Source organism: Citrus sinensis, chromosome 5, assembly GCF_022201045.2.
Source record: "Citrus sinensis cultivar Valencia sweet orange chromosome 5, DVS_A1.0, whole genome shotgun sequence".
NCBI lineage: Eukaryota > Viridiplantae > Streptophyta > Magnoliopsida > Sapindales > Rutaceae > Citrus > Citrus sinensis.
In genome coordinates, this window is record NC_068560.1 from 1,675,107 (window position 1) to 1,819,285 (window position 144,179).

Sequence of the window (144,179 nt, forward strand, 5' to 3'; positions counted from 1 at the left end):
ACATCTCCCAAAAGACCAAAAATTAGATTACACAAACTTGCACGCAGGCATATCATATATTAATCTTAATTTTTTAATTTGTTGCTGAAAATTAATTAATTTATTCCACTATTTCGGTTTTTTAATTTTATGGTGTGTATCACATTAGCCACTTCTGAATTAAGTTGCATATATGTTAATTCAAAGAAATGGATCTTTTGTATCAATCAAACTTACTTTAGTAATATTCTTCATCATTATGGTTATTGTCATCGAAATCAAATGGTTGTTATTCCCATTGCAACCATATATTGTTATAAATTGCATTGTTTCCTGTGACAAATATAATAAAATCTTGATAAATTAATAGCTCTGGTACCAATGAAAAATTTGTTCAAATTTAATGAATATTAATTAATCAATAAGTTAATAAATTATTAATTTATGAAAATATTTATTATTTTGGAAAAATATGATTACGTTTATGGTATTGATTTACCTTGAGTTAGAATCTATTATGTTTTATTTGAATACTATTTTTCTTTTAAGAAGATTTTTAATAGTTAACTGCCTTAAAAGAATTAGACTATTGTATGGTTTTTATTTTTCCACGTTAAAGATGATAGTTATGCTATACAAACTGTTTTGAACAAAGTATTAGATGATATTGACATTAAATAATTTTTTGTCGCAAAATGACAATACCAACTAGAATTTCGTTTCACATGCATTACAAAAGTCAAAAATGAGATCCAAGTTGAAATTAATTTAAAAAGAAATAAACGATGTTGAGAATATATTTCACACAAATCATATAGACATATCACATGGATTTTTTTTATACTAGATAATTATTAATCTATGTAATAATATATTTCCTTCAAAATATACTATTTGATTTCAAAATTATTTTAAAAATTTTAATATGACTATAATAGTCATGATTCAATCGGTTTGATTTTTTTTTTTTCCTTTTTGTTTAAGAAAAAAGATGGGCAGAATAGTTAAATGATGAAGACACAAGTTAAGCAGATCCAATAAACAGGGGAAAGTGAATTACTGTCCTCAACCACATTCTCTAATAATCTCAATTTTCTACGTACATTTTTGTGAATTCATGTCCCATGCAACAGTCTTTTGGGTTTTGTTGCATCAATTCTTTGGTGATTTATCTTTTTTTATTATTTTATGAAACAAGAGTCCTGGTAGCAATACATTTGGAATAAAACGATTTAATTTATTTTTCGTTGTTATTAACAAAAATGATATATTATTAATTAATCAACTCATCGAGATATTGGTTTCATTTGTAACAACTAGCTAATTGCTTAGTACATTGTTGTACTTCTCATTATCAAATCAAGAAGAACTTGTAAATAAGAACATAGACGTGGTATGCAACTTGTAAGATGTACACTTTTTGGCATTGTTTAAAAGTATATTTAACAAATTTGCACAAAGAGACTCCATGATTCAAATTTCTTTGACTTAAATTTCAATTTTTGTTGAAGATATATCTATTCCATATAAAGATTTCAATTTTCTGTACAATCATGAGCTGCGTATATATATATACACACATAAAACTGTTCTGCGAATATATAGAAGCAATTTCAACCTTCCAACTTTTTTTTTTTTGAATTTTAATGAATATCAATTTTATATGTTGGACAACTATGAAAAATAAAATTAGCAAAATGATATTATTAACAAATAGGGAGAGCAAAAGGTAATTATATCTTGGTGTGCTAAATATTTTTATGGGTGTACGGAAAAAAATAAAGATAATAGAAGCAATGTTATCGAGGAGTATTTTGGTATTTATGAAAGTGTTCAAAGTGAAAAGTGATTTCCTAAAATCTATTAACTAATGCACATAATAAAAGGGCATTTTGAGAAAATTTTAGATTACAAATAGTCCTATGCTTTAATATTCTTCAATCAATGTGTTTATTTCAAAATAAAAAATCCATCTATTTATTACTTTCTAACTAGTAATATTAATGTGTTAATAATTGTGAAGAACCAATGTAATTTGTATGATGTAGAAAGCTCTTTAAACACAATAATAGGCGAGAGATGAAGCCTCTATTTCAACTGGGTATGTGTCATTTCCTTTCTGCAGTGGTTTTTTATTTTGTGAACAAATATTTTTTTGCTTAGAGATATAGATGTTTATGTTAGTTGTTTGCTATCTTAAAAAGGAAGAAAACCTGCTCAAAAGGTATTAAGGAAAGAAAAAAAGGAGTCAATTTGAAGGAGATATTTATAGTGGGAGTTCTATTCTTTGGGGTTTAATTGATGGGAAGAAGAAATAGCTTATACGTTTACAGAATTAGATAACACAAATGTGACTCATTTGTTAAAGGTATATATTTAACAAGCTGATAACATAATTAACATAATGCGATTATTACATTAAATGAAATAAAAGACAGTACCCACCACCGATAGTTTAGCAAGCTTCCGTCCTCGTGTTTTAGGAACTGGACATCGGACATCCGTGAATTAACCAAAAGATCATGAAAGAATCTCACAAAACAAAATGGAAACTATACTTTTTTTTTTGTAATTGTACAGGTAACGGGACTAATTTTCAGATAGTTTTCAAATTACACTTATTTACAAAAAGCAATACAAAATGATTTCCTTTCCTTTTGAAACATTTTGTGGAATCAAGTAACAGTGAAATAAATAGAAAAATGATAATTCTCTGATAGTATTTTTTCCTTTTCTAAAAGGGATGGTGGGGTTTGGTTGTTTGCAAAATTATTGCTGTGGTTGTCTATTTGTTTTTGTTTTCACTTTGTTAATTAATTAGCAAACTAATCATGCAATCATTTGTAAAAGGATCACTAGCATCAGCTTAAGAATGCAGTTTACTCTTTTTTTTTTTAGATTTTTATTCCTAGGATTTGGTTTCACTCTATTTCGATTATTGACATTGTTGAAGAGGGCAGTAAAAGGCTGCTGAATGCCATCAAATGCTTGCATCTTATCTCACAAATTGGGCAAATATCGGTTGGTTTCTCTATAGGCGGCCATCAAGAATTGAGAGTAACAACACCCACCATTTATCGAAAATTAATTTTATGAATATTTTTTACTTGAAATCTTTGAAAAGATAAACTATCCAAATTAGATTAGAGATATACATATATTCCGTACCAATTAAAAATGTGAATATGATTTCATAAGAAAGAACAAGAATTGAACATGTCCCAAAAGACCGAAAATTAGATTACACAAACTTGCACGCAGGCATATCATATATTAATCTTAATTTTTTAATTTGTTACTGAAAATTAATTAATTAATTCCACTATTTCGGTTTTTTAATTTTATGGTGTGTATCACATTAGCCACTTCTGAATTAAGTTGCATATATTCTAATTCAAAGAAATAGATCTTTTGTATCAATCAAACTTACTTTAGTAATATTCTTCATCATTATGGTTAATGGCTTAGCAAATGTAGGAGGAGGGGTCAGCCAAAATAAAGCACTTTCTTTTGCATTAACCTTTATTAAATGGTTGTTATTCCCATTGCAACCATATATTGTTATAAATTGCATTGTTTCCTACAACAAATATAATAAAATCTCGATAAATTAATAGCTCTAGGACCAATGAAAAATTTGTTCAAATTTAACGAATATTAATTAATCGATAAGTTAATAAATTATTAATTTATGAAAATATTTATTATTTTGGAAAAACATGATTACGTTTATGGTATTGATTTACCTTGAGTTAGAATCTATTATGTTTTATTTGAATACTATTTTTCTTTTAAGAAGATTTTTAATAGTTAACTGCTTTAAAATAAGAAGACTATTGTATGGTTTTTATTTTTCCACGTTAAAGATGATAGTTATGCTATACAAACTGTTTTGAACAAAGTATTAGATGATATTGATATTGAATAATTTTTTGTCATAAAATGACAATACCAACTAGAATTTCGTTTCACATGCATTACAAAAGTCAAAAATGAGATCCAAGTTGAAATTAATTTAAAAAGAAATAAACGATGTTGAGAATATATTTCACACAAGCCATATAGACATATCACATGGATTTTTTTATACTAGATAATTATTAATCTATGTAATAATATATTTCCTTCAAAATATACTATTTGATTTCAAAATTATATTTTAAAAATTTAATATCACTATAATAGTCATGATTCAATCGGTTTGATTTTTTTTCCCTTTTTGTTTAAGAAAAAAGATGGGAGAATAGTTAAATGATGAAGACACAAGTTAAGCAGATCCAATAAACAGGGGAAAGTGAATTACTGTCATCAACCACATTCTCTAATAATCTCAATTTTCTACGTCCATTTTTGTTAATTCATGTCACATGCAACAGTCTTTTGGGTTTTGTTGCATCAATTCTTTGGTGATTTATCTTTTTTTATTATTTTATGACGCAAGAGTCCTGGTAGCAATACATTTGGAATAAAACGATTTAATTTATTTTTCGTTGTTATTAACAAAAATGATATATTATTAATTAATCAACTCATCGAGATATTGTTTTCATTTGTAACAACTAGCTAATTACTTAGTAAATTGCTGTACTTCTCATTATCAATTGAAGAAGAACTTGTAAATAAGAACATAGACGTGGTATGTTGTGATGTGATAAATTTAATTCAAATCTAAATTAAGAGATGATTCATATATATAGGTACATACTGAACAAAGATATTTAAACATAAGCATTCAATTTTATGATATACCTAACAATAATTGGTTTATTGTCCATATCAAAGGGAGTGAATAGAAATAATGTAGAAAGTCAAAAAGATGAACCAGCGCACATGATGATTTATAAAATAATAAATTAAATTTATATCATTTTTTATAAGTGTGAGATTATTTACACTTAAAATTTATTTTGAACATTCTTATTTTTTACTGCAACAAAACCCTCATTAAGACCAATTCAATATAAATAAATAGAATAATAATACTTTTGACACCAACCTAGCGCTTACACGCCCATGTAAAATTATTAAACCTTAAATTTAGAACGTTCTTCCTCAGCATTAAAACTCGTGCATTGTTTAAAAGTTTGTTTAACAAATTTGCACAAAGAGACTCCATGATTCAAATTTCTTTGACTTAAATTTCAATTTTTGTTGAAGATATATCTATTCCATATAAAGATTTCAATTTTTTGCACAATCATGAGCTGCGTGTATATATATACACATATAACTGTTCTGCGAATATATAGAAGCAATTTCAACCATCCAATTTTTTTTTTTTTGAATTTTAATGAATATCAATTTTATATGTTGGACAACTATGAAAAATAAAATTAGCAAAATGATATTATTAACAAATAGGGAGAGCAAAAGGTAATTATATCTTGGTGTGCTAAATATTTTTATGGGTGTACGGAAAAAATAAAGATAATAGAAGCAATGTTATCGAGGAGTATTTTGGTATTTATGAAAGTGTTCAAAGTGAAAAGTGATTTCCTAAAATCTATTAACTAATGCACATAATAAAAGGGCATTTTGAGAAAATTTTAGATTACAAATAGTCCCATCCTTTAATATTCTTCAATCAATGTGTTTATTTCAAAATAAAAAATCCATCTATTTATTACTTTCTAACTAGTAATATTAATGTGTTAATAATTGTGAAGAACCAGTGTAATTTGTATGATGTAGAAAGCCCTTTAGACACAATAACCCGAATTGCTAACAGTAGCGGTTGGACTTGCTTGGGAACAGCCTCAATTCAGTTACTTTTTTTTTATCGTGATATTTAAACATAAGCATCCGGATCCGTGCGGATCCCCACCTTCCAAATCCGGATCTGCATTTTTTAATATCCGGATTTAGATTTTTTCTGGATCCGGAAGAGGATATTTACTTGCCATCCCTAGCACCCAGCAACATCCATCCATTAGGAGTGAAACCCCATTGATTTCATAAATAAAAAATAAATAACTCGCAAAGACAATTTTTGACAATCACAAGAACAACAACAATTCACTCCAATAAACAACATAACAAATACATGGTCTACATTGAAAGTCTTTTTATGATTTTAATTGAAAGAGAAAGTACAAAGGACGTATTATACATAATTGAATGTTATCGTTGATAATTAGGCAAAATAATACTAATCTAGCTAACTAATCCAATCATCATAATAATCTGATTTTCATTATTTATTTGATATGTCCAATCATATGCTAATTTAATAAAGAACACTAAATGCTTGAGTCTTTATATGTTTCAACAACTTTGGCTAAGTTTGAAAAGAACAAATTAATTATGAATATTAATACATAACCCTGCAAGCTACAGATTGCATACATATGCAGTTGCAACAAATACATATGTAATAAAAAGATCAATAGTTTTTCAGCAGCTGAGAAAGCAAGCCATTACTCGCATACTACACCCACCCAAACACAATTAATATGTTATCAAACAAATAGACACAATAGAAATAAATTTAATGTGAAAACTGAAAAGAAAAACAGCCCCATCACCATCAATAATTTTGACGAACTGGACATGGGTGGACCAAACATCATTGAATGAATGAAAAACAAAAAAAAATTAAAATCAGTATCCACCAGAAAGAATCAATATTTACGTGCTGCCTCCAATTTGGTACATGCATAGATATGTACATCTATCTAACTTTAAAAAAATTGTAGTAGAAATTAGAGCTCACTTGTTTAGATATGGCTCATATACAATACACGTGTCAAGATTTAATTGGAGTTTACATATATACACGTGTCTAATTCTAATTGATAGATAAACTAATCATAAATACTCAGATGTTTCTAAATGATTGAATAATGATATTGTAGTAACTTGATTGCTTTGTTCTCTGATTAGAAATAAATCACTGTCCAAGAACCTTTGTCAAGATCTGTTCAAGTTGCAATTAAATCAACACCAATATGAGGCTTCAATGCTGATTCACACCTTAGCTCTAGGTTAATGGAGATTGAAAGCAGAGGACTAAATTGAACTAGAAGCAAAACACACTCACACAAAGAACAAGATTTAACGTGGTTCGATTATGCATAAATGCACAATCTACATCCACGGGAGAAGCCACAGAAAAAAGCTTTTTTGATGATTCAAAATGAATTTTACAGAGCTAATACAGAGGAGATTACAAGGAACAAGAAGACTCTTTCTCTCTTTCTAAGATCTCTCCGGAAAGCTCTCAAAATCCTATGCAAATTTTTTTCAACAACCAGCCTCTTCATACCCCTGATATTAAAACCCAATTGCACAGCTTTTGGACACGTGTATAATGGCTTCATAACGAATTTGATTCCCTTCTCACATGCGGTCTCACGTGCTTCACTTAAACTTGCTCAAAACGACTGAAACTGAAAGCAGCGTCGTTTTTCCTTAAGTTTAGTGAAGAAGATAGCATGTGTGCTGCACGTGACTCGTAGGTGGATTCACTTACTCAAAGCACAGCCGTTTTAGGGCTTCAAGTTTTGGATTCATTGCACTCTAGTCCACAGATATTATTGGTACTTATAAATTTCAAAGAGGTGATAACAGATGGCCTATTTTAAACACTAAGAAGGGTCCCTAGCATAGCCTGAACAACTTTACTTATGGTTTCTCATCAAGTAATGTTATAAAAAAGAAATACATAAGTTTACATGAATGACAGTGAATGAAGTTATATTAATTTACATTAAGTAGAAACTTTCCTGAATAGGAATAGAAATACTCTATTAACATATCGAATACTACCTTAATAACAATTTAGTTGACAAAAAAAAAAAAAAGCCTTGAAGGCTTGAAATAATTAACCCTAATTATATAATTGTCTTACATAACCCATTTTTTCCTTTCTTTATTTAATAAGACATCGCCACACTCCTGATTTTATAATATAAAGCATAAAATATAATAGACAAGTTGGTAGAATGACCTGCATACTTTTTTTATCATTGAGCATGCAATTCTCTGAAAAAAAACTCATTGTGTTTGTGTCTATTGTAAATTTATGACATTTACTAATCTTTTGGGTTTTGTTGTATCTATTCTTTGGTACGTGTTCATCCTGTTTTCGTTCTTTTCTGATGCAAGATTCTTGGTTACATTAGGAATCAGAGTGAAATTCCAATTTTAAAATTTGGAGAAATAAAATGTAATATGATTTTTTTCATGAATAAAACGATTTAATTTACTTTTTTCTTCTAGCAAAAATTATTACTTTATTAAACCCATCAGCTATTGGCTTCATTTGTAAGCCGGTCGGTCAGTTTTTTAGTTTCAATTGTTATCTTTTAAAAGATATTAGAAAAATCTTATTTTGAGTGTATTTTATCACTTCACTAAAATTTTATTAACCCATCAAGTTATTGGCTTCAGCTTTTCGTTCTGTTTTCTTGTATATGTTGCAATTTTCAAGTATCACTCAAAATTTTAGACCGTCAACACCTGCAGGAAAATTGCATATATTCTATCATTCAACCTCAACAAATAAATTCTTTTCACTGGAATCCAACAATCGTTAAGTGTTAACCTTGTAGTTCTCAAAAGCAGAAATTGTTGTATTAATTTTTTCAAAGTGTCTCAGTTAAAAGAAAACTAAAGATAGAAGAGAGTGAAATTTCAACTGAGATCTTGCCACATAAGACGATCGATTTAATCCTTTCTGTATCTTTCTTCTATCAGCGGACAATCCTTGATATACAGTTGCAAGAGCGAGGTAGGCACGCTCTTGTCCAAAAAGTATTTTAGCTTCGGACGAATATAAAGCCAAAGATACACCAACGACGTGAGATTTTGACCAACTGAAGACAGGCATTCCAAGTTTTGGAAATCATAAATCCACAAACGGGTTCCTAACTCCTGTGGCGAAATGACACCAAGTAATGAAGTCCTCCGATTGACAGTCGTTGTAGAGATGAGAATTTGCTCAATCCCCCTTCCCCCCACCCCATCGATGGCTTCCAAATCTTCATATCATGAATATAAAGTGATTGAATGTTGCTGGGAAACATACCATCATCTGCCTCAACTGGGAAGCAATACCCTATACGCTTGCCAGGCCTGCTCTGTTTAATTCTTGAAGACTGTGCTTGTCCTTGCGTGAGGCCTCTAGTTTATCACACCACGTTATTCGGAGCTTAGTCAGTTCCGCAGAAGGCAACCCTCCGTCAGGAAAGGGTCATTTCAATAAAAGCACAGTACAATTGCTTAACTAATTTTTTGAAAACAGAGATATGAGAGATTGACAATTTACAATTGCTTAACTGCTCAAGAAGAGAGCAAGCTTGAAATATGAAATATGAAAAAGAGAACACAAATGACAAATCTTAAGGAATTGGCAGGATTCACGTCCGACCAACTCCACGTTGCTAAAGCAAAGGATTAATTTTTGAGAAATTGTAAAGAAACTAATGCAAGTGAAATGAGAGCCTGTTCATTTGATTATTGGCTAAGTGTCATGGCATGAGTATTTTGCGCAGCTAACCCGTGCGACACTCAGACAACTTTGCCGAATGTTGCTAAGTAAGCCTAGAGCTTTTCGAACTAGAGAAGAGAGCAATGGAGCCGAATAAGAAAACTTGTATTGCACAAAGGAGAGATTACAATGCTTGAGTGCTCAATGCTTGTTGTTGTGTTTGTTGAATGCAAATGCCTAATGCCATCCCATATTTATAGGGGAGGCTTGCCAAGCTCTAGAGATTCTAAAGAATTCTACCACTTCCTAGCTATTTACATGTGCTGGAATTGTAAGGAGAATTCTAGAGTATTTACAAGCTCAATGTGCTAGAGTTGCCTAGAACTTTCCAGAATTGGGTCAAGCTAGCAATCTTGGCCTTGTGTTGGGCTCTTGGTGAGCAAATTGGGCTAGCGAATTGGGCGGTTCGCAACATAAGGGTGATTTCAGTAACGTTTTCAAAGAAGATATAGGACAAAGATCAAAACGAAAAATAAGAAATTTCCACACATGCATGCATGTGTCTGACCAACAGAACATGGCTTGTGGCAAGGATCAATCAAAGAAATATAAACTTACAATTTTATAAAGTAAGCATCAAAATGTTTGGCAAGTTTTAGATTTGTAGAATATTGGGAAAACAGACAAATCATCAATGAAGACATTGCAAGTTAGCAGATCAATTAAACAGAGGAAATAACTGATCAATTCTTTGTTCAATGGCCACAACAATAGATTAAATATACCTACAAGACTACATTAATCCTAATGGCATGGTAGCATCTCCATGCAACATTACATTAAAATTTCGTCATCAATCAATTGCGATGATATGATATTAAAAACATTGACTTCATAATTTTATGCAATTTCATATAAAAGATATAATTGATTTTGAGTTAGTTTAACATATAAAGAAAGAGGAATAAAGGAATATTATCAATGTGGCATGTGATGAGTAATGATAGACAACAAATATTAATCATGCAATAATGAAATATGTATTTACAGAAAAATATTTGGCAATAAAATGATGCTATAAAAGTTTAATATTAGTTGCAAGAAAATAAATTGGCAAATAAGATTAACATATACATATGCAATGCTTCGAGTTTATTTTATCACTTCCCTAACCATTTTGTAACTACATATTGATTAGAAGTTCAATTAATTTTGACCAAAGACTCCAGAGCAAGTTGAAAAGAAAAAAAAAATTAGAAATGAAATAAGGCAAAATCAATTACAGAAACAACAATAAAAGTATATTTTATAAAAGGCACAGATACATAATATAAATTTAGTTTTGAATTACGTAATTATTAATTTATATAGTAAGCGAGTCTTATAGAAAAATAAGAATTTTTTAAAAGAGATTTGCTGAAGGAAAAAGTTTAGTTTGGTTTAGCTTGTGAAGGCTCAAGTAATTGAAAGCAATACAATTAAAGCAATACAAGTAATTGAAAGCAATACATACAAACTCTTTAGTTACTCACATAAACACTTTCAGAATCAATAAAAGCAAGCTCTGATGTTTTCACTCATGAGAGACTTCACCACGTTATCTCTGTTTTCTCTGTGATTTTGTCTTTGATTCATCTCTTTCTTTCTTCTTAATTCTGTTTCTTGGAAGTTTAAGTCTGGTTTGTCGAATATTGAGTTGATTCAGATTCGGTTCTGTGCTTGTGCATATTGTGTTGGAAGTCCATCTCAGAGAGAATTCTAAACTCAAGAGAAAAAGAGAAGATTGGAAGTCCACTCCTACACTCAAGAACTACTACGAATCACCATGGATTCAGGTACGCTTCCGCTTTCGTATTTCTCAGTAATTTAATCTGGATGTTATGAGGACTTAAGGTTTTACACTTCTGGCTTTCCAGCTTGCTGAGCGACGTGCACATAAAGAGGTTATCCTTCTCTTTTTTACTCTGTTTTCATATCACAGAATCCATTTTTGAATATATGTATTTAGGTACACACACGCATGAATATGCATGTTTTTATGAGTATATTTAAGTATATCCAATGTTGAATAACTCTTCCATTTGAACATGACAGTAATCAGAGAGTTGATATTTATGTTACAAAAATTGGAAGCAACATAAGCAATTCAGAATCATGCAAGGACTTGGATTTTTTCATTAATTCCCTGGGCATATGTTTATCCGACCTCTGATTTTTCTTAATATTTCTCACTTGTTCATTTCATGGCACTTCTAGCCGCTACATTGGCATTTTCTGCCATTTGCTTTTGTTCATTGAAGTAAGTTAGCTTATGAAATTGCTTTTTGATAAATGTTCTTCAGAGGGATTGTGAAAAGGCCAAATCAACTGAGATGATCGGGTTTTCTAGATCACCCATCTCTGTCCTCAACGGTGCTGAACCGTCAATTACTGAGACACCAAACTCTGACCTGATTCATATGGATGTAGACCAAAGCTTCTTGCCTGCACCATCTCTGGTCAAAGCTGCTATCTTTGAAATTTTTGCAGGACAAAACATGTCTGAGTCAGAAATTGACGTCACCCCTAGCGTAAGACATATATATCAAGAGCAATTTTGGTTTCTCAGTCGATACAGATACAGAATTCACATATGCAGGTTGCTCTCAATCTCTGTTTAATAGGCTAGTCCTCTGCTGTATCCTAGAAGGTGGACCATTATGCTTCCCAGCTGGCTCGAATGGGAACTATGTTTCTGCTGCAAAATTTTTGAAAGCGAACATTGTGAATATCCCTACTGAATATGAAGTGGGCTTTAAGGTGACAGAGAAGACACTTGTGACAATACTCGAGACTGTAAAGAAGCCGTGGGTAAACATTTCTGGTCCAACCGTCAATCCAACTGGCTTGCTTTACAGCAACAAAGAGATGTGTTTGTGCAAAATATGGGGCAAGAGTTGTGATTGATACTTCATTATCGGGATTGCAATTCAACTACGAGGGTTGGGGTGGCTGGAATCTGGAAGGCTGTTTATCGAAGCTGTATCGTCTGTCTCTCTGTCTCTCTGCTCGGAGGGCTGTCTCCGAAGATGCTTACTTACTGGAGCCCTCACATTTGGATTTCTGGTTCCAAACCAACGTCATTTAGTTGATGCATTTAGTAGCTTTCCGAGATTAAGAATATATTTTATGCTATTAAGAATACATTTTATGCTATTAAGAATACATTTTTGATAAATTAACCTCAACTCTAAATTTTAATTTAGAGAATGTCGAGAAGAGATTTGATTTTTCATATAAAAAAAATTAGAAATGAAATTAGTCAAAATAAATTACAAGAACAACAATAAGAATATATGTTGTAAAAGCCATAAATACATATAATATAAATTTAGTTTAAGATTAAGTAATTATTAATTTGTATAGTAAGAGGGTCTTGTAGGACAATAAGAAGTTTTTAAAAGAGATTTGCTAAGGAACAAGTTTAGTTTGTGAATGCCAAAGTAATTGAAAGCAATGCAATTGGAGGAAATATAAAGCAATCATCATAATATTTGACAATCTTGAGATTTTAAAAAAGTCGGGAAAATAGACAAATAATGAAAATAAAGTAAATAAACAAAGTAAAACAGGGCAAATATTTACCATTATACGTACATTTTTTATTTTTTATTTTTCCAAAAACGAATGTTGCCATTACTAATCTAGAATGTCAGCTATTGTATAGAAGCACACTCTAGGATATTTGCTGAATTTACTATAAATAGAGTTGAATTTAAATAGAGTTTACTATAAATAGAGTTTCCTCTCACTCTAGGATATTTGCTGTGGTCCTGCGATTTGTATTCTTTTATGTGAGATTGATTTTTTTTCTTTAAATAAAATTTTGGGAGATGGGAAATCTCATCTAATAAATACAAATTTTGAATTTTATTATTATTTAACCTAGATAATTAGGTAACTAAAGTGCATGCATAACTAGTGAGACCGTGCCTAGCTAAATATATGATTCTAATTTCGACTTTGATTTCAATTTTCGCTGAACATATATCTATTCCAAATAAAGAGTTAATGCACTTTTCACTTCTCTGCCAAGGAGGTCCTAGGGAAACTAACAACAGCAGAAAAACAAATAAAAAATCTGATACAGGCGTAGAATATACACAAATAAGTATATCTTGAGTTGCGTATATACACAAGTAATGTTCTGCGGATCTGTAGAAGCAATCTCAACCATCCAATGTTTTTTAAATTTTAATGAACATAGATTTTAAATGTTGGACAGTTTCGAAAAATAAACTTAGCAAAATGATATTATTAACAAATAAGGAGCACAAAGGTAATTAATCTTGGTGTGAAAATATTTTCATGGGACCAACAAAGTGTTGGCTCCACTGGCAATGGAGTCCCCTTAAGTGGCTTGATTGGGTTTGCTCCCCAGTTCGAGTCGCAGGGAAGTCGTCTTTGTTGGGAGAACCTGTGCCTCTCGGTTCGAGCAGGGACTTCTAGTCTGGGTTGTGGTACGGGCTTAAAGGTGTCTCCCACAGTTGGGGCCCTCCCCAGGATACCTCGTGGTCAAAACCAAAAAAAAAAAAATATTTTCATGGGTGTACTAAGAAAAAAAACAAAGATAATAGAAGGAAAGTTATTGAGAAGTATTTTGGTATTTACAAAAGTGTCATCGCCTTTTTTTTGGCTCATGAAGTTGACTGTTGTTTGTTGCTGCTGCATAATTGGCTTTGGGCTGCCATAGAGTGGTTGTGCTGGTGTTGGTAGGTTGGATTGGTTGCAACTTGTAAGATGTACACTTTTTGGCAGTGTGTCCTTGAATCCTGCAGAGTTGGCAAAAGCCAAGGTAGGGACGTTGCTGTCGATTCAAATTGTTGTTTTGAGATTGTCCTGGATTCTGATTGGTGTTGGTTGAACTTTGATTGGCATAGTTGTTACTATTGCGCCAGTTGTTATTGGTGCGAGTTGAAACATGAGCAGTGATGGGGAAGGCAGTTTGTGGTCTCGTGATGTTGAGCGTGGCTTCAAAGTTGAGGAGTTTCTCATGGAGTTCTTCAAAGTAGATTGGAGTATCTCTTGCTTGAACAACTCTGACTAACTTTTTGTAGTCATCACCAAGTGTCTCTAGGATCTCATCGATGAGGTCATCATTATCAAATGGTGACCCAAGTAGAGCTAACTCATCAGCTCGTGCCTTTACATTTTGCAGAAATTCAGTGATTGATTCAGGTCCTTCAGTCATTTGTTTGATTTGATTTTTGACTTGCTTGATTCGACCACGTGAGGGTTTGGCATATGTGTTGGCAAGTGTGGTCCAAGCTTCTTGTGATGTTTTGGTATTAGCAATAAACGGGATTATAGAGGGAGAGATTGATCCAATGATTGCATTTAAAATCAATTGGTCTTGTCGGATCCAGAGAGTATATGCAAGATTTGGGGATGTGCTGTTGTTGGCTATTACAGTTGTAGAAGGGCATGGTTTAGAGCCATCTATATATCCGAGGAGATCATAGCCAACGAAAAGTGTTTGGAACTGTAACTTCCAAGATAGGTAATTGGTGGTAGTTAATTTGAGAGGAGTTTGAGCTGCGACATTGATGGTGATGAGTGTGTTGTTGGAATCATTGGTGTTTCAGATAGTAGTGTTTGAATGATTGCTTGCCATTGCAAGAATTCAGTAGAAAGAGGGAGAAGAGAAAAGAAAAATGGAGAGCTTTAATGCCCTGATACCACAACAGAGTAAAGGATTTTGAGTGAATACTTTTGCATTGATTGTAAGACTTTATATACAGCAATATACATAACAACCTTGCCTATTTTAAGAGATTAGATAACAGAAAAATATATTTTACATTTGAATGAATTTGAGTGATAAACTAGATAGTTCCCATATATTAGGAGGAGAATCTGCAGACATATCTAATTTACTCATTCAAACTCAAAATCCTTTACTCTGTTATAATCTGGGTCTTTTAATTATCATCTAACTAATGCATGTGCACTAGTTTCATTTATGTCTATCACTGAAGAGTAATGTTGCTTGGTTAAATAGTGTCATATTACATCACAGAATTAAACTCACTCGATTTTCATTGCCACATGTAGCTCAAAAGTGCATGAACATTGACCATTCATCTAACTTATACTAATTAATCAATACGAATATCAGTTCTTAGTACCCGGCAACATCCGTCCATTAGAGTGAAACTCCCAATGATTTCATCTACACAAAATAAATATCGTATGTACTTTGAATATGAAGTTTCAGCACCTGAGAAAGCTAGCCATTACTTACATATTGCAGCCATCCACCCCAACAAGAAATCCATTAATCTACGGTTAATTTGACACAAGGTATGATTTTGCAATGGCCAATTGTATATAGTCGTATGGTATTTCCATATTATAAATGCTCCTAATGAAAATGAAGCAAGTACATAATACTACTACTATGACAAAATTTTCATGATTGCCAACTGTCAATACCAGCTACCTCTTATACGTGCCTTATTGAGCATGGAAACACCTTATATTATAATTTCCGTTCACCATAGAATAAGTTCAGGGCCATTAATTCAACAATTACCAAACCAATATCCCAACAATGGTTTGATTATTAATCTCAGCAATAAAAGTTCCGCAATATAAATTTCATTCTCTTATGCTGAGTTGCTTATTGAGATGATGAATACTCAAGGGTTCTTCCTCGAGAAATTTCAGCAGACACCTGATTCATTCTATCAAATATTAGCATCACTAATCACTAAATGATATAAGATAGTTCTGTTTTGAAAAATCAATATAAATCAATTAACTTAGATTTTCTTAGTCTTGGAGCACAATGCGTGATGATTTGATGAGAAATATTAATATGCATGCATCCCCCTGCGTTCGTTAGAGCTGCTTGACACTTTCTTCTTTCTTTCTTTTGGGTACTGTTTTATATTTTTAATCAATCAGATTGAGCTGCATGTTTGCTTTTAGTCCAAACTGAAATCAGACATTAAGTATTTTTGCTAGAATGAATGCAACCAAGATTCTATGGGATATGTATGAAGATGATGTAATAAAGTGCTTTTGATAAATTTCCCTGGTCGGTTTACTTCACTAACCTCAACAAGCAAATTCTCCCAATGACCCTCAAACTCTTGTGCACAATTAAAATAATTTCAATTTTATATATACAAAAATAAGAAACTCTCAAATATACTATTTGATAATCACAAAAATAACAATTCACTCCAGTAAATCATATTACATTCTATATTGCAATTCTTTTTAAATTTAATTTAATATTTTATATTAAATAAAATAAAATAAATAATATTATTATATTTAACTAAATAATAATTTGCATTAATCATAAGTTAAAATTACTTAAAAATAATATTATTATATTAATAGAGAATTAATAAAAATTACTATATGCTATCTTTATTTAATAATATAATATTATTATATTTATTTTAAAAATAATGGTACCATATTTATTTAATATTAATAATTAATAATAATAAATAGTTTATTCTAAGAAAATATTAATTTTGCACTAAATAATATTATATAAATAAATAATAAATTTAATATAATTATATTAAATAAAATAAAATAATGTTTCATTTTATATTTACCCTTCTTTTTATTAAATTTACTATAATTATATTTAACAAATATTTAAATAATATTATTATATTTAACTAAATAATAATTGGGTTTGACTCTAAGTTTAATTTACTTAAAAATAATATTATTATATTAATAGAGAATTAATAATATTACTATATACCATCTTTATTTGAAAATATAATATTATTATATTTATTTAAAAATAATAGTATTATATTTATTTAATATTAATAATTAATACTAATAAATAATTTATTCTAAGAAAATATTAATTTCATACTATGTTAATAGTAAAAATATTTCATTTATATTGCCCTTATCAACAATTTTTAATTTATATAATTAAAATTAAAATTAATAAAAAATTGTGATGTTCATAATTAAGAATATTAATAGTTATTATAAATTTACAAATATAATAAAATAAATGTTTATTCATTAAAATATATTTTTTATTAACTTTGTAATTAAAAACTATAATTCTTTAAAATAAAGATAAAATTGTAATTTGAAACTATTTACTCCCAATCCAAGACAAAATAAACACATAAATTGAATTCTGATCTTCATTTCATGCTTCCATTCCAGTGCAAATAAACAATCTACTCTCAATCCCACTCCACACTCCCACTCCTGAGGATTCCCACTCTAATCTAAAAAGTAAACGCAACCTAAGTGTAAACAGTTCCACTTTAGATATATATAATGATGATGAAATTTTGTTTTCTCTGAACAATCATTGTAGTGTTTTATAATGAGTAATTGGCTCAATATTAATACAAAACTATTTTAACATGTGACATATTCTATCGTAGTGCGCTTCAATACAGACTTTTAACTCAAATAGAAAAGTTTCCATTTTCTGCAGAGCATTCTGCAAAATGTTTCTTCAAATCTTTCTTCAAGAATTAATTTTACGAATCTTTTTTACTTGAAATCTTAGAAAAGAAAAATTAACCAGATTAGATTAGAGATATACATAAATTTGGTACCAGTTTAAAACGCGAGTATGATTAATTTAATAAGAGAGAACAAGAATTGAGAGTGTCCCAAAGAGAGAAAATTAGATTATAAAAATTTGCATGCATGCAGGCATATCATATGTTAATATTAATTTTTTGTTGCTGAAAATTAATTAATTAATTCCACTCCTTCCTTTTTTTTTAATTTTGTGTCGTGCACCACATGTCAAAGGCTGGTGGCCACAAAGCCAATTCAAGTTGGCTTTGACAAGCCGGCCAAAGAAAATGGTGATGCCGGCCAAAGAAAATGGTGCCATCCAAATGGAGAAAAAGAAGAAGTTGGCAACAACATTTGAAATATATACATATATATATTAATTTAATAGCCATTTTTTGGCTATAAAAGGAAGAGCTCCCTAATTCATTTTATTCCAATCTTGAGAGGCAATTTTTTGTAGAGAGAGTTGAGAGTTGAGAGAAGTAATTCTTGCAAGAGAAAATAATTTTGTGTGCTTAGTGATTTGAGAGTTTGGGTGTATTGGGGTTTTGGGTAGTGAGCTAAAATACTACAATACTTGTAACTCCTTTTCACTAGTATAATATTTCTTTCTGTCTTCGCCCGTGGACGTAGGCTAAAAGCCGAACCACGTAATTTCTGGTATTCTCTTTTGTGTTTGTTCTTTATTTTTCTATCAATTTTACTTTAGCTGCGTGTCTGCTTCACCCACCAATTTCCTAACAGTGGTATCAGAGCTATTGGTTGTATTTTTTGGAGTCAGGAACTGTTCACGTAAGGGGTACTATTCACGTATACGTCACTATACACGTATACGATACTATTCACGTATACGGTATTGTTCACGTATACGGTATTGTTCACGTATACGGTTTTGTTCACGTATACGGTACTATTCACGTGAAACGGTGGGAGCGATCCAAGAATTTTGCGGTGCAAAGCAGGGAATAGTGGTGTGAGTAAAACAATTGTGTGGTTTTGTACATGTCTAGGAAAGTTCTGTCACAAAGGCGATAAGAGCTTAAGGAGTCTGGGTTTTAAGTGGGACCATTGTGACCCCTCCAGTCTTTCCTGGGAACTTTCCTGGTGTGCATTCTCACACATACTCATAACTATTCAAGGTGGTATACCAGCTTGTGTGCAGTATTTATCAACAAAATGGCGGCAAAGTATGAAATTGAGAAATTTAACGGAAATAATTTTTCGTTGTGGAAAATGAAGATGAAAGCTGTATTGAGGAAAAATAATTGCTTGGCAGCAATTGGAGAAAGGCCCATGGAGATAACTGATGACAAGTGGAACGAGATAGATGGCAACGCCATTTCTGATCTACACTTGGCACTTGCAGACGGAGTATTATCCAGTGTGGCAGAGAAAAACACAGCGAAGGAAATATGGGATACTCTCACAAAATTGTACGAGGCCAAGTCACTACACAACAAAATTTTCTTGAAGAGAAAACTCTATACTCTTCGAATGGTGGAATCTACAATGGTGACCGACCACATCAACACATTGAAGACTCTATTTTCACAACTCACAACATTGGGTCATAATATAGAGGAAAATGAACGTGCAGAGCTTCTACTTCAAAGTCTACCAGATTCGTATGATCAACTCATCATCAACCTGACGAACAACAATCCAGTGGAGAGTCTAGTTTTCGACGATGTTGCAGCCTCCGTATTAAATGAGGAAAGCAGGCGGAAAAATAAGGAAAATAGACAAGCAAGTTCGCAGCAAGCGGAGGCGCTATCGGTGACGAGAGGGAGATCAACGGAACGTGGCCCCAGTGGGAGTCAAAATCATGGTAGATCAAAATCTAGAAGTAAGAAGAATGTTAAATGCTACAACTGTGGCAAGAAAGGACACGTCAAAAATGAGTGTTGGAGTAATCAGAAGAGAAGAGAGGGTAAAGAACCTGAGTCATCAAATGCTCAGGGGTGTGTAGCAAGTACCTCGGATGATGGCGAAATACTCTACAGTGAGGCAACAATTGTTTCAGAAGGCAGAAAACGACTTTCTGATGTTTGGCTTATAGACTCAGGAGCTACCTGGCACATGACCTCTAGGAGAGAATGGTTCCACACATATGAACCTATCTCAGGAGGATCTGTATATATGGGTAACGATCATGCCTTGGAGATCGCTGGTATTGGTACTATCAAAATAAAAATGTTTGATGGTACAATTCGCACAATTGGAGAGGTACGACATGTCAACGGCCTGAAGAAAAATCTATTGTCTTTAGGACAAATGGATAGTCATGGGTACAAAACTCATGTGGAAAATGGAATTATGAAGATCGTTAAAGGCGCGCTTGTATTGATGAAGGCAGAAAAGATCAGTGCTAATTTATTCATGCTTAAAGGAGAAACACTACTGGAGGCTGATGCGTGTGTCGCATCAAATGAAGAAGAGTCAACGATGATGTGGCATCTCAAGCTTGGTCACATGTCAGAACAAGGTTTGAAGATTCTCTCTGAGCGAAAATTGCTTCCGGGGCTCAAATCGGTAAGTTTACCATTTTGCGAGCATTGTGTTATAAGTAAACAGCATAGATTAAAATTCAGTAGATCTATTGCTAGAAGTAAATGCATTCTAGACTTGATTCATTCTGATGTCTGGGAATCACCGGATATATCCATGGGAGGTGCAAAGTACATGGTGACTTTCATTGATGATTATTCCAGAAGATGTTGGGTGTATCCAATTAAGAAAAAGTCAGATGTATTTCCAGTGTTTAAAGAATACAAAGCGCGGGTGGAACTTGAATCTGGTAAAAAGATCAAGTGCTTGAGGACAGATAATGGTGGAGAATATACAGACGGCGAGTTTCTTGCTTTCTGTAAGCAAGAAGGTATTCAGAGACAGTTCACGGTGGCATACACTCCTCAACAAAATGGAGTGGCAGAACGGATGAACAGAACTCTTACAGAAAGAATAAGAGCTATGTTGAGGACTGCTGGTCTACCCAATTCATTCTGGGCAGAAGCAGCCAAAACTGCTTGTTATATAGTAAATCGGTCGCCATCTACAGCTATTGGGTTGAAGACAGCGATGGAGATGTGGACTGGAAAGCCAGCTGATTATTCCTACCTACATGCATTTGGATGTCCTGTGTACGTGATGTACAATGCCCAAGAAAGAACAAAGCTGGATGCAAAATCTAGAAGATGTATCTTCTTGGGGTATGCTGATGGAGTAAAGGGGTATCGTCTGTGGGACCCCACTGCCCACAAGATCGTCATCAGCAGAGATGTTATTTTTGTAGAAGATCAACTGCAAAGAAAAGATGAAGATGATGGCACTGTAAAAGAAAAGTCAGAGACTGTGCCGGTATATGTCGAAAATAATCCAGAAGATTCAGATTCTTCTGAAGTAGCATCAGAGCACGAGGAACAAGAACCAGTTGAGTCCGAGGCTCCAGAAGTTCGTCGGTCAACTCGTGAGAGACGACCGCCAACGTGGCACTCGGAGTATGTCACAGAGATCAACGTTGCATACTGTCTTTTAACAGAGGATGGAGAGCCTTCAACTTTCCATGAAGCTTTAAACAGCTCAGATGTTGCTTTGTGGATGACAGCAATGCAAGAAGAAATTGAAGCTCTACACAAGAACAAGACATGGGAACTTGTACCACTACCACGTGGAAGAAAAGCCATTGGAAACAAATGGGTCTACAAGATCAAACGTGATGGCAATGACCAAGTGGAGCGGTATCGTGCGAGACTGGTAGTGAAAGGATATGCTCAGAAAGAAGGTATTGACTTCAACGAGATATTTTCTCCGGTGGTTCGACTCACAACAGTCAGAGTAGTCTTGGCAATGTGTGCTACATTTGACTTACATCTAGAGCAGTTAGATGTGAAAACTGCATTTCTTCATGGAGAACTTGAAGAAGAAATATATATGCTCCAACCAGAAGGTTTTACAGAAACAGGAAAGGAGAACTTGGTTTGCAGGTTGAACAAATCTCTATACGGTCTCAAACAGGCGCCGAGGTGTTGGTATAAGAGATTTGATTCCTTCATTATGAGCCTTGGATACAACAGACTCAGTTCAGACCATTGTGCATATTACAAGAGGTTTGAAGATAATGATTTCATCATTTTGCTGTTGTATGTGGATGACATGTTGGTAGCAGGTCCCAACAAAGATCGAATCCAAGAATTGAAGGCACAGTTGGCTAGGGAGTTTGAAATGAAGGACTTGGGACCAGCAAACAAGATTCTAGGGATGCAAATTCACCGAGACAGAAATAACAGGAAGATTTGGCTTTCTCAGAAAAATTACTTGAAGAAAATCTTGCGGCGCTTCAACATGCAAGATTGTAAGTCAATTTCTACCCCACTTCCTGTTAATTTCAAATTATCCTCAAGTATGTGTCCTAGCAATGAAGCGGAGAGGAAGGAGATGTCTCGAGTACCGTATGCATCAGCAGTGGGAAGTTTAATGTTCGCTATGATATGTACAAGACCGGACATTGCACAAGCAGTGGGAGCAGTCAGTCGATACATGGCGAATCCTGGCGGAGAGCATTGGATAGCTGTGAAGAGGATTCTGAGATACATCAGAGGAACCTCAGATGTTGCATTATGTTATGGAGGATCAGAGTTTACTGTCAGGGGCTATGTGGATTCAGATTTTGCAGGAGACCTTGATAAAAGAAAATCCACTACTGGTTATGTGTTTGCACTTGCAGGAGCAGCTGTAAGCTGGGTTTCGAAACTGCAGACCGTTGTGGCTTTATCTACAACAGAAGCAGAGTACATGGCAGCTACACAAGCTCGCAAGGAAGCTATTTGGATACAAAGGTTATTGGAGGAGCTCGGACACGGACAAGAGAAAATTTCTGTATTTTGTGACAGTCAGAGTGCCTTGCACATTGCAAGGAATCCAGCCTTTCATTCCAGGACAAAGCACATAGGAGTTCAGTATCACTTCGTTCGTGAAGTAGTGGAAGATGGAAGTGTGGATTTACAGAAAATCCATACTAAGGAGAACCTAGCAGATGTTTTGACCAAGCCGATAAATACTGATAAGTTTGTCTGGAGTAGATCCTTTTGTGGCCTAGCAAAAACGTAGGCAACATGTTTATGGCGAAGAAGAAAGGATGATGTGGAGATTGATTGATTTTCAATCAAATCTCCAAGTGGGAGAAATGTCAAAGGCTGGTGGCCACAAAGCCAATTCAAGTTGGCTTTGACAAGCCGGCCAAAGAAAATGGTGATGCCGGCCAAAGAAAATGGTGCCATCCAAATGGAGAAAAAGAAGAAGTTGGCAACAACATTTGAAATATATACATATATATATTAATTTAATAGCCATTTTTTGGCTATAAAAGGAAGAGCTCCCTAATTCATTTTATTCCAATCTTGAGAGGCAATTTTTTGTAGAGAGAGTTGAGAGTTGAGAGAAGTAATTCTTGCAAGAGAAAATAATTTTGTGTGCTTAGTGATTTGAGAGTTTGGGTGTATTGGGGTTTTGGGTAGTGAGCTAAAATACTACAATACTTGTAACTCCTTTTCACTAGTATAATATTTCTTTCTGTCTTCGCCCGTGGACGTAGGCTAAAAGCCGAACCACGTAATTTCTGGTATTCTCTTTTGTGTTTGTTCTTTATTTTTCTATCAATTTTACTTTAGCTGCGTGTCTGCTTCACCCACCAATTTCCTAACACCACATTGGGCACTTCGGAATTACGTTGCATCTGTTAATTCAAAGAAATAGAACTTTTGTGTCAATCAAACTTACTTCATTAATATTCTTCAGCATTATGGTTAATGGCTTAGCAAATACATGAGTAAGGGTCACCCAAAATAAAACACCTTCTCTTGTATTAACCTTTGCTAGCCGTCGAAGTTAAAAAAATTTTTGAACAAGTAAAAGCAGTTCCAACTCAAAATCAATAGTACGCAATTGGGTTGTTTTAAATATTTCTGAATTTCAGTCTAAGTTGAATTGTTTAATTGTGTATGCACAAACTAGCTTTATCACTTCTTTTATATTGATACCCATAAATTTCAACCTTATTTTATGTTGATGCACAATCTAACTTAACAAAAAGAATATTCAAATTGTCACAAAATGTTTTAAAAAAAAAAATCATATACAGTAGTTAATTTTTCTTCTTCTTCACTCCTGTATCCAGCTCCATTCCCCTTTTTTTTTGCCGTTATGCTGCCCAGCTGTTAGGTTTTAATTACGCTAATCTAACGGTTGGGATTTGTAAATGAATAATGAAGTGATGTTCGGCTACTATCTGAGCCCATTGCATCAAATTGGTCTTGTGATTTTTTTCTCTTTGTTCTCTGTAACGCATGAGTAGTTCTGAAAATAACGAGAGAGAGAAAGTATCATCTTATTCCTTGTTAGTTTCTCCGTGTGAGCTCTGTAAAATTACTTTGAATCATAAATAAAACTCATTTTGGTCGATTCTCCCTTGGATGTAAGTTGTGCCTCATTGCACAGTTGAACCACGTAAACAGTGCTGGTTTCTGTGTGTGATTGTTTGTTAATCTTGCTTATTTCTTTTTTCCTAATGGCTGAAATCTTGCTTTAAGTTCTCAAGTCATCTATTGAGTTCATCGAGGTCATTCAATTGTTCATATGTAGCTGGTTTGATCTTGAACAGGGTCTTGGGCAGTGTTTTGATGGCTTGATTAGCGGCTATCTTGACAGTACAATTGGTATCAGAACTAGTTCTTCAGATCAAGATCCAAGTATGGCTACATCAAAGATTGATCTCGAGAAGTTCAATGGAAAGAATGACTTTAATATACAAAACTTGTATCTAATGGCTTACATTTGGAGATGATGTAATAAAGTGCTTTTGATAAATTCGCCTCGTCGGTTTACTACTTCACTAACCATTAATCAGCAAATCCTCCTAGTGACCCTCAAACTCTTCTACGCAATTATAATAATTTCAGTTTTATATATACAAAAATAAACAGCTCTCAAATATGTTATTTGATAATGACAAACACAACAACTCACTCCAATAAATCTCGTAATAAATACATGGTCTCTATATTGCAAGTCTTTTTAGGACTCATTCAAAAAGAAAACTTAGGGAATGGCATTGCAAGAATATGGAATCAGAATAACAGTGATACAAAGAGAAAAAAAAGGGATGGTCTGATTGCTTTGTTTGCAAAATTATTGGTGCGGGGGTCTACTTCTTTTTGTTTCACTTTATCAATTAATTAGCGAAGCAAACATGTAATCATTTGAAAAAGGATCACTAGCACCAGCTTAGACATATTAATTTAGATGAAAATGTAGCGTTATTAAGTTATGAATTCATTAACTTGAGGTATTAATATTTACTAATGATGATGATTAATTTATTTAACTTGTCATAGTCTTCAATTAAGAATGAAGTGCAATCAATTTAGAATGAATGCAATCAATTTATGGAATATATATATATATATATTTTTTACTTTTTAAGATTTTAATTCTTAGGATTTCATTTTGCTCAGTTTCGATTATTGATGTTGTTGAAGAGGGCAATAAAAGCTAGTTAAATTTCATCAAAGGCTTGTATCTCATCTCACAAATTGGCAATGTAGACACTGCTGTCTTTGCATCTCAGGGAAGGATTAGGCTTGGCTGTGTCATTCACAAATCAGATGGTGGATTTTTGGCTGCAAGATGTGTTGGCAGGTTTGGAACATTTGGTCCGAGGGAGGCTGAAGCTCTTGGTATCCGGGAGGCTCTTAGCTGGCTAAAGGAGTACCAGCTTCCATGTGTTATTGTTGAGATGGACTGCCTTCAAGTTTTTCAAACTCTGACAGACGGTTTTTATGGACCCAATGGCTTTGACCTCATCATTGAGGATTGCAGAGAGTTATCTCGAGCTATAGGAGAAGTGAAATTCTCGTTTGTTCGTAGATCTGCGAATGTTGCTGCTCACTCTGTTCTGAGGGCAGGATATTCTATGATAGATTCTCGAGTGTGGAGTTTTGTTCCACCTCCATGGTTGCTAAATAATTTGTAATTCAATTTTTGCTTAATGAAATTCCTTTCAAAAAAAAAAATAATAAGGACGATTCAATATAAGTAAATAGGACAATAATACTTTTGACATTCATGTAGAGCGCACACATTCATGTAAAATTCTTAAACCTTAATGTATAGAACACTCTTCATCAAAATTCATTTAAAAGCCTATTTCTTTGACTTAGATTTCGAGGAGGTTCTATGAGAATAACCAACTGCTGAAAAACAAATAAAAAAACCAAATACAAGTGTAGAATATTCTCATTAAATTTTTATTTTTTGCACAAACATGGCCTGCATATATACACAAATAACTGCTCTACGAATATGTAGAAGCAATCTCAATTGTCCAATTTTTTTTTCAAATTTTAACGAATATAAATTTTTTATGTTGGATAACTATGGAAAATAAGATTAGGAAAATGATATTATCAACAAATAGGGAAAGCAAAGGCGGTTAATATTGGTGCGACGAATATTTTTATGGGTGTACTAAGAAAAATAAAGATAATAAAAGGAATGCTATTGGTAACATCAATAGCATTCTTTCATATGATGCACAAATTACCTTTATCACTTCTTTCATATAAATACTCATAAATTTTACCTAAATTATCAAAAAAAAAAGAAGAAAAAAAATCATATAGTTAATTTTTCTTCTTCTTTACTCCATTATTCAATAGGAGTATAATAAACTAGGAGAAAAGAGAAATTAAGGAGAAAATTAGGGTGATTACTGCAATGAAAAGAACTCAGGCAAGTGCTTATTTCAGATACATGCGTGGCATTCATTAATTTGACCAAAAATAAATGAATTTATTTGTATTTTAATCAAAATCGAGGGACATCAACAAAATTTTTCCACTCCAGGTATTTATCATTTTCTCGTTAAGAAAAAAAAATTGCATAAAATTAAGAAACCAGTAGTCACTGAACGGGAGAAACAGAGTGAAGAAGAAACCCTAGCAACAATCCTAGAAGAAGAAGAATATGATGATGAAGATACGGCCATGCCCAACGTTAAGCACAACCCTAAAACAAAAACAAAAGACAACTCTTTGGACCCGAGCGATGCCTCTGACTCCGACTCGGATTCTAACTCAGAAGACGAAGCAAAACAGAACATTGAGCTTCAAAACTAGAGTATCAGCTGTCCAATGAACCTTCCAATTACGACACCCATGTTCAAGTAACTTCAATTCGCATACTTGTTCAGTGATTTTGTGGATACTCATTTACTTGTTGTTTCTTAATTGGGTTGCGATAAAAATGGCTTTTTTTTCTTCAGTATATAAAGGTTTTGAGAAAAATGGGTGAGATAGAGAAGCTAAGACAAGCTAGGGAAGCGATGAAAGAGATTTTTTCCATTGACTCCTGCTAGGTGGCAAGAATGGGCGAGAGATGAAGCCTCTATTTCAACTGGGTATCTGTCATTTCCTTTTTGCAGTGGTTTTCGATTTTTTGAACAAATATTTTTTTCGCTTAGAGATATAGATGTTTATGTTCATTATTTGCTAATGTAAAAAGGAACAAAACCTGCTTAAAAGGTATTAAAGAAAGAAAAAGAGAACCAATTTGAAGAAGGGGATACTTATAGTGGGAGTTCTATTCTTTGGGGTTTAATTGATGGGAGAAGAAACACCTTATATGTTTACAGAATTAGACATTCGATCGTTGAGTTAGTTGAGGAAGATATTTAATCACAATGTATGATGTTGTTTGTGTTGGCCTCAGCTAATTGTTAAGATTTCATACTTTCATTCAACAATGCAATAGACTTTGGTTGGGTCCACCTTAGTTGGGTGTTCTGAGGAACCAATGAGTGTCTTGAGAAAACTTGGGTGGAGTGTGGATCATTTTCAGGATTCCGTTTCCAAGAAAGCAAAAACGAAGTCGGAGTCGTAGTTTAAATTAATTTATGTTTTTGTCTTTTTCTGTGAGCCCAGTGAGCTTTTGTTTTCACTTTGTTCTCTTTTGCTTCTTTCCCTCCTTTTCCTGTTGTTTCTTGACAATCAAGCAGATCAGGATTAAGTGTTTACTTTTGGTGTAATTATTCACCCTAACTCGAATAATACATAGTTTTAGTGCTATCAAAATAGGAAGTGAATTAATATCTGAAGCTAACTTGGGAGTGGAATGTGTGTTAGTAAAAATATGCTATTATGGTAGATAGAATTTGCATTTTAGGTAAGACAAATAATTACCGCTGTTAATTTATTTCAATAAGTTCGTACATCATTCGATAATAAGTCGAAGATTTTAATGGTTTTGTTTCCTGAAAATTTGTCATCAGTGCATGGACAAAGTTCAATGGATGAACTTCTCTTAGTTAATTCGAGTTCTGTAAGAAACACTAATCTTGCTCTGTACTTTGGAGTATTTTAATAATTGATGTTAAGATTTGCTAATGTGAAAAGGAAGAAAACCTGCTTAAAGGTATTAATGAAAGATAAAGAGAACCAATTTGGAGAAGGGAATCCTTATAGTGGGAGTTCTATTCTTTGGGGTTTAATTGATGGGAGAAGAAACAGCTTATATGTTTACAGACATAGACATTTGATTGCTGAGTTAGCTGAGGAAGACAATTAATCACAATGTTTGATGTTGTTTCTGTTGGCCTCAGCTAATTGTTAAGATTTCATACTTTTTTCTGGTTTTTCATAACTGTGACCTAAAACTTAATGTATACTTTGATAATTACATAATCGGCTTCTTGCTGATATTTGGCTTTAATTTGTAGACCTGAGGCTCTTTTGGGAGTTGGGAAGATTTACGAAAGAGGAGTTTCTGATTAGCTGGTTTGTTCTCTTTATGCCTACAGAATTTGAGTTCACTGGTAAGCTTGATTCACCTTGTTTTGATTTACTACCAAGAGGTGTTAACAGTTCATCATGCACAAAAAGAGGTGGGGAAAAAAAGAAATCTTCTTGCTAGATTCATAAATTTAATAGTTGAATCATTTTCAACCAAAGAAATGTGCTGAAGAGCAGCATTTTCGTTTATATCAGAGTTCAATTGCATCTTATATCATCTGTTTCCATCTCCTTTGTGGTAAATAAAGTCCTTGATGATGACAATAAGAATCACAGAAGAAGTTGTTAATTTCATATCTGGAGATTTTCATCATAGTAGTTCATTGAAAGTGAAGACAGCTGAGTATTGCTTTTTCTGATGCAGTCTGTCCCTCTTTGGTGTGTTTATTTGAAATTTGCGCAAGAATATGATCCATCTATACGAGAATGTGCCTAATAAAATATCACAAAGGTGCCTAATACAGTGAAATTAACATATTCAGCTCATGAGATTGCCATTATATATATTGAAAAAGAAATTAATATAAGAAACTGAAAATTAATTGACACTGGATCAAATTGGATTGTTAGTTGTTAATTATGATGGGAATATAATCTTGGTCTTTTAATTATCATCTAGGTAATGCATGTGCACTTTCATTTGTGAGAGAGAAAATATTTGACAATCACAAAAACAACAACAATTCACTCCCATAAACAACATAATAGATACATGGTCTATATTGCAAGTCTTTTTATGATTTTAATTAAAAGAGAAAATGCAAAGGACATATTATATATAATTGAATGTTCTCCTTGATAATTGGTCAAAATAACACCAATCTGGCTAACTAATACAATCATCATAATTATCCGATTTTCATTTTAATTATGTCCAATCATGCTAATTTAATAAAGAACACGGAATACATGAGTATTTATATGTTCAACAACTTTGGCTGAGTATTAAAAATATAAAAGCTGCATTTTTGCTTTGTGTTACTGTAGGACATGACCATATTATGTTGCATTTGTCAGAAAACTGAAAATTATCGAAAAGGATCCTAAAAGAGATGTGTTGAATTGTGAGCTTAAAAATGAGTTTTAGAAGTTTCTGACATGTCGGTTTGTATCCTTGATTGTGCATGCCCTGTTGGTTTCTGGATGAAACAGGAGAATATGACATCTGTGTATTGTCTTTTACTTGCAGTAAGTGAATCACATGTTCTTCACATGATTTGACATACTTTATACGGATTTAGCAGTTGTTTTGGTCACTTATTGACTGACCGTTGTAAGGCGGGAAAATTCTGGGTTTCTTACAACAAACCCAGAAGGCAGCTGGTGAGTGGGAGATGTTTCTAGCTTCTTCATGATCTGTATATATAGTCTTAGAGGCTATAGTTGAGCCATATGAAAAGCTTGTAACTCCTTAATGTTTGTAGCTTGTTCTTGGTAATTGCTTTGACGAGGGAAGTGAGCTAAAATGATATCAACTTTTATTTATGGACAGGTTAAGAAAATTTTTGAGTTCCTGAAAAATGGCTTCCATGAGATCAGCAGTTCTTTGGATTTATCTTTCGAATATGATTTGGTTGCTGATGAGAAAATTCCATTCCTAGCTTATCTTGCCAGTGTTCTAAAGGAGCATTCCTTTCTCCCATATGAGCCACCAGCTGGAAGCAAAAGATTCAGGAATCTGATTGCTGACTTCATGAAAATGTACCACCATATTCCACTAAATGCTGATGTGAGAAAACCTTCACCACTCATCTGTTTTTTTACTTCTCTAGACAAGTAATTTTGTTATTTTTTGTTCTCAATATGTAGAGCTCTATGGACCAATTGCTTGTCTTTTGTTATCCTCATTAGAATTTCTTTAGACTACTTCCACTTCATGCTATTTGTGATAAGTTGTATTGTTTTTGTGGTCTTTCTTATGTCTGTTGGACAAATACTGTAATATGAAATTTTATCTAATGGTGTCCTTTATTCCTTTTGCATCCTGTCCCCTCTAGTAGTTAAATGTATTTTTGGATTTGTCAATTTATTTGATTTGATGAAATCTTGATTCTCATGTTATCTATCTGTTTATCCAACTTGACCAGGGAATGTGTTGTTGATGTGAGTTACGCTGCACGTGCTTGTTATTCATCTAGTCCTTTTATGTAAACATACGTGTTTGGATGTACTCGTATATATACTGGACCCGAGATATTTGCACCTGACCTACTTATTGATGTACATGTAAAATGAAGGTCTTTTGGAATTATAACAGTTTTGATGAATCTGAATTATATACTGGAATTATATACTGGACCCGAGATAATAATAATCACACTCCAATTCATAAGGATAATCCTCGTGTCATATTAATGTGTTAATACGAAGGTCTTTTGGAATTATAACAGTTTTAATGAATCTGAATATTCAATAACTGATAAATTGTATTTATTAAAATTAATGGTAATGGCACAGAAACAATTAATTCAAGAACTCGCCTATAGTGTATTAATTTAAAATAATTTTTTAATGCAGTCCAGTCATTATGTGTTTAATTAGCAATTGAAAACTACATAACATAATAACGTTGTTGCTGATGAGGCAGCTGGTAATTCTTTTGGTGCAGATATTAAGGCCACTAAAGCTGAAACGTAATGAGAGAAATATAATGTGTTTGCTTAGTTTGCTTTTCCCTTTTTCATATTTGTTTTTCATATTTAATTGGCTTTGTCGTGGGGTACTATTTTCTCTTTTCATTTTTTATAATTTCAATTTCATCGTATGTATATGTCAATATGTGTGTGTATATAGACACACGCTCGCATACACAAAATGTAAATAATTTTCAAATATTAAACATTTAAAATAGTCAAGCATATTAACAATTTACAATTTAGATTATACGTAGACGAAATAATGGTAACAACAATAAAGTGCGTTTTATAAATCTTGGTCCTACAATAGTAAAAGAATTAATGAGCTTGGTTTTTATTAATAAAAATTAAAAACAAATCTTTTTCTCCAGAACTTATTATGAATTTTAAGGAGGGGAAAAAAAAAGTCTTACTCCGATTCATAAAGATATTCCTTCTTCTTTTAAATTTGATGTGTTAATACGAAGATTCATTCCAATTATAACAGTTTTTCAATAACTGATAAATTGTATTTATAAATATTAATGGCAATGGCACAGAAACTATTAAGTTAAACTAAACAATTTTGTAATACAGTCCAGTCCTTGTGTGTTAATATTGTTACTAATGAGGCAGCTAGTAATCCCTTTGGTGTAAATAATTAACTTTCATATGCACAATATTTAAAATAATCACCAAACAACAATTCACAAGTTACATTACACATAGACGAAATAATACTAATCTAGCAAATTCAATCATAATAATTTGATTTTAATTATATTAATTATTTCCAATCATGCTATTTTTAAAAAAGAACACTCCAGTGTTTATATATCCAACAGGTAAAATTTCAAAACAATATTTGCCAAAGTCTGATGAAGAGAAGATACACACGCACATATATAACCGTACAGCAAAAGGATAAATAAAAGAAAATGAAGTTTCAACAGCTGAATAATGCATTTTATTGTTTAATTAAAAAATTCGAAAACTCTTTGGCCTTATATACATGATAAAGATTCACCGACGCCGAACCATATTAATTTAAATTAGTTTTCAACTGAGATTTGAATTTTGAAATTACATACAAAAACACGCCCATTTTTTTTAAAATACTAATAATAAAATATTTCATTTTTCATCTATTACAACAAGAGGCATAATCGCAAAAGTGAAAAATATTTCATTTAACAAGTCCCAATATTGTCCTCTAGCCTTTCTGCACTTCTCTGCTATCAACGGACAACTCTAGATCCATAATCGCAAAAGTGAGGAAGGCAATCATCCTCTGTTCAATTATCAAAAACTCCTTTTACCATCCATTTGAACATACACAAACACGCCCAATTTGAAAAAAAAAGGTAGTAATTATACAATATTTCAATCGTCCACTGTTTAGTCACCAAAAACCAATTTACCATCAATTTCAACGCCTAATTTGAAAAAAGAAAATACTAATAATAATAAAATATTCCAGTTGTCCATCCTTTGCTGAATAATGCAAACCCGTTACGTTATTCTACCATTTCTTAAATTTAAAGCATTCCACCATTTAATTAAAAAATTCGAAAACCCATTATATACAATACAAAAAGCCCACCGACACCAAACCATATTAATTTAAAATAGTTTTCAATTGAGATTTGAATTTTAAAATTACATACACAAACACACCCGATTTTAAAAAAAATAATAATAACACTAACAATAAAATATTTCAGCCATCCTCTGTTCAGTTATCAAAAACCCATTTCCAATCTATTACAACATAAGGTATATGGGTTAACAAGTCCCAATATTGTCCTCCATCCTTTCTGCACTTCTCTTCTATCAGCGGGCATCCCTCGATCCATAATAGCAAAAGTGAGGAAGGCAGGCCCTTCTCCGGAAAGTATTTGAGCTTGGGACAATTATAGAGACCCAATGAAGTGAGGTTTTGAAGATCAACAATTGAAGAAGATAGGTGTTCCAGATTTGGAAAATCTTCAATCCACAGAGATGTTAGAGAGGCAGGAAGAGGAAGCGCGGTCCCTAATCTTTTGTCTTCTAGTGGAAATGACACCATGTCGTCATCGCATCCTCCGATTTTAAGATGTCCCAGAGAGGAGAATCTGTGAAATCCCCGGCCCCGCTCAATCATTGACTTCCAAATCTCCATATTACCCCAAATATCAAGTGAATGAAGGTTCGTGGGAAGGCCATCTTCTTCAAGGCTTGGAAGCTCACCTCCTATTGTTAATTCTTGAAGAGAGCTCAGATTGTGCAATCCCTTGGGTAAGGCCTCTAGTCTCTCACAATCATATATCCCCAGCCTCCTGAGTTTCGCACAAGGCAATCCCCCTTCGGGAAAGGACACCAGATTTCCACACTCCCTTATCCATATCTCTCGAAGCTGGTGGAGTTTATGTAAACCACTCGGTAAAATTTTCAGATTTTCACAATTATAAATACTGATTGTTTCAAGAGATGTGTTGTTGTCCAACCTTTCTGCTATTGACTCCAGCTTTGGACATCCATAAACATCAAGTACCTTAACAGACGAAGGTAGATTGCCAACTTCAAGGGACTCAAGCGTGGCAGGTAACTCGTATTTTGAAAATATACATGTCAGAGAGTCACAATTGAAAACAAACAACTCCTCGAGAAGAGATGAGGTGTACCTTCTGCCGCTGCTACACTGGATGCCCTCTTCCACTGTCAAAGTCCTTATATTATAGCAATCGCGGATCTGCAAATTCTTAAGGCTCGATGGTAGCTGGACAGCAGCAATATATGTCAACGAACGACAATGCTTAATACTCAAGATCTCGAGAGACGAATTGGTGTCGCACATCCATGCCTCTGGTAACGATTTCAGTGCATCACAATACCTAATCTCAATTTTCCTCAACTTGGAAGGCAGAGCAACCTCAGGAAAGGAAACAAGGGAACTGCAGTTGTAGATTTCTATCTCTCTCAAGGAACAGAGGCTGAGCGATGATTGTGGCAGCTTCACAAGGCCTTCGCATTCGCTCAATCTTAGATATTCGAGTCTGCATGACAACTCGCAGAGCTGCTGTTGTTGGTCTTTCTCTTCCTCCGCGACCAAGGATTGAATTTTGGGACAGCTGTCAATCGTCAGTCTTTTGAGAGAGCAAATGTCTTGCAGTAATTCGTTATGACTCTTCCATATATATGTTTCATTTTTAATATTTTTTATCTCCAATTCTTCCAGTTTTGGTATTCGCGACTTCAATGGCCCTGCGAGAAACACTTGATTTGATGTATCTCTACAAACCACTGAATTCTGTGAGCCGAGATGATCAGTTGTACTTCTCCACACAACCTTTTTACATCCACCAATCTGTAATTTGCAAAGAGCTGGAAGACTCGAAACTGAAACTAACAATTCTTCACATCCTTCAATAACAAGCTTCTCCAATGCAGGAAGGTGCTCTGGAAATGTTCCTTTCAGTTTAGAACAGCTTAAAATGTGAAGCTCTCTCAATTTAGGAAACCGTTCAACTCCTTGACTGGATCCATGAGGAATCCAGTCTTCCCACTCTTGCATGTCTTCAAAACGAAGAGTCTCCAAGCATGGAAATGGAATTGGAGAGTCATTCCCATAGAACTCCGAACCCAAACTCCTTACTCTGCTCATTCTACGTACTGCAAGATGCTTTAGAGAGGGTAGTTGGCCGACTGACGGCAGGGCAGTACACATGTCACAATTTTCAAATTTTAGGGTCACCAAATTTGAGAATGAGGAATCTCCCAACCAAGTTGGAAATTTCATACCTCCATAGCCTTTGATACAAAATTGCTCCAGATTTGTATGAGGTTTTACCATGTCAAGCACGCCCATTTCAGTTTCTGCCTCCCTTGAAGATGAACCATCGGTACTGCAAGTCCAATTAAGTGATAATTCTTTCAGATTCTTCTTTCCATCCAACCGAGCCTCCTTTGCATCACCAATGTCTTTTACATTCTCTAATTTTGAAATTTTAAGTGTCCCCTGAAGATGGATCAATGACTTTAGCTCTCGTAACCCAGAACCATTGTCTTTTCCCACAGCAAAATTACACAACGTCTGAAGACAAGTCAGCTTACCAATTCCTAGTGGCATTTCCTCCAACGAATCTGTATTTGAATTATTGAGATGATGCAATTTGGTGAGGTTTCCCATGTCTGCACACAACTTCTTCAGTAGCTTACAGCCCTCCAACAGAAGAGTGTGCAAATTGTAAAGCTTGCAGACTGATTCAGGCAGAGTTCTAATCACAGTTCCAGATAGGTTGAGGTACCTTAAATACCTCAAATCACCGATTGAATCCGGTAGCTCGGAGATGTAATATCCACACAAAGAGAAGACCCTTAAGCTTTGGAGTTTGAACAACTTAGGAAGAATGCTATGAGCCAAGTATCCATGCTCACTATTTGACAACATCAGTGGTAAAAAAGTTCGCAAATGTTGGATATCATACAATTTCTCAAACCTTTTAACGCCGTCACATTCTCCACAAATATATGATAGATGACGAAGATTTCTTGAAAAACTTTGCTGCTTGTTAACCTCTGAGATATACTCCATTCTGAAGTACATTTCCCCAGCAGCCCATTGAGCAAGGTCGTTGACGAGGTCATGCATCACAAATCGTGATCTACTGCTGCTTGATTGCTGGAAAAAAGATCTTGCACGTAGCTCTTGAAAGAACTTTCGACCTAGATCTTCACTAGGATTCCCGCTCTCTCTGTGATCCAAGAAACTCGAAGCACACCATAATAAAATTATCTCCTCCTCTTCAAATTCGTAATCCTTTGGTAACAATGAGCAGTATGCAAAGCATTGTTTCAAAGTTGGAGGAAGATAATAATAGCTCACTGCAAGGGCTGGTATAATGCGACATCTCTCTTGTGGTAATTCCCATATCTTGCTACTGAGCACATCTTCCCACTCACGTCTGTCATGTTTTCCACGTAAAAGTCCTCCCAGTGTTTTTGCTGCCAAGGGCAAGCCATTGCATTTTATCACTATCTTCTTGCCAATGTCCTCCAATGACTTATGAGAACTGAAATCTCTCGTTCCCAAAGAGTGCTGAGCAAACACAGACAGACAATCCTCAGTTGACAAGTTTTTCAATTCATAAGCTTGATCCGGGCTCATGATTTTTGCAACCTCTTGATTGCGAGTAGTGACAACAATCTTACTTCCCTGTGCGCCAGCTTCAAATGGGAGGCTAAGGTCGACCCAATCATTGTAATCCTCATTCCACACGTCGTCCAAAACTAGCAAAAACTTCTTTCCAAACAGGTGTTTCTTCAATTTCTCTTGAAGCAAATTTAAGTCCTGATTATCCGCATTCTGGTCAGCAGCAATGGAAATTAGGATTGATTTTGTAAGCCTGAAAACATCAAAATCATCAGAGACGCAAGTCCATGCCTTGAGATCAAAATGATCCTCCACCTGCTTATCATTATAGACAAGCTGAGCAAGAGTGGTTTTACCCAGCCCGCCCATACCTATAATAGGAATAACAGAGAATCCACCATCATTTCTTGAATCATCCTTCAACAACAATTCAACAATTTCCTTCTTTTCTGTTTCCCTGCCAGAGACCTTGGCTTCATTCACCAAAGAGGTTGTGGGTAGTCTTTGCCTGTCTTTTTTGGACCTCCCAGCTGAACTTACGTTCAAACCCAGCGAGTCTTTCTGTGTTACAATATCTTGAAATCGGTCGTTGATCTCTTTGATTTTGGACATCATGGCGTAATCGAACTGAATCGATTGTGGAGTAAAAGTGGTGCAGCAAGTAGGAATGAGCTTCCGAAACTTACTTGTTCTTGTACGACTGCTACTGGGTTGATCCTGAGCAGCAGCTGGATCTCCATTTCCAAGCAGCAACTTCCTCCGGAAAGCCTCAGTTTGAAACTCATCCAACAAGTCTTCAACATCATAAGCCAAGTTCTGAAGCTTGCCAAGCCACTTCTTCACAAACTGATTAGTCGTCTTCTTCTCCTCAGCATCATCAAGCACCGCCTTGATCATCTCCAACATATTCGCCCACTTCATCAGATCGGCCTTGATTTGCTCTTGGCGTGCAAAAAACAGAATCCCCTCTGAAGCTAACTTATTGACCAGCAAATCAACGGACGCCCTAAGGATTGCCTCTCCGATGATTGACATTTTTTTTTCTTTCTTCTCTCTCTTTTTTTTTTTTTTTTTTGGGGCAAAGAAAGAAGCAGAATTTTGAGTTTTGAAAAGCAAAATGAGAAAATTGAACAGAAACTGTGAAGGGTCAAGCAAAATGCAGGTAACAAGTCTTCCACTTGTTGTTTAAAATCGCACGTTGATATTTGTAGGGCCAAGCAACATTAATCCAATGTCCGGTAAATGCCGAATAAAGAGGAAAATGGAATTAATATTGAATTAATTGATATTGAATTAATTTTCATGCTAAAATGAAGACTTAAAAGTATACTATAATATTTTATAATCACAATGATAATTTTAACAATCATGTTATATTAATGTCGTGTAAAAATAATTTATAATAAAATTTTAGCCGAATATAGTAAATTCGGCTTATTTATTAAATATATATATTTAATAAAATAATAGCACAATTAATATGTTATCAATCAAATAGAAACTCTAATGTGAAAACAAAAACCGTCCCACCACCAATAATTTAGCAAGCTTCACTTTATTACACTACAGTGAAAACAAAATCGGCCCCCACCACCATCAATAATTTAGCAAGCTTCACTTTATTACACAAGTGAAAACAAAAACAGCCGCTACCACCATCAATAATTTAGCAAGCTTCAAATGCTTGTGCTTGTCTGCTTGACGAACTGGGCATGGGTGGACCAGGCATCATTGAGCAATTCCAAAAAAATTAAAAAAAAAAATCAGTGTCCAGCAAAGAAAATCCATCTTTATGTGTTGCTTCCTACTCGGTACATCTACTGATATGTACATCTATGTAACATTTAGAAAAAAATAATGATACAGCCACAAACTCTTGTACAAATTTATTTTGTATAAACTGATGTGGTATGATAAGATTGGTTGAATGAAAATATAAATTAATAAAAACAAATCATGTGGGCCAAGTGATATTTCATTCAACCAATCTTATCATGCCACATCAGTTTGTACAAAATAAATTTATACAAGAATTTATAGCTGTATCATTACTCTTTAGAAAATAGAAGTAGAAATTGGAACTCACTTTATGGCTCGTATGCAACACACGTATTAACATTTAATTAGAGTTCACACACACACACGTGTGTGTGTGTCTAGTTTTAATTGAGAGATAAATTAAACATAAATACTTAGATGTTTCTAAATAATTGAATAATGATACTATTGGTATTTATAAATTTCTAAGACGCGATAATTATGTGGGGGACATATATTTATGGTTATAGAAAATGGCGGTAAAAATGGTACAAATCTAATATAATAAAAATGTATAAACTGTAGTAAATTAATGTTTACTTCAAAGGACGTTATAAATATCGCTTTCCTTAATACGTTATTTGCTCCCATTGATTGAGTTATGCATATGGATTAAGCAAATATGCATCTAAGATACAATAAAGCGTTGATTTGTTTGTTTACGTTGTACATCAATGAAAGCAACACATGAATATTCTTGAATGTTATAAGCCTAACAAGAATTAATATATTATTCTTACAAGAAAATAATATGTTAGATATTTGATGCATAAAAAATAAATGTTAATCGATGAAATTCTTTTAAAGAAAGAGGACTACAAAAAAAATGGTGTAGGATCATTTTATTCATGTCTAATTGACATTTATTTTTTATGAATGTAGGGGTATTTTGGTAATTTTATGGACACAAGCGTTATATGTTGTGGATAGATGTTCGTTTTGAACTACATTGCGTGTGGTTAGTCGTATTTCACATTTATGAAAAGTAATTATGTTGTTTCCTTGATTAGGAGAAACTGCGAATGAGAACCAAGCCGTTGATATGAACAATAGTCGAGTTTAAGTATTGTCACTATGAGTGAAATATGCAAACCCATTTTCATATTTTATTATGATTTTAGAGTGTAGTAAACCATATTTGATAAATAAGATTTTAATGCTCTAATTTAATGATTTCTAGAATAAATTTGATTTACGTATTGGTACATTATTCAAAATTTTATGATTATTGGTTTTCCCTATCGATTTTGAGTAATGCATAATAGTACTTTGAAGAAAAGAAAAGTAAATTTAATGTTAATGGAAAGAAAAGAAGACTTAATGTACGATTAAAAATGTGTTATTTATGTGTATAAAAATTTGTTATTAAAAATCATGAGACAAGACCCTCTCCATTTAGTTACAATGATACAGATAAGATGAGAGCCCTTTGGGGCCCCTCTGAACACATAGAAAGGTTAATAGGTTGTGTTTTTTAGCGCTTTTGCCCTTTGGAGGCTTATGCATACTGTATGATAACAAAAAAGATTTAAGATACAGATAAGATAGAGACTTTTAAGTCTGTCTAAGTGCACATAGAAGCTTTGGATCGTGTGCTTGGGTGCTTTTGTCCTTTAGGGACTATTTTATGCATGCAGTATGATGAGATATGATGATATACATGAGATACTTCATTGATCTATCCTTTGTAGCTCCAGGCATGACAATGCCCGCATAGTATGTCATTGCACTGCCCATATGCGGTCCAGGTACGACAAGATCATTTACTTGTTTAGTGACAGTTTAAGAATAAAGTATTCTATGTTATCTTTTGATATGATTTTCATGTGTATTACGTACAGTATAATGTATTCTTCACTGACAATTGTTTGATTTAAAGTTTGAATAATTTAACTATGTGCTTACTTATAGATTAGTAAAGTTGGTATGTCGAAAAAATATGATCATCTTTAAAGTAAGTTACTTTCAAAAGATGTTATCCACTCACTGAGCTTACTAATTTTTATATTAACATTATTTTATTATATTTTTCCCCCCGTAGAAGGATGCAGGTACACCAATCAACCGACCGACTGTAGTTATTTTGAATTTTTGTTCATGTGATGGCGCCAGGAGAAATAGATGGTATTATGCATTTTGATCATCTCATTTTGGAATGTATAATTGTATTATGATTTGATGATTATGGATGTTTAATATATATTGAAATCAGATATATTATAATATTTTGATATTGGAGATGTTTGGGTGTTATTTGGTATTTTGGTTGAGAAGGTTGATTGATGGAACTGGTTATATATTAAACTATGTTAGGAGTGCTTGTATAAATTTGCAATTTTGGGATTGTTATATTTATAAGGGAAATAATTACCGAATTTTCGGTAGAATTAAATTATTATCAGTCAAGTTAGACGATATCAAATAGACCCGCATGGAGTTCGAGGCGAGTCGTTTCAAATCAAGTCCTTTATAAAGCTCACTCACCCCTTGTTAGCTCTCATTCGTTACAAGCATCTATCTATCAATATATCAATCAATGCTTACATTTTCTTTCCTCTTATACATCAAAATGAAGTTCATCTTGGCAACCTTGCTGTGGCATTATTATTGTCAATAGTATAGAACGTTTACAATTATCATCTTCTGGTTGACCAACCTGTAGCGACGTTCCATTCGGAGCCAACTGTGTGGCCTCAGTCAGCGCGAAACTCTCTTTAAAACCCGATGTTGAAATTAAACCAAAATGAAATCCTCGGCGCAGCAATAACTGTACTGAAGGAACGCGTTATTCAAGCTAGGGAAGACTATTCTAAAGCGCATGAAATTAGTAAAGACAACTATGAACAGAGCGTGCTCATGGCTTCCATTGAAGAATACAATAAAGTAGTAGAAGCTTGCGACAAAGCAATTGGACCAGCTAAGGTTGGCGATTTTGACGTCGCAAAAACGGCAGCTGACGAAGCCGACCTGAGCGTTTCTCGCGCTGACGCATACAACACCGAGAACCCGAACCTGAAACATGTCAATTTGAACTTGAAAATTGCTTCTAAAAATACAGTGGCCATAGCCATCAAGGCTCTTAGTAATCCTGGTGCTCAAAGCGAAAATTAAAATAAGGAGAGTAAAATTACTTAATTTAATTGATCATGATTTCAGATTTCTTTCATCATCGATCTTTGTCTTTTTTATCTTTTTTATCTTTTATCTTAATTTAATTGATCATGATTCTGTTTGATGATATTGTCGGAGAGAATAATAATAATAATAATGTGTGCTCTTTGAAGCAGCTTTCTGCTTATGTTGTAATGAATAATTTTTTAATTGGTTGATTGAATTATTTGATGCTTTTATTTATTTAATTACGTGATGATCACGCATGACTAATTAAGTGGATTCATAGAACTGAAAAAATGAAATAATGATGGAAACAAAATAATAAATCAAAACGATTAATTGATTGTCTTCATGTGTGTTAATCAACAAATGCAAAGACTAATTGTCAATTAATCAATACATAAATATTTATTGACTTAATTTTTGTCAATCAATTAAATTTTCTAATCACACTTTCTCTCACAAGGTAATAGATTGTAGTATTTCATACCAAATTAAAAATTGTCCATGTTACCGATGAAAATCATGATAACATTATTAGGGAGTCTTTTTTTTTCTCCCCCTTTTTCTGTTTTGTCCTTTGTTTGATTGGGCATAATAACGAGAGAGAGAGAGAGAAAAGAGATGCCAAAATACGCCAGAGTTACTTATATACTGCCAGAGTTACTTATATACTGATGAGTGTAGGGATCTCCCATGTTTTAATACAAAATTATTCATTCCATTATGAATTAAAGTTAAAATAACACAATTAAATGTTATACTTATCCATAATATACTACCGTATAGAGTGTGACAAATTTAAACTTATTAACATAATATTTAATCACATAATAAATAATTCTACCACAATTATTTATTAATTTGGTAAGACAAAATAATTAAATAATTTATACTAGTCCATAATATATATATAAAAAAATTAAATAAACGGCCAGCCTAAGCTTACATTCCCAGTGATATTGAAGATTTTAGCGCTCTCAATACTATAGGCATAGGGGGTACCTACCGTGCATCTTGATCTATATTATCTCTAGCATATGTAGCGGGCGCTCTCAATACTATAGGCATTGGTTCTGGCCAAATTTTTCATTTAAACAGTTGCACGAACCTTGATCCAGTGCTGATCACAATCTTGTAAGAAGATACGCACAAATCTTATATCAGCACTAAATCCAAATCTCAATAGCAGATATCAAAATAGCGATAAGACTTACTTGAGATCAATCGCACATTCACGAACTTTCACCGATTGTATTTCTAACTGTTATTGCCCGGAAATGAGCGCCATTTGGTAACTTGCCATTAAGCTCAGGAAGGCCGGCAAAGACGTGCATTGGTTCTGGCCATTCCGGCATTGTTTCCTCAGGTGAAGCTGCCCATATGAATGCTTGTTTACGACATGGAAACACATCGTGTGCTGCTGCTTCCAATGCATCAGACCTCACCTATAATAACAACAATAAATAGATGAATAATCTAATCGGAGGTGATTGTACATATACCGACAATAGGGTTTATTTTAACTATGACACAATTGCACAACTAATTCCAATATTAAGGCTCAATTTAGGACTGGTTCGGCAATTAAAAAGTGTTTCGTAAGGACTTTCAATTATGATTTGGAAGTTAAAGATAATTTTACTCAACAATTGTTTGATGAAATTGTATTAGATCTTGGCCAGGACTTGACCGAGTGTTTTCAATCAGCTTTCTTTGGCTAGTCACTCAAGTTTTAGCCCTGTAAGTGGTATGAACCTAAGAAATTGATTCAGGCTTTTTGCACCACCCCACAACTTACTATTTTTTCAAATATATTCATTTTAAAAATCAGGGCATCTTGATAGGCACCCCACTATGTTAAGTTAAATGAATATTGGTGGGTGAGGTTTATAATAATGGACAGCAATAACATACCACAACTTCTTTATGGACATGCAATCCATCAGTCGTAGCAGAACTAGCTGACAGCGCCTGCAGGGCACATGCAATTATATTTTGATCAGTGTTCACGAAGCTAAAGCAGTGTAAATAACAGATCATGGCTTAATTAATTAATTACATGAAGGTGATTAAATAATTGAGAATGAAATTATATTATTAAGCAAAGACATAAGCTAAATTACCCCATTTATCTGTTTGAAATCTCGTCTTGAGAGCAAATGGCGGCACTGACGAGGCTTGCTCAATTTCGGCCTGCATGGCTGCATGTCTGATAAGAGTGGAAACATAGTGCCTTTAGCTAAATCGTAGAATGTTAAATCTGATGCTACTGAATATGGTGAGTGATTCATATACACGGTCTTCACGAATATATAGTTGTTAATTACAGGAGAAGTTGCAATATGAAGTTAATTTGAAATTTATATTTCTCACCTCGAATAATTTCTGGTAAATCGCTGATTCGATAAGGTCAAACTTTCTTTATGATCATCATCTTCTTCTTGGTCTTCGCCTTCCGATGTTCCTATTTCTGATGTTTCTCCACATTTTCTTCCTCTTTTAACAACTTTCGTTGAAGATTTTGACAAAAATATCATTGTGAGAAGAGTATTTCTAAAGTTTACAACTTGGAAATGAGACCTTATGTGATATGTACATGAAGGATAGAGTACATGTCAGTATTTATAAGAAACAATGTGATGGTTTTAAAGAGACTAGCGGTGGTTTTAAAGAAACTAAATAAAGTTTATTATTTAATAAAAAGTCAAATACAAATCTCAAAGAATCCGTTGTATAATCTAACAGGATTTTGAAAACGGAGGCACATGCATGGCAATATCATTACTTTGTAAGACTGGATTATTTTTATAAATTTTTATCCGAAGAAACTAAATAAAGTTTATTATTTAATAAAAAGTCAAATACAAATCCCAAAGAATCCATTGTATAATATGACAGGATCTAGAAAACCGAAGCACATGCATGGCAATATCATTACTTTGTATGACTGGATTATTTTTATAAATTTTTATCCAAAGAAACTAAATAAATTTTATTTTTTAATAAAAAGTCAAATACAAATCTCGAAGAATACGTTGTATAATCTGACAAAATCTAGAAAACTGAGGCACATGCATGGTAATATCATTACTTTGTATGACTGGATTATTTTTATAAATTTTTATCCAAAGAAACTAAATAAAGTTTATTATTTAATAAAAAGTCAAATACAAATCCCGAAGAATCTGCTGTATAATATGACAGAATCGGAAAAACGGAGGCACATGTATGGCAATATCATTACTTTGTATGACTGGATTATTTTTACAATTTTTTATCCAAAGAAACTAAATAAAGTTTATTATTTAATAAAAAGTCAAATACAAATCTCGAAGAATCCGCTGTATAATCTGACAAAATCTGGAAAACAGAGGCACGTGTATGGCAATATCATTATTTTGTATGACTGGATTATTTTTACAAAGTTTTATCCAATCCCTTGTTTGATGCCAGTAAATCAATATTTAAATATATAGTTATTTTGTTATGTTATTTGATTTTAACTATTAATGTCAATATTGGAATATATCTTTATATTAAACTAATAAAACAACTGTATAAAGACATTTGAAAAAACTTAATTACGAATTTTGAATTCATGATGTAAGATAGCGTTTGCTTTTTAATCTGAAATCTGAGTGGGGTTTGAATTTGGCTGAAATATGAATATCTTTAAATTGCATATGTTTAAATGATATGTTTATTTTCTCTTTTTCGATATCCAAATATAAGTGGCATCTTTTTTTTTAATAAATCAAAAACATCCAAAGTATGATTATTTAACATTTATGTTTTTGTAAGAATTATTTATACTTATTATAAATTTTAAGAGTTAAATACGTGCACATTACAATTAAAATCAAACATACGTAGAGTTGAGTAATTGATCTTTAAATAAAAATATTATTACATTACTCCAAATACAAAATTGATTCAAAGTTATTATACTAATTAAAATGTGAATAAATTTAAATTTATTTTTACAATTTACATTATCTTTTTTACCATTTAAGATTGTAAAAGCCCATTCGCCTATACCTCATCTTTATTAGTTGTACATAAATGTAAAGGCCCATATGTTCTTGAGAAGTGTTAAGTGAATGGATATGTGTAATGCCATCAAATTCAAGCCAGAGTTATAACTGTTGGCAAATTTGTACAATCCTTTTAAAATCATTCTCTAATTATATTAAAAGACAAAATAAATCTAATTAAATTCTTATATTTTTCTCTCTCTATAAGTTTCTTTTTCTAGTTCATTACTCGCACACAACTACACCAAAGTCTTCTATATGTTTTTATTTTCTCTCAAACACTTTGGATATTACATAATAACTATTTAAGTCCATTTTTTGTTCTACTCAATTCAAGTATATAGAATTTTCTTTTTAATTAAATATATATGATTTAAACTTTCAAAATTTTGTAAAAACAATATCCCTAATATGAGGTTTGTGGAAGAAGTTAAATATTTTTTTAATAAAAAAGAAACTGAAATTTTAAAAAAGAGTTTTTGAAAACTTAAAATAGGTTTTGAGAGGGGGGGGGGGGGGGGGGGCTTGAGAAAAAAAGTTATAAGGTGCTATTAGTTCCACTCTTCAAGCAAAGATACACAGACCTTTACTCTTCCAAATAAATTTTACGGTAAATTTTATTGTTGGCTAATCACGTTGATATGAGTGTGAATATGAAAAGGATAAAACTTATAATAAAGAATTATATGAACTATATTTTAAAGAGAAAATATATTTTTAAAACTATGAAAATTTTCTTACAAATATGAGCTAGGAAGATAAATTGTAGAGGTTACATATCATCAATCTAGTTACTTCAGAAAATGTGGCCCAATGTCTTCAGATGGGTTAGTGTTGGTGTGTTACTAAGAAATAGGCCGAAATTGTAAAAATAAAAAATAAAAACAGTAGATTTTCAAATTAACAAAGAACAGTTATTTCACAGAACACATGAATATCTCTGTGATGTTGATGCTTTCATTTCTACAGCTTCCTTTAGTTTTCTCCCCAGTGCAAACGCCAGAGGAGGTGCAACAGCATTTCCAATCTGCCGATGCTTGTGTTGGATGTCACCAACAAATTTATAGCTATCGGAGAAACCCTGCGGGAATCAAGAGAGCAGGGTAAGATGACAGCAGAAACAGTTGGCAAAATTTATCTTGTTTGATTCAATAATTAGCTTGTCAAGTTAAAGTGTCACCGGTGCTGCATGAAAAATTATTTTTGGTCATTCTGGTTTTTCATCATCCCAACTAACTGCAGCTATTTACATATATAGCCAAAAAGACTTACTTGTGATCGAGCACACTCACGAACTGTGATTATTCTATCCTGATCTGGGTGAAAACAGGTTCCGACCATACCCATCGGATGAGGATCAGTAACGGAGGTTGGAAAGTTTCCTTCCCAGTCCAACCTTCAGAACAGACCCTTCCATTGATTATGCTTTTCAGCTGTATTGGGTAAGCACCAGGGTATTAAATCTACAACCTGTCCGTTAGACAATCGAACCTGGAGGGGGAATTTGAAAAGGAAAATGTTTAAAACCAAAGCAATTATGAAATGATAATTTCAGTTAGATCTAAAAGAAAAACTATACACCTTCTCACTAGGAAGAACACGCCAATCGGAACCAGGCTGTTTTGGGATCTTTTGACACCTAATAAGTTTCAGCTCACTCATTGCCTTTGATATATGATCATTTAAGACCAGCATATCTCCTCTGATTTTCTTTTGAAACCATGACACAGGTTCACTTTTATACTGCACGGTCGGAAAATACAAGAAACAAGACCTTTGGTAGAAGGAACAACAATAAAGATAAAATGAGCATCACAGACAGGTGAAGAAAATCCCACTTCCATGGTTGTTACTGAAGCCGCATTGCCAACAGCTGGGAGGTCTCCAATTGTATGTCTAACTGTTATTGCACGAAAAGGAGCACCATTTGCGGTGCTTCGAACAGCAGCATAATGGGAATCTTTAGCTCAGGGCCAGTGAACACATGCATTGGCTCAGGCCATTCTGGAAGGGTTTCCTCAGGTGATGCTTCCCATATGAATGCACGTTTACGAGACTGAGACATGCCATATGCTCCTGCTTGCAGGACACCAAATCTCACCTACAACAACAGATTAGATGAATAATTTATATAAGCTACATGATACTTTCACAATTTTCCGATTAAATTGACTAATTAAATGGAGAAACAAATTCAGGGAATTTTGATAGGTACCCCTCTATAAAGTTATGAGTGAGTAAATCAAAAATGGTATCTACCTGATAACCCATCTGGAGGAGAGAAGCCATAGTTAAGCGAAATGTTTGCCCTTTGTTAAATGATGTAAAGTTCCTTACATTCTCCAGAAGGAAAAATCTGGGGCGGAAATAATCAGCAAAAGACAACGATGCTAAGATCATTTCACATTGAACTTTGCTCCAAGAGCCTTGATTAAACCTATTCATTCCAGAAAATCCCTGGAAATAACAAAGAACCAATAGCTAAACTTTATAGGTCTATTGTACACAATTACTGTTAGAATTGCTTACAAAATAAATCCTAGAAGTAGACTGGAGGATTGATCGATGTACCTGACAAGGAGGCCCTCCACTGATGAAATCCACTTGTCCTGGCCGAGGCAAATTCTTAATTGTCTCTTCATCAAGTTCTGCTGCTAGCTCAGCAGCTTCAGGAGTTGAAATACAGTCATCAGCATCCCCACATGCTGACATGATAGCCCTGCATTTTATTCATTGATTTACTGAAGATATAAGAGTGGATTACAAAGAAATTATCACCGAATCGAACATAAAGCCATGAGTTATTATACTTAAATGAAAGCAAACATCAACCTCAGGATCACATTGCAGTTGTTAATAAACACCAAAGCTTCTGGATGATTAACCTTGAATGTTTCTCTTGCTGGTTGCTCATACTCTATTGCCCAGTTGGTTATCGACACACCTTTAGTTGCATATTTGTCAGTCACAATAGACCAAAATCGGTTTACTTGCTCACGGAACTTTGAAAGTTACCTGCTTGCTGTAGGCCATCAGATAAGCCACCACAACTTGCGAAAATATCTAAGGTGGCTAAGCGATTCTTATGGACAGCATCCGTCTGTTTGTCAACAGCACCATCATGCTTTTCCTCTTTACATTTCCCATTTATCTTTCTATAAGCAGTATCATCAGACACCCTCTCTTTTAGCACACTAGTCTTGATGTGAGGCGGCAACTGGCCATTATGCAGTCATTACAGTCGGCATAAGAAGAAACCACAGTTTAATAAACATAATTCACATGAATCTAGTTAAGGAAATGAATTAAAGGGAAAATGAGTAAATATAAACTACCTGCTTGATGGTTCTGTTGGTGGTAAAGTTGTGGGGAATGGCAAATGTAGAGAAATACAACAATAATGGTGGAACTTTATTATGTAAAGTAATGTGTTTACAACTAACTCTGTATGTAGGAAAAAACTGCAGAAATTTTGTGTGCTTCAAGGCACGTTACAAATGTCGCTTTCCTTAAAACGTTATTTGCCCCCACCAATTGAGTGATGCACATGGGTTAAGCAAATACGCCTCCAGGATACAATGAAGCACTTGTTTGTTTGCTTGCGTTGTGCATCGACGAAAGCAAACCAGAATACTCTTGAATGTTGCAAGCCTACCAAGAAACAATATATTGTTCCTGCAGAAAACAATATATTGGAATGTGAATGCACAAAAGAAATGTGTGTTTTGTGTTGAAATTCGTACTAGAAAAGAATGCTAAGAAAAGAGTGGTGTAGGATCATTTATTTCATGTCTAAATGGCTTAAACATGACCCCTATTTATAGATATACTTGTGCCCCCTCATTTGGGTTATCATCTTTCATGATACCCCTTCATTCATGGCCATTGGATCTAGATTTGATTTTAATCAATGGTCCAAATTGAACCATCACCATTTCAAATGAAATGTCACCATGAAATGATGCATCTCTAAGTGAAATATTGCCATGAAAAGTTATATCATTTAGTAAAAGGATACCTTTTCTACAAGACACAATTAAATGGACATGTCCTTACAACAAGACATCATTTAATTAGACAAGTTTTTAGTGAGAGGTACCTTTTCTATAAGGCACAATTAATAGGACATGTCTTTACCATAAGACACAATTATTTTGAAAATTTCCAACAATCCCCCACCATTTTCAAAATAAATGAATTTTGAAAAATTATCTTGCACAGGCTTGGAAAACTTATGCATAGATGAAGGTGTCTTTTGGACTTGAACCTTCACTTAGTGACAATACATCAAAGTTAATCAAGGTGGCAAGGTAGGCAAGCTTTGAACCAGCGACCTTCATCGACTAACCGGATATATCTCACACATAAGTTTTTAAATTCTCAAGTATTCCTTAGCCGACACATGGATTGGCCCTGTGTCTATATCCTGTTTTCATGAGCGCTTTAGTAACCAGCCAAGTTACATAGGAAGCGGCACCACCTCCTACACTCACATAGGTAGACTTATCTAGAATGTCCCTGTAACTAAAACATTTATAAGTCCATTAAAAGCTAAGTAGCTTAACCTTTCCCATATGTTACAGGTATCAAGCACTAACCTTTGGGACGCATCTAAAAATATTATAGTGCTTGCTATCACAACATATGATGTACTTTTGCTCATTGAACCCAAGATCTTGATATTTCAAGTGTTGGGTTGAGTTTCCATCATTGGTGATAAGATGATGCTGGCTTCAGTCCCATCCCCTTAGAAGTTTTAAATACAATATCCCTTGCAAGGCCTTTAGTTAAGGGGTCTGCCAAATTTTGGCATGATTTCACAAAGTCAATTGTGATTACTCCATCCGTAAGTAATTGTCTTACGTAACTATGTCTTAGACCTATGTGCCTAGACTTTCCATTATAGATTTGACTATATGCTCTTGATAAAGTTGCCTCACTATCACAGTGAATAGATACAGGAGGCATTGGTTTAGGCCAAATAGGAATTTCTATAAGCAAATTCCTTAACCATTCAGCTTCCTTGCAACATGAAGCCAAAGCTACAAATTCTGCAGCCATGGTGGAGTCTGCTATTCAAGTTTGCTTCTTTGAGTACCTCTCACTAAAGACTTGTCTAATTAAATGATGTCTTGTTGTAAGGACATGTCCATTTAATTGTGTCTTGTAGAAAAGGTATCCTTTTACTAAATGATATAACTTTTCATGGCAACATTTCACTTAACCATTCAGCTTCCTTGCAACATGAAGCCAAAGCTACAAATTCTGTAGCCATGGTGGAGTCTGCTATACAAGTTTGCTTCTTTGAGCCCTATGAAATAGCTCCCCCACCAAGATTAAAAATCCAACCACTTGTGGATGTATGATCATCTCGATCAGTAATCCAACTAGCATCCGAAAATCCTTCCAAAACTGAAGGATATCCAGTGTAGTAAATACCATAATCCATTGTATGTTTTAAATATTTTAGAATTCTGTACACTGCTTGCCAGTGTGCTTGGCTTGGATTACTAGTATATCTACTGAGCTTTCCAACAGCGAAAGCAATATCAGGCCTAGTACAAGTCATTGCATACATAAGACATCCAATAATACGTGCATATTCTAATTGGGATACTGATCTGCCAGTGTTAGGATACAGTCTTATGTTTGAATCAAAAGGTGTTGACACAGACTTACAATCATAATAATTAAATTTCTTTAAAATTTTCTCAATATAATGTGATTGGGTCAATACTAGGCCATTTTCATTTTTTATAATTTTAATCCCCAAAATCACATCAGCAAGTCCCATGTCTTTCATATCAAAATTAGATGACAATAATAATTTAGTGAGTTCAATGCTCTCACTATCAGTACCAAAAATTAACATGTCATCTACATATAAACAAATAATCACACCTTTATTTCCATTGAATCTGCTATAGACACATTTATCAGATTCATGAATATTAAATCCATTTGAGACAATCACTTTGTCAAACTTTTCGTGCCACTGCTTTGGAGCTTGTTTAAGACCATATAAAGACTTGACTAGTTTACAAACTTTATGTTCTTGTCCTAGCATAACAAACCCTTCTGGTTGTTTCATGTAAATTTCCTCATCTAATTCTCCATTTAAGAAAGCTGTTTTTACATCCATTTGATGGATTTCAAATTGATAAATTGAAGCCAAAGCAATCAAGACTCTAATAGTAGCAATTCTTGCAACAGGTGCATAAGTATCAAAATAATCAAGGCCTTCTTTTTGTGTAAAGCCTTTTGCTACTAGTCTTGCTTTAAATCTTTCAATTGTTCCATCAACTTTCTTTTTCTTTTTGAAAATCCATTTACAACCTATAGGATTAGAGCCAGGTGGTAAATCAACTAATTTCCAAGTCTTATTACCCACAATAGAGTCCATTTCATCATTAATGGCCTCTTTCCAAAAAGCAGCATCTTGAGACTTCATTGCCTCTTCATAGGTGAGGGGATCAGACTCTATAGTAGATGTGATCATGGTCTGTTTTGATTGTGAGTCTCTTGTCCCTTTAACTAAATAAACTATAAAATCTGGTCCAAAAGATTTTAGAGTCCTTATTCTTTTACTTTTTCTCAAATGATTTTGCTCATTATTAGCATCACGCTTTTGACCAATTTCTATTTGTTTATCATTCTCTTGAGAATCAATACTTTTTGGTATAGTGGAAAATCTATTTTCATAGAATATTGCATCTCTAGATTCCACTATAGTATTGATCTCAACAAAGCTATTAGGTTCTGTTACAAGAAACCTATAAGCTTTACTATGCTCTGCATATCCCAATAATATGCATTCAATGCCCCTTTCTCCTAATTTCTTTATCTTAGGTTCTGGTAGTCTTACAATGGCTCGACAACCCCAAACTCTTAGATAAGAAAGATTAGGCTTTTTCTTTTTCCATAATTCATATGGAGTCACCTTTGTTTTCTTATTAGGCACTCTATTTAAGATATGACATGCAGTTAAAATAGCTTCACCCCAAAAACCTTTACCAAGCCCAGCATTAAAAAGCATAGCATTAACCATTTCTATTAATGTCCTATTTTTCCTTTCAGCTATGCCATTTTGTTGTGGAGTATATGCAGTGCTAGTTTCATGTACAATGCCAACAGATTCACAAAAGTCAGAAAAAGCATATTCACCTCCTTTATCACTTCTAAGGCATTTAATTTTAGTGTCACAAAAATTCTCAACTTCATTTTTATAAGTTTTAAATTTTTCTAACACTTGATCTTTAGAATGTAATAAATACACATAGCAATATTTTGAAAAATCATCAATAAATGTTACAAAATATTTTTTACCACCTTTAGAAGGATTACTATGCATATCACACACATCGCTATGAATTAAATGCAATAAAGAAGATGTTTTTTCAATTTTTGGAAAAGGAGATCTTGTGATTTTAGTCTGTGCACATACTTTACATTTTTCATGCATATCATTTTCATGCTTAGGAATTAAATCTAAATTAGTCATATCATGCAATCTTCTAATATTCACATGTCCTAAACGATTATGCCACAAAGATAACGAATCAACCATATAAGCAGAAGAAACATTCATATTATTGATATTGAGTTTAAACATTCCTTCATACATGTATCCTTTCCCAACAAAGGTACCACCCTTAGATAATATAAATTTGTTTGACTCAAAAACAAGTTTGAAGCCAAACTTATTAAGAAGGCTACCAGATACAAGGTTTTTCCTAACTTCAGGAACATGATAAACATCAGTAAGAGTTAAAATTTTTCCAGAAGTAAACTCTAGTTGCACATTGCCTTTTCCTTTAACTATTGCAGTGGAGGAATTTCCCATGTAAAGAACACTTCCATCATCCATTGCTTTATAAGATTTGAAAAGGCTACGATCCTTGCATACATGCTTAGTTGCACCAGAATCTATCCACCATGCATTATCATCTTCAAGAACATTAATCTCAGATATCATGGCCACAAAATTTGTGTTCGAAACTTCCTTTTGTTTCTTCAGAAGTCGACAATCTCTTTTGAAGTGGCCAAGTTTTCCGCAGTGGTGGCATGTACCCTTCTTTTTCTTCTTATTGTTTTGATTCTCTTTGGAATCAAACTTTCTCTTTTGATTATTCTTAGGGTGATTAGAATGTTTAAACTCCTTCCCTTCCTCTACGACATTAATTTTAGAGGACGTAGTAGTCTGATCCTCAAAACTATTAAGCTTGAGTTCTTCTTCAATACGAAGACTTTGGCCTAAGCCATCCAGACTAATTTCCTCTTTGTTATGTTTAAGACTTTTCTTATAGTCTTTCCAAGAGGGAGGGAGTTTATCAATAATTGAAGAGACAATAATAGACTCATCCATTTTCATGTTATGTTGGTTGAATTGATCAAGAATATGCAAAATCTCATTATATTGTTCAACCACAAGTCTATTATCAACCATTCTATAATTAAAAAATTTAGAAGCCAAGAATTTCTTACTTGTGGCATCTTCCATCATGTACTTAGCCTCTAATGAGTCCCATATCTCTTTTGATGTAGGTTTGTTGTGATATTGATCAAACAAAGTATCAGACATGGCATTGCAAATGTGTCCCTTACACACGTAGTCATCTTGCTCCCACTTATGTCACACTCTGGTTTCCGCTAATGTCTCATTCTCACGTTCTTGAGGCTTTGGTGTTGTGAGAACATAGACCACATTGAGGCTTGTCAACAAGAAATGCAACTTTTTTTGCCAACGAATAAAGTTGCCACCATCGAACCGCTCCAATTTGACAAAATCTACTGCGAATTGTCGAAGAGATGAACTTGGTGCCATTGTTGTAGTAATAACATCTTAAGATTGTTGGTGGTAAAGTTGTGGGGAATGGCAAATGTAGAGAAATACAACAATAATGGTGGAACTTTATTATGTAAAGTAATGTGTTTACAACTAACTCTGTATGTAGGAAAAAACTGCAGAAATTTTGTGTGCTTCAAGGCACGTTACAAATGTCGCTTTCCTTAAGACGTTATTTGCCCCCACCAATTGAGTGATGCACATGGGTTAAGCAAATACGCCTCCAGGATACAATGAAGCACTTGTTTGTTTGCTTGCGTTGTGCATCGACGAAAGCAAACCAGAATACTCTTGAATGTTGCAAGCCTACCAAGAAACAATATATTGTTCCTGCAGAAAACAATATATTGGAATGTGAATGCAAAAAAGAAATGTGTGTTTTGTGTTGAAATTCGTACTAGAAAAGAATGCTAAGAAAAGAGTGGTGTAGGATCATTTATTTCATGTCTAAATGGCTTAAACATGACCCCTATTTATAGATATACTTGTGCCCCCTCATTTGGGTTATCATCTTTCATGATACCCCTTCATTCATGGCCATTGGATCTAGATTTGATTTTAATCAATGGTCCAAATTGAACCATCACCATTTCAAATGAAATGTCACCATGAAATGATGCATCTCTAAGTGAAATGTTGCTATGAAAAGTTATATCATTTAGTAAAAGGATACCTTTTCTACAAGACACAATTAAATGGACATGTCCTTACAACAAGACATCATTTAATTAGACAAGTTTTTAGTGAGAGGTACCTTTTCTATAAGGCACAATTAATAGGACATGTCTTTACCATAAGACACAATTATTTTGAAAATTTCCAACAGGTTCCTTTATCAGGATCGTATAAATGTTCGTAGAAGAAAATATGCTCAAAGATTGTGGGGCTATCCGAAGGGGCAAGATCATGCTTCTTTCTAATGTCACATTTGCCTTCTACTCCAGTAACAGGAACTGTGAATACTAGTTTACTGTAATAAACCTAAAGATTCAATAGCAAAGACACTGTGTATAAGATCCACAATAACATAATAACACCAAAAAGTCAAATAGAAACTTTGTATCACAGAAAATATAAGACAAAAGAATACGTAAAATGTTTAGATTTTACTCCATTCAATAAAAAAGAAATGTTTAGATCGGTTCCTAGAACAGACTTACTTCTCTAATGTCAGAGTAGTATGCTTTCTCCTCTGATATGTCCTCGGGTCTGAAAAATCTCCGAACTTTAACCTTAGTGGATTCAGGGCAAGCTTTTGTGGAAGTCTCTGGTACTTCAATACCTAGCAACTGACAAACAACATATGCTTTCATCCCTTCGTTTCTAAATGTATCTCGGTTCCTACCTTTATCAGTAAAATGATGATGAGCTACGTAGACATAATCATGAACATGGAACTCCGTTCCTTTGAGAGTGAAACCATTTCTGTTCAAATTTACCTTGAAAACATTCTTCTCCCTCTCAGTTTCCTTTATTTTACAAGAATGGCAAACTCCTGTTCCAAGTCCCATGGTATCTTTCGGAAGCTTAAAGAAAGTACCTCTCTCAGGCCAGTACAAGCTTTTACAATAATATTCCAAGGGGAATTGATCAATTCTTTGATCCTCTGCTCTTTCACGAACAATCTTGCCCTTGCAAGCATTAGTCTTCCGATGTTGATGCCCCCAAGGAATCAATAAGATTTCAACTGCCACAACTTCTTTAACATCTTCCAGTTCAATTTCTAGGCAATCATTTGTCAAAAAAACCTCATTAGCATCTGCAGTATTACCAAGAAATGTTTCAGAGCCTCTTAGCATGTGTCTGCCATGAACCATGTTTCTTGAATCTGACTTTTCAAACATAAACTCCACAAAATATATTGAAGGCAAATGATCTGAATCTGCAGTTTCAACCAGCACACAGCCACCAACATTAACCACATTGCCACAAACAATGGCACGTTTGTAAAGAGACTCACCGAAACATGTTTTTCTTATTAACTCCCCATCCCATTTGGTAGCCTTCGAAGAGCAAGGTGGCTTAACACTTTTTGCAGAGAAACAAAATTTCTCCATATTCTCATCAATTTGCATCTGTTCCACTTTAATGTCTTCGGGATATTCCTCACTATTTTCTCCATGTTCTTCATCGAGTTCTTTATCCACTTTCACTTCATGGATATATGCCTCCTTTGTATCTTCAGGCAAATAATTTGAGTAAAACTCTTCCCAAATCCTCTTTATCAATCTTGTGGTTGTTGCTTGCATTACATTGTTTTTTTATGCTCTCAGATTTGAATTTATTTCCTTCTTCAGCACCACCTTTTCTTCACCAAAGACCTGGTGTGGTGTCTTTCCTCCGTTTTTTCAAAAAGACCAGACACAAATGCACACTTGCTGATCCTTTTATTAGGAAGCTCTGCAAATTGTTGGAGTATGATATGTCCATGAACCACCACATACCTTTCAACTTCTGTGGGATTGGAAGAAATATAAGCAGGATTAGTCTTACTGAACTTGGACACTTTTTTTATTACATCTGCAAACGAGAGTCGAGATGCTCGACTCTGATTGTTCAACATTGTAATGAGGGCAATAGCAAGCCTCGCATTTTTTAGAACTGGTTTAAACCACGCTGCATACTGCTTTGATGGCCTTCCAAGCCTATACCTGAAAACAAAATCGCAAATTTGATAAGAACTAACACTGACGGAAGATAAAGAGTACAAAAAGGCAAGCTTAAGCACTAGTACCACCACCAAACCTCTTGATAGTATATGGATATAGATGCATACCAGGAAATATCTGTCCGAACTGATATGGAAACGAACGAATATCCAAATTCGATCATCCATTCCTGTATTGCACTCAAATATACTGGTATTCCCCCAACATTCTCTGCCACAGATGAAGACTGATCAAAATTAGCATCAACACATAATCCACTTGAATCACCAGTTGTCATAATCTCGGACCCAAAGATGGTAATATCATTATCATCACATGGTTTATGGCTTAGCAAATTTAATTATGTGGTGTGTACCACATTGGCCACTTCCTTTTTTATGTTGCATATTTGTTGATTCAAAGAAATAGTACTTTTGTATCCATCAAGCTTACTTTATTAATATTCTTCATCATTTTGGTTAATGGCTTAGCAAATGTAGGAGAAGGAGTTAGCCAAAATAAATTACTTTCTCTTATATTAATTGTTATGGCAAATGAGTTTATTTCACTCTCTTAAACAAGAATTAAGCAACCCACGAAACCAGAATTGATAAAAAACAAGATTACGAAAAAGAACAAAGAAGAACAAAGCAATCAAAGATTCTCAACACACCAAGAAACTAACGTGGTTCAGCTCCACAAAGGAACCTACATCCACGGCTGTAAAAGCCAGCAAGGGCAAAAGCTTTATTGAACAAGAAGATGATGGATTAGTACTGAGTCACCAATTACATATTAAAACCTTTCTAATCTTTAGCGTTTTCTCTCTGTAATGCTTAAGTGTTTCTCTCTGCTCTGTAAATTGGAAACTAGCTTAGAGACAGCTTATATATATGTATGCTTTTCACGTGTGTATCCACTTGCAATGAATCAGTATGTTATTAACTAACTAACCAACTCTCGATTTGGATCCCACTTATGCTAGCTCACCTGCCACCTCAGCAAGTTCATAACAGATTATAACTAACTTCGGCTTCACAAATCTCCACCTTAGTTCTAATATGTTTATGCCTCTCCCTTCACTACAACACAGTACCAGTAAGCTTGTTTCACAAGCTAACACTCCCAATCAGATTCAGTAAGTCCCTGAACCTGACTGATGGCAAAGGCTTGGTTAACATGTCAGCTGGATTGACTTCAGATGGCACCTTAGCCACATTCACTACTCCCTTGCTGATTTCATCCCTTATGAAATGCATTCTAACATCAATATGTTTAGTTCTCTCATGATACTTTGGATTTTTACTTAGCTGAATATCACTTAAGCTATCACAGCCAACTATAACCACTTCTTGTTTAAACCCCAATTCAGAGACCAGCCCTCTCAGCCATATTGCCTCATTGACAACTTCTGTAAGTGCAATATATTCAGCTTCTGTTGTTGAGAGGGCAACCACTGATTGCAAGGAAGACTTCCAACTTATAGCACCTCCACACATAGTAAACATAAAGCATGTTATAGACCTTATTCTATCCTTATCTGCTGCATAGTCAGAGTCTACAAACCCAGCAACTTCAGGTGATGCTCCACTTATTTTTCCAAACATGATGGCAGTGACAGTAGTTCCTCGAAGATACCTTAGTACCCATTTCACTGCATTCCAGTGATCCTTCCCTGGATTCCCCATAAACCTACTGATGACTCCAACTCCATGAGCCAAGTCAGGTCTGGTGCATACCATGGCATACATGATGCTGCCAACTGCACTGGAGTAAGGTATCTCCCTCATATAGTTAAAATCATCATCAGTTGTAGGTTCCAGTGACTTAGATAACTGGAAGTGAGCTGACAGAGGTGTTGAAACAGGTTTTGAATCTTCCATATTGAACCTGGTTAACACCCTCTTCACATAATCAGCTTGAGATAAATACAAAACTTTGGATTCCCTATCTCTTATTATCTGCATACCCAGAATTTTTGTAGTTACACCCAAATCCTTCATTTCAAATTCAGTGCTGAGCTCCACCTTAAGTTTCTTTATTTCTTCCTTTTGATTGCATGCAATAAGCATGTCATCCACATAAAGAAGCAAATAGATGCCTCCACCACTTGATAAGAGTTTATAATACACACAATTATCAAATTTGCTTCTGCAGTACCCATGGCTTATCATGAACTCATCAAACTTCAAATACCATTGCCTTGGGGATTGCTTGAGGCCATACAAGCTCTTCTTCAATAAGCACACCTTGTCCTCTGATCCTTTCTCAATGAACCCTTCTGCCTTTGCCATGAAAATTTCTTCATCAAAGCTGCCATGTAAGAAGGCAGTTTTAACATCCATATGCTCCAGCTCCAGCACCAGGTCATGATATGCAGAGAGGGCCAACAACAACCTAATGGAGCTGTATTTAACTACAGGTGAGAACACTTCATTGAAGTCAACTCCTTCTTTTTGTGTAAATCCCTTTGCCACAAGTATGGCCTTATGTCTTGGTGGTTCATTTTCTGAAGCTCCAGCCTTCAATTTGAAAATCCACTTGCTGCCAGCTAGTTTCTTGTTAAGTGGTTTGTTCACTAAGATCCAGGTATTATTCTTCTTTAAAGACATTATTTCATCCTGCATTGCAGCATACCATTTCAGCTTATCACCACAACACATAGCTTCTTTATAGCTCAAAGGCTCTCCACCATTTACTTCATCAGCTACTGTCAATGCATAGGAAATGAGGTCAGCTATGCCGTACTTCTTTGGCATTTTGATGGCTCACCTCTCTCTATCCCTAGCAAGTTGATAGGTTTCCAGTTCTGATGGATTCTTTCTTTCCTTGGATTAGTTTGATGGCTGCTCAGAAGTCTTACAACTATCAGAATGCTCCACCTTCTGTCCAGCACTTTCTTCTTCCTCTGTTTCAGTAGCTTCAATCTCAATTTCTACCTTTGACTGAAGCATTTGCTCTTCATCAAAGGTGACATCCCTGCTGATTAGTATTCTGGATGGTTTCCCATTGAGGGTCCATATTTTGAATCCTTTTATGCCCTTTGGATAACCTAAAAAATACCCTTTGACAGCCCTTGGTTCAAGCTTTCCTTGTTTTATGTGTGCATAAGCTGGACACCTAAAGATCCTTAGATTGCTCAAGTCTGGTGGCTTCCCTGACCAAAGCTCCTGAGATGTCTTGAAACCTAGAGCTGAGGATGGACTTCTATTTATCAAATAGGCAGCTGTAGTCACTGCTTCAGCCTAAAACCTTTTGATAAGTTTGCATTCAGCAGCATACATCTTACCCTTTCTATTATGGTTCTGTTCATTCTTTCTGCTAGCCCATTTTGCCGTGGAGTATAGGTGACAGTTCTATGCCTTGCAATGCCCTTTGATTTACAGAATTCTTCAAATTCTTTGCTGCAATACTTCAGCCCATTGTCTGATCTAAGCCTCTTTATCTTCTTTTTAGTTTGATTCTCAATGAGAGTTATCCACTCTTTAAACTTTTCTAGTGCTTCATTTTTGTGTTTTAACACATAAATCCAAACTTTCCTAGAGAAGTCATCTATGAAGAACACAAAGTACCTTACTCCACCTAAAGATGGCACTTGTGAAGGCCCCTAAAGGTCTGAGTGAATGTAATCTAAGGTTTGCTTGGTTCTTTTCTCCCCAAACTAAATTTCAGTCTTGTGGCCTTCCCAAATACACATTTCTCACATAATTTTAAAGAAGTAACTTTGTCATCACCAAGCAAACCTTGATTGCTTAGCTCCCTAAGACCTCTCTTAGTTATATGAGCTAGACTCATATGCCAGAGCTTAGTTTTATCTCTGACAACACTTGTTGAGATTCTATGCCCAAGTGAGGATCCAACAAGTATGTACAGCCCATTTTTCCTAGCCTCTTTCATTACAATTTTACCTTGATTAGAAACCTGTATTTTTCCATTCTCAACTTTAATGGTACACCCTGATTGATCAATCATTCCTAGGGATATTATATTTCTTTTTAGTTCAGGGACTTATCTTACATGGTGCAAATCTCTAGTGAAACCATCATGCATTTTTAAATTAATGGTTCCTATTCCAGCAACCTTGCAAGCCAAATTGTTCCTTAACAGCACCTTCCCTCCATTCACACTTTCAAAGGTCTTAAAGAGGTTTTTGTTTGGACACATATGGAAAGAGCAGCCTGAATCTAATATCCACTCACCAGTTGGATGTCTCTCTGCAGCCACTAGGACATCAGCTTCATCATATTCACCTTCATCCTCTGAAGCTACAGCAGCCTTCTCATTTGACTTCTTCTGTAGCTCTTCTAGTTTCTTTTTCTCAAAGCAATCCTTGATGTAGTGTCCCTCTTTCTGACAAAAGTAACACTTCCTCTTCTTCTTCTTTTTTTCAGCTTTATCTTTCTGGTTATTATTCTTTTTCTACTGCTTGTGTTTCCTTTCTGGCTTTCCTTTGGCAACTAAACCTTCTGCATTGGTTTGATCTTTCACCTCTGATCTTTTCTTCAAATCCTTGGATTCTAGTGCATCTTTGACATCTTTCAAAGATAGAGTCTGTCTGCCATAGACGAGAGTATCTACAAAATGTTCATAAGATTCTGGAAGGGAACTTAGAAGGATGAGTGCCCTGTCTTCATCTTCAAAAATTATGTTGACATTCTCAAGATCAAGAATGAGTTTATTAAACTCATCCACGTGATCTTTCACGGCTACTCCATCTTTCATTGAGAATGTGTATAATCTCCTCTTCATGTACAGCCTCTTTGCTAATGATTTCTTCAGAAACATTTCTTCTAGCTTTGCCCACAAACCAGCTGCAGTTCTTTCTTTGGATACTTCTCTCAAGACTTCATCAGAGAGATGCAAGATAATGGTGCTATGGGCCTCATTGTTTATGATCCTCTAGTCTGCACCAAAGCTTTAAGAACCTTCTGCCTTCTCTTTCTTGGCCATCGGATCTTTTCCATCATCGAGGGCACTGTCAAGCCCTTGTTGAGTCAGAATTGTTCTCATCTTCAAACTCTAGAGATAGAAATCATTATCTCCATTGAACTTTTCAAGATCAACTCTGGTGCTTGCCATTTTTGAGTCTGATCCCAACCAACACCAAGCTCTTATACCAGTTTGTTATGGCAAACGAGTTTATTTTACTCTCTTAAACAAGAATTAAGCAACCCACGAAACCAGAATTGATATAAAACAAGATTACGAAAAAGAACAAAGAAGAACAGAGCAATCAAAGATTCTCAACACATCAAGAAACTAACGTGGTTCAGCTCCATAAAGGAACCTACATCCACGGCTGTAAAAGCCAGCAAGGGCAGAAGCTTTATTGAACAAGAAGATGATGGATTAGAATTGAGTCAGCAATTACAGATTAAAACCTTTCTAATCTTTAGCGTTTTCTCTCTGTAATACTTAAGTGTTTCTCTCTGCTCTGTAAATTGGAAACTAGCTTAGAGACAGCTTATATATATGTATGCTTCTCACGTGTGTATCCACTTGCAATGAATCAGTCTGTTATTAACTAACTAACCAACTCTCGATTTGGATCCCACTTATGCCAGCTCACCTGCCACCTCAGCAAGTTTATAACATATTATAACTAACTTTGGCTTCACATTAATCTTTACTAATCGCTGAAGTTAAAAAAAAATTAAAACAAGTTGAAACAATTCCATCTCAAAATCAATAGGGTGTAACTTAAGGATGTAAAAAACATCCATCTAAACTAGATTCGGACTGGATCCGACCTAGTCCAGGGATGAGTCGATCTAATCTTGGGCATCACCTGATAAGTCTGTGGTCTGGCCAAGAACCTGAATTTTATTAAAAAAAATTATAAAATATATATATTATAGTAAATAATTATATCTATTTAGCTCATCTATTACATATATTTAAAATTTTAAATATTTATATTTATATTTTCATGCCCAATTATAAAATTATGAAATAAATTAAAAAAATACATACATGACATTATAAAATATAGCATCCAAGCTTTTTAAGCCCGAACAAAAACCCCAGCCATTATGTTCAAAACATGTCCAAATTAGATCCAGGCATTGCCATATTGGAGCCCGACCTTGGGTTTTGCCATTACTCTGGATTATTATAAGTATTTCTAAATTTCAGTCTAATTTAATCATGTGATGCACAAATTACCTTTATCACTTCTTTCATTTAGATACTAATAAATTTCACCGAAATGGTCACCAAAAAACAAAAAAGAGAAAAATCATATAGTTAACTTTTCTTCTTCTTTACTCCATTATTCAATGGGAATATAATAAACTAGGAGAAAGGAGAAATTAAGGAGAAAATTAGATTGATTGTTGCAATGATAAAAACTCATGCAAGTGCTTATTCAAATATATGTGTGGCATTCATTAATTTGACCAAAAATATATGAATTTATTTGTATTTTAATCAAAATCGAGGGATATAAACAAAATTTTCCCTAAATTGCATAAAATTAAGAAACCAGTAGTCACTGAAAGAGAAACAGAGTAAGAAGAGTTAAAACTTCAAAAGATGGAACCCGAAGAAGAAACGCTAGCAACAATCCCTGAAGAAGAGGAAGATGATGATGAAGGCACGGCCATGCCTGACGTTAAGAACAACTGTAAAATAAAAACAAAGGGCAGCTCTTCGGACTCGAGCGATGCCTCTGACGCCGACTCGGATTCTGACTCAGAAGTCGAAGCAAAACAGAACATGGAGCTTCAATACGTATATTTATTGAGTGATTTTGAGGATACAATTTGCTTGTTCTTTCTTGGATTGCGAAAAAAATGGTTTTTGTTTTTTCAGTACATAAAGGTTTTAAGAAAAATGGGTGAGATAGATAAGTTAAGACAAGCTAGGGAAGCCATGAATGAGATTTTTCCATTGACTCCTGCCATGTGGCAAGAATAGGCGAGATATGAAGCCTCTATTTCAACTGGGTATGTGTCATTTCCTTTCTGCAGTGGTTTTTGATTTTGTGAACAAATATTTTTTTGCTTAGAGATATAGATCTTTATGTTAGTTGTTTGCTATCGTAAAAAGGAAGAAAACCTGCTCAAAAGGTATTAAGGAAAGAAAAAAAAGGAACCAATTTGAAGAAGGAGATATTTATAGTGGGAGTTCTATTCCTTGGGGTTTAATTGATGGGAAGAAGAAATAGCTTATACGTTTACAGAATTAGATAACACAAATGTGACTCATTTGTTAAAGGTATATATTTAACAAGCTGATAACATAATTAACATAATGCGATTATTACATTAAATGAAATAAAAGATAGTACCCACCACCGATAGTTTAGCAAGCTTGCGTCCTCGTGTTTTAGGAACTGGACATCGGACATCGGTGAATTAACCAAAGGATCATGAAAGAATCTCACAAAACAAAATGGAAGCTATACTTTTTTTTTCTTTTTTCTTTTTTCTTTTTTTTGTAATTGTACAGGTAACGGGACTAATTTTCAGATAGTTTTCAAAATACACTTATTGACAAAAAAAGCAATACAAAATGATTTCCTTTCCTTTTGAAACATTTTGTGGAATCAAGTAACAGTGAAATAAATAGAAAAATGTTAATTCTCTGATAGTATTTTTTCCTTTTCTAAAAGGGATGGTGGGGTTTGGTTGTTTCCAAAATTATTGCTGTGGCTGTCTATTTGTTTTTGTTTTCACTTTGTTAATTAATTAGCAAACTAATCATGCAATCATTTGTAAAAGGATCACTAGCATCAGCTTAAGAATGCAGTTTACTCTTTTTTTTTTTTTAGATTTTTATTCCTAGGATTTGGTTTCACTCTATTTCGATTATTGACATTGTTGAAGAGGGCAGTAAAAGGCTGCTGAATGCCATCAAATGCTTGCATCTTATCTCACAAATTGGGCAAATATCGGTTGGTTTCTCTATAGGCGGCCATCAAGAATTGAGAGTAACAACACCCACCATTTATCGAAAATTAATTTTATGAATATTTTTTACTTGAAATCTTTGAAAAGATAAACTATCCAAATTAGATTAGAGATATACATATATTCCGTACCAATTAAAAATGTGAATATGATTTCATAAGAAAGAACAAGAATTGAACATGTCCCAAAAGACCGAAAATTAGATTACACAAACTTGCACGCAGGCATATCATATATTAATCTTAATTTTTTAATTTGTTACTGAAAATTAATTAATTAATTCCACTATTTCGGTTTTTTAATTTTATGGTGTGTATCACATTAGCCACTTCTGAATTAAGTTGCATATATTCTAATTCAAAGAAATAGATCTTTTGTATCAATCAAACTTACTTTAGTAATATTCTTCATCATTATGGTTAATGGCTTAGCAAATGTAGGAGGAGGGGTCAGCCAAAATAAAGCACTTTCTTTTGCATTAACCTTTATTAAATGGTTGTTATTCCCATTGCAACCATATATTGTTATAAATTGCATTGTTTCCTACAACAAATATAATAAAATCTCGATAAATTAATAGCTCTAGGACCAATGAAAAATTTGTTCAAATTTAACGAATATTAATTAATCGATAAGTTAATAAATTATTAATTTATGAAAATATTTATTATTTTGGAAAAACATGATTACGTTTATGGTATTGATTTACCTTGAGTTAGAATCTATTATGTTTTATTTGAATACTATTTTTCTTTTAAGAAGATTTTTAATAGTTAACTGCTTTAAAATAAGAAGACTATTGTATGGTTTTTATTTTTCCACGTTAAAGATGATAGTTATGCTATACAAACTGTTTTGAACAAAGTATTAGATGATATTGATATTGAATAATTTTTTGTCATAAAATGACAATACCAACTAGAATTTCGTTTCACATGCATTACAAAAGTCAAAAATGAGATCCAAGTTGAAATTAATTTAAAAAGAAATAAACGATGTTGAGAATATATTTCACACAAGCCATATAGACATATCACATGGATTTTTTTATACTAGATAATTATTAATCTATGTAATAATATATTTCCTTCAAAATATACTATTTGATTTCAAAATTATATTTTAAAAATTTAATATCACTATAATAGTCATGATTCAATCGGTTTGATTTTTTTTCCCTTTTTGTTTAAGAAAAAAGATGGGAGAATAGTTAAATGATGAAGACACAAGTTAAGCAGATCCAATAAACAGGGGAAAGTGAATTACTGTCATCAACCACATTCTCTAATAATCTCAATTTTCTACGTCCATTTTTGTTAATTCATGTCACATGCAACAGTCTTTTGGGTTTTGTTGCATCAATTCTTTGGTGATTTATCTTTTTTTATTATTTTATGACGCAAGAGTCCTGGTAGCAATACATTTGGAATAAAACGATTTAATTTATTTTTCGTTGTTATTAACAAAAATGATATATTATTAATTAATCAACTCATCGAGATATTGTTTTCATTTGTAACAACTAGCTAATTACTTAGTAAATTGTTGTACTTCTCATTATCAATTGAAGAAGAACTTGTAAATAAGAACATAGACGTGGTATGTTGTGATGTGATAAATTTAATTCAAATCTAAATTAAGAGATGATTCATATATATAGGTACATACTGAACAAAGATATTTAAACATAAGCATTCAATTTTATGATATACCTAACAATAATTGGTTTATTGTCCATATCAAAGGGAGTGAATAGAAATAATGTAGAAAGTCAAAAAGATGAACCAGCGCACATGATGATTTATAAAATAATAAATTAAATTTATATCATTTTTTATAAGTGTGAGATTATTTACACTTAAAATTTATTTTGAACATTCTTATTTTTTACTGCAACAAAACCCTCATTAAGACCAATTCAATATAAATAAATAGAATAATAATACTTTTGACACCAACCTAGCGCTTACACGCCCATGTAAAATTATTAAACCTTAAATTTAGAACGTTCTTCCTCAGCATTAAAACTCGTGCATTGTTTAAAAGTTTGTTTAACAAATTTGCACAAAGAGACTCCATGATTCAAATTTCTTTGACTTAAATTTCAATTTTTGTTGAAGATATATCTATTCCATATAAAGATTTCAATTTTTTGCACAATCATGAGCTGCGTGTATATATATACACATATAACTGTTCTGCGAATATATAGAAGCAATTTCAACCATCCAATTTTTTTTTTTTTTGAATTTTAATGAATATCAATTTTATATGTTGGACAACTATGAAAAATAAAATTAGCAAAATGATATTATTAACAAATAGGGAGAGCAAAAGGTAATTATATCTTGGTGTGCTAAATATTTTTATGGGTGTACGGAAAAAATAAAGATAATAGAAGCAATGTTATCGAGGAGTATTTTGGTATTTATGAAAGTGTTCAAAGTGAAAAGTGATTTCCTAAAATCTATTAACTAATGCACATAATAAAAGGGCATTTTGAGAAAATTTTAGATTACAAATAGTCCCATCCTTTAATATTCTTCAATCAATGTGTTTATTTCAAAATAAAAAATCCATCTATTTATTACTTTCTAACTAGTAATATTAATGTGTTAATAATTGTGAAGAACCAGTGTAATTTGTATGATGTAGAAAGCCCTTTAGACACAATAACCCGAATTGCTAACAGTAGCGGTTGGACTTGCTTGGGAACAGCCTCAATTCAGTTACTTTTTTTTTATCGTGATATTTAAACATAAGCATCCGGATCCGTGCGGATCCCCACCTTCCAAATCCGGATCTGCATTTTTTAATATCCGGATTTAGATTTTTTCTGGATCCGGAAGAGGATATTTACTTGCCATCCCTAGCACCCAGCAACATCCATCCATTAGGAGTGAAACCCCATTGATTTCATAAATAAAAAATAAATAACTCGCAAAGACAATTTTTGACAATCACAAGAACAACAACAATTCACTCCAATAAACAACATAACAAATACATGGTCTATATTGAAAGTCTTTTTATGATTTTAATTGAAAGAGAAAGTACAAAGGACGTATTATACATAATTGAATGTTATCGTTGATAATTAGGCAAAATAATACTAATCTAGCTAACTAATCCAATCATCATAATAATCTGATTTTCATTATTTATTTGATATGTCCAATCATATGCTAATTTAATAAAGAACACTAAATGCTTGAGTCTTTATATGTTTCAACAACTTTGGCTAAGTTTGAAAAGAACAAATTAATTATGAATATTAATACATAACCCTGCAAGCTACAGATTGCATACATATGCAGTTGCAACAAATACATATGTAATAAAAAGATCAATAGTTTTTCAGCAGCTGAGAAAGCAAGCCATTACTCGCATACTACACCCACCCAAACACAATTAATATGTTATCAAACAAATAGACACAATAGAAATAAATTTAATGTGAAAACTGAAAAGAAAAACAGCCCCATCACCATCAATAATTTTGACGAACTGGACATGGGTGGACCAAACATCATTGAATGAATGAAAAACAAAAAAAAATTAAAATCAGTATCCACCAGAAAGAATCAATATTTACGTGCTGCCTCCAATTTGGTACATGCATAGATATGTACATCTATCTAACTTTAAAAAAATTGTAGTAGAAATTAGAGCTCACTTGTTTAGATATGGCTCATATACAATACACGTGTCAAGATTTAATTGGAGTTTACATATATACACGTGTCTAATTCTAATTGATAGATAAACTAATCATAAATACTCAGATGTTTCTAAATGATTGAATAATGATATTGTAGTAACTTGATTGCTTTGTTCTCTGATTAGAAATAAATCACTGTCCAAGAACCTTTGTCAAGATCTGTTCAAGTTGCAATTAAATCAACACCAATATGAGGCTTCAATGCTGATTCACACCTTAGCTCTAGGTTAATGGAGATTGAAAGCAGAGGACTAAATTGAACTAGAAGCAAAACACACTCACACAAAGAACAAGATTTAACGTGGTTCGATTATGCATAAATGCACAATCTACATCCACGGGAGAAGCCACAGAAAAAAGCTTTTTTGATGATTCAAAATGAATTTTACAGAGCTAATACAGAGGAGATTACAAGGAACAAGAAGACTCTTTCTCTCTTTCTAAGATCTCTCCGGAAAGCTCTCAAAATCCTATGCAAATTTTTTTCAACAACCAGCCTCTTCATACCCCTGATATTAAAACCCAATTGCACAGCTTTTGGACACGTGTATAATGGCTTCATAACGAATTTGATTCCCTTCTCACATGCGGTCTCACGTGCTTCACTTAAACTTGCTCAAAACGACTGAAACTGAAAGCAGCGTCGTTTTTCCTTAAGTTTAGTGAAGAAGATAGCATGTGTGCTGCACGTGACTCGTAGGTGGATTCACTTACTCAAAGCACAGCCGTTTTAGGGCTTCAAGTTTTGGATTCATTGCACTCTAGTCCACAGATATTATTGGTACTTATAAATTTCAAAGAGGTGATAACAGATGGCCTATTTTAAACACTAAGAAGGGTCCCTAGCATAGCCTGAACAACTTTACTTATGGTTTCTCATCAAGTAATGTTATAAAAAAGAAATACATAAGTTTACATGAATGACAGTGAATGAAGTTATATTAATTTACATTAAGTAGAAACTTTCCTGAATAGGAATAGAAATACTCTATTAACATATCGAATACTACCTTAATAACAATTTAGTTGACAAAAAAAAAAAAAAGCCTTGAAGGCTTGAAATAATTAACCCTAATTATATAATTGTCTTACATAACCCATTTTTTCCTTTCTTTATTTAATAAGACATCGCCACACTCCTGATTTTATAATATAAAGCATAAAATATAATAGACAAGTTGGTAGAATGACCTGCATACTTTTTTTATCATTGAGCATGCAATTCTCTGAAAAAAAACTCATTGTGTTTGTGTCTATTGTAAATTTATGACATTTACTAATCTTTTGGGTTTTGTTGTATCTATTCTTTGGTACGTGTTCATCCTGTTTTCGTTCTTTTCTGATGCAAGATTCTTGGTTACATTAGGAATCAGAGTGAAATTCCAATTTTAAAATTTGGAGAAATAAAATGTAATATGATTTTTTTCATGAATAAAACGATTTAATTTACTTTTTTCTTCTAGCAAAAATTATTACTTTATTAAACCCATCAGCTATTGGCTTCATTTGTAAGCCGGTCGGTCAGTTTTTTAGTTTCAATTGTTATCTTTTAAAAGATATTAGAAAAATCTTATTTTGAGTGTATTTTATCACTTCACTAAAATTTTATTAACCCATCAAGTTATTGGCTTCAGCTTTTCGTTCTGTTTTCTTGTATATGTTGCAATTTTCAAGTATCACTCAAAATTTTAGACCGTCAACACCTGCAGGAAAATTGCATATATTCTATCATTCAACCTCAACAAATAAATTCTTTTCACTGGAATCCAACAATCGTTAAGTGTTAACCTTGTAGTTCTCAAAAGCAGAAATTGTTGTATTAATTTTTTCAAAGTGTCTCAGTTAAAAGAAAACTAAAGATAGAAGAGAGTGAAATTTCAACTGAGATCTTGCCACATAAGACGATCGATTTAATCCTTTCTGTATCTTTCTTCTATCAGCGGACAATCCTTGATATACAGTTGCAAGAGCGAGGTAGGCACGCTCTTGTCCAAAAAGTATTTTAGCTTCGGACGAATATAAAGCCAAAGATACACCAACGACGTGAGATTTTGACCAACTGAAGACAGGCATTCCAAGTTTTGGAAATCATAAATCCACAAACGGGTTCCTAACTCCTGTGGCGAAATGACACCAAGTAATGAAGTCCTCCGATTGACAGTCGTTGTAGAGATGAGAATTTGCTCAATCCCCCTTCCCCCCACCCCATCGATGGCTTCCAAATCTTCATATCATGAATATAAAGTGATTGAATGTTGCTGGGAAACATACCATCATCTGCCTCAACTGGGAAGCAATACCCTATACGCTTGCCAGGCCTGCTCTGTTTAATTCTTGAAGACTGTGCTTGTCCTTGCGTGAGGCCTCTAGTTTATCACACCACGTTATTCGGAGCTTAGTCAGTTCCGCAGAAGGCAACCCTCCGTCAGGAAAGGGTCATTTCAATAAAAGCACAGTACAATTGCTTAACTAATTTTTTGAAAACAGAGATATGAGAGATTGACAATTTACAATTGCTTAACTGCTCAAGAAGAGAGCAAGCTTGAAATATGAAATATGAAAAAGAGAACACAAATGACAAATCTTAAGGAATTGGCAGGATTCACGTCCGACCAACTCCACGTTGCTAAAGCAAAGGATTAATTTTTGAGAAATTGTAAAGAAACTAATGCAAGTGAAATGAGAGCCTGTTCATTTGATTATTGGCTAAGTGTCATGGCATGAGTATTTTGCGCAGCTAACCCGTGCGACACTCAGACAACTTTGCCGAATGTTGCTAAGTAAGCCTAGAGCTTTTCGAACTAGAGAAGAGAGCAATGGAGCCGAATAAGAAAACTTGTATTGCACAAAGGAGAGATTACAATGCTTGAGTGCTCAATGCTTGTTGTTGTGTTTGTTGAATGCAAATGCCTAATGCCATCCCATATTTATAGGGGAGGCTTGCCAAGCTCTAGAGATTCTAAAGAATTCTACCACTTCCTAGCTATTTACATGTGCTGGAATTGTAAGGAGAATTCTAGAGTATTTACAAGCTCAATGTGCTAGAGTTGCCTAGAACTTTCCAGAATTGGGTCAAGCTAGCAATCTTGGCCTTGTGTTGGGCTCTTGGTGAGCAAATTGGGCTAGCGAATTGGGCGGTTCGCAACATAAGGGTGATTTCAGTAACGTTTTCAAAGAAGATATAGGACAAAGATCAAAACGAAAAATAAGAAATTTCCACACATGCATGCATGTGTCTGACCAACAGAACATGGCTTGTGGCAAGGATCAATCAAAGAAATATAAACTTACAATTTTATAAAGTAAGCATCAAAATGTTTGGCAAGTTTTAGATTTGTAGAATATTGGGAAAACAGACAAATCATCAATGAAGACATTGCAAGTTAGCAGATCAATTAAACAGAGGAAATAACTGATCAATTCTTTGTTCAATGGCCACAACAATAGATTAAATATACCTACAAGACTACATTAATCCTAATGGCATGGTAGCATCTCCATGCAACATTACATTAAAATTTCGTCATCAATCAATTGCGATGATATGATATTAAAAACATTGACTTCATAATTTTATGCAATTTCATATAAAAGATATAATTGATTTTGAGTTAGTTTAACATATAAAGAAAGAGGAATAAAGGAATATTATCAATGTGGCATGTGATGAGTAATGATAGACAACAAATATTAATCATGCAATAATGAAATATGTATTTACAGAAAAATATTTGGCAATAAAATGATGCTATAAAAGTTTAATATTAGTTGCAAGAAAATAAATTGGCAAATAAGATTAACATATACATATGCAATGCTTCGAGTTTATTTTATCACTTCCCTAACCATTTTGTAACTACATATTGATTAGAAGTTCAATTAATTTTGACCAAAGACTCCAGAGCAAGTTGAAAAGAAAAAAAAAATTAGAAATGAAATAAGGCAAAATCAATTACAGAAACAACAATAAAAGTATATTTTATAAAAGGCACAGATACATAATATAAATTTAGTTTTGAATTACGTAATTATTAATTTATATAGTAAGCGAGTCTTATAGAAAAATAAGAATTTTTTAAAAGAGATTTGCTGAAGGAAAAAGTTTAGTTTGGTTTAGCTTGTGAAGGCTCAAGTAATTGAAAGCAATACAATTAAAGCAATACAAGTAATTGAAAGCAATACATACAAACTCTTTAGTTACTCACATAAACACTTTCAGAATCAATAAAAGCAAGCTCTGATGTTTTCACTCATGAGAGACTTCACCACGTTATCTCTGTTTTCTCTGTGATTTTGTCTTTGATTCATCTCTTTCTTTCTTCTTAATTCTGTTTCTTGGAAGTTTAAGTCTGGTTTGTCGAATATTGAGTTGATTCAGATTCGGTTCTGTGCTTGTGCATATTGTGTTGGAAGTCCATCTCAGAGAGAATTCTAAACTCAAGAGAAAAAGAGAAGATTGGAAGTCCACTCCTACACTCAAGAACTACTACGAATCACCATGGATTCAGGTACGCTTCCGCTTTCGTATTTCTCAGTAATTTAATCTGGATGTTATGAGGACTTAAGGTTTTACACTTCTGGCTTTCCAGCTTGCTGAGCGACGTGCACATAAAGAGGTTATCCTTCTCTTTTTTACTCTGTTTTCATATCACAGAATCCATTTTTGAATATATGTATTTAGGTACACACACGCATGAATATGCATGTTTTTATGAGTATATTTAAGTATATCCAATGTTGAATAACTCTTCCATTTGAACATGACAGTAATCAGAGAGTTGATATTTATGTTACAAAAATTGGAAGCAACATAAGCAATTCAGAATCATGCAAGGACTTGGATTTTTTCATTAATTCCCTGGGCATATGTTTATCCGACCTCTGATTTTTCTTAATATTTCTCACTTGTTCATTTCATGGCACTTCTAGCCGCTACATTGGCATTTTCTGCCATTTGCTTTTGTTCATTGAAGTAAGTTAGCTTATGAAATTGCTTTTTGATAAATGTTCTTCAGAGGGATTGTGAAAAGGCCAAATCAACTGAGATGATCGGGTTTTCTAGATCACCCATCTCTGTCCTCAACGGTGCTGAACCGTCAATTACTGAGACACCAAACTCTGACCTGATTCATATGGATGTAGACCAAAGCTTCTTGCCTGCACCATCTCTGGTCAAAGCTGCTATCTTTGAAATTTTTGCAGGACAAAACATGTCTGAGTCAGAAATTGACGTCACCCCTAGCGTAAGACATATATATCAAGAGCAATTTTGGTTTCTCAGTCGATACAGATACAGAATTCACATATGCAGGTTGCTCTCAATCTCTGTTTAATAGGCTAGTCCTCTGCTGTATCCTAGAAGGTGGACCATTATGCTTCCCAGCTGGCTCGAATGGGAACTATGTTTCTGCTGCAAAATTTTTGAAAGCGAACATTGTGAATATCCCTACTGAATATGAAGTGGGCTTTAAGGTGACAGAGAAGACACTTGTGACAATACTCGAGACTGTAAAGAAGCCGTGGGTAAACATTTCTGGTCCAACCGTCAATCCAACTGGCTTGCTTTACAGCAACAAAGAGATGTGTTTGTGCAAAATATGGGGCAAGAGTTGTGATTGATACTTCATTATCGGGATTGCAATTCAACTACGAGGGTTGGGGTGGCTGGAATCTGGAAGGCTGTTTATCGAAGCTGTATCGTCTCTCTGTGTCTCTGCTCGGAGGGCTGTCTCCGAAGATGCTTACTTACTGGAGCCCTCACATTTGGATTTCTGGTTCCAAACCAACGTCATTTAGTTGATGCATTTGGTAGCTTTCCGAGATCAACAATATATTTTATGCTATTAAAGAATACATTTTTGATAAATTAACCTCAATTCTGAATTTTAATTTAGAGAATGTCCAGAAGAGATTTGATTTTTCATATAAAAAAATTAGAAATGAAATTAGTCAGAATCAATTACAAGAACAACAATAAGAATATATTTTGTAAAAACCATAAATATATATAATATAAATTTAGTTTAAGATTAAGTAATTATTAATTTGTATAGTAAGAGGGTCTTGTAGGACACTAAGAACTTTTTAAAAGAGATTTACTAAGGAACAAGTTTAGTTTGTGAATGCTCAAGTAATTGAAAGCAATGCAATTGAAGGAAATATAAAGCAATCATCATAATATTTGACAATCTTGAGATTTTAAAAAAGTCGGGAAAATAGACAAATAATGAAAATAAGGTAAATAAACAAAGTAAAACAGGGCAAATATTTACCATTACACGTACATTTTTCATTTTTTATTTTTCCAAAAACGAATGTTGCCATTACTAATCTAGAATGTCAGCTATTGTATATAAGCACACTACCACACGTTGTGCTTTCTTTTTTTTTACCTCCCCTTTTAGTAGTTGAAGTTACTATAAATAGAGTTTCCTCTCACTCTAGGATATTTGCTATGGTCCTGCGATTTGTATTCTTTTATGTGAGATTGATTTTTTCCTTTAAATAAAATTTTGGGAGATGGGAAATCTCATCTACTAAATACAAATTTTGAATTTTATTATTATTTAACCTAGATAATTAGGTAACTAAAGTGCATGCATAACTAGTGAGACCGTGCCTTGCTAAATATATGATTCTAATTTTGACTTTGATTTCAATTTTCGCTGAACATATATCTATTCCAAATAAAGAGTTAATGCACTTTTCACTTCTCTGCCAAGGAGGTCCTAGGGAAACTAACAACAGCAGAAAAACAAATAAAAAATCTGATACAGGCGTAGAATATACACAAATAAGTATATCTTGAGTTGCGTATATACACAAGTAATGTTCTGCGGATCTGTAGAAGCAATCTCAACCATCCAATGTTTTTTAAATTTTAATGAACATAGATTTTAAATGTTGGACAGTTTCGAAAAATAAACTTAGCAAAATGATATTATTAACAAATAAGGAGCACAAAGGTAATTAATCTTGGTGTGAAAATATTTTCATGGGTGTACTAAGAAAAAAAACAAAGATAATAGAAGGAAAGTTATTGAGAAGTATTTTGGTATTTACAAAAGTGTCATCGCCTTTTTTTTGGCTCATGAAGTTGACTGTTGTTTGTTGCTGCTGCATAATTGGCTTTGGGCTGCCATAGAGTGGTTGTGCTGGTGTTGGTAGGTTGGATTGGTTGCAACTTGTAAGATGTACACTTTTTGGCAGTGTGTCCTTGAATCCTGTAGAGTTGGCAAAAGCCAAGGTAGGGACGTTGCTGTCGATTCAAATTGTTGTTTTGAGATTGTCCTGGATTCCGATTGGTGTTGGTTGAACTTTGATTGGCATAGTTGTTACTATTGCGCCAGTTGTTATTGGTGCGAGTTGAAACATGAGCAGTGATGGGGAAGACAGTTTGTGGTCTCGTGATGTTGAGCGTGGCTTCAAAGTTGAGGAGTTTCTCATGGAGTTCTTCAAAGGAGATTGGAGTATCTCTTGCTTGAACAACTCTGACTAACTTTTTGTAGTCATCACCAAGTGTCTCTAGGATCTTATCGATGAGGTCATCATTATCAAATGGTGACCCAAGTAGAGCTAACTCATCAGCTCGTGCCTTTACATTTTGCAGAAATTCAGTGATTGATTCAGGTCCTTCAGTCATTTGTTTGATTTGATTTTTGACTTGCTTGATTCGACCACGTGAGGGTTTGGCATATGTGTTGGCAAGTGTGGTCCAAGCTTCTTGTGATGTTTTGGTATTAGCAATAAACGGGATTATAGAGGGAGAGATTGATCCAATGATTGCATTTAAAATCAATTGGTCTTGTCGGATCCAGAGAGTATATGCAAGATTTGGGGATGTGCTGTTGTTGGCTATTACAGTTGTAGAAGGGCATGGTTTAGAGCCATCTATATATCCGAGGAGATCATAGCCAACGAAAAGTGTTTGGAACTGTAACTTCCAAGATAGGTAATTGGTGGTAGTTAATTTGAGAGGAGTTTGAGCTGCGACATTGATGGTGATGAGTGTGTTGTTGGAATCATTGGTGTTTCAGATAGTAGTGTTTGAATGATTGCTTGCCATTGCAAGAATTCAGTAGAAAGAGGGAGAAGAGAAAAGAAAAATGGAGAGCTTTAATGCCCTGATACCACAACAGAGTAAAGGATTTTGAGTGAATACTTTTCCATTGATTGTAAGACTTTATATACAGCAATATACATAACAACCTTGCCTATTTTAAGAGATTAGATAACAGAAAAATATATTTTACATTTGAATGAATTTGAGTGATAAACTAGATAGTTCCCATATATTAGGAGGAGAATCTGCGGACATATCTAATTTACTCATTCAAACTCAAAATCCTTTACTCTGTTATAATCTGGGTCTTTTAATTATCATCTAACTAATGCATGTGCACTAGTTTCATTTATGTCTATCACTGAAGAGTAATGTTGCTTGGTTGAATAGTGTCATATTACATCACAGAATTAAACTCACTCGATTTTCATTGCCACATGTAGCTCAAAAGTGCATGAACATTGACCATTCATCTAACTTATACTAATTAATCAATACGAATATCAGTTCTTAGTACCCGGCAACATCCGTCCATTAGAGTGAAACTCCCAATGATTTCATCTACACAAAATAAATATCGTATGTACTTTGAATATGAAGTTTCAGCACCTGAGAAAGCTAGCCATTACTTACATATTGCAGCCATCCACCCCAACAAGAAATCCATTAATCTACGGTTAATTTGACACAAGGTATGATTTTGCAATGGCCAATTGTATATAGTCGTATGGTATTTCCATATTATAAATGCTCCTAATGAAAATGAAGCAAGTACATAATACTACTACTATGACAAAATTTTCATGATTGCCAACTGTCAATACCAGCTACCTCTTATACGTGCCTTATTGAGCATGGAAACACCTTATATTATAATTTCCGTTCACCATAGAATAAGTTCAGGGCCATTAATTCAACAATTACCAAACCAATATCCCAACAATGGTTTGATTATTAATCTCAGCAATAAAAGTTCCGCAATATAAATTTCATTCTCTTATGCTGAGTTGCTTATTGAGATGATGAATACTCAAGGGTTCTTCCTCGAGAAATTTCAGCAGACACCTGATTCATTCTATCAAATATTAGCATCACTAATCACTAAATGATATAAGATAGTTCTGTTTTGAAAAATCAATATAAATCAATTAACTTAGATTTTCTTAGTCTTGGAGCACAATGCGTGATGATTTGATGAGAAATATTAATATGCATGCATCCCCCTGCGTTCGTTAGAGCTGCTTGACACTTTCTTCTTTCTTTCTTTTGGGTACTGTTTTATATTTTTAATCAATCAGATTGAGCTGCATGTTTGCTTTTAGTCCAAACTGAAATCAGACATTAAGTATTTTTGCTAGAATGAATGCAACCAAGATTCTATGGGATATGTATGAAGATGATGTAATAAAGTGCTTTTGATAAATTTCCCTGGTCGGTTTACTTCACTAACCTCAACAAGCAAATTCTCCCAATGACCCTCAAACTCTTGTGCACAATTAAAATAATTTCAATTTTATATATACAAAAATAAGAAACTCTCAAATATACTATTTGATAATCACAAAAATAACAATTCACTCCAGTAAATCATATTACATTCTATATTGCAATTCTTTTTAAATTTAATTTAATATTTTATATTAAATAAAATAAAATAAATAATATTATTATATTTAACTAAATAATAATTTGCATTAATCATAAGTTAAAATTACTTAAAAATAATATTATTATATTAATAGAGAATTAATAAAAATTACTATATGCTATCTTTATTTAATAATATAATATTATTATATTTATTTTAAAAATAATGGTACCATATTTATTTAATATTAATAATTAATAATAATAAATAGTTTATTCTAAGAAAATATTAATTTTGCACTAAATAATATTATATTAATAAATAATAAATTTAATATAATTATATTAAATAAAATAAAATAATGTTTCATTTTATATTTACCCTTCTTTTTATTAAATTTACTATAATTATATTTAACAAATATTTAAATAATATTATTATATTTAACTAAATAATAATTGGGTTTGACTCTAAGTTTAATTTACTTAAAAATAATATTATTATATTAATAGAGAATTAATAATATTACTATATACCATCTTTATTTGAAAATATAATATTATTATATTTATTTAAAAATAATAGTATTGTATTTATTTAATATTAATAATTAATACTAATAAATAATTTATTCTAAGAAAATATTAATTTCATACTATGTTAATAGTAAAAATATTTCATTTATATTGCCCTTATCAACAATTTTTAATTTATATAATTAAAATTAAAATTAATAAAAAATTGTGATGTTCATAATTAAGAATATTAATAGTTATTATAAATTTACAAATATAATAAAATATATGTTTATTCATTAAAATATATTTTTTATTAACTTTGTAATTAAAAATTATAATTCTTTAAAATAAAGATAAAATTGTAATTTGAAACTATTTACTCCCAATCCAAGACAAAATAAACACATGAATTGGATTCTAATCTTCATTTCATGCTTCCATTCCAGTGCAAGTAAGCAATCTACTCTCAATCCCACTCCACACTCCCACTCCTGAGGATTCTCACTCTAATCTAAAAAGTAAACGCTACCTAAGTGTAAACAGTTCCACTTCAGATATATATAATGATGATGAAATTTTGTTTTCTCTGAACAATCATTGTAGTGTTTTATAATGAGTAATTGGCTCAATATTAATACAAAACTATTTTAACATGTGACATATTCTATCGTAGTGCACTTCAATACAGTCTTTTAACTCAAATAGAAAAGTTTCCATTTTCTGCAGAGCAAAATCTGAACAAAGGTAACAGGAGGTGATCGTGGTGAAATTGTTTTTGGGCATGCGAATCTATTGACTTTCGAATACGTTCATTCAAATATTAAATGCAAATTAATTAATTATTAATTTATGGATTTACGTTATACAAATTGTGCGCCGTGGCGGGATGGCAAAAACTGCAATCATGTGCCATTAACATGGTTAATGTCATCGAGATGACATGGTTGTTATTTATGAAAAGAGAATTGCTGGAAATTTTGTTAATCCACTATTGCAACAATATATTGTTATAAATTGCATTGTGTAACGTATGTGAACCGAAAAAAAAAAAAGGCGGTAAAGTAAAATAAATAAAAATAAAAGAAGAAGCTGGAAACAGGGAGAACACATACACACGTGTGAGAGAGAAGAAGAAGCTACCAAAAACCCGACCCGTACCCCAGAACCGAACCGGTTGTATTTCACGATTCCGGCCACCTCACCGGCCGAGCAAGGTATCAATTGGAAGCTTAAAGACTGGCCATTATATCCCAGCCGTCAGCGTCGCAAAAAACCCACCGGAACGCCGCCGTTTGTAGCACGAAAAACTGGCCATTCCCGTCACCTGAAACGGCCGAATTGCCATCGACCGGCCACTTAGAGGCTCACGGCTGTGGGAGCTCTATCCACCGCCATCGTCGCGCGTGGGACGTCACTGCTGGCACCGTTGGATATAAATCAATCACCATAGATTCTCTTTGTCTCAGAACACAATGGGTGATGATTTGATCTGCATTCGTTAGAGCTGCAGTTCTTTCTTTTTGGTACTTTTTTATTTTCATTCAGTCAAATTCAGTTGCAATCAGATATTAAGTATATTTTCCAGAATGGATGCAACAAAAATTCTATCTGATCTGCAGTTCATGAAAAGTGGCCGAATGCTTCCGGCAATTCAGGCAAATAGAAGCTTGGTTGACTGATTGCTTTTCGTGTGAAATTCTACCTAATGGCTATCCTTTTAATGGTTTAAATTCTTCTTTTTTTTTTCTTTGAACTGTTGATTTATACTGTCTTGTATGCAAATTAAATTCGGAATTTCGGATGATAATAATCTTGATTTAGAACAGATTCGGTAACATGTGGCATTCTACATTCTTGCAATGCCATTTCTTGTTATGGCAGCAGCATTTTTTATCATCGTTTCTAGAGAGAATGAAGAGAGAGAGAAAGTTTCATCTTATTCCTTGTTAGTTTCTCCGTGTGAGCTCTGTAAAATTACTTTGAATCATAAATAAAACTCATTTTGGTCGATTCTCCCTTGGATGTAAGTTGTGCCTCATTGCACAGCTGAACCACGGAAACAGTGCTGGTTTCTGTGTGTGATTGTTTGTTAATCTTGCTTATTTCTTTTTTCCTAATGGCTGAAATCTTGCTTTAAGTTCTCAAGTCATCTATTGAGTTCATCGAGGTCATTCAATTGTTCATATGTAGCTAGTTTGATCTTGAACAGGGTCTTGGGCAGTGTTTTGATGGCTTGATTAGCGGCTATCTTGACAGTACAATTGGTATCAGAACTAGTTCTTCAGATCAAGATCCAAGTATGGCTACATCAAAGATTGATCTCGAGAAATTCAATGGAAAGAATGACTTTAATATACAAAACTTGTATCTAATGGCTTACATTTGGAGATGATGTAATAAAGTGCTTTTGATAAATTCGCCTGGTCGGTTTACTACTTCACTAACCATTAATCAGCAAATCCTCCTAGTGACCCTCAAACTCTTCTACGCAATTATAATAATTTCAGTTTTATATATACAAAAATAAACAGCTCTCAAATATGTTATTTGATAATGACAAACACAACAACTCACTCCAATAAATCTCGTAATAAATACATGGTCTCTATATTGCAAGTCTTTTTAGGACTCATTCAAAAAGAAAACTTAGGGAATGGCATTGCAAGAATATGGAATCAGAATAACAGTGATACAAAGAGAAAAAAAAGGGATGGTCTGATTGCTTTGTTTGCAAAATTATTGGTGCGGGGCTCTACTTCTTTTTGTTTCACTTTATCAATTAATTAGCGAAGCAAACATGTAATCATTTGAAAAAGGATCACTAGCACCAGCTTAGACATATTAATTTAGATGAAAATGTAGTGTTATTAAGTTATGAATTCATTAACTTGAGGTATTAATATTTACTAATGATGGTGATTAATTTATTTAACTTGTCATAGTCTTCAATTAAGAATGAAGTGCAATCAATTTAGAATGAATGCAATCAATTTATGGAATATATATATATATATATATATATATATATATATATATTGAGCCAGTACCATGTGATGTAGTAAGCTTGAGGGGTTATGTCGCAAATGACATAATGACCCCAATTGGAGTTCTCATCTATCACATAGTGAAAAGTGCAACCAACCTTGAAGATAGTTTCATGCATCTGGTCCGGGTTTGGATGCGGATCGAAGGCTCTTTGGCACTTCTTGTTATGGGCAGGTCTGTGTTCTTGCATGGCCATGAGCTGCCATACCCGCCATGTCAGAGCCTGATCTTCCGGATCTCTCTTGTGAGAGATAATCTTCTCAAAGATGTCTTCCTGTACTTCAGAAGGAAGCCATGCAATAAAAGTATTGAGATCTTTGAGAAAGTGTGCTCTGTTTTCATGAGCACTGGAGCTGCCTTCTTCCCATCGTCTCGGGAGGCTTCTTCTTGTGATCATGGTGATTGGTCTAGAAAGGAAATCCGCTACAGTATTGGATTCTCCTTTGATGTGTCTGACTTCGAACTTAAATCTCGAGAGAGATTCGGACCACCTTGCTAGTTGTGGATCTGGGATTTCTCCTTCTTTTCTTCTGATCAATCCCAGGAGGTACTTGTAATCTGTTTCAATCACAAAGGGGGTTAGATAGAGAAAGAATTGAAACTTCTTGATCCCTTTGGTGACTGCTAAGACTTCTTTCTTTGAGGATGGGTAGTGGCTTTGAGCGTCGTTGAACTGGCCAGATTTATAGCCACAGACTCTCCTGTTTCCCTCGGATTCCTCTATCAATAGTGCTCCCCAATAATGGTCACTAGCATCTGTCTGTAAGATGAGCTGTCCTTTGTCAGGTATCTTTAATGGTGGAAGTGACTGGCACTTTTGCTTTAAGTCTGTCACGGCCTTTGTCGCTTCTTCCGACCATTGTGGGGCACCCTTCTTTAAGTGTTTTGATATCTGACTCGTCATCTTTGACAAGTTCTGCACATGGTCTGCTGCATAATTGATTATCCCGAGGAATTGCTGGATTTGTTTTCTGGTTGACAGCTGGTCTGGGAACTGGGATATTTTTTCAGCAATATGTGGCTGAGGAATGATGAATCCCTGTTTAATGTGTAATCCCCAAAAATCTACCTCATCAAGCCCTATCTACATCTTTGGTTCTGACAAAGCTAACCCATGCTTATAGGTTAGGTCCTTGAATTGAGACAGGTGTTCAGCATGTTCTTCTTCACTGTTGCTGAAGATGAGGGCATCATCAATGTAGATAAGGCAGAATCCTGAAATGGATTTGTACACCTCATCCATTCTGTTTTGGAATTCTGACGGAGCATTCTTTAGGCCGAAAGGCATCACGGTCCATTCATAATGCCCGTGGGGGACCACAAATGCTGTTTTGTGTCTATCTTCTTCCTTGATCCCAATCTGCCAAAAGCCTGACTTCATGTCAAACTTTGAGAACACTTTTGCTCCAGCAATACGTTTCAAAAGATGTGTCCTCCGTGGAATGGGGTATCTTATGTCTTGTAAGCAATCATTAAGCTTTCGGTAATCTATTACCAATCGCTTTTTTCCACGTACCTGTTCTGAATGCTTGTTGACATAGAATGCTGGGCTGGCCCAGTGAGACTTAGAGGGCCTGATTAGCTTTAGATCCATAAGTGCTTGGATCTCAGATTTGCACAGTTCTTCGTCATGGGGCATGCCTGGATGAGAGGCTGTCTGGTGAGGCATGGTCTATCCATCTTTATATGGTAGAGACACAAAGTGTTGTTCTTTAGCCCAGAACTGATTTGGTACTTCTGCACAGCATTCAAGGAGTTCCTTAATTTGGGGTTCATATTTGTGGATTGGGTAGTTTGCTAGTTTTCCACCCTCTCCAAAAATGGATTGTTTTTCAACCCAAGGAACTTGAAAAGTATGCTGAGAACCATCGACGGGATTGCGGATGGTGTAAGAGAATCCTTTAGGAAAGAAGGCAAAAGGGGCAACCAGACGGAGAAAGTCGGTGCCAAGGAGGATATCTTCGCCAGAATAATCGAAGGCGAAAAACCCATGTTGGATCATAAAAGGTTGAATCTCAATTGGGCGAGTAACCTTTTTGCTATAGAAGTCTCTGCCACTAGCGGATCCGAAAGACACCTTAGTAGGAACATAGAAACATCGAGGAACACAGGCTTCTCGGATGAACGAGCACATTGCTCCTGTATCAATAAGAGCAGTAAGTGCTACCTGTGTATCATCGGAGGGATTGAGGATGACTTTAATGTGTGGCCGGAAAAGGGATGACCGTTGTATGGTGTTAACCTGGAGAGGCTCGCGAACAGTGAGTACAGCATCATCATCGTCATCGTCAGAATCACTATCTGTTGCAGAAGCAGTCTCCTCAGAATCAGAAAGAGGATGTTCATCCAGAGTAAAGATAGCACCGAAGGGGCTATCTGACCAGGTATAAATGTCATCATCAAAATCATCATGCTGTATTAGCTGGATGAGTTTGGCTGGGAGTTTCTTCTTGGATTTGCACTGCTTGGCATAATGACCTTTCTTTCCAACTATGAAGCATCTGCCAGAGCCTTTCTTGTGTTTGCGTTTTTTGATAAAACGGCACTTCTTCCCTTTGTATGGTTTCCAGGGACGCTTTAGTTTCTTATGTCTGCCAGGATTACAAGAGCACATTTTGTCTGTATGTTGGCAACCAAATTTGTTTGGTTCCTCATTACAGAATTTTTGCAGAGAGGATTTCTCAATCTGCTTCATGTGTCTTCGTAAATCTTGAGATCGGCAGTGGTTTTGAATAAGCTCCATTGCAATTTGGTAGAGCTGGGCAAGGCTGAGCTGTGCTAAATCAGTAATTGCATCAGCTTTGAATTTGGCCTCCATCATTTCTGCAACTGGGCCTGGCATGTTTAGCACAAATGTCCTGTGTATGGTATCGGATTGTTTATCAAAGATGTAGTACAACCTTTCTTGTTCAAGGTAGTACTCTTCCATTTTTCTGACATCACAGCACTTGTTTTGGAGAAATTGCTTCTCAGCAGCCTCTTCTTCTCTTGTGAACTGGCCTAGAAAATCCAAGGATAGATTTTCTACTAGGCTTCCACAAGGATCTTCTCTGCTAAGAATGAACTGCCTTTGATCAGCAGTAAGCTTTCGTCCCCACCATCGGCGTAGCGAGCCAACAAATCCTGCTACCAGTCTTAAGGCAGCTGACCTTCTGCTCAACTGAGGGGCTCGTTGGCATTCTCCTTCATACCAGGATACCATCTTTTCAAAGTAAGCCAATCTTTCTTTTGGCTTCATTCCATCAATGTTCCAGAACATCTTTCCGGTTGTGGAATGTCCTAGTTGTACTCTGGTTTCCCATTCTTCTCCTTGGTTGACTTCATCTATGTGAGGGGCACGATCAGTAGGTGCATCAGCCGGATTGGAGGAGGCTTCTGTGGCCGCTGGTTGGTCTGTGAAACCAGGGGCTGTGAACTGTGTTGTTCCTGATGGGTTTTGAGTTTGTTCCTGCCTTGTAGGATCAGAAGTCTGACCCTGTGTTGGTGTTGAGGCTGCAAATCTGGTACGGGTATCCACATAGAATGGATTCGGAGGATTTGCCCTATGCATAAGAACAGGAATTGGAGGGTTCTCAGTAGTATCAGAAGAGATACTTGAGCTCTCATCAGTTTCATATTCCTCATTCCATCCTGTAGCCTTCTGGGGCCATGGGTATTGAGGAGGAGGAGCATAGCTTCTCCAAAATGCTTTCTGGTTATTTCCAGATGCATTTTCCTCCCAGATGTGGCATGGTTTAGTAGGCCTGCTCTTCCAGTGCCTGGACACCTTTGGTTGTTGATAGCTTTCCCTTGTTCTTCTCATTTCATCTTCGTCTGCAGCTCCAGTCATCACAATCATGTTAACCGACCTGGAGGCACTATCATGTAGTTGAGAGAACTGTTGGGTGGACATCTTATGCTGTTTTTTGTTTTTCTTTAGCTGCTTTCTGATCACAGCTAAGTCAGCAAGAATCTGCTGTTGAGTGACCATGATGTCTCCCAAGGCTTGGTTTTGTTCTACAGCATTGATGTTTGACCAGTTGATTGCCTTCTCAATTGGGCCGAACTCTGTTGGGTTAGTTTTCTGTATTACCCATTTGGCAGCATACATTCCTCCGGGTATATCCTTGATGAATTCATTATCAAGGTCTGGAGTGGTGATCATGTTTACTGGACCCATGATTCTGCAGGAGGTAGTTCTTCTTGGCATATGTGTGCACAAGGAGGGATGCTTTCCTTCAAGCTGGCATTTTTCACATGGATAGAGAGCTTTAGTCTCTGTGGGGAAAGAGACTGATACTCTTCCTTCTTGTAGCCTGCTTATCTTTGGGACCTCATGGATTTGTTGAGGCCTGTTGTTTTTCTCATACTCATTGATCCATTGTGGTGGAAAAATGAGTTGGTTTTGCCTATAAGTCCTGGGTTGAAAGACTCTGCCATCACCAGCAAGAAATCTGGTAATAGGCCTGCCAGAGCTACTCATAGAGAACAGGTGGGTTTGGACTTTATAGGTCATAGTGTGGTGAATTGCCAAGGCAGATTCATCAGGTTTCGTGGTTAAACCATTAACCTGAATTAGTACCTTAATGGCCTCTGTGAGGGATGGCTTGTGTATGTCAAGGGTAAAATTTGGTTCGACTTGGAGAACAACATGGCCTTGGTTGAGTCCTGCTTCAACAGCAGTAATTAAGGCCTTTTCAAAAGTTTGCCATCTAGTGTCTAGAATGGCAATGAAACATGTGATATCTTTTCCAGCTAGGAATAGAGGTTGTATTCCTATCTGGATTGCTCCAAGATGTAATCCCTTGTATCCCTGAAGTTTATACCTTGTAACCTCATGGGTAGAGATTATGGGAAGGTATGTTTCTTTCGAGCTTGAAGAGATGGATTGGACAGTGATTTCAGAGGATTTGTAGATGGTTTTAAGCTTTGGTTGACGAATGGGGATTATGGCTCGGAGGTGGTTGAGAGTAGTATTGATATGGTAATATCTGTAAGGATCTAACGGATCAAGTCTGAAGGACTGAACCGCTCTCTCACTGCTTTCATCCTCTTGGGTTTCATAATGAAAGTTCACAGAGGGTGAACTATCAGTTGGTACTCTGATGGCCGAGGTGGATGGTTGATCAGATAGTGGTTGGTTACTGGATCTATTACTGTTTTGGGTTTCCATGACTAAAAGAAATCAAAGGGTTTTCTTTGGGGTGATAAGCCCTAAACACGGCACTCTTGGCCTTCTCAAGGGGGCGCCACACCTTACGGAATTCACTCTGTAGTGTTTTAGTATGGAAGTTTTAGGCAGATAGACTAGTATCCAACAACTTTCTGATGTGGAGGATCCGAAGTATTTCAGCAACCACAGAGCATAGTATTGTTGCACACCCAGGGGTTTCCTTTTGGGAAATATGGCTCTGATACCAATTTTCTGTTTTAGAGCAAACAGAGGAAGGTTACTTTCATTAAGAGGAATGAGAGATTTAAAATACAATATTGCACTCCAAGACTCGATGCCTAAGAACAAACCAAGGGTTCCCTTTTATAGGCACAAGGGAACCACTATTACACACTGTAGACATAATTGAACCTTATTACAAAGAAATCTACTTTACAACTCACTCCTTTACTTTATGTCACACTCATAAAGGAATCTACTTTACAACTCACTCCTTTACTTTATGTCACACTCACACTCTTATCCTTATCTCTAAGGATGGTACATAATACATACGAATACAAATACACTATATTATTATCACCAATGCTTCCACTGCAGGGTCCACTAAGCTTCCGCTACAGTCCAGAGTTGCCACTGGTTGGCGTGCTACGTCCTGACCGATGGTTCCATCGTTCTTCAGATGCGGCGTCCATGTCTTCTCCCATATCGGGCCAAATCGGGTCTGGCTGTGGGTTTAGTTCTGGCTGGGGCCAATCTTGGAGGTCTAGCCAGTTGGCCATATCTTCAAGTTCGTTCCTCCATCTGTCGATATCTGGGGTATCCAGATAGCTGATGTCTTGTGGCCTACCATGTCGGGAGAGGTAGTCATTATACTTATGCTGCAAGTCGGCTGCCTCGTCTTCGTCTCCATGTAGTTTGAGATTTCGTATCTCCTCTCTGTAGTAAAGGTCTAGAGTACTGCAGACTTGTGGGGATACTGGACTGTGGGTGTTGTACATGGGAACAGTCCCGTATACCTCTGCTAAGGCTTGCCTAGCGTTCCAGCAACCAGTCCACATGGAATCGATTTCTTCATGGGAGTGGTCATGTTGGACTACCTGTATAAAAGGCTCTTTGTACCGTCCCCAAATATCGGTGAGTTTCACAATCACTATTGTAGAATGGGTGATGTGATAACCGTTGATGAGCTTTAGTGTGAGGACATCTTCAAAGATGGGGGCGAACATTCGATCGAACCATCTTCCTTTACCGTATCTTCGGCTGGTATGGATCAGGTTTGGTTCGAACAGTATTGCCACGGGGTATATATTGAGCCAGTACCATGTGATGTAGTAAGCTTGAGGGGTTATGTCGCAAATGACATAATGACCCCAATTGGAGTTCTCATCTATCACATAGTGAAAAGTGCAACCAACCTTGAAGATAGTTTCATGCATCTGGTCCGGGTTTGGATGCGGATCGAAGGCTCTTTGGCACTTCCTGTTATGGGCAGGTCTGTGTTCTTGCAAGGCCATGAGCTGCCATACCCGCCATGTCAGAGCCTGATCTTCCGGATCTCTCTTGTGAGAGATAATCTTCTCAAAGATGTCTTCCTGTACTTCAGAAGGAAGCCATGCAATAAAAGTATTGAGATCTTTGAGAAAGTGTGCTCTGTTTTCATGAGCACTGGAGCTGCCTTCTTCCCATCGTCTCGGGAGGCTTCTTCTTGTGATCATGGTGATTGGTCTAGAAAGGAAATCCGCTACAGTATTGGATTCTCCTTTGATGTGTCTGACTTCGAACTTAAATCTCGAGAGAGATTCGGACCACCTTGCTAGTTGTGGATCTGGGATTTCTCCTTCTTTTATTCTGATCAATCCCAGGAGGTACTTGTAATCTGTTTCAATCACAAAGGGGGTTAGAGAGAGAAAGAATTGAAACTTCTTGATCCCTTTGGTGACTGCTAAGACTTCTTTCTTTGAGGATGGGTAGTGGCTTTGAGCGTCGTTGAACTGGCCAGATTTATAGCCACAGACTCTCCTGTTTCCCTCGGATTCCTCTATCAATAGTGCTCCCCAATAATGGTCACTAGCATCTGTTTGTAAGATGAGCTGTCCTTTGTCAGGTATCTTTAATGGTGGAAGTGACTGGCACTTTTGCTTTAAGTCTGTCACGGCCTTTGTCGCTTCTTCCGACCATTGTGGGGCACCCTTCTTTAAGTGTTTTGATATCTGACTCGTCATCTTTGACAAGTTCTGCACATGGTCTGCTGCATAATTGATTATCCCGAGGAATTGCTGGATTTGCTTTCTGGTTGACAGCTGGTCTGGGAACTGGGATATTTTTTCAGCAATATGTGGCTGAGGAATGATGAATCCCTGTTTAATGTGTAATCCCAAAAAATCTACCTCATCAAGCCCTATCTGCATCTTTGGTTCTGACAAAGCTAACCCATGCTTATAGGTTAGGTCCTTGAATTGAGACAGGTGTTCAGCATGTTCTTCTTCACTGTTGCTGAAGATGAGGGCATCATCAATGTAGATAAGGCAGAATCCTGAAATGGATTTGTACACCTCATCCATTCTGTTTTGGAATTCTGACGGAGCATTCTTTAGGCCGAAAGGCATCACGTTCCATTCATAATGGCAATTCACCACACTATGACCTATAAAGTCCAAACCCACCTGTTCTCTATGAGTAGCTCTGGCAGGCCTATTACCAGATTTCTTGCTGGTGATGGCAGAGTCTTTCAACCCAGGACTTATAGGCAAAACCAACTCATTTTTCCACCACAATGGATCAATGAGTATGAGAAAAACAACAGGCCTCAACAAATCCATGAGGTCCCAAAGATAAGCAGGCTACAAGAAGGAAGAGTATCGGTCTCTTTCCCCACAGAGACTAAAGCTCTCTATCCATGTGAAAAATGCCAGCTTGAAGGAAAGCATCCCTCCTTGTGCACACATATGCCAAGAAGAACTACCTCCTGCAGAATCATGGGTCCAGTAAACATGATCACCACTCCAGACCTTGATAATGAATTCATCAAGGATATACCCGGAGGAATGTATGCTGCCAAATGGGTAATACAGAAAACTAACCCAACAGAGTTCGGCCCAATTGAGAAGGCAATCAACTGGTCAAACATCAATGCTGTAGAACAAAACCAAGCCTTGGGAGACATCATGGTCACTCAACAGCAGATTCTTGCTGACTTAGCTGTGATCAGAAAGCAGCTAAAGAAAAACAAAAAACAGCATAAGATGTCCACCCAACAGTTCTCTCAACTACATGATAGTGCCTCCAGGTCGGTTAACATGATTGTGATGACTGGAGCTGCAGACGAAGATGAAATGAGAAGAACAAGGGAAAGCTATCAACAACCAAAGGTGTCCAGGCACTGGAAGAGCAGGCCTACTAAACCATGCCACATCTGAGAGGAAAATGCATCTGGAAATAACCAGAAAGCATTTTGGAGAAGCTATGCTCCTCCTCCTCAATACCCATGGCCCCAGAAGGCTACAGGATGGAATGAGGAATATGAAACTGATGAGAGCTCAAGTATCTCTTCTGATACTACTGAGAACCCTCCAATTCCTGTTCTTATGCATAGGGCAAATCCTCCGAATCCATTCTATGTGGATACCCGTACCAGATTTGCAGCCTCAACACCAACACAGGGTCAGACTTCTGATCCTACAAGGCAGGAACAAACTCAAAACCCATCAGGAACAACACAGTTCACAGCCCCTGGTTTCACAGACCAACCAGCGGCCACAGAAGCCTCCTCCAATCCGGCTGATGCACCTACTGATCGTGCCCCTCACATAGATGAAGTCAACCAAGGAGAAGAATGGGAAACCAGAGTACAACTAGGACATTCCACAACCGGAAAGATGTTCTGGAACATTGATGGAATGAAGCCAAAAGAAAGATTGGCTTACTTTGAAAAGATGGTATCCTGGTATGAAGGAGAATGCCAACGAGCCCCTCAGTTGAGCAGAAGGTCAGCTGCCTTAAGACTGGTAGCAGGATTTGTTGGCTCGCTACGCCGATGGTGGGGACGAAAGCTTACTGCTGATCAAAGGCAGTTCATTCTTAGCAGAGAAGATCCTTGTGGAAGCCTAGTAGAAAATCTATCCTTGGATTTTCTAGGCCAGTTCACAAGAGAAGAAGAGGCTGCTGAGAAGCAATTTCTCCAAAACAAGTGCTGTGATGTCAGAAAAATGGAAGAGTACTACCTTGAACAAGAAAGGTTGTACTACATCTTTGATAAACAATCCGATACCATACACAGGACATTTGTGCTAAACATGCCAGGCCCAGTTGCAGAAATGATGGAGGCCAAATTCAAAGCTGATGCAATTACTGATTTAGCACAGCTCAGCCTTGCCCAGCTCTACCAAATTGCAATGGAGCTTATTCAAAACCACTGCCGATCTCAAGATTTACGAAGACACATGAAGCAGATTGAGAAATCCTCTCTGCAAAAATTCTGTAATGAGGAACCAAACAAATTTGGTTGCCAACATACAGACAAAATGTGCTCTTGTAATCCTGGCAGACATAAGAAACTAAAGCGTCCCTGGAAACCATACAAAGGGAAGAAGTACCGTTTTATCAAAAAACGCAAACACAAGAAAGGCTCTGGCAGATGCTTCATATGTGGAAAGAAAGGTCACTATGCCAAGCAGTGCAAATCCAAGAAGAAACTCCCAGCCAAACTCATCCAGCTAATACAGCATGATGATTTTGATGATGACATTTATACCTGGTCAGATAGCCCCTTCGGTGCTATCTTTACTCTGGATGAACATCCTCTTTCTGATTCTGAGGAGACTGCTTCTGCAACAGATAGTGATTCTGACGATGACGATGATGATGCTGTACTCACTGTTCGCGAGCCTCTCCAGGTTAACACCATACAACGGTCATCCCTTTTCCGGCCACACATTGAAGTCATCCTCAATCCCTCCGAAGATACACAGGTAGCACTTACTGCTCTTATTGATACAGGAGCAATGTGCTCGTTCATCCGAGAAGCCTGTGTTCCTCGATGTTTCTATGTTCCTACTAAGGTGTCTTTCGGATCCGCTAGTGGCAGAGACTTCTATAGCAAAAAGGTTACTCGCCCAATTGAGATTCAACCTTTTATGATCCAACATGGGTTTTTCGCCTTCGATTATTCTGGCGAAGATATCCTCCTTGGCACCGACTTTCTCCGTCTGGTTGCCCCTTTTGCCTTCTTTCCTGAAGGATTCTCTTACACCATCCGCAATCCCATCGATGGTTCTCAGCATACTTTTCAAGTTCCTTGGGTTGAAAAACAATCCATTTTTGGAGAGGGTGGAAAACTAGCAAACTACCCAATCCACAAATATGAACCCCAAATTAAGGAACTCCTTGAATGCTGTGCAGAAGTACCAAATCAGTTCTGGGCTAAAGAACAACACTTTGTGTCTCTACCATATAAAGATGGATGGACCATGCCTCACCAGACAGCCTCTCATCCAGGCATGCCCCATGACGAAGAACTGTGCAAATCTGAGATCCAAGCACTTATGGATCTAAAGCTAATCAGGCCCTCTAAGTCTCACTGGGCCAGCCCAGCATTCTATGTCAACAAGCATTCAGAACAGGTACGTGGAAAAAAGCGATTGGTAATAGATTACCGAAAGCTTAATGATTGCTTACAAGACATAAGATACCCCATTCCACGGAGGACACATCTTTTGAAACGTATTGCTGGAGCAAAAGTGTTCTCAAAGTTTGACATGAAGTCAGGCTTTTGGCAGATTGGGATCAAGGAAGAAGATAGACACAAAACAGCATTTGTGGTCCCCCACGGGCATTATGAATGGAACGTGATGCCTTTCGGCCTAAAGAATGCTCCGTCAGAATTCCAAAACAGAATGGATGAGGTGTACAAATCCATTTCAGGATTCTGCCTTGGGTGGAGTGTGGATCATTTTCAGGATTCAGTTTCCAAGAAAGCAAAAATGAAGTCGGAGTCGTAGTTTAAATTAATTTATGTTTTTGTCTTTTTCTGTGAGCCCAGTGAGCTTTTGTTTTCACTTTGTTCTCTTTTGCTTCTTTCCCTCCTTTTCCTGTTGTTTCTTGACAATCAAGCAGATCAGGATTAAGTGTTTACTTTTGGTGTAATTATTCACCCTAACTCGAATAATACATAGTTTTAGTGCTATCAAAATAGGAAGTGAATTAATATCTGAAGCTAACTTGGGAGTGGAATGTGTGTTAGTAAAAATATGCTATTATGGTAGATAGAATTTGCATTTTAGGTAAGACAAATAATTACCGCTGTTAATTTATTTCAATAAGTTCGTACATCATTCGATAATAAGTCGAAGATTTTAATGGTTTTGTTTCCTGAAAATTTGTCATCAGTGCATGGACAAAGTTCAATGGATGAACTTCTCTTAGTTAATTCGAGTTCTGTAAGAAACACTAATCTTGCTCTGTACTTTGGAGTATTTTAATAATTGATGTTAAGATTTGCTAATGTGAAAAGGAAGAAAACCTGCTTAAAGGTATTAAAGAAAGATAAAGAGAACCAATTTGGAGAAGGGAATCCTTATAGTGGGAGTTCTATTCTTTGGGGTTTAATTGATGGGAGAAGAAACAGCTTATATGTTTACAGACATAGACATTTGATTGCTGAGTTAGCTGAGGAAGATAATTAATCACAATGTTTGATGTTGTTTCTGTTGGCCTCAGCTAATTGTTAAGATTTCATACTTTTTTCTGGTTTTTCATAACTGTGACCTAAAACTTAATGTATACTTTGATAATTACATAATCGGCTTCTTGCTGATATTTGGCTTTAATTTGTAGACCTGAGGCTCTTTTGGGAGTTGGGAAGATTTACGAAAGAGGAGTTTCTGATTAGCTGGTTTGTTCTCTTTGTGCCTACAGAATTTGAGTTCACTGGTAAGCTTGATTCACCTTGTTTTGATTTACTACCAAGAGGTGTTAACAGTTCATCATGCACAAAAAGAGGTGGGGAAAAAAAGAAATCTTCTTGCTAGATACATAAATTTAATAGTTGAATCATTTTCAACCAAAGAAATGTGCTGAAGAGCAGCATTTTCGTTTATATCAAAGTTCAATTGCATCTTATATCATCTGTTTCCATCTCCTTTGTGGTAAATAAAGTCCTTGATGATGACAATAAGAATCACAGAAGAAGTTGTTAATTTCATATCTGGAGATTTTCATCATAGTAGTTCATTGAAAGTGAAGACAGCTGAGTATTGCTTTTTCTGATGCAGTCTGTCCCTCTTTGGTGTGTTTATTTGAAATTTGCGCAAGAATATGATCCATCTATACGAGAATGTGCCTAATAAAATATCACAAAGGTGCCTAATACAGTGAAATTAACATATTCAGCTCATGAGATTGCCATTATATATATTGAAAAAGAAATTAATATAAGAAACTGAAAATTAATTGACACTGGATCAAATTGGATTGTTAGTTGTTAATTATGATGGGAATATAATCTTGGTCTTTTAATTATCATCTAGGTAATGCATGTGCACTTTCATTTGTGAGAGAGAAAATATTTGACAATCACGAAAACAACAACAATTCACTCCCATAAACAACATAATAGATACATGGTCTATATTGCAAGTCTTTTTATGATTTTAATTAAAAGAGAAAATGCAAAGGACATATTATATATAATTGAATGTTCTCCTTGATAATTGGTCAAAATAACACCAATCTGGCTAACTAATACAATCATCATAATTATCCGATTTTCATTTTAATTATGTCCAATCATGCTAATTTAATAAAGAACACGGAATACATGAGTATTTATATGTTCAACAACTTTGGCTGAGTATTAAAAATATAAAAGCTGCATTTTTGCTTTGTGTTACTGTAGGACATGACCATATTATGTTGCATTTGTCAGAAAACTGAAAATTATCGAAAAGGATCCTAAAAGAGATGTGTTGAATTGTGAGCTTAAAAATGAGTTTTAGAAGTTTCTGACATGTCGGTTTGTATCCTTGATTGTGCATGCCCTGTTGGTTTCTGGATGAAACAGGAGAATATGACATCTGTGTATTGTCTTTTACTTGCAGTAAGTGAATCACATGTTCTTCACATGATTTGACATACTTTATACGGATTTAGCAGTTGTTTTGGTCACTTATTGACTGACCGTTGTAAGGCGGGAAAATTCTGGGTTTCTTACAACAAACCCAGAAGGCAGCTGGTGAGTGGGAGATGTTTCTAGCTTCTTCATGATCTGTATATATAGTCTTAGAGGCTATAGTTGAGCCATATGAAAAGCTTGTAACTCCTTAATGTTTGTAGCTTGTTCTTGGTAATTGCTTTGACGAGGGAAGTGAGCTAAAATGATATCAACTTTTATTTATGGACAGGTTAAGAAAATTTTTGAGTTCCTGAAAAATGGCTTCCATGAGATCAGCAGTTCTTTGGATTTATCTTTCGAATATGATTTGGTTGCTGATGAGAAAATTCCATTCCTAGCTGATCTTGCCAGTGTTCTAAATGAGCATTCCTTTTTCCCATATGAGCCACCAGCTGGAAGCAAAAGATTCAGGAATCTGATTGCTGACTTCATGAAAATGTACCACCATATTCCACTAAATGCTGATGTGAGAAAACCTTCACCACTCATCTGTTTTTTTACTTCTCTGGACAAGTAATTTTTATATTGTCTGTCCTAGATTCTGTTTTCCCTGATGCATTATTTCAATTTCTTTGCATGTGAAGTCCTAGGATCTGTTTCCCCTGATGCATTATTTCAATTTCTTTGCATGTGAACTTGGAGCATTCATATTAGTTTAGGAGTGAATCTATTGGTCATTTACTTGTTTGTAACAAATAACGTATGAAACAATCTTGTTATTTTTTATTCTCAATATGTAGAGCTCTATGGACCAATCGCTTGTCTTCTGTTATCCTCATTAGAATTTCTTCAGACTACTTCCACTTCATGCTATTTGTGATAATTTGTATTGTTTTTGTGGTCTTTCTTATGTCTGTTGGACAAATACTGTAATATGAAATTTTATCTAATGGTGCCCTTTATTCCTTTTGCATCCTGTCCCCTCTAGTAGTTAAATGTATTTTTGGATTTGTCAATTTATTTGATTTGATGAAATCTTGATTCTCATGTTATCTATCTGTTTATCCAACTTGACCAGGGAATGTGTTGTTGATGTGAGTTACGCTGCACGTGCTTGTTATTCATCTAGTCCTTTTATGTAAACATACGTGTTTGGATGTACTCGTATATATACTGGACCCGAGATATTTAAAATAGTTTTCAATTGAGATTTGAATTTTAAAATTATATACACAAACACACCCGATTTAATAATAATAATAATAATGCTAACAATAAAATATTTCATTCGTCCCCTGTTGAGTCGTCGTCAAAAAGTCTTTTCCAATCAAAAAGTCTTTCCCAATCTATTTTAACGCAAGGTATATGGGTTAACAAGTCCCAATATTGTCCTCCATCCTTTCTGCACTTCTCTTCTATCAACGGACATCCCGAGATCCATAATTGCAAAAGTGAGGAAGGCAGGCCCTTCTCCGGAAAGTATTTGAGCTTGGGACAATCCCACAGGTGCAATTCTGTGAGGTTTTGAAGATCAACAATTGAAGAAGATAGGCGTTCCAGATTTGGAAATCTAGAAATGCTCAGAGATGTTAGAGAGGCAGGAAGAGGAAGCGCGGTCCCTAATCTTTTGTCCTCTAGTGGAAATGACACCATCACCGTGTCGTCATCGCATCCGCCGATTGTAAGATGTCGCAGAGAGGAGAATCTGTGAAATCCCCGGCCCCGCTCAATCAGCGACTTACAAATCTCCATATTACCCCGAATATCAAGTGACTGAAGGTTGGTGGGAAGGCCATCTTCTTCTTCAAGGCTTGGAAGCGCACCTCCTATTATTGTTAATTCTTGAAGACAGCTCAGATTGTGCAATCCCTTGGGTAAGGCCTCTAGTCTCTCACAATCATATATCCCCAGCCTCGTGAGTTTCGCACAAGGCAATCCCCCTTCGGGAAAGGACACCAGATTTTCACAATTACTAATACTGATTGTTTCAAGAGATGTGTTGTTGTCCAACCTTTCTGCTATTGACTCCAGCTTTGGACATCCATAAACAGAAAGGGACTTAAGAGACGGAGGTAGATTGCCAACTTCAAGGGACTCAAGCGTGGCAGGTAACTCGTTTTTTGAAAATATACAAGTCAGTGATGGACAATCCCAAATTTCCAACTTCTCGAGAAGAGATGAGGTGTACCTTCTGCTGCTGCTACTCTGGATGCCCTCTTCCACTGTCAAAGTCCTTATATTATCGCAACGCCAGATCGTCAACTGCTTAAGGCTTGGTGGTAGCTGGACTTCAACAATATATCTCAACGAACAACAATATTGAATATTCAAGATCTCGAGAGACGAATTGGTGTCGCACATCCATGCCTCTGGTAACGATTTCAGTGCATCACAATGCCTAATCTGAATTTTCTTCAATTTGGAAGGCAGAGCAACCTCAGGAAAGGAAACAAGGGAACTGCAGTTGTAGATTTCTATCTCTCTCAAGGAACAGAGGCTGAGCGATGATTGTGGCAGCTTCACAAGGCCTTCGCAATAAAGCAATCCTAGATATTCAAGTCTGCATGACAACTCACAGAGCTGCTGTTGTTGGTCTTTCTCTTCCTCCACCACCAAGGATTGAATTTTGGGACACCGTCTAATCGTCAGTCTTTTGAGAGAGCAAATGTCTTGCAGTAATTCGTTATAACTCTTCCATATATGTGTTTCATTTTTTATATTTTTTATCTCCAATTCTTCCAGTTTTGGTATTCGCGGCTTCAATGGCCCTGCGAGAAACACTTGATTTGATGTATCTCTACAAACCACTGAATTCTGTAAGCCGAGATGATCAGTTGCACTTCTCAACACAACCTTTTTACATCCTCCAATTACCAATTTGCAAAGAGCTGGAAGACTCGTAATTGAAATTGACAATTTTTCACATTTGTAAATAGCAAGCATCTGCAATGCAGGAAGGTGCTCTGGAAGTGTTCCTTGCAGTTTAGAACATCTTAAAATTTGAAGCTCTCTCAATTTAGGAAACCGTTCAACTCCCTGACTAGATCCATGAGGAATCCAGTCTTCCCATTCTTGCATGTCTTCAAAACGAAGAGTCTCCAAGCATGGAAATGGAATTGGAGAGTCATCCCCATAGAACTCTGAACCCAATCTCTTTACTCTACTCATTCCACGCACTGTAAGATGCTTTAGAGAGGGCAGTTGCCCGACAGACGGCAGGGCAGTGCACATGCCGCAATCTTCAAATTTAAGTGTCACTAAATTTGAGAATGAGGAATCTCCTAACCATGTTGGAAATTTTGTGCCTCCATAGCCACAGACACAAAATTGATCCAGATTTTTATGGGGTTTGAGCATGTCAAGCACGCCCATTTCAGTTTCTGCCTCCCTTGAAGATGAACCATCGGTGCTGCAAGTCCAATTAAGCGATAATTCCTTAAGATTCTTCTTTCCATCCAACCCAGCCTCCTTTGCATCACCAATGTCTTTTACATTCTCTAATTTTGAAATTTCAAGTGCCCCACGAAGATGCATCAACAACTTTAGCTCTGATAACCCCGAACCACTGTCTTTTCCCACAACAAAATTACACAACGTCTGAAGACAAGTCAACTTGCCAATTCCTACTGGCATTTCCTCCAACGAATCTGTATTTGAATTATTAAGATGATGCAATTTGATGAGATTTCCCATGTCTGCACACAACTTCTTCAGTCGTCGACAGCCCTCCAACAGAAGGGTGTGCAAGTTGTAAAGCTTGCTGACTGATTCAGGCAGAGTTTTAATCTCAGTTCCAGACAGGTTAAGGTGCCTTAAATACCTCAAATCACCAACTGAATCCGGCAGCTCGGCGATGAGATATCCACGCAGAGAGAAGACCCTTAAGCTTTGGAGTTTGAACAACTTAGGAAGAATGCTATGAGCCAAGTATCCATGTCGACTATTTAACATCACTGGTAAAAAAGTTCTCAAATGTTGGATATCATACAATTTCTCAAACCTTTGAACGCCATCATAATCTCCAAGAATGTACGACAGATGACGAAGATCTCTAGAAAAACACTGTTGCTTGTTAACCTCCGAGGTATACTCCAGTGTGAAGTATGTCTCCCCTGCAGCCCAACGGGCAAGGTCGTTGATAAGATCGTGCATAACAAATCGTGATGCATCGGTGGCCGATTGCTGGAAAAAAGATCTTGAACATAGCTCCTTAAAGAAATCACGACCTAAATCTTCACTAGGATTCTCACCTTCTTTGTGATCCAAAAAACCGGAGGCACACCATAATAAAATTATCTCCTCCTCTTCAAATTCATAATCCTTTGGTAATAATGAGCAGTATGCAAAGCATTGTTTCAAAGCTGGAGGAAGATAATAATAGCTCACCGCAAGGGCTGGTATAATGCGGCATCTCTCTTCTGGTAATTCCCATATCTTGCTACTGAGCACACGTTCCCACTCACGTCTGTCATGCTCTCCACGTAAAAGTCCTCCAAGTGTTTGAGCTGCCAAGGGCAAGCCATCGCATTTGGTCACTATCTTCCTGCCGATTTCCTCCAATGACATATGTGAACTGAAATCTCGCGTCCCCAAAGAATGTTGAGCGAGTATAGCTAGACAATCATTATATGACAGCTTTTTTAATTGATAAGCTGGAAGAGTCCCCATGATTTTTGCAACCTCATGATTGCGAGTACTGACAATAATCTTACTTCCCTGTGCACTTGCTCCAAGCGGACGGCTGAAGTCAACCCAATCATCGTAATTCCGGTTCCACACATCATCTAAAACAAGCAAAAATTTCTTTCCAGATAGTTGCTTATTCAGTTCCTCTTGAAGCTTATTCAAGTTGAGATTATCCACATTCTGGTGAGTCACGATGGATGTCAAGATTGTTTTTGTTAGCCTGATAACATCGAAATCATCTGAGACACAAGTCCATGCCTTGAGATCGAAATGATTCTGCACTCGATCATCATTATAGGCAAGCCGAGCAAGAGTAGTTTTGCCCAGCCCACCAAAACCTACAATAGGTATAACAGAGAATCCACCATCATTTCTCAAATCATCCCTCAACAACAATTCAACAATTTCCTTCTTATCTGTTTCCCTGCCATAGACGTTGGCTCCAGTCACTACAGAGGTTGTCTCTAGCCTTTGACTGGCTTTTTTGGACCCTCCAGCTGAACTTACGTTCAAACCCAGCGAGTCTTTCTGTGTCACAATTTCTTGAAATCTGTCGTTGATCTCTTTGATTTTGGACATCATGGCGTAATCGAACTGAATCGATTGTGGAGTAAAAGTGGTGCAGCAAGTAGGAATGAGCTTCTGTGGAGTAAAAGTGGTGCAGCAAGTAGGAATGAGCTTCCGAAACTTACTTGTTCTTGTACGACTGCTACTGGGTTGATCCTGAGCAGTAGCTGGATCTCCATTTCCAAGCAGCAACTTCCTCCGGAAAGCCTCAGTTTGAAACTCATCCAACAAGTCTTCAACATCATAAGCCAAGTTCTGAAGCTTGCCAAGCCACTTCTTCACAAACTGATTAGTCGTCTTCTTCTCCTCAGCATCATCAAGCACCGCCTTGATCATCTCCAACATATTCGCCCACTTCATCAGATCGGCCTTGATGTGCTCTTGGCGTGCAAAAAACAGAATCCCCTCTGAAGCTAACTTATTGACCAGCAAATCAACGGACGCCGTAAGGATTGCCTCTCCGATGATTGACATTTTTTTTCTTTCTTCTCTCTCTTTTTTTTTTTTTTTGGGGGGGCAAAGAAAGAAGCAGAATTTTGAGTTTTGAAAAGCAAAATGAGAAAATTGAACAGAAAGTGTGAAGGGTCAAGCAAAATGAATGTACCAAGTCTTCCACTTGTTGTTTATTCCAGGAAAGTGCAAATAAAAACAGAGCCCACCACCCATTAATAATTTAGCAATTTACCAATCACCAACCACCACCACTTGTTACCAGATTCAATAAATATAAAATCGCACGTTGATATTTGTAGGGCCAAGCAACATTAATCCAATGTCCGGTAAATGCTGAATAAAGAGGAAAATGGAATGTATCTACTACGGACCTTCGCTTTACAAGTCTTCAAAGTCATAATAATTACTTTATTTATTGAATTAATTTTCATGCTAAAATGAAGACTTAAAAGTATACTACAATATTTTATAATCACAATGATAATTTTAACAATCATGTTATATTAATGTCGTGTAAAAATAATTTATAATAAAATTTTAGGCGAATATAGTAAATTCGACTTATTTATTAAATATATATATTTAATAAAATAATAACACAATTAATATGTTATCAATCAAATAGAAACTCTAATGTGAAAACAAAAACTGTCCCACCACCAATAATTTAGCAAGCTTCACTTTATTACACTACAGTAAAAACAAAATCGGCCCCCACCACCATCAATAATTTAGCAAGCTCCACTTTATTACACAAGTGAAAACAAAAACAGCCGCTACCACCATCAATAATTTAGCAAGCTTCAAATGCTTGTGCTTGTCTGCTTGACGAACTGGGCATGGGTGGACCAGGCATCATTGAGCAATTCCAAAAAAATTTAAAAAAAATATCAGTGTCCAGCAAAGAAAATCCATCTTTATGTGTTGCTTCCTACTTGGTTCATCTACTGATATGTACATATATGTAACATTTAGAAAAAAGTAATGATACAGCCACAAACTCTTGTATAAATTTATTTTATACAAACTGATGTGGCATGATAAGATTGGTTGAATGAAAATATAAATTAATAAAAATAAATCATGTGGGCCAAGTGATATTTCATTCAACTAATCTTATCATGCCACATCAGTTTGTATAAAATAAATTTGTACAAGAATTTGTGGCTGTATCATTACTCTTTAGAAAATAGAAGTAGAAATTGGAACTCACTTTATGGCTCGTATGCAACACACGCATTAACATTTAATTAGAGTTCACACACACACACGTGTGTGTGTGTCTAGTTTTAATTGAGAGATAAATTAAACATAAATACTTAGATGTTTCTAAATAATTGAATAATGATATTATTGGTATTTATAAATTTCTAAGACGCGATAATTATGTGGGGGACATATATTTATGGTTATAGAAAATGGCGGTAAAAATGGTACAAATATAATATAATAAAAAAGTATAAACTGCAGTAAATTAATGTTCACTTCAAAGTACGTTATAAATATCGCTTTCCTTAATACGTTGTTTGCTTCCACCGATTGAGTTATGCATATGGATTAAGTAAATATGCATTCAGAATATAATAAAATGCTGATTTGTTTGTTTACGTTGTACATCAATAAAAGCAAACATGAATATTTTTTAACGTTATAAGCCTACCGAGAATTAACATATTTTTCTTAAAAAAAAATAATATGTTGTATATTTGATGCATAAAAAAATAAAAAATTACCAATAACTTAGCAAGCTTCAAATGCTTGTGCTTGTCTGCTTGACGAACTGGGCATGGGTGGACCAGACATCATTGAGCAATTCGAAAAAAATTTTAAAAAAATATCAGTGTCCAGCAAAGAAAATCCATCTTTTGAGAGATAAATTAAACATAAATACTTAGATGTTTCTAAATGATTGAATAATGATATTATTGGTATTTATAAATTTCTAAGATGCGATAATTATGTGGGGGACATATATTTATGGTTATAGAAAATGGCGGTAAAAATGGTACAAATATAATATAATAAAAATGTATAAACTGTAGTAAATTAATGTTTACTTCAAAGGACGTTATAAATATCGCTTTCCTTAATACGTTATTTGCTCCCATTGATTGAGTTATGCATATGGATTAAGCAAATATGCATCTAAGATACAATAAAGCGTTGATTTGTTTGTTTACGTTGACATCAATGAAAGCAAACATGAATATTCTTGAATGTTATAAGCCTAACAAGAATTAATATATTATTCTTACAAGAAAATAATATGTTAGATATTTGATGCATAAAAAATAAATGTTAATCGATGAAATTATTTTGAAGAAAGAGGACTACAAAAAAAATGGTGTAGGATCATTTTAGTCATGTCAAATTGACATTTATTTTTTTATGAATGTAGGGGTATTTTGGTAATTTTATGGACACAAGCGTTATATGTTGTGGATAGATGTTCGTTTTGAACTATATTGCGTGTGGTTAGTCGTATTTCACATTTATGAAAAGTAATTATGTTGTTTCCTTGATTAGGAGAAACTGCTAATGAGAACCAAGCCGTTGATATGAACAATAGTCAAGTTTAAGTATTGTCACTATGAGTGAAATATGCAAACCCATTTTTATATTTTATTATGATTTTAGAGTGTAGTAAACCATATTTGAAAAATAAGATTTTAATGCTATAATTTAATGATTTCTAGAATAAATTTGATTTACGTATTGGTACATTATTCAAAATTTTATGATTATTGGTTTTCCCTATCGATTTTGAGTAATGCATAATAGTACTTTGAAGAAAAGAAAAGTAAATTTAATGTTAATGGAAAGAAAAGAAGACTTAATGTACAATTAAAAATGTGTTATTTATGTGTATAAAAATTTGTTATTAAAAATCATGAGACAAGACCCTCTCCATTTAGTTACAATGATACAGATAAGATAAGAGCCCTTTGGGGCCCCTTTGAACACATAGAGAGGTTAATAGGTTGTGTTTTTTAGCGCTTTTGCCCTTTGGAGGCTTATGCATGCTGTATGATAACAAAAAAAGATTTAAGATACAGATAAGATAGAGGCCTTTGGGTCTGTCTAAGTGCACATGGAAGTTTTGGATCGTGTGCTTGGGTGATTTTGCCCTTTAAGGACTATTTTATGCATGCAATATGATGAGATATGATGATATACATGAGATAGCACTTCATTGATCTATTCTTTGTAGCTCCAGGCATGACAATGCCCGCATAGTATGTCATTGCACTGCCCATATGCGGTCCAGGTATGACAAGATCATTTACTTGTTTAGTGACAGTTTAAGAATAAAGTATTCTATGTTATCTTTTGATATGATTTTCATGTGTATTACGCACAGTATAATGTATTCTTCACTGACAATTGTTTGATTTAAAGTTTGAATAATTTAACTATGTGCTTACTTATAGATTAGTAAAGTTGGTATGTCGAAAAAATATGATCATCTTTAAAGTAAGTTACTTTCAAAAGATGTTATCCACTCACTGAGCTTACTAATTTTTATATTAACCTTATTTTATCATATTTTTCCCCCCGTAGAAGGATGCAAGTACACCAATCGACTGACCGACTGTAGTTATTTTGAATTTTTGTTCACGTGATGGCGCCAGGAGAAATAGATGGTATTATGCATTTTGATCATCTCATTTTGGAATGTATAATTGTATTATGATTTGATGATTATGGATGTTTAATATATATTGAAATCAGATATATTATAATATTTTGATATTGGAGATGTTTGGGTGTTATTTGGTATTTTGGTTGAGAAGGTTGATTGATGGAACTGGTTATATATTAAACTATGTTAGGAGTGCTTGTATAAATTTGCAATTTTGGGATTGTTATATTTATAAGGGAAATAATTACCGAATTTTCTGTAGAATTAAATTATTATCAGTCAAGTTAGACGATATCAAATAGACCCGCATGGAGTTCGAGGCGAGTCGTTTCAAATCAAGTCCTTTATAAAGCTCACTCACCCCTTGTTAGCTCTCATTCGTTACAAGCATCTATCTATCAATATATCAATCAATGCTTACATTTTCTTTCCTCTTATACATCAAAATGAAGTTCATCTTGGCAACCTTGCTGTGGCATTATTATTGTCAATAGTATAGAACGTTTACAATTATCATCTTCTGGTTGACCAAACCTGTAGCGATGTTCCATTCGGAGCCAACTGTGTGGCCTCAGTCAGCGCGAAACTCTCTTTAAAACCCGATGTTGAAATTAAACCAAAATGAAATCCTCGGCGCAGCAATAACTGTACTGAAGGAACGCGTTATTCAAGCTAGGGAAGACTATTCTAAACCGCATGAAATTAGTAAAGACAACTATGAACAGAGCGTGCTCATGGCTTCCATTGAAGAATACAATAAAGTCGTAGAAGCTTGCGACAAAGCAATTGGACCAGCTAAGGTTGGCGATTTTGACGTCGCAAAAACGGCAGCTGACGAAGCCGACCTGAGCGTTTCTCGCGCTGACGCATACAACACCGAGAACCCGAACCTGAAACATGTCAATTTGAACTTGAAAATTGCTTCTAAAAATACAGTGGCCATAGCCATCAAGGCTCTTAGTAAAACAAGGAGAGTACAATTATTTAATTTAATTGATCATGATTTCCGATTTCTTTCATCATCGATCTTTGTCTTTTTTATCTTCTTTTTTTTTGAATTTCCTCATTTAGATATGCAAACCAATGATATTCTTTTTGATGATATTGTTGGAGTGAATAATAATAATAATAATAATGCAATCCATCGGTCGTAGCAGAACTAGCTGACAGCGCCTGCAGGGCACGTGCAATTATATTTTGATCAGTGTTCACGAAGCTAAAGCAGTGTAAATAACAGATCATGGCTTAATTAAGTAATTACCTGAAGGTGATTAAATAATTGAGAATGAAATTATATTATTAAGCAAAGACATAAGCTATTATATTATTAAGCAAAGACATAAGCTAAATTACCCCATTTATCTGTTTGAAATCTCGTCTTGAGAGCAAATGGCGGCGCTGACGAGGCTTGCTCAATTTCAGCCTGCATGGCTGCATGTCTGATAAGAGTGGAAACATAGTGCCTTTAGCTAAATCGTAGAATGTTAAATCTGATGCTACTGAATATGGAGAGTGATTCATATACACGGTCTTCATGAATATATAATTGTTAATTACAGGAGAAGTTGCAATATGAAGTTAATTTGAAATTTATATTTCTCACCTCGAATAATTTCTGGTAAATCGCTGATTCGATAAGGTTAAACTTTCTTTATGATCATCATCTTCTTCTTGGTCGTCGCCTTCCGATGTTCCTATTTCTGATGTTTCTCCACATTTTCTTCCTCTTTTAACAACTTTCGTTGAAGATTTTGACAGAAATATCATTGTGAGAAGAGTATTTCTAAAGTTTACAACTTGGAAATGAGACCTTATGTGATATGTACATGAAGGATAGAGTACATGTCAGTATTTATAAGAAACAATGTGATGGTTTGAAAGAGACTAGTGGTGGTTTTAAAGAAACTAAATAAAGTTTATTATTTAATAAAAAGTTAAATATAAATCCCGAAAAATCCACTGTATAATCTGACAGGATTTGGAAAACGAAGGCACATGCATGGTAATATTATTACTTTGTAAGACTGGATTATTTTTATAAATTTTTATCCAAAGAAACTAAATAAAGTTTATTATTTGATAAAAAGTCAAATACAAATCCCGAAGAATCCGCTGTATAATCTAACAAGATCTAGAAAATCGAAGCACATGCATGGCAATATCATTACTTTGTATGATTGGATTATTTTTATAAATTTTTATCCAAAGAAACTAAATAAAGTTTATTATTTAATAAAAAGTCAAATACAAATCCCAAAGAATACGTTGTATAATCTGACAAAATCTAGAAAACTGAGGCACATGCATGGTAATATCATTACTTTGTATAACTGGATTATTTTTATAAATTTTTATCCAAAGAAACTAAATAAAGTTTATTATTTAATAAAAAGTCAAATACAAATCTCGAAGAATCTGTTGTATAATCTGACAAAATCTCGAAAACAGAGGCACATGTATGGCAATATCATTATTTTGTATGACTGGATTATTTTTACAAAGTTTTATCCAATCCCTTGTTTGATGCCAGTAAATCAATATTTAAATATTTTGTTATTTTGTTATGTTATTTGATTTTAACTATTAATGTCAATATTGGAATATATCTTTATATTGAACTAATAAAACAACTGTATAAAGACATTTGAATAAACTTAATTACGAATTTTGAATTCATGATGTAAGATAATGTTTGCTTTTTAATCTAAAATCTTAGTGGAGTCTGAATTTTGCTGAAATATGAATATCTTTAAATTGCATATGTTTAAATGATATGTTTATTTTCTCTTTTTCGATATCCAAATATAAGTGGCATCTTTTTTTTTTTTTAATAAATCAAAAACATCCAAAGTATGATTATTTAACATTTATGTTTTTGTAAGAATTATTTATACTTATTATAAATTTTAAGAGTTAAATACGTGCACATTACAATTAAAATCAAACATACGTAGAGTTGAGTAATTGATCTTTAAATAAAAATATTATTACATTACTCCAAATACAAAATTGATTCAAACTTATTATACTAATTAAAATGTGAATAAATTTAAATTTAATTTTATAATTTACATCATCTTTTTTACCATTTAAAATTGTAAAAGCCCATTCGCCCAAACCTAGTCTTAATTAGCTGTACATAAGTGTAAAGGCCCATATGTTCTTAAGAAGTGTTAAGTTTTCATAGACCCATAAGTGAATGGAGAAGTGTAATGCCCCAAATTCAAGGTAGAGTTGTAACTGTTGGCAAATCTGTATAATCCTTTTAAAACAGTTCTCTAATTATATTAAAAGACAAAATAAATCTAATTAAATTCTTATATTTTTTTCTCTCTATAAATTTCTTTTTCTAGTTCATTACTCGCACACAACTACACCAAAGTCTTTTATATTTTTTTTTTATTTTCTCTCAAACACTTTGTATATTACATAATAACTATTTAAGTCCATTTTTGGTTCTACTCAATTCAAGTATATAGAATTTTCTTTTTAATTAAATATATATGATTTAAACTTTCAAAATTTTGTAAAAACAATATTCCTAATATGAGGTTTGTGGAAGAAGTTAAATATTTTTTTAATAAAAAAGAAACTGAAATTTTAAAACAGAGATTTTGAAAACTTAAAATAGGTTTTGAGAGGGGGTGGGGCTTGAGTAAAAAAAAAAAAAATAAGGTGCTATTAGTTCCACTCTTCAAGCAAAGATACACAGATCTTTACTCTCTCAAATAAATTTTGAGGTGAATTTTATTGTTGGCTAATCACGTTGATATGAGTGTGAATATGAAAAGGATAAAACTTATAATAAAGAATTATATGAACTATATTTTAAAGAGAAAATATATTTTTAGAAAATGTGGCCCAATGTCTTCAGATGGGTTAGTGTTGGTGTGTGACTAAGAAATAGGCCGAAGTTGTAAAAATAAAAAATAAAAACAGTAGGTTTTCATATCAACAAAGAACAGTTATTTCACAGAACACATGAATATCTCTGTGATGTTGATGCTTTCATTTCTACAGCTTCCTTTAGTTTTCTCCCCAGTGCAAACGCCAGAGGAGGTGGAACAGCATTTCCAATCTGCCGATGCTTGTGTTGGATGTCACCAACAAATTTATAGCTATCGGAGAAACCCTGCGGGAATCAAGAGAGCAGGGTAACATGACAGCAGAAACAGTTGGCAAAATTTATCTTGTTTGATTCAATAATTAGCTTGTCAAGTTAAAAATTATCTTGTTTGATACAACTTCTCACTAGGTAGAACACGCCAATCGGAACCAGGCTGTTTTGGGATCTTTTGACACCTAATGAGGTTCAGCTCACTCATTGCCTTCGATATATGATCATTTAAGACCAGCATATCTCCTCTGATTTTTTTTTGAAACCATGACACAGGTTCACTTTTATACTGTACGGTAGGAAAATACAAGAAACAAGACCTTTGGTAGAAGGAACAACAATAAAGATAAAATGAGCATCACAGACAGGTGAAGAAAATCCCACTTCCATGGTTGTTACTGAAGCCCCATTGCCAACAGCTGGGAGGTCTCCAATTGTATCTCTAACTGTTATTGCACGAAAAGGAGCACCACTGAACACATACATTGGCTCAGGCCATTCTGGGAGGGTTTCCTCAGGTGATGCTGCCCATATGAATGCACGTTTACGAGACTGAGACATGCCATATGCTCCTGCTTGCAGGACACCAAATCTCACCTACGACAACAAAATTAGATGAATAATTTATATAAGCTACATGATACTTTCACAATTTTCAGATTAAATTGACTAATGAAATGGAGAAACAAATTCAGGGAATTTTGATAGGTACCCCTCCATAAAGTTATGAGTGAGTAAATAAAAAATGGTATCTACCTGATAACCCATTCGGAGGAGAGAAGCCAGAGTTAAGCGAAATGTTTGCCCTTTGTTAAATGATGTAAAGTTCCTTACATTCTCCAGAAGGAAAAATCTGGGGGGGAAATAATCAGCAAAAGACAACGATGCTAAGATCATTTCACATTGAACTTTGCTCCAAGAGCCTTGATTAAACCTATTCATTCCAGAAAATCCTTGGAAATAACAAAGAACCAATAGCTAAACTTAATAAGTCCATTGTACACATTTATTGTTAGAATTGTTTACAAAATAAATCCTAGAAGTAGACTAGAGGATTGATCGATGTACCTGACAAGGAGGCCCTCCACAGATGAAATCCACTTGTCCTGACCGAGGAAAATTCTTAATTGTTTCTTCATCAAGTTCTGCTGCTAGCTCAGCAGCTTCAGGAGTTGAAATACAGTCATCAGCATCCCCACATGCTGACATGATTGCCCTGCATTTGATTCATTGATTTACTGAAGATATAAGAGTTGATTACAAAGCAATTATCACTGAATCGAACATAAAGCCATGAGTTATTATACTCAAATGAAAGCAAACATCAAACTCAGGATCACATTGCAGTTGTTAATAAACACCAAAGCTTCTGGATGATTAACCTTGAATGCTTCTCCTGCTGGTTGCTCATACTCTATTGCCCAGTTGGTTATCGACACACCTTTAGTTGCATATTTTTCAGTCACAATGGACCTAAATCGGTTTACTTGCTCACGGAACTTTGAAAGCTACCTGCTTGCTGTAGGCCATCAGATAAGCCACCACAACCTGCGAAAATATCTAAGGTGGCTAAGCGATTCTTATGGACAGCATCCGTCTGTTTGTCAACAGCACCATCATGCTTTTCCTCTTTACATTTCCCATTTATCTTTCTACAAGCAGTATCATCAGCCACACTCTCTTTTAGCACACTAGTCTCGATGTGAGGCGGCAACTGGCCATTATACAGACATTACAGTCAGCATAAGAAGAAACCACGGTTTAATAAACATAATTCACATGAATCTAGTTAAGGAAATGAATTAAAGGGAAAATGAGTAAATATAAACTACCTGCTTGATGGTTCCTTTATCAGGATCGTATAAATGTTCGCAGAAGAAAATATGCTCAAAGATGGTGGGGCTATCCGAAGGGGCAAGATCATGCTTCTTTCTAATGTCACATTTGCCTTCTACTCCAGTAACAGGAACTGTCAATACTAGTTTACTGTAATAAACCTAAAGATTCAATAGCAAAGACACTGTGTATAAGATCCACAATAACATAATAACACCAAAAAGTCAAATAGAAACTTTGTATCACAGAAAATATAAGACAAAAGAATACGTAAAATGTTTAGATTTTACTCCATTCAATAAAAAAGAAATGTTAAAATCGGTTCCTAGAACATACTTACTTCTCAGATTTGAATTTATTTTCAGCACCACCTGTTTCTTCACCAAAGACCTGGTGTGGCGTCTTTCCTCCATTTTTTCAAAAAGACCAGACACAAATGCACACTTGCTGATCCTTTTATTAGGAAGCTCTGCAAATTGTTGGAGTATGATATGTCCATGAACCACCACATACCTTTCAACTTCTGTGGGATTGGAAGAAATATAAGCAGGATTAGTCTTACTGAACTTGGACACTTTTTTTATTACATCTGCAAATGAGAGTCGAGATGCTCGACTCTGATTGTTCAACATTGTAATGAGGGCAATAGCAAGCCTCACAGTTTTTAGAACTGGTTTGTACCATGCTGCATACTGCTTTGATGGCCTTCCAAGCCTATACCTGAAATCAAAATCGCAAATTTGATAAGAACTAACACTGACAGAAGATAAAGAGTACAAAAAGGCAAGCTTAAGCACTAGTACCACCACCAAACCTCTTGATAGTATATGGATATAGATGCATACCAGGAAATATCTGTCCGAACTGATATGGAAACGAACGAATATCCAAATTCGATCATCCATTCCTGTATTGCACTCAAATATACTGGTATTCCCCCAACATTCTCTGCCACAGATGAAGACTGATCAAAATTAGCATCAACACATAATCCACTTGAATCACCAGTTGTCATAATCCCGGACCCAAAGATGGTAATATCATTATCATCACATGGTTTATGGCTTAGCAAATTTATTTCCGTGGTGTGTACCACATTGGCCACTTCCTTTTTTATGTTGCATATTTGTTGATTCAAAGAAATAGTACTTTTGTATCCATCAAACTTACTTTATTAATATTCTTCATCATTTTGGTTAATGGCTTAGCAAATGTAGGAGAAGGAGTTAGCCAAAATAAATTACTTTCTCTTATATTAATCTTTACTAATCGCTGAAGGTAAAAAAAAAAATTAAAACAAGTTAAAACAGTTCCATCTCAAAATCAGTAGGGTGTAACTTAGGGATGTAAAAAACATCCATCTAAACTAGATTCGGACTGGATCCGACCTAGTCCAGGGATGAGTCGATCTAATCTCGGGCATCACCTGATAAGTCTGTGGTCTGGCCAAGAACCTGAATTTTATTAAAAAAAATTATAAAATATATATGTTATAGTAAATAATTATATCTATTTAGCTCATCTATTACATTTATTTAAAATTTTAAATATTTATATTTTCATGCCCAATTACAAAATTATGGAATAAATTAAAAAAATACATACATGACATTATAAAATATAGCATCCAAGCTTTTTAAGCCCAAACAAAAACTCCGGCCATTGTGTTCAAAACATATGTCCAAATTAGATCCAGGCATTGCCATATTGGAGCCCGACCTTGGTTTTGCCATTACTTTGGATTATTATAAGTATTTCTAAATTTCAATCTAATTTAATCATGTGATGCACAAATTACCTTTATCACTTCTTTCATTTAGATACTAATAAATTTCACCGAAATGATCACCAAAAAACAAAAAAGAGAAAAATCATATAGTTAACTTTTCTTCTTCTTTACTCCATTATTCAATGGGAATATAATAAACTAGGAGAAAGGAGAAATTAAGGAGAAAATTAGATTGATTGTTGCAATGATAAAAACTCATGCAAGTGCTTATTCAAATATATGTGTGGCATTCATTAATTTGACCGAAAATATATGAATTTATTTGTATTTTAATCAAAATCGAGGGATATAAACAAAATTTTCCCTAAATTGCATAAAATTAAGAAACCAGTAGTCACTGAAAGAGAAACAGAGTAAGAAGAGTTCAAACTTCAAAAGATGGAACCCGAAGAAGAAACGCTAGCAACAATCCCTGAAGAAAAGGAAGATGATGATGAAGGCACGGCCATGCCCGACGTTAAGAACAACTGTAAAATAAAAACAAAGGGCAGCTCTTCGGACTCGAGCGATGCCTCTGACGCCGACTCGGATTCTGACTCAGAATTCGAAGCAAAACAGAACATGGAGCTTCAAACCTGAAGAGTATCAGCTATCCAATGAACCTTCCAATTACGACATCCATGTCCACGTAACTTCAATACGCATATTTATTGAGTGATTTTGAGGATACCATTTGCTTGTTCTTTCTTGGATTGCGAAAAAAATGGTTTTTTTTTTTCAGTACATAAAGGTTTTAAGAAAAATGGGTGAGATAGAGAAGTTAAGACAAGCTAGGGAAGCCATGAATGAGATTTTTCCATTGACTCCTGCCATGTGGCAAGAATAGGCGAGAGATGAAGCCGCTATTTCAACTAGGTATGTGTCATTTCCTTTCTGCAGTGGTTTTTTATTTTGTGAACAAATATTTTTTTGGTTAGAGATATAGATGTTTATGTTAGTTGTTTGCTATCGTAAAAAGGAAGAAAACCTGCTCAAAAGGTATTAAGGAAAGAAAAAAAGGAACCAATTTGAAGAAGGAGATATTTATAGTGGGAGTTCTATTCTTTGGGGTTTAATTGATGGGAAGAAGAAATAGCTTATACGTTTACAGAATTAGATAACACAAATGTGACTCATTTGTTAAAGGTATAAATTTAACAAGCTGATAGCAGAATTAACATAATGCGATTATTACATTAAATGAAATAAAAAACAGTACCCACCGCAGATAGTTTAGCAAGCTTCCGTCCTCGTGTTTTAGGAACTGGACATCGGACATCGGTGAATTAACCAAAGGATCATGAAAGAATCTCACAAAACAAAATGGAAACTATACTTTTTTTTTTGTAATTGTACAGGTAACTGGACTAATTTTCAGATAGTTTTCAAATTACACTTATTTACAAAAAAAGCAACAAAATGATTTCCTTTCCTTTTGAAACATTTTGTGGAATCAAGTAACAGTTAAATGATGGGAGAATAGTTAAATGATGAAGACACAAGTTAAGCAGATCCAATAAACAGGGGAAAGTGAATTACTGTCCTCAAGCACATTCTCTAATAATCTCAATTTTCTACGTACATTTTTGTGAATTCATGTCACATGCAACAGTCTTTTGGGATTTGTTGCATCAATTCTTTGGTGATTTATCTTTTTTTATTATTTTATGACGTAAGAGTCCTGGTAGCAATACATTTGGAATAAAATGATTTAATTTATTTTTCGTTGTTATTAAAAAAAATGATATATTATTAATTAATCAACTCATCGAGATATTGGTTTCATTTGTAACAACTAGCTAATTGCTTAGTACATTGTTGTACTTCTCATTATCAAATCAAGAAGAACTTGTAAATAAGAACGTAGACGTGGTACGCCATGATGTGATAAATTTAATTCAAATCTAAATTAAGAGATGATTCATAGATATAGGTACATACTGAACAAAGATATTTAAACATATGCATTCAATTTTATGATATACCTTACAATAATTGGTTTATTGTCCATATCAAAGGGAGTGAATAGAAATAATATAGAAAGTAAAAAAAGATGAACCAGCGCACATGATGATTTATAAAATAATAAATTAAATTTATATCATTTTTAATAAGTGTGAGATTATTTACACTTAAAATTTATTTTGAACATTCTTATTTTTTACTACAACAAAACCCTCATTAAGGCCAATTCAATATAAATAAATAGAATAATAATACTTTTGACACCAACCTAGCGCTTTCACGCCCATGTAAAATTATTAAACCTTAAATTTAGAACGTTCTTCCTCAGCATTAAAACTCGTGCATTGTTTAAAAGTATATTTAACAAATTTGCACAAAGAGACTCCATGATTCAAATTTCTTTGACTTAAATTTCAATTTTTGTTGAAGATATATCTATTCCATATAAAGATTTCAATTTTCTGTACAATCATGAGCTGCGTATATATATATATACACATATAACTGTTCTGCGAATATATAGAAGCAATTTCAACCATCCAACTTTTTTTTTTGAATTTTAATGAATATCAATTTTATATGTTGGACAACTATGAAAAATAAAATTAGCAAAATGATATTATTAACAAATAGGAGAGCAAAAGGTAATTATATGTTGGGGTGCTAAATATTTTTATGGGTGTACGGAAAAAAATAAAGATAATAGAAGCAATGTTATCGAGGAGTATTTTGGTATTTATGAAAGTGTTCAAAGTGAAAAGTGATTTCCTAAAATCTATTAACTGATGCACATAATAAAAGAGCATTTTGAGAAAATTTTAGATTACAAATAGTCCCATCCTTTAATATTCCTCAATCAATGTGTTTATTTCAAAATAAAAAATCCATCTATTTATTACTTTCTAACTAGTAATATTAATGTGTTAATAATTGTGAAGAACCAGTGTAATTTGTATGGTGTAGAAAGCCCTTTAGACACAATAACCCGAATTGCTAACAGTAGCGGTTGGACTTGCTTGGGAACAGCCTCAATTCAGTTACTTTTTTTTATCGTGATATTTAAACATAAGCATCCGGATCCGTGCGGATCCCCACCTTCCACATCCGGATCGGCATTTTTTAATATCCGGATTTAGATTTTTTCTAGATCCGGAAGAGGATATTTACTTGCCATCCCTAGTACCGAGCAACATCCATCCATTAGGAGTGAAACTCCATTGATTTCATAAATAAAAAATAAATAACTCGTAAAGATAATCTTTGACAATCACAAGAACAACAACAATTCACTCCAATAAACAACATAACAAATATATGGTCTACATTGAAAGTCTTTTTATGATTTTAATTGAAAGAGAAAGTACGAAGGACGTATTATACATAATTGAATGTTATCGTTGATAATTAGGCAAAATAATACTAATCTAGCTAACTAATCCAATCATCATAATAATCTGATTTTCATTATTTATTTGATATGTCCAATCATGTGCTAATTTAATAAAGAACACTAAATGCTTGAGTCTTTATATGTTTCAACAACTTTGGCTAAGTTTGAAAAGAACATATTAATTATGAATATTAATACATAACCCTGCAAGCTACAGAATGCATACATATGCAGTTGCAACAAATACATATGTAATAAAAAGATCAATTGTTTTTCACTCGCATACTACACCCACCCAAACACAATTAATATGTTATCAAACAAATAGACACAATAGAAATAAATCTAATGTGAAAACTGAAAACAAAAACAGCCCCATCACCATCAATAATTTTGACGAACTGGACATGGGTGGACCAAGCATCATTGAATAATTAAATGAAAAAGAAAACAAAATTAAAATCAGTGTCCACCAGAAAGAATCAATATTTACGTGCTGCCTCCTATTTGGTACATCTATCTAACTTTTAAAAAAAATTGTAGTATAAATTAGAGCTCACTTTTTTAGATATGGCTCATAGACAATACAAGTGTTAAGATATAATTAGAGTTTACATATATACACGTGTCTAATTCTAATTGATAGATATACTATTCATAAATACTCAGATGTTTCTAAATGATTGAATAATGATATTGTAGTGACTTGATTGCTTTGTTCTCTGATTAGAAATAAATCACTGTCCAAGAACCTTTGTCAAGATCTGTTCAAGTTGCAATTAAATCAACACCAATATGAGGCTTCAATGCTGATTCACACCAATATGCATAAATGCACAATCTACATCCACGGGAGAAGCCACAGAAAAAGCTTTATTGATGATTCAAAGTGAATTTTACAGAGCTAATACAGAGGAGATTACAAGGAACAAGAAGACTCTTTCTCTCTTTCTAAGATCTCTCCGGAAAGCTCTCAAAATCCTATGCAAATTTTTTTCAACAACCAGCCTCTTCATACCTCTGATATTAAAACCCAATTGCACAGCTTTTGGACACGTGTATAATGGCTTCATAACGAATTTGATTCCCTTCTCACATGCGGTCTCACGTGCTTCACTTAAACTTGCTCAAAACGACTGAAACTGAAAGCAGCGTCGTTTTTCCTTAAGTTTAGTGAAGAAGATAGCATGTGTGCTGCACGTGACTCGTTAGTGGATTCACTTACTCAAAGCACAGCCGTTCTAGGGCTTCAAGTTTTGGATTCATTGCACTCTAGTCCACAGATATTATTGGTACTTACAAATTTCAAAGAGGTGATAACAGATGGTCTATTATAAACACTAAGAAGGGTCCCTAGCATAGCCTGAACAACTTTACTTATGGTTTCTCATCAAATAATGTTATAAAAAAGAAATACATAAGTTAGAAGATTCACAGTATATTGGAGTGAAATTTTTACATGAATGACAGTGAATGAAGTTATGTTAATTTACATTAGGCAGAAACCTTCCTAAATAGGAATAGAAATACTCTATTAACATATCGAATACTACTTTAATAACAATTTAGTTGACAAAAAAAAAAAAAAGCCTTGATGGCTTGAAATAATTAACCATAATTAAATAATTGTCTTACATAACCAAAATTTTCCTTTCTTTATTTAATAAGACATCGCCACACTCCTGATTTTATAATTTAAAGCATAAAATATAATAGACAAATTTGAGTTTAAAAAAATAAAGTTGGTAGAATGACCTGCATACTTTTTTTATCATTGAGCATGCAATTCTCTGAAAAAACTCATTGTGTGTGTGTCTATTGTAAATTTATGACATTTACTAATCTTTTGGGTTTTGTTGTATCTATTCTTTGGTACGTGTTCATCCTGTTTTCGTTCTTTTCTGATGCAAGATTCTTGGTTACATTAAGAATCAGAGTGAAATTCCAATTTTAAAATTTGGAGAAATAAAATGTAATATGATTTTTTTTCATGAATAAAACGATTTAATTTACTTTTTTCTACTAGCAAAAATTATTACTTTATTAAACCCATCAAGCTATTGGCTTCATTTATAAACCGGTCAGTCAGTTTTTTAGTTTCAATTGTTATCTTTTAAAAGATATTAGAAAAATCTTACTTTGAGTGTATTTTATCACTTCACTAAAATTTTATTAACCCATCAAGTTATTTGCTTCAGCTTTTCGTTCTGTTTTCTTGTATATGTTGCAATTTTCAAGTATCCCTCAAAATTTTAGACCGTCAACACCTGCAGGAAAATTGCATATATTCTATCATTCAACCTCAACAAATAAATTCTTTTCACTGGAATCCAACAATCGTTAAGTGTTAACCTTGTAGTTCTCAAAAGCAGAAATTGTTGTATTAATGTTTTCAAAGTGTCTCAGTTAAAAGAAAACTAAAGATAGAAGAGAGTGAAATTTCAACTGAGATCGTGCCACATAAGACGATCGATTTAATCTTTTCTGTATCTTTCTTCTATCAGCGGACAATCCTTGATATACAGTTGCAAGAGCGAGGTAGGCACGCTCTTGTCCAAAAAGTATTTTAGCTTCGGACGAATATAAAGCCAAAGATACACCAACGACGTGAGATTTTGACCAACTGAAGACAGGCATTCCAGGTTTTGGAAATCATAAATCCATAAACGGGTTCCTAACTCCTGTGGCGAAATGACACCAAGTCATGAAGTCCTCCGATTGACAGTCGTTGTAGAGATGAGAATCTGCTCAATCCCCCTTCCCCCCACCCATCGATGGCTTCCAAATCTTCATATCATGAATATAAAGTGACTGAATGTTGCTGGGAAACATACTGATACAACTTGGCCAATTGTTGTGAATCAGATCGAGCACAATGAGGCAGCAAAGGAAGAGACCCAGCCTGCAGCAATGGAAGAAGTCCAACCCTTGAATGAGACACAAGCTAGAGAGCAGCTCAAGACAGGTCCAGCTCGCGCGAGAAAGAAACCAGGATGGCTCAAAGACTTTGTCATTTGAGGAATGTTCGAGAATGCTTGAGATATTATAATAACGAATATTGTTCTGTTTTCAATTATTGTTTTGTTGTTATCAATTTTATTCTATTTCGTTAGTTAAGGGTGCGTGGCTGTTTTTGGAAGGGAGAATATATTGTACTGTCAAGGGACCCGTGAGGGATATCAAAAAGAATATATCATTTTGTCCTTTTTTCAGCTTCGTCGTCTTTCTCTTCTCTGCAACTCCCCTGTCCCCTTTCTCTTTCTTCAAATTCTTTTCCCCACAGATTGGAGCCTGCACTCGCTCAAAGAGTGTCGTATCAATTGGTGCTTTCATTGCATTTCATCTCTTCACACAAAAAAAAAAACAAAAGAAACACAGATGTCTCTCACAGAACCAACGACTGATTCAGCAGTTCTCTCCACCATGAAGACGCTCATTGAAAATCAAACGCTTGCTGTTCATCAGACCATACAGCAATATATGTCCACGGTGGATTCTCGATTTGAGGAGCTACGTTCCCAAATCAATGGTTCCGTCGGAGCGTCAGTGGGTTCTTCCCGCCCAATGGCACCGGAACCAGCGTCTTCGACTGTACTGTCAGGTGTTTCTGATATCTCTCCTCTGTTGCGTTCTATGAAAATGGATGTCCCAAAATTTGATGGCACTGATCCGACTGGTTGGGATTTTCGAATCAATGAGTTCTTTGATTTTCACGGCACCCCTGACCATTTACGCCTTCGTATTGTATCTTTTCACATGGAGGGAAAAGCAGCAGCATGGTATCAATGGATGAAGGCCAACAACTTGCTGAGCACTTGGCAGAATTTTTTACTCAATCTTAAGCAAAGATTTGGTACATCCATGTATGAAGATCATCCAGGTAACCTTTCCAAGCTCTCCCAAACGTCGACTGTTGCTGATTTTCAGTCTGCCTTTGAGGATTTGATGAACAAGGTCACGGGCATCTCCGAGCCATTGTTGGTTAGTTTCTTTATCACGGGCTTAAAACCCGATATCAGACGAGAATTATTATTTGCAAGACCCACATCTCTCATGGAGGCTTTTGCTTTAGCCAAAGCTTATGAGGCACGATCGGAAGAAATCAAGACCTCGAGCCGTTCTTGGACAAAGCGGACACCCTCATCTAGTCACACCCACCAATCCACCATTACTGCCTCCCCACATCCTGCATCATATAAAACCCCAACAACAACTCTTCTTCCTAGTTTGTCAGCCACTAAACAGCCACGTCAACCCCCATTATTGCCTACTCCCACCTTGCCCATTCGTCGATTAACTCCAGCAGAATTAAGAGAGAAAAGAGAAAAAGGGCTCTGTTACAACTGCGACAAAAAATATAGCGCCACACATCGCTGCCGTAGCAAGTTTTTGTTATTAATGGGTACAGATGATGAAGATGATGAGCCAAGTGAGGACGCTTTTAGTCATGCACAACCAGACGAAGTAGTCACAGCGGACATATCTAGTTTGAATGCCTTGGCTGGGCAAACTAATCCACGATCTTTAAGGGTGCTGGGCACCGTTGCCAGCTATCAGTTTCAGGTGTTAATTGACAGTGGCAGTACCCGCAATTTTCTTAAGCCGCCATTGGCTGAACGCCTTGGCCTTTCTGTTCAAGCTATAACTCCTTTTCGAGTTTACATTGGCAATGGCGATTTTCTTACTTGTCGATTTCTCTGCCCTAAAGTGCCTATCAATATGCAGGGGCATGAATTTCTTTTGGATTTCTTCCTTTTGCCAATCGAAGGCCCTGATGCTGTCCTTGGGATTCAATGGTTACAAAGCTTGGGAAGAATTTCTACGGATTACTCCGAGATGACGATGGAGTTTCAGTGGGAGGGAAAATCTGTCATTTTACGGGGAGACCCAATTCCAAACCCGAATTTAATCTCTTTTAACCAGTTTCATGCCTTGCTATCCAACTCCAAAATTGACAGCTTATTTGAACTTCATTCTTTACCAACTGAGCCATCAGCAACTCACACATCTACCAACACATTGCCAGATAATGACTTAGAATTTCTGAGGTCGTTGCCTGAACCTATTACTACTCTCCTTAAAAAATTTAAGGCATTATTTGCTCCACCCACTGGTCTTCCCCCTCAACGGCTATTTGATCACAAAATACACCTTATTCCCAATTCCAAACCAGTCAACGTTCGCCCATATCGGTATCCTTATTTTCAGAAAACCGAAATGGAGAAATTGGTGAGAGAAATGTTAAATCAAGGCATCATAAAACCCAGCCAAAGCCCGTTTTCTTCACCGGTAATGCTAGTAAAGAAAAAGGATGGCTCCTACAGATTCTGCGTGGATTACCGCGCTTTGAATGCGGTGACGGTAAAGGACAAATTTCCCATCCCCACCATTGATGAATTGTTTGACGAACATGGCGGTGCTAGGATTTTCAGCAAACTTGATCTCAGAGCCGGTTATCACCAGATAAGAGTTCACAAGAGGGATACTTATAAAACAACGTTTCGTACGCATGATGGACACTACGAGTTTCTTGTTATGCCGTTCGGTTTGACCAACGCGCCGTCCACTTTTCAAGCAACAATGAACCAACTATTTGCTTCCTTTTTACATAAATTTGTTATTGTCTTTTTTGATGATATATTGGTCTATAGTGCATCATTGGCTGATCATGTGTATCATTTGGAGCAGGTCATGAGTTGTTTATACACATCTCAATTTTATGTCAAATTCTCCAAATGTTTATTTTGTCAGGAATCAATTGATTATTTGGGCCATATTGAGTCGGCTCGAGGAGTGCACGCTGATCCGCAAAAGATCACAGCCATGGTAGATTGGCCCTTGCCTAAATCGGTGAAGCAACTGAGAGGGTTCTTGGGGTTGACAGGGTACTACCGACGTTTTATTCAAGGCTATGCAACCATCGCAGCTCCTCTCATTGAGTTGCTTTATAAGGAGGCTTTTCATTGGAATTTGGCAGCTACTCAAGCTTTTCAAGCATTAAAGAAGGCTCTTGTGGAAGCCCCTGTACTTCACTTGCCGAATTTTGCCTTGGAGTTTGTCATTGAGACCAATGGGTCTAATGTCGGGATCGGTGTTGTGTTAATGCAAGCTGGGCATCCTCTATCTTATTTTATCAAAAAGTTGGGTCCTCGAATGCGTGCATCCTCGACATATTTGAAGGAATTATATGCTATTGTAGCTGCGGTTCAAAAATGGCGTCAATACCTCCTTGGCAGATTTTTCCTTATACGAACTGACCATAAAAGCATAAAGGAACTGTTTCAACAAGTTATTCACACCCCAGAGCAGCAAATTTACATTCGCAAGTTGATGGGTTATCAATTCAGAATTGATTATAAAGCTGGTACCTTCAATAAAGCTGCTGACGCTTTATCGCGAATTCATGGGGACAACTTGACTGAAGAACCCAACCCAACGACTCTCTATTTGTCGTTTGTAAGCCAACCTTCTAGTGAACTATTGACAAATCTGCACAAGGAAAATTGCTCTCTTCATGATATGAAACAACTCCATCAGAGGTATGCAGCCGGTTCACTTTCTTCTGACTTCTCGGTTCAAGAAGGGTTCCTGCTATTTCGACATCGATATTACCTCAGCCCCGACTCATCATTAAAAGCCGTGCTACTCAAAGAGTTTCACGAGACACCAATGGCAGGACATGCTGGTATTAAAAAGACATTGGTACGTCTTTCATCAAATTTCTTTTGGCCTAAGATGAGGAAAGATGTTGAGCAACTTGTAGCTGCTTGCCTTGTTTGCCAGCAAATTAAATACTCAACTCAAGCACCGGCGGGTCTGTTACAACCCTTGCCTGTCCCTTCATTAGTTTAGGATGAGTTAACCATGGATTTCATTACAGGGCTGCCACTTTCGAGAGGATTTGAAGCAATTCTGGTTGTTGTGGATCGTTTATCAAAGTCAGCTCACTTTGGAGCCTTGCCTTCTCAATTTACTGCCATCAAAACAGCAGCTTTATTTGCTGACATGGTTGTGAAATTACATGGATTTCCTAGCTCTATAATTTCATATCGTGATCCTATATTCATGAGCAACTTTTGGCAGAAATTGTTTGATTTAAGTGGGACACAGTTACGCCACAGCACGGCTTACCACCCTCAAACGGATGGCCAATCCGAAGTAGTTAACCGAGGGCTTGAGCAATATTTACGAGCCTTCACACAAGACAAGCCACAGACATGGTCTTCATTTTTAAGCTGGGCTGAATTTTGCTACAATACCAGTTATCACTGCAGCTTGCGTATGACTCCCTTTCAAGCCCTTTATGGCCGTCTTCCTCCCACAATTCCAAGTTACTCAAGGGGCTCTACTTCAATCCAAGCTTTAGAAGACATGTTAATTGAGAGGGATGCCATGCTTTGCTCATTAAAAGAGAACTTACGACAAGCTCAGCATCGAATGGCTCAAAAGGCTAATTTACATCGCCGAGAAACTCAATTGCAGGTAGGTGATAAAGTGCTGGTGCACCTTCAGCCATATCGCCAGACATCAGTTGCTAAGCGCTCATCTCACAAGCTGGCAAGGCGCTATTATGGACCGTTCACAATGGTAGAGCGTATTGGACCCGTTGCTTACAAGTTAGAGTTACCCACAAATTGTAGAATTCACCCGGTGTTCCATATTTCCTTACTAAAACCTTATGTGGGAAACTCCCCCATTGATGTTTATTCACTGCCTCCAGGAAGTGTGGATAACAAGCCCCTGTCATCGCCAATTGCAGTATGTGCTGAGCGAAAGATACTTCGACAAGGCAAAGAAATTCCACAAATTTTGGTGCAATGGTCTGATAGCTCACCAGAAAATTCGACTTGGGAGGACTTTGAGGAATTTGGTAAACTCTACCCTGCACTACACCTTGAGGACAAGGTAAGCTTTCAAGGAATGGGGAATGATACAACTTGGCCAATTGTTGTGAATCAGATCGAGCACAATGAGGCAGCAAAGGAAGAGACCCAGCCTGCAGCAATGGAAGAAGTCCAACCCTTGAATGAGACACAAGCTAGAGAGCAGCTCAAGACAGGTCCAGCTCGCGCGAGAAAGAAACCAGGATGGCTCAAAGACTTTGTCATTTGAGGAATGTTCGAGAATGCTTGAGATATTATAATAACGAATATTGTTCTGTTTTCAATTATTGTTTTGTTGTTATCAATTTTATTCTATTTCGTTAGTTAAGGGTGCGTGGCTGTTTTTGGAAGGGAGAATATATTGTACTGTCAAGGGACCCGTGAGGGATATCAAAAAGAATATATCATTTTGTCCTTTTTTCAGCTTCGTCGTCTTTCTCTTCTCTGCAACTCCCCTGTCCCCTTTCTCTTTCTTCAAATTCTTTTCCCCACAGATTGGAGCCTGCACTCGCTCAAAGAGTGTCGTATCACATACCATCATCTGCCTCAACTGGGAAGCAATACCCAATACGCTTGCCAGGCCTGCTCTGTTTAATTCTTGAAGACCGTGCTTGTCCTTGCGTGAGGCCTCTAGTTTATCACACCACGTTATTTGGAGCTTAGTCAGTTCCGCAGAAGGCAACCCTCCGTCAGGAAAGGGTCATTTCAATAAAAGCATAGTACAATTGCTTAACTAATTTTTTGAAAACAGAGATATGAGAGATTGACAATTTACAATTGGTTAACTGCTCAAGAAGAGAGCAAGCTTGAAATATGAAATATGAAAAAGAGAACATAAATGACAAATCTTAAGGAATTGGCAGGATTCACGTCCGACCAACTCCACGTTGCTAAAGCAAAGGATTAATTTTTGAGAAATTGTAAAGAAACTAATACAAGTGAAATGAGAGCCTGTTCATTTGATTATTGGCTAAGGGTGATTTCAGTAACGTTTTCAAAGAAGATATAGGACAAAGATCAAAACGACAAAATAAGAAATTTCCACACATGCGTGCATGTGTCTGACCAACAGAACATGGCTTGTGGCAAGGATCGATCAAAGAAATATAAACTTACAATTTTATTAAAGTAAGCATCAAAATGTTTGGCAAGTTTTAGATTTGTAGAATATTGGGAAAACAGACAAATCATCAATGAAGACATTGCAAGTTAGCAGATCAATTAAACAGAGGAAATAACTGATCAATTCTTTGTTCAATGGCCACAGCAATAGATTAAATATATCTACAAGACTACATTAATCCTAATGGCATTGTAGCATCTCCATGCAACATTACATTAAGATGAAACGTAATTATTAATTTAATTATATAGTAAGCGACTCTTACAGAAAAATAAGAAATGAAATAAGGCAAAATCAATAAAAGTACATTTTATAAAAGACACAGATACATAGTATAAATTTAGTTTTGAATTACATAATTATTAATTTATATAGTAAGCGAGTCTTACAGAAAAATAAGAATTTTTTAAAAGAGATTTGCTGAAGGAAAAAGTTTAGTTTGGTTTAGCTTGTGAAGGCTCAAGTAATTGAAAGCAATGCAAGCGAAGGAAACATATACTTCACCACGTTATCTCTGTTTTCTCTATGATTTTGTCTCTGATTCATCTCTTTCTTTCTTCTTAATTCTATTTCTTGGAAGTTTAAGTCTGGTTTGTCGAATATTGAGTTGATTCAGATTCGGTTCTGTGCTTGTGCATCTTGTGTTGGTCTCATTCAAGATCTTGGGCAGAGTCTTCGGTTTGACAAGTTAATTAGATCGTCCAAAGCTCTACATTTTTTTTTTAAACAAAAAAAGAAGCACAGTCTGCTATTAATACTATATAAACTCGTGTCTAATTACCAAAATAAATTCAACATTAACAAATAATAAAAGCTAATTTCATTGTTACCGCCTTTTGTGCTTTCTTTTATTTTATTTTTTTCTTTTTGTTATTGAAGATACGTCGCAAACTGCTTTGCCCGGAAGCTAATTATAGAATTTCCTCAGTGGCCATCCATTTTTATGTCTATTTTATGTACTATTGGCCACCAAGTAGCTTGCTCATATATGTGTATTGGGTTGTCACAGGCCTTAAAGCTGAAAATCCATCCCCAATCTAAAGTGAAAAACAGTTGCTAGAACAGAATCTATGTTTTGATGTCTTAGTTTATAAGCTCAAACAAATTAATAGTATACAGAAAATGCATGATAGAACCCAAAACTCATATTGATTTTTTAGTTTCGAAATTCATTTCAGAAAATCTGTTCCGTTCAACAGATCCAACTAAAATTACCAACTAAACTCTAGCCACGTACTTGTGTACATATAGGTAGAGCACTAGGTCAACAAAGGAGTCCATCTTTAAGGCCTTGTCTAAGACTGTGGTTGTCTTTTTCATGAGCTTCTTGTTAGATTAATTTTATATTAATCTAATATTTAGGGCCACACATGAAATAAATAAAATGTGTGTGCTATTATTTAATAAGTCAAGAATTAAGTGATTTATTTGAATTTAATTAAATGGGAAAGAGTATAATTGTTGTGGATTAAATGCATAGATACCAGAATTTAATTATCACTTTAATGAGGGGCTGAAGTGATAATTATCATAAATAACTGCTGAACAGTTTTCATTAGAAAACCACCAGTCATGTTATTGAATTAAAAGGGGTTATGGTCCCCAATCTCTCTTCATCCTCTGCAATTTCTCTAATCCTCTTAGAGAGAATTCTACACTCTAGAGAAAAAGAGAAGATTGGAAGTTCATCTCCTATACTCAAGAACCACTACGAATCACCGTGGATTCAGGTATGCTTCCGCTTTCGTATTTCTCAGTAATTTAATCTGGATGTTATGAGGACTTAAGGTTTTACACTTCTGGCTTTCCAGCTTGCTGAGCGACGTACACATAAAGAGGTTATCCTTCTCTTTTTTACTCTGTTTTCATATCACAGAATCCATTTTTGAATATATGTATTTAGGTACACACACGCATGAATATGCATGTTTTTATGAGTATATTTAAGTATATCCAATGTTGAATATATCCAATGTTGAATAACTCTTCCATTTGAACATGACAGTAATCAGATAGTTGATATTTATGTTACAAAAATTGGAAGCAACATAAGGAATTCAGAATCATGCAAGGACTTGGATGTTTTCGTTAATTCACTGGGCATATGTTTATCCAACCTCTGATTTTTCTTAATATTTCTCACTTGTTCATTTCATGGCACTTTTAGCCGCTACATTGGCATTTTCTGCCATTTGCTTTTGTTCATTGAAGTAAGTTAGCTTATGAAATTGCTTTTTGACAAATGTTCTTCAGAGGGATTGTGAAAAGGCCAAATCAACTGAGATGATCGGGTTTTCTAGATCAGCCATCTCTGTCCTCAACGGTGCTGAACCGTCAATTACTGAGACACCAAACTCTGACCTGATTCATATGGATGTAGACCAAAGCTTCTTGCCTGCACCATCTCTGGTCAAAGCTGCTATCTTTGAAAGTTTTGCAGGACAAAACATGTCTGAGTCAGAAATTGACGTCACCCCTAGCGTAAGACATATATATCAAGAGCAATTTTGGTTTCTCAGTCGATACAGATACAGAATTCACATATGCAGGTTGCTCTCAATCTCTGTTTAATAGGCTAGTCCTCTGCTGTATCCTAGAAGGTGGACCATTATGCTTCCCAGCTGGCTCGAATGGGAACTATGTTTCTGCTGCAAAATTTTTGAAAGCCAACATTGTGAATATCCCTACTGAATATGAAGTGGGCTTTAAGGTGACAGAGAAGACACTTGTGACAATACTCGAGACTGTAAAGAAGCCGTGGGTAAACATTTCTGGTCCAACCGTCAATCCAACTGGCTTGCTTTACAGCAACCGTCAATCCATTTCTCTATTACTTTCTAACTTGTCATATTAATGTGTTAATAGTTGTGAAGATCCGGTGTAATTTATATGATGTAGGAAGCACTTTAGACACAATAACCAGAAATTCTGAGAGTAGTGGCTGGACTTGCTTGAACACAACCTCCGTTTCAATTACTTCTTTGACTGTGCCCAAACTCTTTCAAGGCTAATTTCAAAATTTTTTCATATTGTGCCTAAATCGCTTCCTACATCATTATAACAGTTTTTTTAAAGTTGCTGAGTCCAAATCTCCAATAACTAATAAATTATGATAAGAAATAGAAATATTAATAGTGATGCCACAAACGCTTAGAAGCCCCTTGTTTTCAGTGCATCACATTCCGAAATTGAAATTAACAGTAGTTGCGAAGGCAGAGCAGCCCCTGTTTTTTTACAATTGTACAAAAATGGGAAGTAAAGCCAATTCAGGGAGCTCCCCTGCTTTCGACTTAAACATACATAATCCGAAGAATTTATAATTAAATAAATCATTCAAAATCTCCTTTAATTGAACCCCCACTTCTACGGTTTAATAGGTGGCTAACGTAGTGAAATTAACATTTGGCTCATGAAGTTGCCATTATATGTATTGAAAAATAAAATAATACAAGAAATTGAAAATTATTTGGCACTGGAACATGTTGGATTGTTAGTTGTTAATTACGATGGGTATATAATCTGTCAGCAATTCTCCTCCTAGAATCTGCAAATTAATTAATTAAAAAATAAAATTATTAAAATATTAAATGCAAATTAATTAATTAAAAAATAAAATTATTAAAATATTAAATGCAAATTAATTAATTATTAATTTATAGATTTACGTTTTGCAAATTGTGCGCGGGATGACAAAAAATGCAATCATGTGCCGTTAACATTTACATGGTTAATGTCATAAAGATCACATGGTTGTTATTTATGAAAAGAGAATTGCTGGAAATTTTGTTAATCCACTATTGCAACAATATATTGTTATAAATTGCATTGTGTAATGTATGTGAACCAAAAAAAAAAAAAGGCGGTAAAGTAAAATCAATAAAAATAGGGAAAAGGACACAAAGACCCCCAACGTTTAAATAAGGGACACAAAATTCCCTAATGTTTCAAAAAAGACACTCAGACCCCTATTTGTTAATAGTAAATTATAATTTTACCATTATACCCTTATAGCATATTAAAAAATAATTGTTCATTATCCAATTTATTTCTATATTATTAATAAAATTACGAATATAACTTCATTACCCAATTTTTCCATTTAATTTTTATCAAATTTTATCTTCAAACTAAATAAATTTAATCCAATGCTCAAAAATAAAAATAAATTAAATTGATTATTAATATAATAAAAATAACAATTCTCCATATGTTATTTCTTATAATTTCTTATATATAAATTAAATTGACAATTTCTTAAAAATAACAATTCTCCATATATAAATTAAATTTATTTTAATTTAATATATGTTATTTTTATATTAAATATATGTTATTTTTATTATATTAGTAATCAATTTAATTTATTTTTATTCTTAAGTAATGGATTAAATTTATTTAGTTTGAAGAGAAAATTTGACAAAAATTAAATGGAAAAATTGGATAATGAAGTTATATTCGTAATTTTATTAATAATATAGGAATAAATTGGATAATGAACAATTATTTTTTAATATGCTATAAGGGTATAATGGTAAAATTATAATTTACTGTTAACAAATGGGGATCTGAGTGTCTTTTTTGAAACATTAGAGAGTTTTGTGTCCCTTATTCAAATATTGGGGGTCTCTGTGTCCTTTTCCCATAAAAATAAAAGAAGAAGCTGGAAACAGGGAGAACACATACACACGTGTGAGAGAGAAGAAGAAGCTACCAAAAACCCGACCCGCACCCGAGAACCGACCGGTTGTATTTCACGATACCGGCCACCTCACCGGCCGAGCAAGGTATCAATTAGAAGCTTAAAGACTGACCATTATATCCCAGCCGTCAGCGTCGCCAAAAACCGACCGGAACGCCGCCGTTTGTAGCACGAAAAACTGGCCATTCCCGTCCGACCATTCCCGTCACCTGAAACGGCCGAATTGCCATCGACCGGCTACTTAGAGGCTCACGGCTGTGGGAGCTCGATCCACCGCCATCGTCGCGCGTGGGATGTCACCGCTGGCACCGTTGGATATAAATCAATCACCATAGACTCTCTTTGTCTCATAACACAATGGGTGATGATTTGATCAACATTCGTTAGAGCTGCAGTTCTTTCTTTTGGGTACTTTTTTATTTTCATTCAGTCAGATTCAGTTGCATATTTTCTTTTAGTCCAAATCGAAATCAGATATTAAGTACATCTTCCAGAATGGATGCAACAAAAATTCTATCTGATCTGCAGTTCATGAAAAGTGGCCGAATGCTTCCGGCAATTCAGGCAAATAGAAGCTTTGTTGACTGATTGCTCTTCGTGTGAAATTCTACCTAATGGCTATCCTTTTAATGGTTTAAATTCTTCTTTTTTTTCATTGAACTGTTGATTTATACTGTCTTGTATGCAAATTAAATTCGGAATTTCTGATGATATAATCTTGATTTAGAACAGATTCGGTAACATGTGGCATTCTACATTCTTGCAATGCCATTTCTTGTTATGGCAGCAGCATTTTTTATCATCGTTTCTAGAGAGAATGAAGAGAGAGAGAAAGTATCATCTTATTCCTTGTTAGTTTCTCCGTGTGAGCTCTGTAAAATTACTTTGAATCATAAATAAAACCCAAGTCATATGTAGCTAGTTTCTGTGTGTGATTGTTTGTTAATCTTGCTTATTTCTTTTTTCCTAATGGCTGAAATATTGCTTTAAGTTCTCAAGTCATCTATTGAGTTCATCGAGGTCATTCCATTGTTCATATGTAGCTAGTTTGATCTTGAACAAGGTCTTGGGCAGTGTTTTGATGGCTTGATTAGCGGCTATCTTGACAGTACAATTGGTATCAGAACTAGTTCTTCAGATCAAGATCCAAGTATGGCTACATCAAAGATTGATCTCCAGAAGTTCAATGGAAAGAACTTTAATATACAAAACTTGTATCTAATGGTTTACATTTGGAGATGATGTAATAAAGTGCTTTTGATAAATTCGCCTGGTCGGTTTACTACTTCACTAACCATTAATGAGCAAATCCTCCCAGTGACCCTCAAACTCTTCTACACAATTATAATAATTTCAGTTTTAGATATACAAAAATAAACAGCTCTCAAATATATTATTTGATAATGACAAAAACAACAATTCACTCCAATAAATCTCATAATAAATACATGGTCTCTATTGCAAGTCTTTTTAGGACGCATTCAAAAAGAAAACATAGGGAATGGCATTGCAAGAATATGGAATCAGAATAAAAGTGATACAGAGAGAAAAAAAAGGGGGGGGGGGGGGGGGGGATGGTCGGATTGCTTTGTTTGCAAATTAGGAAATAACTTTTGTAAAATAAAAGTTATTTTACTAATGATGGTGATTAATTTATTTAACTTGTCATAGTCTTTAATTAAGAATGAAGTGCAATAAAAGCTTGTTGAATTTCATCAAAGGCTTGTATCTCATCTCACAAATTGGCAATATCGATCGGCTTCTTTATAGGCGTAGCCATGACGAATTTATCACTTCTTTCATATTGATACCCATAAATTTCAACCTTATTTTATTTTTGATGCACATTCTAACTTAACAAAAATAGTATTCAAATTGTCAGAATTTTTTTTTTAAAAAAATCATATACAATATAACCTCTATAAATTAATACTCGATAAATTAATAATCTCTATAATATAATAATTTTTTGCGGTCTCGACTTGGGCCTTGAAGCAAAATTAATAATTTCGATAAATTAAAAATAATAATTTTTCTGAAAACTCCTATATAACTCTGTGATCTCATTTATATCATAAATTAATAATTGTAGAAATTACAAATACTGTGAAATTACAAATGTAACTGACTATGTAAATTTATTAAAATATGAGCTTATTGTAAATTAATACATTATTTATTTGATGAATTTATTTAAATTCTATTGATTATATTTGTAAAATATAATGAATTTTCAGTCAATTAAATGTTAGTTCTTTGTACTGTGAATACACTCTATAAATTAATAAATTATTAATTTAATGATTAATTAATATCTCTCTAAATTAGTAAATTCCTGTAGTCCTGACATTATTAATTTATACAGATTATACTGTACAGGGGTTCATTTTTCTTCTTCTTTACTACAGGATCACATGGTTGTTATTTATGAAAAGAGAATTGCTAGAAATTTTGCTAATCCACCATTGCAACACTATATTGTTATAAATTGCATCGTTTCCCATATAACAAATATAATAAAATTTTGATAAATTAATATCTCTGGGACCATGAAATAATTTATTAAACTTTAACGAATATCAATTATTTGATAAATTAATTAATTACTAATTTATGAAAGTATTCGTTATTTTAGAAAAATATGATTACGTTTATAGTATTGATTTCCCTTGAGTTGGAATCTATTATGTTTTATTTGAATAATACTTTTCTTTTAAGAAGATTTTTTAATAGTTAATTGCTTTATGATTTCAAACAAAGAAGTAGATGATACTAACGTTGACTAATTTTTTGTTGCAAAACAACAATACTAACTAGGATTTCTTTTCGCATTACAAAAAGTCAAAGACGAGATCTAAGTTGAAATTAATTTAAAAAAGAAGCAAACAATGCTAAGAACATATTTTACACAAGCTATATGGACATGTCATATGGATTTCGTTTTTATACTAGGTAATTATTAATTTATATGATAACAAATTTCCTTCAAACTATAGTATTTGAATTTGAATTTTTTTTTAAAAAAAATTTAGTATTACAATAATAGTCGTGACTCGATTGGTTTCGGTTTTATAAGAAAAAGGTGGGGAAATAGACAGACAATGAAGGAACGAGTTAAGCAGAGCCAATAAACAGGGGAAAGTTAATTACTGTCCTTGAGCACATTAATAATCTCGGCTTTCTATGTACAATTTTGTAAATTCATGTCATATACTAGAGTCTTCTGGGTTTTGTTGCATCAATTCTTTGCTGTTTATCTTGTTTTATTATTTTATGACGCAAGAGTCCTGGTAGCGATGTATCAAGAGTAAAAATATTTAATTTATTTTTCATTATTATTGGTTTCTTTGTAACAATTAATTAATCGACCCATCGAGGTATATTGGTTTCTTTGTAACAATTAGTTAATTGCTTAATACTTTTTTGTACTTCTCGCCATGAAATCACGAAGTACTTGCAAATAAGATCATAGAGGTGGTGTGTTGTGATGTGATAAAATCATATCTAAATTAAGAGATGATTCATATATATAGGCACATATTGAGTAAAGATATTTAAACACAAGCATTCAATTTTACGATATACCTAATAATCAAAGGTTTAATGCTCAGGTTAAAAGAGAGTGAATAAAAATAAATGTAAAAATATAAAAAGATAAACAAGTGAACATGATAATTTATTAAATAAAAAACTAAATTTATATCTATTTTAATAAGTGTGAAATTATTTACACTCTAAAATTTATTTTGAGCACTTATATTTTTTATTTCAAAAAACTTCATAATTCCATTTACTAATAAGGACGATTCAACATAAGTAAATAGGACAATAATACTTTTGGCATTCATGTAGCGCGCGCACATTCATGTAAAATTCTTAAACCTTGTAGAACACTCTTCATCAAAACTCATTTAAAAGCATATTTTTCTGACTTAGATTTCGAGGAGGTTCTATGGGAATGACCAACTGCTGAAAAAACAAATAAAAAAATCAAATACAAATGTAGAATATTCTCATTAAATTTTATTTTTTGTGCACAAACATGGCCTGCATATATACAAAAATAACTGTTCTACGAATATGTAGAAGCAATCTCAACTGTCCAATTTTCTTTTCAAATTTTAACGAATATAAATTTTATATGTTGAATAACTATGGAAATTAAGATTAGGAAAATGATACTATCAACAAATAAGGAAAGCAAAGGCAGTTAATATTGGTGCGACAAATATTTTTATGAGTGTACTAAGAAAAATAAAGATAATAAAAGGAATACTATTGGTAATGTCAATAGCATTCTTTCATATAGTGCACAAATTACTTTTATCACTTCTTTCATATAAATACTCATAAATTTTACCCAAATTGTCAAAAAAAAGAAAAAAAAACCATATAGTTAATTTTTCTTCTTCTTTAATCCATTATTCAATAGGAGTATAATAAATAGGGATGGCAATGGGGAGGGGAGGGGAGGGGACCAATCTCTCCGTACCCATCCCCGATACTTTGCGTAAGTCCCCGTCCCCGTCAGGATTATTTAAGAGAATCTTCATCCCCTCCCCAAATAATAACAGGGGATCCCCGAGGGTTCCCGATCCCCGAATAACTAATATATATTTTTTGTTTTCGATTTTGAGTTAATCATATTAAAATAAAAAATTCAAATAAAAATAAAGTTCGAAATATATCTTACATTAATATCCATTACAAAAGTTACATACATTAAATTAGTAAGTAACACAACATGCAAGGGATACAAACTATCATGAACAAATTAATAGTCTAATACAAAATTGTTACAAATAAAATCAAATTTAGATTCAAAATTAACTTTTCAATGGTGGTGTGGGCACTTTATAAATGTGGACTACTTCCTTTACAGCACAATAGTTAAGTCGAAGCAAATCAAGAGCAAATATTAGATTAGATAAGATATTAAAATTGTGATTTGCTGTGGGCAATTATAACATCTAAAAATAAATAAAAAATAGATTTAAGTTTAAAATATGTAATGAATATTAAGATTAAAACAAAAGTTTTGGGATAATAGAATCTGTCTGGTCTTTTTAATGTCCTAAATAAAAATTTAGAACTTTAATTAGTTAATTAGGCCTAAAAGTTTAATAATCTAAATATTTTGATATTTTTTATTTTTACCAATACTTATAATTTTATAATTCAAATTTTATTATTTATTTACTAGTAATTTTAAAAAATAAAAATTAAATTAAAAATTAAAATGGGGAAATGGGTAGGGGATGGGGATGGGGATGAGGATTCCACCTCATCCATGTCCCCTCCCCGAATAAGAAATTGGGTAAAAAAAATTCTCTGTCCCTTCCCTGAATAAGAAACTAGGTATGAAATTATCCTCTTACCCTCTCCGAATGAGGAAAATCCCCGAGGATACCCGTCCCTGTGGGGATTTTTGCCATCCCTAATAATAAACAATATTCAATAGGAGTATAATAAACTAGGAGAAAGGAGAAATTAAGGAGAAAATTAGGGTGATTATTGCAATGATAAGAACTCTTATTTCAGATACATGCGCGGCATTCATTAATTTGACCAAAAATAAAATTTGTATTTTAATCAAAATCGAGGGACATCAACAAAAATTTTCCACTCCAGGTATTTATCATTTTCTCGTTAAGAAAAAAAAATTGCATAAAATTAAGAAACCAGTAGTCACTGAATGGGAGAAACAGAGTAAGGAGAGTTCAAATTTCAAAAGATGGAACCCGAAGAAGAAACCCTAGCAACAATCCTAGAAGAAGAAGAAGAATCTGATGATGAAGATACGGCCATGCCCAACGTTAAGCACAACCCTAAAACAAAAACAAAAGACAACTCTTTGGACTCGAGTGATGCCACTGACTCCGACTCGAATTCTGACTTAGAAGACGAAGCAAAACAGAACATGGAGCTTCAAAACTAGAGTATCAGCTATCCAATGAACCTTCCAATTACGACACCCATGTTCAAGTAACTTCAATACGCATACTTATTCAGTTATTTTGCGGATACCCATTTGCTTGTTCTTTCTTAGTTGGGTGAGATAGAGAAGATGAGACAAGCTAGGGAGGCAACAAAAGAGTTTTTTTCCATTGACACCGGCTAGGTGGCAAGAATGGGCGAGAAGTGAAGCCTCTATTGCAACTGGGTATCTGTCATTACCTTTTTGCACTGGTTTTCGATTTTTTGAACAAATATTTTTTCGCTTAGAGATATAGATGTTTATGTTTGTTATTTGCTAATGTAAAAAGGAACAAAACCTGCTTAAAAGGTATTAAATAAGGTGATACTTATAGTTGGAGTTCTATTCTTTGGGGTTTAATTGATGGGAGAAGAAACAACTTATATGTTTCCAGAATTAGACATTTGATCGCTGAGTTAGTTGAGGAAGATATTTAATCACAATGTCTGATGTTGTTTCTATTGGCCTCAGCTAATTGTTAAGATTTCATACTTTCATTCAACAATGCAATAGACTTTGGTTGGGTCCACCTTAGTTGGGTGTTCTGAGGAACCAATGAGTGTCTTGAGAAAACATGGGTGGAGTGCGGATCATTTTGAGGATTCAGTTTCCAAGAAAGCAAAAATGAAGCCGTAGTCGTAGTTTAAATTAATTTATGTTTTTGTCTTTTTCTGTGAGCCTAGTGAGCTTTTGTTTTCACTTTGTTCTCTTTTGCTTCTTTCCTTTCTTTTCCTGTTGTTTCTTGACAATCAAGCAGATCAGGATTAAGTGTTTACTTTTGGTATAATTATTCACCCTAACTCGAATAATACATAGGTTTAGTGCTATCAAATTAGGAAGTGAATTAATATCTGAAGCTGACTTGGGAGTGGAATGCATGTTACTAAAAATATGCTATTATGGTAGACAGAATTTTCTTTTTGGGTAAGACTAAAATAATTACCGCTGTTAATTTATTTCAATAAGTTAGTACATCATTCGATAATAAGTCCAAGATTTTAATGGTTTTGTTTCCTAAAAATTTGTCATCAGTGCACGAACAAAGTTCAATGGATGAACTTCTCTTCGTTAATTCAAGTTCTGTATGAAACACTAACCTTGCTCTTTACTTTAGAGCATTTTAATAATTGATGTTAAGATTTGCTAATGTAAAAGGAAAGAAAACCTGCGTAAAGGTAATAAAGAACAGAAAAAGAGACCCAATTTAGAGAAGGGAATATTTATTGTGGGAGTTCTATTCTTTGGGGTTTAATTGATGGGAGAAGAAACAGCTTATATGTTTACAGAATTAGACATTTGATTGCTGAGTTAGTTGAGGAAGATAATTAATCACAATGTCTGATCTTGTTTCTATTGGCCTTAGCTAATTGTTAAGATTTCATACTTTTTTCTGGTTTTTCGTAACTGTGACCTAAAGCTTAATGTATACTTTGATAATTACATAATCGGTTTCTTGCTTATACTTGGCTTTAATTTGTAGACCTCAGTGTCACGGACCGCAATCGTGGCACCCAAGATATGCGCTTGTACGCTAGTGTCGATGATGGTTGTGCTGATTGTTGGAGACGTGCTTCAGGAATGTGTGTGTGGGGAATACAATGCCCTAGACTCTTTGGAGTTCAGACAGGCCGACCCGGTTGAGTTTGGGGAGCTTGTCGCTCGTCGAGGACTTAACGCTGAAGAGGGGTCTAGGAAAATCCTGACGCACACTGGTTGGGAACTGAAGCCGTTCTCCTGACGAGCCCAAGGCAGGGCGAAACCAGTCGACATTGTGCCACTTCCACTAGGCTTACTCTCGTAGTATGGGATGCGGGAGTGCCGCACAGGCTCGAAACCTCTCGTCCCGTGACATCAGGCTCTTTTGGGAGTTGGGAAGATTTACAAAAGAGGAGTTTCTGATTATCTAGTTTGTTCTCTTTATGCCTACAGAATTTGAATTCATACCATGCATAAATTTATGATTCTTTGAGAAAGATTTTATGAAATTGGAGCATTATAGTAAAGCGCACCACTGGTAAGCTTGATTCACTTCATTTTCATTTACTACCAAGAGGTGCTAGCAGTTCATGGTGCACAACAAGAGGTGGGGAAAAAAAGAAATCTTCTTGCTAGTTACATAAATTTAATATTTGAATCATTTTCAACCAAAGAAATGTGCCGAAGAGCACCATTTTCGTTTATATCAAAGTTCAATTGCATCTTATATCATTTGTTTCCATCTCCTTTGTGTAAATAAAGTCCTTGATGATGACAATAAGAATCAAAGAAGAAGTTAATTTCATATATGGAGATTTTCATCATAGTAGTTCATTGAAAGCGAAGGCAGCTGAATACTCCTTTTTCTGATGCAGTTTGTCCCTCTTTGGTGTGATTATTTGAAATTTTTGCAAGAATATGATCCATCTATACGAGAATGTGCCTAATAAAATATCACAAAGGTGCCTAATACAGTGAAATTAACATATTCAGCTCATGAGATTGCCATTATATATATTGAAAAAGAAATTAATATAAGAAACTGAAAATTAATTGACATTGAATCATGTTGGATTGTTAGTTGTTAACTATGATGGGAATATAATCTTGGTCTTTTAATTATCATCTAGCTAATGCATGTGCACTTTCATTTGTGTCTATCACTGGAGAATAAAGTTGTTTGATTGAACAACATCATATGACAGAAACTCAAAACTCAAATTCATTGCCCGAGCATACCATGCCATATGTAGCTCAAAAGTGCAATTAACATTGAACATTCAGCTAGCTAGCTCGTACTAATTAATTGATAGAAATTCTAGTTCTTTATGATTCACTAAAAGAGAAAATATTTGACAATCACGAAAACAACAACAATTCTCTCCCATAAACAACATAATAGATACGCAGTCTATATTGCAAGTATTTTTATGACTTTAATTAAAAGAGAAAATGCAAAGGACATATTATATATAATTGAATGTTCTCCTTGATAATTAGGCAAAATAATACCAATCTTGGTAACTAATACAATCATCAAAATTATCCGATTTTCATTTTAATTATGTCCAATCATGCTAATTTAATAACGAACACTGAATACATGAGTATTTCAACTTTGGCTGAGTATGAAAAATATAAGAGCTGCATTTATGCTTTTTGTTATTAAGTAGGACATGACCATATTATGTTGCATTTGTCAGAAAACTGAAAATTATTGAAAAGGATCTTAAAAGAGAGGTGTTGAATTGTGAGCTTAAAAATGAGTTTTAGAAGTTTCTGACATGTCGGTTTGTATCCTTGATTGTGCATGCCCTGTCGGTTTCTGGATGAAACAGGAGAATATGACATCTGTGTATTGTCTTTTACTTCCAGTAAGTGAATCACATGTTCTTCGCGTGATTTGACAAACTTTATATGGATTTAGCAGTTGTTTTGGTCACTTATTGAAGCATGAGTTAAGCACGTGATTCAAGGTTGTTAACTGACTGTTATAAGGCGGGAAAAATCTGGGTTTCTTACAACAAACCCAGATGGCAGCTGGTGAGTGGGAGATGTTTCTAGATTCTTCATGATCTGTATATATAGTCATAGAGGCTATAGTTGAGCCATATGAAAAGCTTGTAACTTCTTAATGTTTGTAGCTTGTTCTTGGTTATTGCTCTGCCCAGGGAAGTGAACTAAAATGATACCAACTTTTATTTATGGACAGGTTAAGAAAATTTTTGAGTTTCTGAAAAATGGCTTCCATGAGATCAGCAGTTCTTTGGATTTATCTTTTGAATATGCCTTGGTTGCTGATGAGAAGATTCCATTCCTAGCTTATCTTGCCAGTGTTCTAAAGGTGCATTCCTTTTTCCCATATGAGCTAGCCACCAGCAGGAAGCAAAAGATTCAGGAATCTGATTGCTGACTTCATGAAAATGTACCACCATATTCCACTAAATGCTGATGTGAGAAAACCTTCACCACTCCTCTGTTTTTTTTTTACTTCTCTGGACAAGTAATTTTTGTATTGTCTGTCCTAGATTCTGTTTTCCTGATGCATTATTTCAATTTCTTTGCATGTGAACTTGGAGCATTCATATTATTTTAGGTGTGAATCTATTGGTCATTTACTTCTTTGTAACAAATAACGTATGAAAAAATCTTGTTATTTTTGGTTCTCCATATATAGAGCTCTATGGACCAATTGCTTGTCTTCTGTTATCCTCATTAGAATTTCTTCAGACTACTTCCAGTTCATGCTATTTGTGATAAGTTGTATTGTTTTTGTGGTCTTTCTTATGTCTGTTGGAAAAATACTGTAATATGAAATTTTATCTAATGGTGCCCTTTATTCCTTTTGCATCCTGTCCCCTCTAGTAGTTAAATGTATTTTTGGATTTGTCAATTTATTTGGTTTGATGAAATCTTGATTCTCATGCTATCTTTCTGTTTATCCAACTTGACCATGGAATGTGTTGTTGCTGTGAGTTACGCTGCACGTCCTTGTTATTCGTCTAGTCTTTTTATGTAAACATACGGTTTTGATGTACTCGTATATATACTGGACCTGAGATATTTGCACCTGACCTACTTATTGATGTACGTGTAAAATGAAGAACTTTTTGAGATCTGGAATGGATCAAGACTTGCAATTTTTATTTGTAGATTTTCCACTCTCCAGTCCAATTATAAAAGACAGTTTGTGAATGCTGCATGAATAAGCTAGCCAAACTTAAAGATGCTTAATTGCCTCTTTCTCTTCTTTTGTATACGAGTAAAACAATCCACATTCCTAACTTTTCTTCTCCACTTGTTTCTCAAGAATGTTGTCTTTCCTTCAAGAGCTGTGTGGCAATTGTGAATGCTCTTCGATTGTTTTCACCTCGCCTCGAACATCTAACCAGACACTTACCGAAGCAATGGTTAACAAGTTTAGCAATCAAGGTATGATCTATTTCTGATTTATTTTTGTGTTATTTTTGACATAGTTGAAGATGTCATTTTTTGGCAGATTTTCTTTGCTATTCTTGGAACAAGTAATAGTGCTTATTGCCTTGTTTGCACACATACTAGTCTAGACACACCACAGAAGTTTTTGGATGATGAAATATCAGATATGAACTCAGCACATTGTGTTGAATGAGGCATATCAGAAGTTTCCCCAAGTGACGGTAAAAACTGGTAATTGCAGGAGATGATATATTTAATGAAAATTACTGGGCAGTCAGACTTTTGTGTTGACATTGAAGGGGGAGATGGACAAAGGTCGAAGTAATACAATGAGTGCTGAGTTGGAACATGTTAATGCTCATTTGGAAAATGGGTGAGGGTCACAGTGCCAAAGCTTGCAGCCTAAGGTTATCAACATTGATGAAGAGGCAAGTAATTCTTCCGGTGAAGATATTAATGCCACGAAAGCTCAAATGTAATTTGATTAAAGGAAGAAGTGCTTGCTTTGCTTTATGTGCTATTCGTTTATGATATTTTCCTGGTTTTGTTGTGAGATGTTTATCTTTGGATGTTCTGTTTATTGTACTTTGATGGGTTTTTGAAGATGGCTTGTATGTATTAACAACAATAAAGTGGTTTTTATAAATCCTAGTCCTACAGCACTAAAAGAAATTAATACGCTTGGTTTATTGTTAATAAAAATATATATTAAAAAAAAAAGTCTTTTTCTTTGGCATATTTTATGCATTACAAAAAAAAAAATATTATCACACTCTAATTCATAAGGATATTCCTCGTGTCATATTAATGTATTAATATGAAGATTTTTTAGAATTATAATAGTTTTTAGAAGGGAGATTGCCAATTTCCCCCCTACAGTAATCAACATATACCATTTTCCCTCCTACTATTTTTATAATGGCCAAAAACCCCCTTGATAACATAAGTTTACAATATTACCCTTATTTTCAACTATTCTTTTATTTATATTTATTATAAATTAAATAAATGACATGAATAGAAACTAAATAAAAAATTAAGCATTAAAAACAAGAAATATATGTTTTGATATGAGAAAAATTAATAATAAAATTTTTTTCTTGTACTTATTTATTTTGTGAAAATTTTCTTATAATAAATATATAAGAAAGTTATTATAAAATGATAAAAAATTATTATAAGAAAATTTGAATGACAAATAAAAATTTATTATAAGATAAATAATAAAATATTTTGCCTATACTTCTTACATGTAATTTTAAAATATTACAAAATGTTTATTATAAAAAAATGTTCACAAAATAAATAATTACAAAAAAAAATTATTATTAATTTTTTTGCTCATATCAAAACATATATTTCTTATTTTTAATACTTAATTTTTTTATTTAGTTTCTTTCATGTAATTTATTTAATTGATAATAAATGTAAACAGTTTTTTATTTAGTTTTTAGAATTATAACAGTTTTGATGAATCCGAATATTCAATAACTTATAAATTGTATTTATTTAAATTAATAGCGATGACACAAAAATAATTAATTCAAGAACTCGCCTATAGAGCATTAATTTTGTATTGCAATCTAGCCCTTATGTGTTTAATTAGCAATAGGAAACTACTTTATTGTTCAACGCCATTTAAAGAACATAATAACGTTGTTGCTGATGAGGCAGCCTGTAATTCTTCTAGTGCAGATATTGAGGCCACTAAAGTTGAAATGTAATGAGAGAAATATAATGTGTTTGCTTAGTTTGCTTTTCCTTTTTCATATTTGTTTTTTATATTTAATTGGCTTTGTCGCGGGGTACTATTTTCTCTTTTTATTTTTTGTTTTCTCATATCATGTAATAAAGTGCTTTTAGTAAATCATGGTCGGTTTACTATTAATTCAATCAAATTTAATTTACTTTGGCTGTAATAAAGTGCATCATTGTTATTATAAGCAGACGCTGTATAACAATAGAAAGAGCACCCAACATCTCAAGATCTTCCAGCAAATTAATGAGATTACTCCTGTACACGATCAAAATCATTTCAATTTCATCGTATGTATATGTCAATATGTGTGTGTATATAGACACACGCTCGCATACACAAAATGAAAATAATTTTGAAATATTAAACATTTAAAATAGTCAAGCATATTAACAATTTACAATTTAAATTATACATAGACGAAATAATGGTAACAACAATAAAGTGCGTTTTATAAAAGAATTAATGAGCTTGGTTTTTATTAACAAAAATTAAAAAAAAAATTCTCCGGAGCTTATTATGAATTTTAAGGAGGAAAAAAAAAGAGTCGTACTCCGATTCATAAAGATATTCCTTCTTTCTTCTTTCATATTTGATGTGTTAAATATGAAGATTCATTCCAATTATAACAGTTTTTGATGAATCTAAATATCAGTAACTGATAAATTATATTTATAAATATTATTAGCAATGGCACAGAAACTATTAAGTTAAATTAAACAATTTTGTAATACAGTCCAGTCCTCGTGTGTTAATATTGTTACTCATGAGGCAGCTAGTTATCCCTTCGGTGTAAATAATTAACGTTCATATGCACAATATTTAAAATAATCACCAAACAACAATTCACAAGTAAGATTACACAGACGAAATAATGCTAATCTAGCAAATTCAATCATAATAATTTGATTTTCATTTATATTAATTATTTCCAATCATGCTATTTTTTAAAGAAGAACACTCCAATGTTTATATATCCAACTGGTAAAATTTCAAAACAATTTTTGCCAAAGTCAAATGAAGAGAAATATTATATATATGTAAACATAAATGAAGTTTCAACAGCTGAGAATGAGATAGGCAAAAGAAATTAATTCATTAATTAATTAATAGAGTCCTCCTCTGCTAAATAATGCGAGCCCATTTGTTCGACTTACTATTTTTATTTTTGTTTCAAAAACCCATTAATCACCGACACCGAACCATATTAATTAAAAATAGTTTTCAACTAATATTTGAAAATTACATACACAAACATTTAAAAAAAATACTAATAATAAAATATTTCAGTCGTCCACTGTTCAATCATCGAAAATCCATTAGTCATCTATTTGAACATAAGGTACATGGGTTAACAAGTCCCAATATTGTCCTCCATCCTCTCTGCACTTCTCTTCTATCAACGGACAGCTCCAGATCTCTAATTGCAAAAGTGAGGAAGGCAGGCCCTTCTCCGGAAAGTATTTGAGCTTGGGACACCAACGAAGATCCAATTCAGTGAGGTTTTGAAGATCAACAATTGAAGAAGATAGGCGTTCAAGATTTGGAAATTTGGAAATCACCAGAGATGTTAGAGAGGCAGGAAGAGGAAGCGCGGTCCCTAATCTTTTGTCCTCTAGTGGAAATGACACCATGGCGTCATCACATCCTTCGATTGTGAGTTTTCGCAGAGAGGAGAATCTGTGAAATCCCCGGCCCCGCTCAATCATTGACTTCCAAATCTCCATATTACCCCGAATATGAAGTGAATGAAGGTTGGTGGGAAGGCCATCTTCTTCAAGGCTTGGAAGCTCACCTCCTCTTCCTATTGTTAATTCTTGAAGAGAGCTCAGATTGTGCAATCCCTTGGGTAAGGCCTCTAGTCTCTTACAATCAAGTATCGTCAGCCTCGTGAGTTTCGCACAAGGCAATCCCCCTTCGGGAAAGGACACCAGATTTCCACAATTCCATATCTTAATCCCTTGAAGCTGACGGAGATTATGTAAACCACTCGGTAAAATTTTGAGATTTTCACAATAAGAAATGTTGATTTCTTCAAGAGATGTGTTGTTGTCCAACCTTTCTGCTATTGACTCCAGCTTTGAACAAAACCAAACCGAAAGGGACTTAAGAGACGGAGGTAGATTGCCAACTTCAAGGGACTCAAGCGTGGCAGGTAACTCGTTTTTTGAAAATATACATGTCAGAGAGTGACAACAGTAAATTGTTAAGTCCTCAAGAAGAGATGAGGCATACCTTCTGCTGCTGCTGCTGCTGCTGCT

General features: G+C 34.5%; 5 protein-coding genes, 4 long non-coding RNA genes and 3 pseudogenes across 10 annotated transcripts in view; 4 read left to right on the forward strand and 8 right to left on the reverse strand.

Moving 5' to 3' along the window:
- Positions 1–8,531: 8,531 nt before the first annotated feature.
- Positions 8,532–10,183, reverse strand: LOC127902578 (uncharacterized). Its single transcript, XR_008054994.1, has 2 exons — positions 9,883–10,183; positions 8,532–9,442 (listed from the first exon to the last, which is right to left on the reverse strand). It is a non-coding gene; the product is annotated as an uncharacterized LOC127902578 (long non-coding RNA).
- Positions 10,184–10,988: 805 nt separating this feature from the next.
- On the forward strand, positions 10,989–12,622 carry LOC127902798 (methionine S-methyltransferase-like; annotated as a pseudogene).
- A 14,288-nt stretch (positions 12,623–26,910) lies between these two features.
- Positions 26,911–30,809, forward strand: LOC127902571 (uncharacterized). 2 transcript variants are annotated; one of them, XR_008054978.1, is made up of 5 exons: positions 26,912–27,200; positions 27,300–27,434; positions 28,752–29,275; positions 30,014–30,147; positions 30,317–30,809. It is a non-coding gene; the product is annotated as an uncharacterized LOC127902571 (long non-coding RNA). The 2 variants fall into 2 exon arrangements; XR_008054977.1 differs by having other exon boundaries at positions 26,911–27,200; positions 28,752–30,147.
- A 2,380-nt stretch (positions 30,810–33,189) lies between these two features.
- On the forward strand, positions 33,190–34,751 carry LOC127902574 (uncharacterized). Its single transcript, XR_008054989.1, has 2 exons — positions 33,190–33,860; positions 33,946–34,751. It is a non-coding gene; the product is annotated as an uncharacterized LOC127902574 (long non-coding RNA).
- A 20-nt stretch (positions 34,752–34,771) lies between these two features.
- On the reverse strand, positions 34,772–37,605 carry LOC127902802 (putative disease resistance RPP13-like protein 1). The gene is made up of 2 exons (XM_052442917.1): positions 34,839–37,605; positions 34,772–34,785 (listed from the first exon to the last, which is right to left on the reverse strand). Exons 1-2 carry the CDS (start codon positions 37,603–37,605, stop codon positions 34,772–34,774), a joined length of 2,781 nt encoding a protein of 926 aa, XP_052298877.1.
- Positions 37,606–46,192: 8,587 nt separating this feature from the next.
- LOC127898712 (DNA (cytosine-5)-methyltransferase 1B-like) lies at positions 46,193–57,347 on the reverse strand (annotated as a pseudogene).
- Positions 57,348–70,461: 13,114 nt separating this feature from the next.
- On the reverse strand, positions 70,462–72,113 carry LOC127902576 (uncharacterized). The gene is made up of 2 exons (XR_008054992.1): positions 71,813–72,113; positions 70,462–71,372 (listed from the first exon to the last, which is right to left on the reverse strand). It is a non-coding gene; the product is annotated as an uncharacterized LOC127902576 (long non-coding RNA).
- An 805-nt stretch (positions 72,114–72,918) lies between these two features.
- Positions 72,919–74,536, forward strand: LOC127902030 (methionine S-methyltransferase-like; annotated as a pseudogene).
- Positions 74,537–96,326: 21,790 nt separating this feature from the next.
- Positions 96,327–101,071, reverse strand: LOC127902567 (putative disease resistance RPP13-like protein 1). Its single transcript, XM_052442035.1, has one exon. It carries the CDS (start codon positions 100,866–100,868, stop codon positions 96,426–96,428), a length of 4,443 nt encoding a protein of 1,480 aa, XP_052297995.1. The 5' UTR covers positions 100,869–101,071; the 3' UTR covers positions 96,327–96,425.
- A 3,856-nt stretch (positions 101,072–104,927) lies between these two features.
- Positions 104,928–106,299, reverse strand: LOC127902568 (uncharacterized). The gene is made up of 3 exons (XM_052442037.1): positions 106,094–106,299; positions 105,844–105,929; positions 104,928–105,380 (listed from the first exon to the last, which is right to left on the reverse strand). The coding sequence occupies exons 1-3, from the start codon at positions 106,255–106,257 to the stop codon at positions 105,286–105,288; spliced, it is 345 nt and encodes a 114-aa protein (XP_052297997.1). The 5' UTR covers positions 106,258–106,299; the 3' UTR covers positions 104,928–105,285.
- Positions 106,300–108,716: 2,417 nt separating this feature from the next.
- Positions 108,717–118,899, reverse strand: LOC127898681 (DNA (cytosine-5)-methyltransferase 1B-like). Its single transcript, XM_052440395.1, has 12 exons — positions 118,723–118,899; positions 118,401–118,468; positions 118,090–118,189; positions 111,289–111,551; positions 110,704–111,163; positions 110,440–110,604; positions 110,120–110,321; positions 109,931–110,048; positions 109,676–109,823; positions 109,364–109,585; positions 108,992–109,204; positions 108,717–108,896 (listed from the first exon to the last, which is right to left on the reverse strand). Exons 1-12 carry the CDS (start codon positions 118,897–118,899, stop codon positions 108,717–108,719), a joined length of 2,316 nt encoding a protein of 771 aa, XP_052296355.1.
- Positions 118,900–143,125: 24,226 nt separating this feature from the next.
- The window catches only part of LOC127902565 (putative disease resistance RPP13-like protein 1), a 4,702-nt gene continuing 3,648 nt past the window's right edge, over positions 143,126–144,179 (reverse strand). Inside the window, exon 1 of the mRNA XM_052442029.1 lies at positions 143,126–144,179. This exon is cut by the window's right edge and continues 3,648 nt beyond it. Within this exon, the coding sequence (XP_052297989.1) occupies positions 143,238–144,179 (942 nt within the window). The 3' untranslated portion in view covers positions 143,126–143,237.

What these genes read in the sequence shown, in the direction of transcription:
- LOC127898681 (XM_052440395.1), bottom strand. Translation starts at nt 118,899, where the DNA reads ATGAAAGCACCAATTGATACGACACTCTTTGAGCGAGTGCAGGCTCCA. An exon ending in ATAAAGGAACCATCAAGCAG is followed by an intron (nt 110,322 to 110,439) that starts GTAGTTTATATT and finishes TATAATGGCCAG; the next exon opens with TTGCCGCCTCACATCGAGAC. An exon ending in CTTCAGTAACAACCATGGAA is followed by an intron (nt 108,897 to 108,991) that starts GTGGGATTTTCT and finishes CCTACCGTACAG; the next exon opens with TATAAAAGTGAACCTGTGTC.
- LOC127902802 (XM_052442917.1), bottom strand. Translation starts at nt 37,605, where the DNA reads ATGTCAATCATCGGAGAGGCAATCCTTAGGGCGTCCGTTGATTTGCTG.
- LOC127902568 (XM_052442037.1), bottom strand. Translation starts at nt 106,257, where the DNA reads ATGATATTTCTGTCAAAATCTTCAACGAAAGTTGTTAAAAGAGGAAGA. An exon ending in TTTACCAGAAATTATTCGAG is followed by an intron (nt 105,930 to 106,093) that starts GTGAGAAATATA and finishes CACTCTTATCAG; the next exon opens with ACATGCAGCCATGCAGGCTG. An exon ending in ATTTCAAACAGATAAATGGG is followed by an intron (nt 105,381 to 105,843) that starts GTAATTTAGCTT and finishes GACATGTTTCAG; the next exon opens with GTTCGGGTTCTCGGTGTTGT.
- LOC127902567 (XM_052442035.1), bottom strand. Translation starts at nt 100,868, where the DNA reads ATGTCAATCATCGGAGAGGCAATCCTTACGGCGTCCGTTGATTTGCTG.